The sequence below is a fragment of the Rana temporaria genome, chromosome 1 (genome assembly GCF_905171775.1).
Source record: "Rana temporaria chromosome 1, aRanTem1.1, whole genome shotgun sequence".
Classification (NCBI taxonomy): domain Eukaryota; kingdom Metazoa; phylum Chordata; class Amphibia; order Anura; family Ranidae; genus Rana; species Rana temporaria.
The window spans coordinates 77,171,160-77,315,338 of NC_053489.1; the positions used below are offsets into that span (position 1 = coordinate 77,171,160).

General features: G+C 45.1%; 2 protein-coding genes and 4 non-coding genes across 6 annotated transcripts; 5 read left to right on the forward strand and 1 right to left on the reverse strand.

Moving 5' to 3' along the window:
• Positions 1–5,482: 5,482 nt before the first annotated feature.
• On the reverse strand, positions 5,483–90,095 carry CDC20B (cell division cycle 20B). The gene is made up of 12 exons (XM_040339430.1): positions 89,908–90,095; positions 89,755–89,826; positions 44,791–45,010; positions 41,299–41,429; positions 37,349–37,445; positions 26,148–26,243; positions 19,397–19,593; positions 19,223–19,317; positions 16,508–16,733; positions 13,950–14,075; positions 9,080–9,197; positions 5,483–5,945 (listed from the first exon to the last, which is right to left on the reverse strand). The coding sequence occupies exons 1-12, from the start codon at positions 89,968–89,970 to the stop codon at positions 5,842–5,844; spliced, it is 1,545 nt and encodes a 514-aa protein (XP_040195364.1). The 5' UTR covers positions 89,971–90,095; the 3' UTR covers positions 5,483–5,841.
• On the forward strand, positions 59,699–79,888 carry GPX8 (glutathione peroxidase 8 (putative)). Its single transcript, XM_040339437.1, has 3 exons — positions 59,699–59,968; positions 65,284–65,545; positions 78,988–79,888. The coding sequence occupies exons 1-3, from the start codon at positions 59,762–59,764 to the stop codon at positions 79,149–79,151; spliced, it is 633 nt and encodes a 210-aa protein (XP_040195371.1). The 5' UTR covers positions 59,699–59,761; the 3' UTR covers positions 79,152–79,888.
• Positions 90,096–134,029: 43,934 nt separating the features above from the next.
• Positions 134,030–134,188, forward strand: LOC120925671. The gene has a single exon (XR_005746887.1). It is a non-coding gene; the product is annotated as a U1 spliceosomal RNA (small nuclear RNA).
• A 1,221-nt stretch (positions 134,189–135,409) lies between these two features.
• Positions 135,410–135,568, forward strand: LOC120925672. Its single transcript, XR_005746888.1, has one exon. It is a non-coding gene; the product is annotated as a U1 spliceosomal RNA (small nuclear RNA).
• Positions 135,569–136,789: 1,221 nt separating this feature from the next.
• On the forward strand, positions 136,790–136,948 carry LOC120925673. Its single transcript, XR_005746889.1, has one exon. It is a non-coding gene; the product is annotated as a U1 spliceosomal RNA (small nuclear RNA).
• Positions 136,949–141,627: 4,679 nt separating this feature from the next.
• Positions 141,628–141,786, forward strand: LOC120925731. Its single transcript, XR_005746927.1, has one exon. It is a non-coding gene; the product is annotated as a U1 spliceosomal RNA (small nuclear RNA).
• Positions 141,787–144,179: the final 2,393 nt, after the last annotated feature.

Genomic DNA, 144,179 nt, shown 5'->3' on the forward strand with positions numbered 1-144,179 from the left:
CACGGATGGGCACAGATAGGCGACACGGATAGGTGACACGGATGGGCACAGATAGGCGGCATGGATGGACACGGATAGGCGCTGATAGGTGGCACAGATGGGCACTGATAGGCAGCACGGATGGGCACAGATAGGAGGCACGCATGGGCACGGATAGGCGACATGGATGGGCACAGATAGGCAGCATGGATGGGCACTGATAGGTGGCACGGATAGGCACTGATAGGTGGCACGGATGGGCACTGATAGGTGGCACGGGTGGGCATGGATGGGCACTGATAGGTGGCACGAATGGGCATGGATGTTTTGTATTATATTTTACTTATGGATGCCAATCAGTGCTAAACAACAATGCCTGCCAATCAGTGATGCCCATTGTGGGCACTGATGGGCACTAATATGCAGCACTGATGGGGCACTGATAGTCGGCACGGATGGGCACTGATAGGCGGCACGGATGGGCACTGATAGGCGGCACGGATGGGCACAGATAGGCAGCACGGATGGGCGCAGATAGGCGACACGGATGGGCACAGATAGGCGGCATGGATGGGCACTGATAGGTGGCACAGATGGGCACTGATAGGTGGCAGTGATGGGCATGGATGTACTGTATTATATTGTACTTATGGATGCCAAACAATAATGCCTGCCAATCAGTGATGCCCATTGTGGGCACTGATTGGCATCCATTGTGGGCACTGATTGGCATCCATTGTGGGCACTGATTGGCATCCCTGGTGGTCTAGGGTGGCATACCTGGTGGAGTGCATCCCTGGTGGTCTGGTGGCATCCCTGGTGGTCTGGTGGCATCCCTGGTGGTCTAGTGGCATCCCTGGTGGTCTAGTGTGGGCATCCTCGGGGGGGCTGTGCTTATAATCGATCAGCACAAACCCCCCCTGTCAGAGGAGCAGTCTGACAGACGTGAGTGAGGAAAAGCTGATAACCGGCTCCTCTTGTTTACATCGTGATCAGCCGTGATTGGACACGGCTGATCACGTGGTAAAGAGACTCTGTCAGAGATTCTTTACCTAGATCGGTGCTGCGGGGTGTCAGACTGATACCCTGCAACAACGATCGGGGGCGCGCAGCGGCTCAATATCTTGAGGACGTCATATGACGTCCAGTCAGGATATTGAAACCACTTTGCAGACGTCTTTTTGTTATAGGGCGGGCAGCAAGTGGTTAAAATACTTTATAAAGCTCCCTTAGCGCAGGTTAAATTTGGAGGTGAGTTATCTGAGTCGTTTTCCATTGGCAGTGGGACCAGGCAAAGTTGCCCGCTGTCCTGTTCCACAGCTCTGGTCTGATGCCCTATGTACATTACATACTCCTGACTCCTACACTATGTACATTACACACACCTAACTCCTGCACTCTGTGTATTACACACACCTGATCCTGCACCCTGTACATTACATACTCCTGACCTCTGCACTCTGTATGTTTTTTGCGCCTCTCACTGTTAGCGCAGTCTTGCCACACTAACAATTCATTGCTGTGCGCTCAGTGCACATTTTTCTCCGTCTTTGGATACCAAGGGTATCTCCAAACTTTTACACGCCTGTGGGTGATGAGGGAGGAGGTAGGCTGTATGGGGGGGGGGGCATCATTTCTAATGGCAGTTTCTCTTGTTTGGCCCCTCTTACAGTGTATAGTCAGCTTTAGATTCAACGGAATATGAGACAAAATAAGAGCCAGGAAAAAAAATAGCATACTTTTATAGTATGCTTTTCTTTATAAAGCAAATCTTAAAGTACTATGACACCATAAACTTTCCAGTGCAGCCATACATAAATGTTCTGAGAAGGTCTGATTGCAGTGTTCATTTTGACGTCAAATTTTTATTTAGTCTTCGTTATAGTCTTTTGACTAAAATGCCATTTTAGTTTTAGTTGTGTTTTAGTCATCTGAACTGTTTTAGATTTAGTCGTATTTTAGTTAACTAAAATCTCCAGTACATTTCAGTAGACTAAAATCAAATGGGTTTAGTTACATTTTAATGCATTATTTATTTTGGCTCATTTATTGGTTGATTGATAGCAGCGCATCCATTGGCTCCCGCTGCTGTCAATCAAATCAATGATGCGGTGCTCCGGGGGGCGTGGCCGAGTGATACTATAGCCGCCGGTTGTATCACAGGAGCGTGCCCGCAAGCTAACCCCCTTGGGAGAGCGCTTCCCATGAAGGGGGTTAGCTGATGCGGGGGAGGAGTCGAGACAGCAGCTGAGGGACCCCAGAAGACCAGGATCGGGGCCACTCTGTGCAAAACGAGCTGCACAGTGGAGGTAAGTATGACATGTTTCTTTTTTTTGTTTTTTTTCAAACACAAAGCTTTAGTGTCCCTTTAAGGTTTGAACATAGTTACATAGTTAGTCAGGTTGAAAAAAGACACAAGTCTATCCAGTTCAACCACAAAAAACAAAATAAAAAAACACAGTAAAATCCTATACACCCAACTCCATACCCACAGTTGATCCAGAGGAAGGCAAAAAACCCCAGCGGAGCATGATCCAATTTGCTACAGCAGGGGAAAAAATTCCTTCCTGATCCCCCGAGAGGCAATCGGATTTACCCTGGATCAACTATACCTACAAATCTTAGTACTCAGTTATATTCTGTACATTTAGGAAAGAATCCAGACCTTTCTTAAAGCAATCTACTGAGCTGGCCAGAACCACCTCTGGAGGGAGTCTGTTCCACATTTTCACAGCTCTTACTGTGAAGAAACCTTTCCGTATTTGGAGGTGAAATCTCTTTTCCTCTAGACGTAGAGAGTGCCCCCTTGTCCTCAGTGATGACCGTAAAGTGAATAACTCAACACCAAGTTCACTGTATGGACCTCTTATATATTTGTACATGTTGATCATATCCCCCCTTATTCTCCTCTTCTCAAGAGTGAATAAATGGCATGCACTACAAACACAGATTCAGCCATTGTGATATATTACATCTTTATAAATAAAAGCACGTTTCATAAACAAACGAAGATATTGCCTTTTGACAAGCAGAAGTACAACTTGAAAAAATATATTAAAAAAAACTGTAAATTCTATTGGCTGGAAGGCCATTGCACATATTATTTGAATATAATTTGTTTTCTTTCAGCAGCTTAGTGGATGCTCCTTACATATTCTTATGTAATTTCCTGTGCATATATACTGCCAGTATTGTTATATTATACATTGATAAAGATAAACTACGAACAGAGACAAAACTTGCACTAGCACACGAATAAATACATTAGAATACATTATAAATTAGTAAGCTTACAGTAACAACAAAATATGTCGACTTGACACAACATTTAGTTTTCAGAACAATAAATATCTAAAGATTCTTCTTCAGAGGAGTAGAAAGAGTTTGATGTGTTCTCTACAATATAAATATATAAATAAATAAATAAATAAAAGATCTGGTGTCACCAGTGACACACCTCCTTCCCTAATAGTACAATAAAAACAAAGGTATCGTCTTTTGGGACTTTATATGAGGTTATATACATAATTATAATTATATAATTTTATCACTTCAGCCCTGGAGGATTTGGCTGCCAAATGACCGTGCGTTTTTTTGCGATTCGCTTTAAGGCTTCATTCACACTTGGCGGACTCCGTCGCTACGGAGTCCGCCTGCTCCCGTCGGCTCAGCGGGAGATCAGTCCGCAGATCTCCGCTGAGCCGACGATGACAAGCTCCTCTCTGCTCACTGAGCGGGGAGGGGCTTGTCGGGCACCGCTGTGTCCCTATGGAGCGATCTGATGAAAACGGACAGCATGTCCGTTTTCATCAGATCTTCCCCGATCTGATCCGCATGGACGGATGGGGACGTGGCCCCCATACGTCTGTTTTTAGCGGGTCGGATCGGGTCGGATGTCAGCGGACATGTCTCCGCTGACATCCGACGCTCCATAGCGATGCATGGAACGGCCGTTCAGGTCCGCCGACAGACGGACCCGAACGGCCAAGTGTGAATGAGGCCTAACTGACAATTGTGCGGTCGTGCGACAAAACAAATTAAAAAGTCCTTACCGCCCCCTTGCTTCGAGTGACAGGTTATTTACATATCTCTCCTGGATGTTATCATAATATGAGGTGATCCACAGTTCATAGACAAGTGACCTGGATGTGTTATGTGGGGGGAAGGGTGGATTTCTCTCTTTCTCTCTTTCTCACTCTCCCCACATAACACATCCTGGTCACTTGTCTATGAACTGTGGATCACCTCATATTATGATAACATCCAGGAGAGATATGTAAATAACCTGTCACTCGAAGCAAGGGGGCGGTAAGGACGTTTTAATTAGACAGGTTTTTATCTGGAAGTCTGTTTTATTTCACTGAACAATAATAGAGGATTGCTCAGAGCTGGAGTAACTCTGCGTGGCAAGACTGGGCACAGATGATAGGAAATCTTATACTCTACATTGTGACAGCAAAACATTTTTTTTTTTTTGGGGTTTACATCCACTTTAAGATGGGCATGGGCTCATAGGGAAGAGCAAAGTATGATTTAGAATGGGGGAGTTCCTGCATCTATTCTCTGGGAAAAAAAGCCCTGCCTCAGACTAATGACCAGTGGTGGCCGCTCCATAAGGGGCGCAGGGGCCCTACCCCCCATTCGTGTGTCCAGCTCTCTAATCTACATGCAGGGCACCAGATGCATGGATTTCAATGGGGTCTTTGTTTTTTTAAGCACGTGATTAGAGCCTGAGGTTCTAATAGGCTTTAAAAAAGTGTGGGCTTGAGACGCAGATGCATGAATATTAGCACTTGTCTTCCTCATTCTCCTCCCGGCCAATCAGGAAGCCCCTATTGGCCAGGGAGTCTTAGGACTCCCTGGTCAATCGTGTCTCAGGACACACTTCCTGTTCCTGTGCGGCTGGGAGAAGAATGTCTCTCTGTGTGCTCGCTGGAGAATCGGTCAGAGCGGCCCTGGCTCTTCCTTCCTCCATAAGGCGGCACAAACTAACATCACCCCCCCACCCCCTGTGGGAGACAGATACCAGCGAGTGAACAACCTCCCCCTCACACGCGCATGATCACCCAACAAGCCCCCCCCCCCCGCGCGAGAGACGGATGGTGGCGATTCACTGTGAATGGGTCATTAGAATGATGCCTTACCTCAGTGTTTCTCAACTCCAGTCCTCAAGGTGCTCCAACAGGTCATGTTTTCAGGATTTCCCTTAGATGAAATGGCTGTAGTAATTACTAAGGCAGTGAAACGAATTAAATCACCTGTGCAAAATAATGGAAAACCTGAAAACATGACCTGTTGGGGCGCCTTGAGCACTGGAGTTGAGAAACATTAAGGTAAGGCATCATTCTAATGGCACATTCACAGTGAATCGCCGCCATCCGTCTCTCGCGGGGGGGGGGGGCTTGTTGGGTGATCATGCGCGTGCGCGCGAGGGAGAGGTTGTTCACTCGCCGGCATCTGTCTCACACAGGGGGTGGGGGGTGATGTTATTTTGTGCCGCCTCCCCCCTTCCCCCCAAAAAAATGTCAGCACCAGCCTCTACTGTGGATGACAGTTGGAGATAAAAGAAAATATGTCCCAGAACTGTGAAAATACAAAAGGATACTCAATCCAGACAGGTTTATACCCCTTTTGGGGTAGACAGTTGGGCAGACCATAATAGCACTGGCAATCTTGCCAGTTAGAAGTACAGCACTGTTACTAGCAGGAACTATCATAAAATAATATCTGTTACACCCAAATGTATCATTATCACCAAACAAACTGCTTCTTCAGTCAGCATGAAAGGCATGGATGAGTCAATACTATTTCATCATACTGTAATCTTTTTTGTTACAGGAATTCTGATTTTATGATTATTTTTTATTCTTGGTATTTCCATATAGCTGCTGTTTCATTTGCAGCTGCAGAAAAGATCCGGTTCTGATCTGGACTCAATTCGAGGTATAAAACTCTTCCTTTGTGATCTGTAGGGGTAAAATAAAAATAGAAGATCCAGATCAAATCTATGATGAAGAAATATAAAATAACAGAACACATCTACACATGCTGAGCCTTGTGTTTTTCTAATTCTTCAAAACTGCAGCAAACAAAATACCGGCACCTAGCAGACAGCCATGAGTGCAAAGCAGGGGTGTTCCTATCATGACATAACGTCAGCCTTATTTAAAGTGGTTGTATAGTCAATTTTTGGACTTCTCGGCTTAAAGCCCGGCAGACGCCGAACCTTGCCGGAAAGAAGTCTCCCACGCGCATGCGCGGGAGTGACGACATCGCGGCTCCAGCCACTCACAGCGCTGGAGCCACGATACCCAGAAGACACACGAGGAAACATGTCAGCTACCTCGACGTGGACCAGGTAAGTTACCGACGCCTCGTTCTAAGGTAAGTATTTCATAATGAGCTAGTATGCGGTGCATACTAGCTCATTATGCCTTACAGCCGCTGTTCTCCTCTGGCTAAGCCCAGTGTTTCCCCATTTATACATTGTTGCTGTTTTTTAAATGTAATTATTGATTTATTGTTTAATCATTTTTAGATTTGCTCCTGATGAAGCGGTACACACTGCGAAACTAGTTGAGACTGTCATAACCTTCAACCCATCGTGCTTTTTTCCTCTCCTGGGGACTTCTATTTTGGTGTTGTAGATGGTTATCACCATTTTAATTTTGTATTCTCTTTTGTCTGTGTTTGAATAAAATGTATTTCTTGTTTTAAATATTTATTTTCATTTTTTACCTTTGTATCAGTACCGTAATAGTCCTATTTGGCCCCCTCCTCTTCTTGGTTCTGTGGTTCGGGGACCTTAGATCCAATTATTCTATATTCTAATCTCAAGGATAATGGTACCTTTCACTATAGTATTTACATATCCTACTCCAGAGGCTCTCATTCATATGTTTTAGGAGTGTGTCTATGGGAATTTTTGACCATCCAGTTTGTGCACTGGCCCAAATCATTTAGTGGAGGGGGAATTATGGTGTGGGGTTGTTTTTCAGGGGTTGGGCTTGGCCCCCTAGTTGCAGTGAATAAAACCCTTAGGCCTCGTACACACGGCCGAGGAACTCGACGTGCCAAACACATCGAGTTCCTCGGCCAGTTCAGCACTGAAGCCGCCGAGGAGCTCGGCGGGGCGAGAGCTCCCATAGAACAACGAGGAAATAGAGAACATGTTCTCTATTTCCTCGCCGAGCTCCTCGTCGGCTTCCTCGGCCGAAAGTGTACACACGGCCGGGTTTCTCGGCAGAATTCAGCCAGAAACTCGGTCGGAAGCTGAATTCTGCCGAGGAAACTGGTCGTGTGTACGGGGCCTTAAGGTGTCAGCATACCAAGACATTTTGGACAATTTCATGCTCCCAACTTTGTGTGAACAGTTTGGGGATGGCCCCTTCCTGTTCCGACATGACGCCAGTGCACAAAGCAAGGTCCATAAAGACATGGATGAGCGAGTTTGGGGTGGAGGAACTTGACTGGCCTGCAAAGAGTTCCGACCTACGGACTAAAGCCTCGTACACACAATCCGATTGTTGGCAGGGGATTGTCTGTTGACAGACTGTTGTCCTAAAATCTGACCGTTAGTACGCTCCTTCTGACAACTGTTGTCCAACTATCTGCCAACAAATGTTGGATGGCAGACTAGTACATTTTCGGCGGACAACGGTCTGTTGTCTGATTTTTGTATTGTCAGTACACAAGTGCGTCACACAAAAGTCAAAAGTACAAACGTATGATCGGAATTAATGCTCACCAAACATGAAATTAGCAGAAGGGACCCAAAGGGTTGTACTCAATGATTGAAATTTCTCGTAGTACGTCACTACGTTTGTGTTTGTCGGCTGGCAATTGTGTACCGTTAGGCTCCATGCACACTGAAGCTGATAAAAGCTATAAAAAAAACGCCAGTAGCTTTGCAGGGAGCCTTTCAACGTTTTTTTTTGCATTTTTGCAATAGCTTTAATCAGCGTTTTTCAGTGTAGCTTTTTTCTTTTTTTTTTTTTTCAATGGATAAAAAAACCGCTGGCGCCAGCGTTTTTGAGCGTTTTTGGGCGTTTTTAAGCGTTTTGCGGTTTTTCCCGAAAAACGGCACTTTGAACGCAAATTTTGGGCGTTCAGAAAAAAGCCAATAAACTCCATAGCTCATTTACACTAAAAAACGCCCGGGTGTGCATGGGCACATAGGCTAACATAGAGTTCAGTTTATGGGCTTTAAAAAAAAAAGCCAAAACGCCAATAAACTGCAGTTTATCAGCTTCAGTGTGCATGGAGCCTAAGTATGCAAGACAAGATCCAGGCACACGCCCTTTGGACAAAAACCAGAGGCTCGGTTGGCCAACAATTGGATCGTGTGCATGAGGCTTAAGACTGGGATGCCATTAAAGTTCATGTGTGTGTAAAGGCAGGCGCCCCAATACTTTTGACAACATAGTGTATGTTATAACAATATTACTCATTCTAAAATTAATTAAAGTTATGGAATGGAGTTGCCCTTAGTGATACTAACCCCAGGAGACTGCATTCACTATATCTGGTCTCCCACAGTACACAGAACATGGAAATGCAATTATTTTAGTAAATATAAACTGCTAAATGCCTTTTCTCAACAGAAGTATATAGCAGTCTTGTGACTTCGTTCAGTGTCTGGTTAAAGCTTGTAGGAGGAGTTTTTATTCACTTCTGACTGTTTTATGACGTGGTGATTGACCCTGTGCCGATCACATGCACCCTCCCAAGATGAGAAAAAACTCTCTAGCAATACACACCAAACTGAGCATGTGCAGAGTACCTCCAAAGGCTCTGTAATTTCAGGAGATGGATTGGGGACAATAGAAGAAGGGGAGCATCCCAATTGAATAAACCCCTTAGGTTCCACATTAAGAACAACAAGCATACTTTACTGCATATACAGACTGATTTTACTGTTGTGGGTTTAGTAACACTTTAAAGGCCTTATCCTAACATTAGTGCCAGGAAAAAATATATACAGTATACATTTAAAACATTTACAAAACTGTAATGTGTAATAAAATATCAATAAAGACATGTTAAATTAAAAAACGACTTTCCTTACATTCATGCAATTTACTAACGAATAAAGACTCACCATATTTATCTGTCCTTTTTAGTAAAGTTGGATACTTCCAGACAGTCACCTGGTTTCTCGGTGTCCCATGACTTGTGGCCAACTCTCTTGTTTTAGGCAGCCAAAGAATGGAACAGATCTTGTGAAAGAAAAGTCAAAAAGTTTTGAAAATATGAATGTAATGATATTTTCATATGTTAATACTAACTCTACAACTGACCTACACAAAGAAGCACTAGGTAAAATGTATGGCTCATGTACATTGGCATTTGATACCCTTTTTTTCAACAGTGAAGTACAGGCAAATTTATTTGACTTGCCTGACTCATGGTTTGTGTGAGTGTGGAGTCGGGGTCAAGGTTTATTGCAGGTCAGGTTGGATGACTCATACAGGCAGGTCTCTGGTGCCTCCCCCTGATTCTAGAAGTTTGGGGAAACTTCTAGAAGCTAGTGGGCGGAGGCCAGGAGGGATGATCTGCATACTTAGAGGAATCTAGCCAATCCCCAGGTGTACTGTCCTGGCAGGGTGGCTAGGTAATCCATTAAATATGGATAAGGTTAGCAGGGGAGTCTGTAATGGACTTTTGCTATTAATCTACTAAGGACTGTGTGAGGAAGGGAAGAAAGTTGTTCAGCATCTTTGTGTACAGAAGAGGAAAATTGTCCTCTTTTTGTTGTTTTTTGCTTCAAAGTTGGGCATTTAATAAATCCTGTTACCCCATATAGTTGTTACCCCTAATAAAACATCAAAACTAAAGCCAAGGGACTGAATCCTTATGTCTGGATGGAAGCAGAGACTGCAAGTTGCCTGGCTGTGCAGGAGTAGGGGAACCAGATACCAGCAGACCCTGCGGGGGTAGTGCTACATATGAATTTGCAATCAATTTGTGGCAATTTGAAATAAACCAGAAGCAGCCACTAAAAACTCAAAACAGCTCCTAATACTTCAGAAACAACTCCCAACAAGTGCCGGAGCAATTAAAGGGAAAATTAAGCAACTCAGAAGTGATTAAAAGAAATGTAGAGTCACTTGAAAGCATACTGCACTGGATTTGCTTCTGAGACCAAGCTTAAAGCTGAAATTGAATCTGCTTATACAGTGTATTTTTAAAAATAAAGGGAGGAACAACTGAGAGAGACAATAGCTCTTTCCAAAGTGAGGGATTTAAAAGTGAGAGACGTCAATGCTGTTCAAAAGGGCACCTACCATTAGGGATAAGATTGTCAAAAATGTGCCTGATCCGCCCAAAAATAAAAATAACTTCCTCTCCTTTTTCACTGGTAAAGGTTTTTTTCCATGCAAGAGATGCTACGCATGTTTGAGAACACATAAACCGAACCAGAAGAAGAAAGACTTTACTGCAACAAGTACAGGAGATGTATATGAAATAAAAGAATTTATTTGCTGTAACACAGAGGGAGTTGTATACGCACTTGAATGTAGTTGCGGATTACAATATATAGGTCGGACCAAAAGAGCACTACGAGTGCGCATAAAAGAACATGTTCAAAACATCCTTAAAGGTTTTGATAAACATAGTGTATCAAGACATTTTCTCATTTTGGGGCATAGAGCCCTATGTGAAACATTGGCGAGGTGGCCATAAAGTTAGAACATTGAGCCAGTTAGAATCTCGCTGGATATTCACTTTGGATACTTTTGCCCCTCGAGGTCTTAACATAGATTTTGATCTTAATTGTTTTTTAAGTGACCGTTAGGATTACATTTTTTAATTTATTTTAATATCTCGCTTCATTTATCTCCTCTGTTCCACTCCCTTGCTATTCAATATTGATGACGCAGTTTGTTTTAATATTTACATGTGGATCTTTTTGCACACGTCATCTACGATTTTTAACCTTATGTGGCATACCTATTCAATGAAAAAATTAATATATTTATATGTTGCCATAAATTTTTCTAAAAACTTTTATATTTTTTAACAAATAATTTTATTCGGGCTCCTAATACCTCTTATATGTGGTATTATCTGAGTTTTAACCCCTCTAGGTGGATCACGAGCTATTAAATACTTTCCCCCTCGTTCTAAATGTTTTTAATGTTCCCTTTTAGGATGCTGTTTACTATCATTACAATTGTAGCTCCGGAAAGATGGCCGCAGCTCCACTTCCGGTGGCTGCAAAACAGCCGCGACTCCACTTCCGGCGGCGCTCGTTTTCGACGGACGCCGCCACTGCATGTTGTTTGCTTGGCCCGTGTTGCTGGCCGAGGTCGGGGGGTCACGTGTTGGCTCCCAACCAGATGCCAGACAAGATGGCCCAATGGAAGAAACGGACGCCAAGCGCCCTGTGAGACGCTGGGGGCGTCTCCTGAGCTCCAACAAAATGGCGGCTGCCGGACTTCCGGTGGAACGTCTTGGAGTGTCAACACACAATGTTATGGAGACATAATGGGATATCTCTGGTTATCTATTTTTCACATTTTCTCGCCGTTTTCGTTCCCTGCCCTAAGTTTTTTATATAAATGAGATGGCATGCTTGTCACCCATCTTTTTTAATGCCATTAAACTAAATATTTGCTGGGTGGTGTATTAGTATCTCTACTCCTAATAAACACCAGCAGGCCACGGGAAAATGGCTGCAGCTGCACTTCCTGTATGACAAACAGCTGAGTTAATTGACAGTCTACCAAACAAGTCACCCTATATAAGACATCTCCCCTATGCCTCTCACTACTCCTGAGGAAGTCACATGATAGTGACGAATGCGCATGAGACCACTGAGAGGTATCGGAGGTGACGTTGGCGACAGACTGCGCCCCCCCCCCCCCCTTCTTTTTTACATGCCTAACTGTATTTTTAACAATGTGAGTACCCTTGTTTATTAAGTTACGAGAATTAAAATTTTAAAACGATATCACACTATCGATGCTTTATTTCTTTGGGGCGGGATACTGATTAATCTGGGACGAGACTTCCAAGGAGGACCTGTCGTTTCTGGATCAGAGCCCATCTGGTTAACCATCTAATGTGGTTGGATCTATATGCTGTTACCTTACAGCAGTAAGGTAAGGGGACATCCTCATTCATTTTAAAAGGATCACTGGATATCTACCCACTTTTAACCTCACACTGCGGACCTACACCAGCACCTTTTTTCTCATTTTTTGGACTTTTAAATGATTATTTATATATATGTATATATTTATATATATATATATATATATATATATATTTTTGTTGACACAGCTTAAGCCTTGTTCATGGACTGTTCATCACCTGTTTAATATTGTTACCCACCACAGTTATTTGGGTGTTGTGTTATATATAATTTTTTGCACTATCCATTACCTCATTTTTTAGTGTATTTATCACACTAAGAGAAATGTGTGGAGCTATATGATTTGCACCAGTATTGTTCACTGATTATTCTTTGTTTATGCTACTTTTGGTGATACTGCTCTCATTTTCAGTTATACCAATCTTATTCCCTTCCCCCACCTGTCCATACACTTACCCATCCACCACCCATTAGCGCAGCACTACCTTCCCTATTAATAAGCACACTAGACACAAATTATTAAAAAAATGTATCAACATTTAATAATACTCATTTAAAAGCAAATCTACAAATATTAGCATGGACCACAATAGTTACAAAAGCGAGATAAATAGCAGTATGCAGCTGGCCAACAAGTTTCGCGCAATGGTGCTTCGTCAGGGCCTTGCAACCCTTCTTTTGAATTGTGTGGTCTACTCTGCTAAAAACTGAATTAAATGAACCAAAACGCGGCCCATAAGTCCCAAAGGCTGAGAGGAGCAACCAACTCCAGCAGTGACCAGTGGTAGTCAGATCCACTAGGTCAAGATGTGCGAATATTAGAACGTTAGAAGCCACCATCAACAGATCAGAAATCTGTGAACTAGCATGGTAATGCTCTTGTGTCCGCAAGTTGGGGGATCATCCAATACAGTGTACGGTGGTCAATGATGGGCGGCTTGGCCGGAGCTGGTGCTTACTACTCCACAGCCCCTTCTTTAGTTCTCCTCTTAAGATCCCTAAAAGGAGTTTTAAAGGCAGAAGTTTTTTTTATCTTAATGCATTCTATGCATTAAGATAAAAAAAATTCTGTGTGTAGCAGCCCCCCTCAGCCCCTTTAATACTTATCTGAGCCCCATCTTTATCCAGCAATGTTGCAGGAGCTGCCCGGGACTCCCCTCCTCATTGGCTAAGACAGCAGCGGGGCGCAATTGGCTCCCGCTGCTGTCAATGAAATTCAGTCAGCCAATCAGAAGAGAGAGGGGACGGGGGCCGGGTCGCGGTTCTGTGTCTGATTGGACACACAGAGCTGTGGCTCGACTTGGGTGCCCCCATAGAAAGCTGCTTGCTGTAGGGGCACTCAACAGGAGGGAGGGGCCAGGAGCATCGAAGAGGGACCCGAGAAGAGGAGGATCTGAGCTGCTCTGTGCAAAACCAACTGCACAGGTAAGTATGACATGTTTGTTACTTAAACAAAACAAAAAAAGAGACTTTACCATCACTTTAAAGTGGTAGTAAACTCTGTACTACCACTTTAACCTACAGGTAAGCCTATAATAAGGAGATCCTTGGCTAAAGGCCCAGCAGCCGCCGGACCTTGCCGGAAAGAAGTCTCCCGTGCGCATGCGCGGGAGTGACGACATCGCCGCTCCAGCCAATCACAACGCTGGAGCGGCGATATCCGGAAGACACGCCGAGGCAAGATGACATATTTTTTCTTGTCCTCATCTATTTATTTTTTTAATAGATAATTGTTTTGCTTCTTCTTTTTTATCTCAGCAAATATACAATGGTAGTGCTCTTTTTGGGGGGATTCAGGTTTTTATGTGAGGCCCTGACAGGGTGCAATATTTCCATTGATTTATACAATCTGAAACATTTTGTGGCTTACCTGTGAAGTTGTATTTATTGAATTGGTGTTTTTCCCACTACTTGTGTCCCAGATGCGTATCTGTCCATCCCGCATTCCACCTCCAACAGCAAGAGTGTCCGAGAGCCAAGGACACCAATTCATTGCCTGACGAAGATAATACTGATCTCAATATTGAGAAGTTCATTATTATGGAGACTGGAGCCTCATTTAATGTTAATATTTGACTTTGATGTAAGTTCCTTCAATTGACTGATCCCCCCCACCCCCCTCTTTAAAGAAACCCTCTTGCTGTCGTCAACTTTCCTAGTGCTTTTCCCTCCCATGCAATCTGGCCTGCCTACAGAAATGCCTACAGAAATGCCCATGGGCTTACACTCCAGGCTCCTTCCTTCTTCCCTCCTTTCCTCCCTCACTCTATTCCACTCTGCCCTTTCTGCTCTTTCTATCTGCCCTACTGCTATCATGGATAGGTTGTTAAGAGACATACAACTACTGGGTGTAGACTCGTCTACTCTACTTCTAAGAGGTACCTCTGTATATTTTGCTGCTCAGCAGAGGCGGCTCTTTAATTAGGCAAATTAGGCGGTCGCCTAAGGCCTCGCACTCACAGGGGCCTCACAGCCCCCTAATTTGCCTCTGCTCAATCACTATGTGCTAGATCCGTGCAAATGTCTGCAGCCATTTTTATTTGCTTGATTTTTTTTACCCATTATGGGCATGAGTGGGGCCCCTGTGTCTAAGTTTTGCTTAAGGCCTCAGAAAGCCTAGAGCTGCCTCTGCAGCTCAGTCTCTCTGAACCCTGAAAATCTAATAACTTAGTGATCTTTGGACCCCCGGTCGCATATTTAGGGGCTTTAGCAACAGTTTCCCTAGGCTGCAACACATTTCCGGGATTGTGTGTTGCAGTCGGTCCTTGCTTGTCTTCCGATAAGGATCAACAACTACAGCGGATCGAACGATCCTTGTTTACCATCGGAGCTCCCATTAGGCCAGTGTTGGGGGTCACCTGCTTCCACATCTCTGATCTTGGACCTGTTTATCTATGAGCAAGTGATCTTACCATTAGATATCTGCCCATTTTAATCCCTGTTAATCCGGTGTCTCAGTCCGTATATGGAGTTTTCACTTATATGCTTATGAATCTGGTTGTTGCGGTAAGCGGCTTTCCATAAGGTCGTGGTTTCCTCACAGAAGTCATATTCACGGTGGTGCTGTTTTATCCTGTCTGTGAGTTCTGATGTGATCCATTTTAAATAAATCCTGTGTCCATTTATCGCAACATTTCAGTGCCAGCCACCTGTCAGTGCCACAAGTGCCACTTATCAGTGCCCACAAGTGCCATCTATCAGTGCCCACAAGTACCACCTATCAGTGCAATCAGTGCCATCTATCAGTGCCAACAAGTGCCACCTATCAGTGCCTACAAGTGCCACCTATCAGTGCAATCAGTGCCCACAAGTGCCACCTATCAGTGCCATCTATCAGAGCCCATAAGTGCCACCTGTCAGTGCCAGCTACCTGTCAGTGCCACCTATTGGTGCCCATCAGCGCCAGTCACCAGTCAGTGCGCATAAGTGCCGCCCATCAGTGCCAGCCACCTGTCAGTGCCACCTATTAGTCCCCATATGTCAAACTATCACATGACATTGAAAAAAAGTATTGGTAATCGGTATCTGCGAGTACTTGGAAAAAAGTATCGGTACTTGTACTCGGTCTTAAAAAAGTGGTATTGGGACAACCCTAATTAAAATGCTTTGAGAGGGGGTCCTGAAAAAATTAGTACAGTGGAACCTTAGTTTACGAGCATAATCCGTTCCAGGAGAATTCTCATAATCCAAAGCACTCGCATAACAAAGCAAGTTTCCCAATAGAAGTCAATGGAAACGAAAATAATTAGTTCGGCATCGACTTCAATGGCATGCAATACCGCATGTGGCCAGAGGTGGGGGGGGGGGCGGAGAGCTGGCCTCTGAAAGCCTCGGAAACACCCGGGAACTTAGTATTTCCGAGTATTTCCGAATGGCTCCAATTGGCTCTGCTTGGCTCCGGCACCCCCCCACCTCAGGCCAAATGCGGTACTGCACACCCCATTAGCTTGAATTCTGCTCGTTTTGTGAGACAACACTCTGAGTCAGATTTTTTTTTTTAAAGTTGCTTGTCTTTCAAAATGCTCATTAACCGCGTTACTCATAAATCAAGGTTCCACTGTACTGAAAAAGAGCAATCACCATGTGGCACGAAGCATATCTGTTGTGTTTTAAAGATGAGAGGGACTACCTGTTTACACATTTACAGACAGTCCAAAAAAAATGTTTTTAATTATAGGTCTCCCAATGTTTTTATTGTTAAGCATTATACCACCTAGATAGTTATGGAACACGTCATAGCTACTCCAGGAACTACTCCATCCTCCCACTGTGGGCAGTTTAGTATTGTTACAGGAATGGATGTGTTCATAAAACATATTTCACTGTCTAGGATTTTTTTTACTCCCAGGTCTTAATCCAGTCCTAGATCATAGTCCTTTATTATGGCCTACTTGGCAAACTGATAACACAAATGTATTTCAATCTCACCTTTACAGCAGTGGGGTGCAGGATGTTCTGTAAAGGAGTGTTTAGCTTGATTGATCCTGGATCATATGGCCAGATATTTAGGTGACCATCGCTTGATCCACTGGCCAGGTACTTCTCTGATGGTGACCACTTTAAACTGCAAATGCCTTGCTGGTGACGCAGTGTTCCCATTTTATGTTGTGCCACACGAACATCATGGTGGTGTATATGGCCAAGCCTGGAGCCACTGGATTAGAATTAACAATAAAGCACAAATATCATGTTTTCAACTGATGACAGCTTTATAATTCTCCTTTTATTTGCCTGGCAATAATGACATATTAGCAGGAAATCTATCATAAAGGAACTACTATAGAGGCTGGATTTGATTGCCTCCTTCTCAAAATGCTAGTTTCCTGGCAGTAATGCCGCATACACACCATCACTTTATGTGATGAAAAAAAATGACATTTTCTGTGAAGTAAAAAACAACGTTTTTGAAAAACGACACATAAAATTGAAGCATGCTTCAATTTTTTTTTTGTTGTTTTTCAGAAGACATAAAACAACGTTTTCCCCCACACACGGTCATTTAAAGTGACGTTTTTAAAAACGTCGGTTTTTTTCATCACATAAAGTGATGGTGTGTACGGGGCATAATGCCCCGTACACACCATCACTTTATGTGATGAAAAAAAACGACACTTTCTGTGAAGTAAAAAATGACGTTTTTGAAACTTCAATTTTCAAAGACGAAGTTGCATACACACCATCGTTTTCTCACAATGATCTTGCAAAGTCAGGTTACGTTCCACCACGTTTTACCATTGAAGCTAGCTTCTGGGCATGCGTAGATGAAAAAACGTCTTAGAAAACGACGTTTTTTGCTACACACGGTCAATTTCTGTGAGGTAAAAAGTGCACTTTTGAAAAACGACACATAAAATTGAAGCATGCTTCAATTTTTTTCTGTCGTTTTTTAGAAGACATAAAACGACGTTTTTGCCCACACACGGTCAATTAAATTGACGTTTTTGAAAATGACGTTTTTTTCCATCGCAGAAAGTGATGGTGTGTACGCGGCATAAGAGTTTCTGATAATAAGTGCTACATCAAAGAAGGACAAGACACTCCAAGTCTTGGCAGCCTTAGGGCTCCACAGTGCAATTCAAAAACCGATTACAGTAAAACCTTGGTTTGAGAGTAACTTGGTTTGAGAGCGTTTTGCAAGACAAGCAAAAGGTTTTAATAAATTTTGACTTGATATACAAGCGATGTCTTGATATAAGAGTAGCGTCATGTCACAACTGAGTATAAAAGAGAAGAGAGGAGCCTCTAAGTGTAACAATATGGTTACATTTAATGAAGGTACAACATTTAGCAACATCTTGCTACACTAAGGCCCCGTACACACGGTCGGACAAAACCGATGAGAATGGTCCGACGGACCGTTTTCATTGGTTCACCTCTGAAGTGGCCATACGGCCTGATATGTGTACACACCGTCAGTTCAAAATCCGATCAGGTCAGAACGCAGTGATGTAAAACACGACGTGCTGAATAAAACGAAGTTCAATGCTTCCAAGCATGCGTCGACTTGATTCTGAGCATGCGCGGGTTTTGAACCGATGCTTTTCTGTACTAACCATCAGTTTGGTCCGATGGGGCAGCGGTCCATCGGCTCGGTTTTGAAGCATGTTTTAAAATTTTGGACCGAAGGAAAACAGACCGATAGCCTATACACACGGTCGGTTTGGTCCGATGAAAATGAACTTCGGTCCATTCTCATCGGACCAAACCGACCGTGTGTACGGGGCCTTAGAGGCGCCTCTCTTCTCTTTTATACTCTGTAGCTCCTGCTGGAATTTTCTTCTAATCCCTAGTGGAGGCTTCCATTTGTGGATGGACATTTTATGGTTACACAACCTGTCACATTGCTATAATCTTTTTATATGGACTATAAACTGAAGGACCTATGAATAATTGACTGTGGAACGAATCATTTGAGCTTCCATTATTTATTATGGGGAAATTTGCTTTAATATACAAGTGCTTTGCATTACAAGCATGTTTCTGGAACGAATTATGCTCGCAATCCAAAGTTTTACTGTACATGGATATTGGGCAAAGAGGCCCTGCTGATCACCAGCATGAGATATATGGAAAGGTTTCCTATTTTCTCTCTAAGACTGGAAAACCCCTTTACATACATACATACATAAAACAGAGTGAAAATTTATAATGAAGGTACCTTTTTTTTGTTTTTCTTTTAAATAATACAGATGGAAAGGTATGAACCGTACTCTAATTTCATAGTAAATCTCCAGTATGCTAACTCTGTTCTGTGCTTGCAATGTACTTCAAGACTAATGCCCTATACACACGATCAGGTTTTTCAGACAGAATTCTGCTCAAGCTGTCTTGCATACACACGGACACACCAAATTCCGACCGCCAAAAACGTGATGACAAGCATTCGTCAAATTGTTTCCGAGCATTTTCTCTGTCGGAATTCCATACAGACAAACATGTTCTCTTTCTAAGTCCGTCGGAAAAAGTCAGATGGGGCATACACATGGTCGGAATATCCGATGAAAATGTTCCGTCTGACTTTTTCCATCGGGAATTCCGACCGTGTGTACGCGGCATAATAGGTTCCAACACTGATCATTATCTGAGGCAGATGTGTAAAAACAGAAAATATTTTCTAGTATGCTATTTTCTTTTATTTCTCACCTGCTGAGGATATGCTGATTCCAGCTCAGAGCTCCAACTACAGACATATGTCCCAGCATGTTTCTGAGTCTTTTCTGGGTCTCTATATCCCACAACTATAAAAGAATATCATATTCATTGATTTACTAGGCAACTATGAATTCTTATGAATAAGGCCAATGTACAAAACTGTACCTGAACTTCCCCATCGCTGGTCCCAATGGCCAGACATGTCCCACCACTCATCCATGATACTGAAGAAACATATGTGGACGGTGAATCTAAATGTAATGATTGTGTCACAATATTGCTTTCTCCATTCCAGATATATGTCACTGATTTTAATCCTATGGCAACAAGATTTTCTGAACTCCAATCCAGCAGATTCAGATCTGTAGAGAAAAGCATGTATGTATCATATTTAAACTGTATTAAAGGCACAGTTATTTACAATATTAATTTAAAAAGTAATCAAATGTATTTAAAAGCAGATATCCTCCTAGATAAAATCCAGTGGCATAGGTGCTGAATCTACTCATGTATGTGGCCATCACGCAAATCTGTTTCCCTGTACAATGTGGAAATTAATCCTGATCCTGCCTGGTTCTTCCCTCCCCCCTGTAAACTGACCATAGTATATCATGCTGAGCCCTGACACCGTGGTCAGTTTATGTGCCTCCGTCATCCTCAGCTCTCCTCTGTTCTCTCCCCCGTCCTCCCCCTCCCCCTCCCTCCCTGCCTGTCAGCTCTTACCAGTGCCCGCCTCCTCCCCTCCTGCTGCTGAAACTACTTTTTATTCTAAATATAATCCTCTTTGTTTCCTAATGCTATGTGTCACAGTGTCTGTGTATTATAAAAAAAAAAGTACCTGATTTTAGAGCGCCGCTCTGCATTCATGTGACCGGCCAGCTCCCTCCTCCCCTAGTCCCAACTGACGTCAGTGGAGGATCCTCGTCCCTGCCCATTGCAGCTGTCAGATCGAAAGAAGAGAGAGCCAGCCAGTCACATGAGCGCTGAGGGGGGCTCTGAAATCAGGTATAGCTGGCTTTTTTTTTATATAAATCACAGACACTATGACACGTAGCATTAGGAAAAGAGGATTCTACTGTATGTAGATGTGACAGCAACCACTTTAAAGTCGTAGAGGCAGAAGGTTTTTTATCTTAATACATTCTATGCATTAAAATAAAAAACTTTCTGTGTGCAGCAGCCGCCTCAGCCCCCCCTAATACTTACCTGAGCCCATCTCTATCCGGCGATGTGCACAGGTGCCTCAGCCATCTGGGACTTTCCCTCCTGATTGGCTGAGACACAGTAGCAATGCCATTGACTCCCACTGCTGTCAATTAAAGTCAGTCAGCCAATCAGGAGAGAGAGGGGGGTGGGGCCGAACCGCAGCTCTGTGTCTTAATGGATACACAGAGCTGTGGCGCGGCTTGTGTGCTCCCATAGCAAGCTGCTTGCTGTGGGGGCACTCGACAGGAGGGAGGGGCCAGGAGCACCAGCGAGGGACCCGAGAACTGGAGGATCCAGGCTGCTCCGTGCAAAACCACTACACAGAGCAGGTGAGTATAACATGTTTGTTATTTTTAAGGGGAAAAAAAACAAGACTTAACTTTCACTTTAAGATTTTGTGGAGCGGTCTGGTTAGTTCATTTTTAGTAATATGTAATTATATGTAATTATTAGTATGTATTTATACATCCAAACATCACTATTAGAGTGCAAAATACTATGTCTGCTAATTGTATTTCCCAAACTCAAAAATCACAGCTGTAAATGGGTGGAAAACAGTGGCGGTGCGTCCATAGAGGGCACAGGAGCACCGCCCCCTCTCGCTCCTGCACCAACACTGAAATACAATACATAGATTCACGCATTGCATGAATCTATGTATTGTCGCTGCTGCCCACTATTCAGATGGTCGGCCCCCTGGTGAGCGCTGGGCATCTGAATAACAGCAGCTGGTTGGCTTTGGAAGTGTCTATCAGAGCCAGTGGCTCTGATAAGCTTTCCGATTACAGTCTGAGGGCTGTAATCGGCTTCCAAATAGTTAACCAGGGGACGCACAGGGTGTGCGTTCCCTGGTTAACACTGACAGGTGTCTCAGCCAATCAGGTTCACCGGTTCTGGTTACCGGTAACCTGATTGGCTTAAGTGACATCGAGGGTGGGACTACTTCGAGGATGGCTGACCAAGAAAGGTAAGTGCCAGGCGGGGGGGGGGCAATCTGGTGGCATTTTAGGGGCAAACTAGCGGCAATTGATGGGCACAGTGGCGACAATGGCATGGCACAGTGACGACAATTGATAGGCACAGTGGCAACAATGGTATGGCACAGTGTCTGCGTTTGGCATGGCACAGTGGTGACAATTGATGGCACAGTGGCTGCGATTGGCATGGCACAGTGGCGACAACTGATGGGCACAGTGGCAACAATGGCATGGCTCAGTGGCAACAATTAATGGCATGGCACAGTGGCGACAATTGATGGGCAAAGTGGCAACAATTGATGGCACAGTGGCTGCGTTTGATGGCATGGCACAGTGGCGACAATTGATGGGCACAGTGGCTGCGTTTGATGGCATGGCACAGTGGCCTGCATTTGATGGCATGGCACAGTGGCGACAATTTTATGGCACAGTGGCAACAATTTTATGACACAGTGGCTGCATTTGATGGGCACAGTGGCGGCAACTGATGGGCACAGTGGCGGCAATTGATGGGCACAGTGAGGCTGCAATTGATGTTTTTTTTTTCTTTTGTTTGTGCCCCCTCAAAAATTTTGAGCACCAGCCGCCACTGGTGGCAAATGTCAGTATTTGGGCGGAGCTGGAACCCTGTGGCATCTTTATGCATGTGAGGCTTTATGGTACAAGAAAGTAGTGTGGTTCACTTACATAAACCTGGGCAATTTCTCCTTCGTGCTGGTAAAAGCACAGCAGGATGTAGGCACGTTTTATTTGCATTTGGTTTCATTTTTAATAAAAAGTTTTGCACAATGAGCCTTTATTTTCAAGATCCGTTAAATGGTTTCATATTTTATAGTATGATATATGTCTAGGATGTATATCTGTAATGTCTTTTTTTTTTCTTTTTTTTTTAACTGGTCAAATAAAAAATTCAATTATAAAATAATGCCACAAAATGTTTCCACTTTTAGCACACACTGTGATATATTACAGCTCGATGAATCAGACCCTACAAGAGATGAATTGATCAAAAATTCTTTACAACTGCCCAGAACCTACAGCAATATGAACTTTGGAAAGTTTAGAGGAAGTTGTGGAAACATGATTAAAAGATATGCACTGAGAACCTAAGGCCGCGTACACACGATCAGTCAAAACCGATGAAAACGGACTGAAGTTCAGTTTCATCGGTCCAAACCGACCGTGTGTACGCCCCATCGGTCTGTAGTCCTTCAGTCCAGAAACAGAGAACTTGCTTTAAAATTGGACCGATGGACGCCTGGCCGATAGGTCAAAACCGATGGTTAGTACGCAAAAGCATCGGTTCCTAACCCGGGCATGCTCAGAATCAAGTCGACACATGCTTGGAAGCATTGAACTTCATTTTTTCAGCACGTCGTTGTGTTTTACGTGACCGCGTTGGACTCGATCGGTTTCGTCTAGGGGTGATTTCTGTGAGTGTGAATAAAGAGCAAGTGTCCAGACATCAATTCAGTTTTCAATGCTTTATTCCAAGGCCCAACACGGCCAACATCAACATGGCACACGACATAAAAAGGTTGATGAGCGTAGGGAAACTTTAGTATCAGGCCTTGGATATGAAGAGAGAGCAAGCCTGCTCTCAGCAATGATATAGCTCAATTCGTCGCCACATCAATCAGGGTGGGTAAAGTGCCCCCGGACAGGTTGTTATCTCAGGCCTGGCAGCCGGAGCGTCACTTGCGGATCACTGGGAGGAAACAGACCTCTGCCACAGGCCTGACTCAGGGCCTCTGCCACAAGCCGGACAACTTGGGATTTGTGAGATCAATTTGAGCAAATCCTCCCAGTTAGTTCAATCAGTGTCACCCACTGACAGCTTGAGCATACCTGTCATATGGTGTGGTGACCGGATCCCCGATGGTTCGTCTAGGCCTTATGGACAACCTCTAGTTCTAGGTTCCCCCGAGCCGATCCCCCATCGCACAGCCTCCAGCTTAGGATCCTCTCAACAGAAGGTTGGGACCCAGCAAGTCGCTGGGGCCCCTCTCAATGTCAGGATGAGGCTCTGCATGGTGCACAACCTCAGCGAAGCAGGCCACGGTGGCGGGGCCCATGGATGCGCGTACCCTGAAGGTGGGTACCGCACCTGGAACTCGGGCCCCGCATAGAACAACCCACCAAAAACGGCTGCCCCAGATATACCCCCCTCCCAGCATGCCCAACGAGGGAAGAACTCCTCTGATTGGCTGCTGGGAGAAGGTGGGTCTGTCAGAACTCCTCCAGCGTCAACTGCCGCCCAGGGGTGATAACATACCCCTGGAGCGCAGACTGACCTACAGGACCGATTCTGAAGTGGGCAGCAGCCTGAGTTTCCATAAATCACGAATGGGAGTAAACTAACCCTTCCATTTCCCACTAACTTTAGTGTAGCGCTCATACTGAAAGTGAGGGGGGGGGGGGCGCTACACACCTTTTTTTATATATATATATTAAGAGTAGACGCAGTGGTGTATATGGGGAAGGCAGACCCTTTCTGGGAGTGGAAAGTCAGTACAAAATGCCTGAATATAACATGTAGCTTCATCATTACATCAAGCAATTTGAGAAAGTTAACAACTCTAACAACTCTCTTTATTCCCTGCCATTTTCTAACCTGGGACATTAGATGGAATTAATCACTGTGGTTATACGTCTACAGTGCACTTATTGTATCACAGTATTGTAACACGTACATGAGCTTGGTAGGATCTCTGGGCCAGATTCACGGACATTTGCGGCGGCGTAACGTATCGCATTTACGTTACACCGCCGCAAGTTTTTCGGGCAAGTGCTTGATTCACAAAGCACTTGCCTGTAAAGTTGCGGTGGCGTAGTGTAAATCCCTCCAGCGCAAGCCCGCCTAATTCAAATGGGGCGTGGATCATTTAAATTAGGTGCGTTCCCGCGCCAAACGTACTGCGCATGCTCCGTTTTGAAATTTCCCGACGTGCTTTGCGCGAAATGACGTTGCACCGACGTAATTTTTTGAACGTCGACGTGAGTTACGTCCTTTCCTATTCACGGACGACTTACGCAAAAAAAATTAAAAATTGTAATTCGCTGCGGGAACGACGACCATACTTTAATATGGCAAGTCTAAATATAGGCCAAGAAATAGCAGCTTTAACTATGCGCCGGGAAAAGCCGACTAGCGACGACGTAAGAGAATGCGACGGCCACGCGTACCTTCGTGGATCGCTGGAAAAAGCTCATTAGCATACCCGAGTTAGACTTGCCATGTTAAAGTATGTCCATCGTTCCCGCGTCAAATTTAAAAAAATTTTTTGTTTTGCGTAAGTCGTCCGTGAATAGGAAAGGACGTAACTCACGTCGACGTTCAAAAAATTACGTCGGTGCGACGTCATTTCGCGCAAAGCACGGCGGTAAATTTCAGAGTCCATGCGCAGTACGTTCGGCGTGGGAACGCGCCTAATTTAAATGATCCACGCCCCATTTGAATTAGGCAGGCTTGCGCCGGAGGGATTTACGCTACGCCGCCGCAACTTTACAGGCAAGTGCTTTGTGAATCAAGCACTTGCCCGTAAAACTTGCGGCGGTGTAATGTAAATGCTATACGTTACGCCGCCGCAAATGTACATGAATCTGGCCCTCTGTGTTTATTTTAAGCACTCTTCAATTGGTGTAGATAATTGTTTGTATTTGTTATTTATCTCATGAAAAAAAAAAAATTCAAATAGAAAATCAAATAATAAACAATTGACTAATTTTCTAAAGTGGGAATCGTAAAGTAAACTAATATGAGCCTGTGCTTACTTTCAGTCACATCTATTCGCACATAGCGGAATTTGATAAAAAAAAAAACAAAACTTCTCCTTCTCATTACTGGACATAGAGGGGCAGATCCACATACATTTAGATAGGCGCAGTGTATGTGAGATACGCTACGCCGCTGTAACTTACTTTTGAATTCCTCGAATCCACAAAGAATTTGCGCCGTAAGTTACGGCAGCAAAGTGTATCTCTCGGCACGTAATTCAAATCGGCGAGTAGGGGGCGTGTTTCATTTAAATGAAACGCGTCCCCGCGCCGAATGAACTGCGCATGCGCCGTCCCTAAATTTCCCGCCGTGCATTGCGCGAAATGACATCGCAACTACGTCATTTTTTTAACTTAGACGTGACTTACGTCCATCCCTATTCACGGACGACTTGCTCAAAAAAAAAAAGATTTCAAATTTCGACGCGGGAAAGACGCCCATACTTAACATGGCAAATCTAACTATACACTGCAAAATACCAGCTTTAACTATACGCCGGAAAAACCTGACTAGAGACGACAAAAGAGAATGCGACGGCCACGTGTACGTTCGTGGATCGTCGGAAAAAGCTAATTTGCATACCCAACGCGGAAAACGTCGCAAACTCCACCCAGCGGACGCCGAAGTATTGCATCTACGATCCGAAGGCGTACGAAGCCGTACGCCTGTCTGATCGAACACAGATGCCGTTGTATCTTGGTTTGAGGATTCAAACTAAAGATACGACGTGGGAAATTTGAAAGTACGCCGGCGTATCAGTAGATACGCCGGCATACTCTCTCTCTGGATCTGCCCCAGAATGTGCACCCAAGGTCCCTTTAGTTCACTGCTTCTGACACTTCGATAAAATATAGCCAATGTGATTTTATACTGATTTAACTAATGGAATAATTATAATAACACAAATAAAAACATTAAATAAAACAATGATGAAATTCAACTTACGGGGACTTACAATAATCGTTTCGTAGCCCTGTGACATGCAGTTTTATCTCTGGCTGGATATTTGTGTCAGAAGAATGGTCACATATTTTCGTCTTGTTTTGACAGCCTAAAGAGAGACAGAATATTAAATTGCAATGGATTTATTATTATTATTTTTACAAAAATGACAATATGAGTACCAGTCCTAGGTGTTTTGCAGGGCTTTATATACTAAAATTGCTAGTATATGCCAGTGCCTAAGGCAGTAGGGTAAAGGGGCCAATTTACAACTTGCAATTACTTTTTCTTATTTTGTTACCCACCTCTGATCGCCTCTGTGTTAAAATTTGGCAAAAGAACTATAGGAGGGAGTATCTGCAAGATATGTTGACAGCAGAGCTAATTAAACATGAAACCATCCTCCCTCTTTCTTTTTTGTTGGCCTGTACATTTAAAGGCATGTTCAATCATATTGCAAAACAAATAGTAAATAAATGCACCCATATTGATTTAAAAAAAAAAATGCATTATTAATTTGCAATAAAGCCTGCACATGCAAATAGTCTATGCAATGCATAGGCTCCAGTGGATTATACTTTTACCCACAGGTCTGTACAGAGGTATGGAAGTATAAATGGACTACAAGTGTGGTGATGTCACTCCATTGAAATCTACAGGTCCCACTGCCACGGATGCAGATGGGATTTGAAGTCTCTCTATTTATGGAACTCTGCCAATGGATAATGCAACTGCATGACTGGAACTATACAAAGCGGCATTCAGAAAATGACAGGAGCCTGCAAAGAGAACAACCCCAGATTCTGTAGATGGAGAGGGTGGTAAGAGGGCTGCATACTGTGAACATGTTGCATGCTATGGCATGGGTGTAATGTAAAACATGGTCAAAAAGGTGGAACCCCAGAGGTAATTATTAATTGGGTTTAAATAGTCTCATGTCCACCCATAGTTCATAATTCAGATTTTTGTAAGCCTTAAAGAAGGAAAACACATGAAGTATATTATGCATTCCACAGTCCAAACGATTGCATAAAGGAAAAAATATATATGATTATCTTTGTAAATGTTGAAGAAAGGCTGTTCAACGAATAATTTAATCATTATGGAAATTTGTCAAGAGCTGATATAAAAGCTGCAAGTGTAACTTTCCTATCACAGCAAGCCACAATCTGATGTGTGTATACACTGATAATGAGAATAGAAATAGTTTATCGTAAATTAGTATAATCACTGAAATGGGCTGAAACCGTCTATGTTTTTTGTGAGTATATATGCTATGGGATTATACTTCCCTTCCTAGGTATTGGCTCCCCATATCCACATACACACATCTCCAAATACACTTTTTATTATTTTTTGGAGGGCACTCCACACACAAACCGATAAGGTGGTTGGAGTTTCATAGCCAGTATTTTTTATAAAGTGAATCGTTTAATTTCTGATATACGTGTATATCTGGGTGTTCTGGCTAGCCAGCTTGGTTATGGCATATCTCCTTGATGAAGGGATTGATCTAGAGATAGAATCAGCTTTCTCTGGTGACCCACCAGTACATGATGAGGGTGATGAATCTTTAAAGATATTATTTAAGAATCATAAAAAATTAACCATTACATTTTTGAATCGAAAATTTGATATTTCTTCCCTCAAATCGCATATTGAACATAAGATCATCCCGAGGGGTCTTAGAGAAAGGGTGATCCCAGCTGGCCACATACACACCCCATGATTTTTGGAACTTTGGAAGAAAATTTGCCTGGCACGGGGACTTGATACTTTAAAGATGATTGTGAATGAGAAACAAATACAATTGGATGAGATTAAGATTGAGATTTACAACAGTGTTAAACTCTTGGAACCATTTAAACTAGACCCAAATTTTGATAAAAGTAATGAACTATTAAAGGAAGAAGTCGAAAGAACTCAAAAACATTTAACAGTAAATAAACAAGAGAAATTTAAACAAAATCTACTTGACTGGAAAAGAGAAGACATATTTGACCCGACCATCACCAGAGGCAGAAGTAGATCCCGTAAAGGGCACGGCTCTAGACCCAAAACCCCCCAAGCTGCTGTCCCCTCTTCAGACAGTGAGTCAGAATAACAGGAAAAATCTGTGATTTTTTTAGAGAAAGGTGGGGACAGAGGAGACAATCTAGGTCCCAAAAAAGGAACAAACAAATCAGCACTGAGAGGGAGACAAAACACACAGACCCACAACCCAGAATACGTAAACGGACGAGACAGCAACAAAACGCAAAGAGAGCTCAGGCCCAGACACCGTTGAACATAGACCCCCGCAACTGCCGAATAGAGTAAGTAAGTAAGACTGACCTTGACATGAAAGTGGTCAATTTGACTGATTTTCCACTTAACCAACATCACATATCGCTACTTCAGAAAGGACTTTCCTTTTTACCTAAATCAGTGATGAATTTGAGGTATATAAGGATGTCAGTTTATTCCTGAGAAAGGTCATCTTCAGATATTGGCATAATGAACGCCATCAAAAAACTGAGATAACTGAATGTAATCAGGAGGAGCGTGAAGCTCTTAATGCATTGGTTTCCCTTCTGCAGGAAAATACAGACTATGATCCTGACCCCGAACCATGTACTCTCCAATATGAATGTCCACATCCTTTCAATTTACAAATTCAATCTTTGAAGATGCCCTCACATTCTAAACATAGGTGGATCCAGCTGTTCTTGGAGCAGGTACAAAATTACCTGTCCAAGGTCAACTGGACATGGAAAGGAATAGATAACATCACGAAGGAGGAAAGGAAAGCATGTAGACAGCTAGAAATGGCCACAGATATTGTGATTAAAAGAAGTGACAAAGGTGGAAACACGGTATTGTTACCTCAAGAGATGTATGAGAGTGAGATTATGCGCCTTTTACAAGATAAAAATACCTACTTAAAACGTACTTCCCTTCCCTGATATTATTAGGGCCACTAATTTTAAAACTCTGCTTTGCATTGGAGGAACATTTGATAGTTAAAAAAAGAGTATGAATATCTCAGGGTTACCGAGTTCAATACACCCACATTTTATGTGATCCCAAAGCTCCATAAATCCACTACCAACACCCCAGGGAGACCTATTGTATCGGCCATAAAGGGCCCCCTGGAGAGAGTGGGAAAATATGTGGATGCACTTATAAAGGAGCTGGTAATTGAGCTCCCCTCCTTTATTCAGGACACACGCAATGTCCTTAGTCATCTGGACAGGGCCGTGCTCCCCCTGGGTGCCCTGTTGGTGGGGATAGACGTGGAGTCCCTCTATACGTCGATTCCCCACGAATGGGGGCTCAAGGCAGTGCAGCATTTCCTTTTCCAGAAATTTCCAAGATTAGTTTCCCAAAATGAATTTATTGTTGATACCCTGGAATTTATGCTGGAACACAGCTGTTTCCATTTCCTGGGTGTCAACTACCGACAAGTTAGGGGAACCTCGATGGGTGCACCATGGGACCCCTCATACGCATGCCTGCATCTCGGCCTGTGGGAACAGGAAGTCGTGTACGCCTCGTCCCTGTACCTCAGTCAGTCTTTTGTGGCTGAGGTACATAGACGATGTGATCATGATCTGGGGGGGGGGTCACCCCAAAAATTACTGGGGTTCATGGAGGAACTTAATTGCAACAGTAGGAACATAAAACGTACTTACTGGCATACTGATACCCTTCCCTTCCTTGATTTAACAATATATGTGGAAAACAATAAAATACTGAAAAAACGTTTAGGAAGGAGACTGCCGCAAATACTCTGTTATTTGCCACCAGTCACCCATCCTGGGAGGTATCCTCGGTGACCGCCCACTTCTAACAGCCAGAAGATCTTCCAATCTCAAAGATTGCCTTATGCATTCTGAATATCAGAGAACACCCAAACCAACTTGGCTCCTGGATCTAACACCCCTAAAAGGCATGTATCCCTGTGGTAGATGCACTATATGTAAATTTATTGATAGAACTAATATGTTTGCATGATCTAATTGTTTGTTCTTTTTCCCAACAATATATTGTTAATATGAGGAAATATAACCCTCAGAAACCTGTATTGTAACAGCTCTGTGCACCTGTGACAAGGTGTATCTAAATATACTAGACTATTGTCGTCGGGTGACGGCATGAGAATGCTCGGTCTGAGTACTGATAGGATTCCCTGCCAACAATCTGGCGAGAGGAACCCACTGTATATCCTGATGTCATACTGTGGTAATAATGGTTTACTTTACCAGGTATATGACGATACTGGCGATGATATCCAATCCCCATTTTAATAAATTTCCTTTTAAATTATCAATCCTTTTTCCTAGTGGATACCCTGGCGTTGAATTGGCCTAAGAAAGCCTTTTAGAAATATATCCGCAGGGTACTAACATATGGAAAGACTTGAATTTGATATGGCACTATTTTGTGTTGTGGAGGCTCCCTCATGTCTAGTCTGTCTGCATTATATGTTGAATGTTTGTGTGTTTGATGTCTTTGTCTCTATGGCACCCCAGGTGGTGGTAATTATTGTGAAACACTTGGAGGTATTTAAGGAGAGACATGAAGTATCTGCGCATGCTCATGGACAGATATATGGAAGGAAGATGATTAGACAAGACTACCTATGGTAGTGGTTCTCAACCTTTTTAGTGCCGTGACCCCCTGATAAAATTTCCCAAGCCGTGGGGACCCTAACAGTAAAATTATTTTCATAGAGTGGGTTGTCAGCACCCAAGGCAAGACAAGTAATTTGCACCCCTAACCCACGGACATTTAGCGATCCCTGAGTCCCTTTCACTCGTACAGTATTAAAACCCCTTATGGTACATTTTAGGATGTACAACTCTTTCTCTTTGTTCTCCTTTCTTTCCCTTTTATCTCTTTCTATGCTAATTTCTTGTTTTATTTCCCCATTCCTCTCTCTAGCTGTCTTGTTCTTTCTCTTATTCTTTCTCTCCCTTTTTCTTTGTTCCTCCCCCTCTTTTCATCTCCCTTCCTTCTCTTACTCCTTGGTGGGGGGAATGGGATCAATGGCAGTACTGGCGGGGAGTTGGGATGAGTGGCATTGCTGGGGGGCGGGGGTTCTGATCAGTCAACTTAGGTGCTTGTGATCAAGGTCATCTGCTGATCTGAGAACTGTAGTGGGGACTTTTAATGGCAACTATAATCACAGGTAGTGTTACTCCCTGTGTCTCCAGCTTTTGTGGTGTCTAGCAGCAGTGACACCTATGAGGAAATCGGGAGATAGGGTCTCCTCTAGCCCCTCCCACTTCACATTCCTCATCAGTTAGCTGACCTCTAGACTCTGTCCCCCAGCCATGCCGTGAACTGAATGGGCGGCTCCAGGAACAGCCCTGCTGGGCAACTGCAAAAAGGCTGGGAGAGCAGTGCGGGCTTCAGGAACAGCCTAGGATTAGGTGACCCCCTGGCAAATCCTAATTTTAACCCCTAAGGGGGTCCCGACCCCCAGGTTGAGAACCACTGACCTATGGTGAGCTGTATTTACCCTGATTTATATTGTTGGGATGTATACAAGTGTGACGCAGTCCAAGTCTTTAAATTGTCAAAAAAAAACCTTCCTTAGTGGGTCCCATCCGTTTAAGTTGCTATATACCCTATGTGGTTAATCTAATATAACAGTGTATTTTGTGGTCTTTTTCTCCCCTTTATTCCATCTCTTTGACTGATTCAGACTTATGAACATACGTTAGTACTTGAACTGCACTATACCGGACTGCCAGCAACAACACCCAATTTAGTCTCTGAGTCCTAACTTATGTACATTGTGTTTTTTTCTCAAGAAAACTTTTCTTCAAATTAAACCTGTGGGCCTGATATCTGGATGAGTGTGCTGCTCCTGCAGGAGGGTGTTGTAAGCTGTTTGGCTGTTGTGGTGGCCACCTGTGTCCTCATTTAGACTAGAGTCTAATTTTTATTAGTGTGGTGGAGATGTGTATATCTACCTAAATTATTAAAGTGATATTGTATATGTGGATAACTAATAAATATTTGTAGTATTATCCGGCTGTTCCTCCGTGAAGAATTTCTTTTTGAATTTTTTTTTTTTTTTTCACTTTTTGTAACTGAAACCGTCTATGAGCCCCAATACTATACCTTGTACCCATACTGAACAACATCGTTAAGTCAAGGCCAAAGGATGGCTGTTTTATGTAAAAATGTATACAGCAGCTAGTACAGCTGCATGTTAAAGATTGGGCACCCCTACCCAAATTACATATTTTACAATTTTGTTAGAAGTAATAAACAACAGCTGCAAGAAACAGCAGGAAATAGTCATTTTGGCTCAGCAAAAATCTGGACACCTTTCTACATGCCAAATTTCATGAAATAAATTGTAACTTTGCATTAACGTTTGCAAATATCTTGTTCTTAATATATTGTTTCCTGCAGTAGTTGCTTACCACGTTTCCGATTTAATGAAGTATGTAATTTGGTCATGGGTGAGTAAGTCCTGAGATTTACACAACCCTATATTTTGTAGGCTGACTATGCTGCTGGTACTGTTCACACTCTCATAAATGTGCCAAGTATATTTCAAACTTAAAGCGGGAGTTCACCCATAAAACAATTTTTCCCCTTAGATGGATGCTAGATGGATGCTCGTTTTGTCTAGGGGAATCGGCTAGTTGTTTTAAAATATGAGCCGTACTTACCGTTTTCGAGATGCATCTTCTTCCGTGGCTTCCGGGTATGGGTCTTCGGGAGCTGGCGTTCCTTCTTGATTGGCAGTCTTCCGAGAGGCTTCCGACGGTCGCATCCATCGCGTCACTAGTAGCCGAAAGAAGCCGAACGTCGGTGCGGCTCTATACTGCGCCTGCGCACCGACGTTCGGCTTCTTTCGGAAAATCGTGACGCGATGGATGCGACCGTCGGAAGCCTCTCGGAAGACTGTCGATCAAAATAGGAACGCCCAGTCCCGCAGCCCATACCCGGAAGCGGCGGAGAAGATGCATCTCGTAAACGGTAAGTACTGCTCATATTTTAAAACAACTAGCCGATTCCCCTAGACAAAACGAGCATCCATCTAAGGGGAAAAAGTGGTATGTACGGGTGAACCCCCACTTTAAATAGTACTGTGGAGCGGTACTATTTAAATGTACACAGCTTTGCCAGACTTTACAGCCTGCTTGGTATCCTGCCTTTTTTTTTCTTCATTGCACATAATAGTCACTATCCTGCCCCAGCTTGTGATTGGACCGTGAAGGAGCAGCAGCATTCCTCTACTCACTCTGCTCTCTCTTGTTGTCAGCGTGTTCCCTGTCAGTACATGTTCATGCGGCACATCAGTCTGAATGCTGCAGAACAATGGAAAACCAGGCTGTAGTCAAACCCAGGTACTTGCACTAACTACATTTAAATTTTTTTCTTGTCTGGAGTTTGTCTTGAAGCAATTTGAATCTGAGATAATCATAAAAGACTCATGGGTGAAAGACTGGTTACCCAGGCAGTTACACAAACAGAGCAGACCGCAGTGCAGAAGGCGTATGTTCGTTTACTGTTATATCTTCCTGTAAAACACCAAGTTTTACCAACTGATAACCGTAGATAAGAATGATCGTGTAACTGTAAATATCTATGAATGAGCTGTCAAGATTAAAGAGGAGATCTGCTCACCACTGCAAAAATTAAAAGCCAGCAGTTACAAATACTGCAGCTGCTGACTTTTAATAAATGGACACCTACCTGTAATGGAGTCCAGCGATGTTGGCACACCAGCTAATGTTTCCATCTGCTGTTGGGTGCTGCTGCTGCTGCCATTGCGGTAAAGGGAACCCGCAATGTAGCATTACAGCTTCACGCCGGGTCCCTACAGCACATGCGCGAGGGACCGCTCCAGTGGCGGCTGGTGCTCAAAAATTTTGGGGGGGCGCAAACTAAATAAAAAATTGCAGCCTCACTGTGCCCATCAAATGCAGCCACTGTGCCATCAATTGTCACCACTGTGCCATGCCATAAAAGGCCGTCACTGTGCCATGCCATCAAACGCAGCCACTGTGCCATCAATTTGCACCACTATGCCATGCCATCAAACGCAGCCACTGTGCCATCAATTGTCACCACTGTTCCATGCCATCAAATGCAGTCACTATGCCATGCCATCAAATGCAGCCACTGTGCCATCAATTCGCACCACTGTGCCATGCCATCAAACGCAGCCACTGTGCCATCAATTCGCACCACTGTGCCATGCCATCAAACGCAGCCACTGTGCCATCAATTGTCACCACTGTGCCATGCCATCAAACGCAGCCACTGTGCCATCAATTGTCACCACTGTGCCATGCCATAAAACGCAGCCACTGTGCCCATCAATTGTCGCCACTGTGCCAATTGTCACCACTGTGCCCTTTAATTGTCGACACTGTGCCTATTGTCGCCACTGTGCCTATTGTCGCCACTGTTCCCATTGATGTCACTGTGCCCTTTAATTGTTGCCACTGTGCCCATTCTCCCCACTGTGCTAATTGTCCCCACTGTGCCAATTGTCACCACTGTGCCCATTGTCACCACTGTGCCCATTGTCGCCGCTGTGCCCATTGTCACCGCTGTGCCCTGAAAAATGCCCCCTATGTTATTGTAATCAGTGGCGTGTGCGGGAGCCAGAGGGGGCGGCGCTCCAGCGCCCTCTATAGACGCACCACCGCTGGACCGCTCCATTCTTCTACAGGCCCAGCGGTGGGGGAGGGAGGAGGAGGGAGCCGAGCTGCTGAAGTCATTTGTCATGGCCCAGACTCTTGGAAGTGGGGACAGGATACCTGTCAAATTATACAAATGAGAAGAAGTTCCACTTTTGGGTGGAACTCCGCTTTAAAGTGGAACTTTAGTCAAAAAATGAACCTGCTAGATCACTTCAGGCTGGCCCCTTTTGCAGGTATAGCTATGTAGAACATTACAAATAAGTGTCTATACTGTTTAACCACTTGCTTACTGTGCACATATACCCTCTTCCTGCCCAGGCGAAATTTCAGCTTCCGGCACTGCGTCGCTTTAACTGACAATTGCGCGGTTGTGCGACGTCGCTCCCAAACAAAATTTACATCCTTTTTTTCCCACAAATAGAGCTTCCTTTTGGTGGTATTTGATCGCCTGTGCGGTTTTTATTTTTTGCGCTATAAACAAAAAAAGAGCATCAATTTTGAAAAAAAAAACACAATATTTTTAACTTTTTGCTATAATAAATATCCCATTTAAAAAAAAAATGTTCTCAGTTTAGGCCGATACGTATTCTTCTACATATTTTTGGTAAAAAAAAAAAAAAAATCGCAATAACCGTATAGTGACTGGTTTGCGCAAAAGTTATAGCGCCTACAAAATAGGGGACATAATTATGATTTTTTTTTTTTTTACTAGGAATGGCGGCGATCTGTGACATTAAAGCAGACACATCGGACACTTTTGATACATTTTTGGGACCATTCACATTTATACAGTGAACAGTGCTATAAACATGCACTGATAACTGTATAAATGTCACTGTCAGGGAAGGGGTTAACACTAGGGGGCGAGGAAGGGGTTAAATGTGTAGCCTAGTGAGTGATTCTAACTGTAGGGGGAGGGGACTGACTGGAGAGGTGACCGATCTGTGTCCCTATGTACAAAGGACACTGCCATGGTCTCCTCTCCCTTACAGGACGTGGATCTCTTTGTTTACACACAGAGATCCACGGTCCTGCTTAGTTACTGGGCAATAGCGGGTGCCCCGCAGCCATTGCGGCCGCCGGGCACGCGCAACGAATTGCACTCCTGTGACCCAGAGGAGAAGCCTAGCCTAAAAAGCTCAGACTGGACTTCTCCTTTAATAATACTCAGACATGTTATGTGGCCAATAAAACTGCTGTGGTAATTGATTTAATTAATATTTTTTTTAATTAAATCAATCGCAAGGATAATTAAGGTGTAACTTTCTTTATCAGTTTTGGAATGAGTGGGCATTGAGTGGGCAAAGAACCTGTGTTACCGGTCATATGTATCTCCCCAAAAACTGTGGGTAAAATTAGGCATCAAACTGCCTGTGTGACAGAGGCCATTGGAAATAAGAAAACTTTTCTGAAGGCTTTTATCCGAGCTTGGTTGAATGACGGTCATCGGTAAAATAAGCAATTAGGATTATATTAAACCCAGTTTTCTTACGTAGAATCAGCAGATGGTTTAATCACTTACTAAGTATGCAGCTTCTTTACCTTTTAAACTGTGTCTGCGTTCCAGTTTAAGGTCGCTGCCATGACTGCTGCCCCAGGTTTCCTGTTTCAGGGTGGCGTTTTTCTATTGCAGCAGAGTTGTGTCTGCCTACACTGCGTGCATCAAAAGAAGCACGCACCCCCATAGCCTAGGATGGCAAGGCACTCCACTGCTCCTCCCTGCTCTTTTCTTCAAATTAACAGACTGGCTGGAGACTGAACTGTACACTGTTAACTCTTTCTTGTGAACTGCAATTTATATGTTGTGCACTCCTGAACCCTGCACTTTGTACACAGCACACACTACTGAAACCTGCACTCTATACATAACACACTATTGATTACTGCACTCTGTATGTAGTGCACTCCGGAACCCTGCAGTCTGTAATTAGTTTACTTAGTGCACGCCTGAACCTTGCACTCTGTACATAGCTCACTCTTGATCCATGCACTCTGTATGCAGTGCACTCCAGAACCCTGTACTCTGTACATAGTATACTCCAGATTACACCACTCTGTGCGTAGTGCATTCCTGAACCCTGCACTTTTTTACGTAGTGCACTCCTGAACCCTGCAGTCTGTACATAGCACACTCCTGAACCCTGCACTCTTTATGTAGTGCACTCCTGAACCCTGCACTCTGTACGTAATGAACTCCTGAACCCTACACTCTGTACGTAATGAACTCCTGAACTCTGCACTCTGTACGTAATGAACTCCTGAACTCTGCACTCTGTACGTAGTGCACTGCAGAGCCCTGTACTCTGTACATAGCGCACTCCAGATCCCTGCATTGTGTACATAGTGCACTCCAGAACCCTGTACTGTGTACGTAGTACACTTCTGAACCCTGCACTCTATAGATTACTCTTTATTTATTTTAAAAATAATCAATGAATTGTTGAGGGAGCACTGACCAGTCTTAGCAGCTAAATAAGCCTTTATTGTTAACCACAAATAGCCATAGTACTTGACCCAGGCAATACCCCCAATGAACAAGGATTGAAAGATATACCTCTGATTGTACACGTGTGTCCATCACATATTTGAATATTGGGGTCTTGTTGTTTTGGTAATCCACGCTTATGTTCTTCAATAGATCCAAGCAATGCCTGAAATAGGAATAGTTACAGTATGGAGACTTATATTTAACATAACTTACATTGTTAAAATTGAAATCATTTGCAAGAACTTACACTAAACTTACACTAAAAAATGTTAAAATTGTCTGTGCTGCCCTTGGTAACCATTGAGTTTTAGTTTTGTTTTGTTTCTTCATTTCAAAACACTATACCGTTTGTTGTGGCTTTTTTGCAACTACTGTGGGGATGTCTGTCTGGGTTTTCATGAGATAAAAAAACAGTAAAAAGGCTTAAAGTGTATTTCCACTTTTGCAGCCAAATTGGCGTAACATCTAGTTTATATTTGTTACATGCTCACCAGTAACATAGCATACCTTAACAAAATGCTGGTTACCTTTTTATGTGCTTTTTATTGCTTAAATATCCTTACATGCTCTCCCGGCTTTGTGTTGTTTAGGAGGGGGCTGTGGAATAATGTTTAATATAAATAACCCTGTCTTTACTGTGTTCGCAATTCTTCATTATCAGCTTTGAACACTGTCTGTCCTAAAGAGTTATGCCGGGTACACACAGGGTTAAAGTGGAGGTTCACCCAAAAAATAAATTTTTAACATTACATTCAACCGAGTTGTCCTAATGACAATCGGCTGTTTTTTTTTTCGTACATACCGACTTTCACCGCCGCTTCCGGGTATGTCTTCTGTGGGACTGGGCGTTCCTATCTGATTGACAGGCTTCCGACCGTCGCATACTGCGCGTTACGAGTTGCCGAAAGAAGCCGAACGTCAGTGCGCAGGCGCCATATAGAGCCACACCGACGTTCGGCTTCTTTCGGCAACTTGTGACATGCTAGGTGGCGTGTCACGAGTTACGCAAACAACGTAACTTTTTAAAATTTCGACGCGGGAACGACGGCCATACTTAACATTGTTGCGCCGCACTTATGCCACCATATAGCAGGGGCAACATTACGCCGGGAAAAGCCTAACGTAAACGTTGTAACTTTACTGCGTCGGCCGCGTGTACGTTCGGGAATTCGCGTATCTAGCTAAATTGCATACTCGACGCGGAATTCGATGGAAGCGCCACCTAGCGGGCAAAAAAAATTGCAGCTTAGATCCGACGGCGTAAGAGACTTACGCCTGTCGGATCTAATGGATATCTATGCGTAACTGATTCTAAGGATCGCATAGATACGACGGGTCAGATTAGGACTTACGACGGCGTGCGCCGTCGTAAGTCCTTTGAGAATCTGGCCCATAGTGTCTACAAGCTATGGGATATTTTTATTTATCTTTTTTTTTTTTACTAGTAATGGCAATGATCAGCGACTTATAGCAGGACTGCGATATTGCGGTGGACAGTTGGGACACTAACTGACATCCTTTTTTGGGACCAGCAGGGCTTTTTTGCTCAATCAACAGGTGCTGGAACTCAACCACGACCCCCCAAAACCCCTCCACCCACACACACGCTCCAAATCACATCAAATAGTGGGTGTGGTCATTCAAATTTCACGAACAGTAGGAGGGTCTTAAAGGGGCATTAAATACCAGGATTGCATTACATACAGAGTGCAGACTTTCTGGGGGTTACACACAGAGTGCAGAGCTGTCACAGAGCAGCCCCCCCCCCCAAGGGTCTGAGCCAGAGGTGGTGGAAAGAAAAGCACTGTCACAGTACTAATGACACTGGCAGGGAAGGGGTTAACATTGGGGCAATGAAAGGGTTAAATGTGTGCCTGACCAGTGCTTTACTACTGTGGGGGAGGTGCTTGTACTAGAAGAAGGCATGGATCGGTGCCCTTGCTTAGCAGAGACACGGGATCCATGCCGTCTGTAGTAACACAATGGTAATCTGCCTTGTGTACATAAGCATACCAGCCTTCTGCCTGTGTACCGAAGCATTGGCAGGTGCCGGTGGACATTAAGTCTGCAGTATCCGCCATTCAGCTCCCGATGTGTCTAATCACAGTGGGGCACTGGCGGCGTGCATGACCCGGACGTGCAAGTACATGATCTGCACAGCAAAGTCACCTTGCCACTGTATATATACAGTATACGGTCGGCAAACAGTTAAAGTAAGCCACATTTTTTGCTTTTCATCTTGGATAGCGTAAGGCAGTGTTTCTCAACCTATTTTTAGTCAAGGCACCCTTGGCAATTTTGAACAGTCCTAAGACACCCTTTAAAAATAATGCAAAATGAAAACCTGTGGCTTTGTGTAACCAAAAAGGAAGCGTAATCCACACGCCAGCTTGTATACAATTTATGATAAATTTTTAGTTATTTTGCCAAGGCACCCCTGAAGAAATCTCAAGGCACCCCTGAAGAAATCTCAAGGCACCCCTGAAGAAATCTCAAGGCACCCCAGAGTTTCTTGGCACCCTGGTTGAAAAAGGCTGGCGTAAGGAACAGTAAAACCTCTGTTTGTTTTAACTGTGTTTCAATAGGGAGATTTCCACTCACTTCCTGTCCTATAGTCGTAACAGGAAGTGAGTTGTCACCAAAGACACCAGAACTAGTGATGGAATTCTTGTTAATTTTCACTCTCAGTGACAACTGTCACCAGGACAAAAAAAGAAGGCGAATCTCCCTAACAGGACACAGACAGCAATAAAAACCAGAAAGTTGTTTTAATTCCTATCCACTCTATCCAAAATAAAAAAGTTTTCTTTAGTTATGCGTTCATTTTTACTTTGGGTAGAAACTGCTTTTATATTTGTCAGAAGTTTATTGTTGGCATCCTTTAACCATTTGATTCATTAGGCAGCCCTCAAAATTTCCACTCGCCTACTAGCATTTGGCGAGTGGATTTAAGCTGGGGGCGAGTGATGACAGGGCTGCATGACCAATCTCCCTCCAATCTGTGCCTACACTTAGAGTCCCGATGAGATTGGCGGCCGAAGAGGAAAGGTGCATGCTCGGGAAAAATAGTCTGGTGAGCCGCGCACAGGCAGAGCAGTACACAGGTGCTCTCCTTACAATTCTCATTAAGCCATGGGACCCAACAGTATGACCTCTCTGAGCCTGCCCCCCGCCCCCCAGGCCCCGACCAATGTAGCTGGAGAGCAGAAAGTAATGAGTGAGGTGGAGGATTGCAAGAATTACCACTCCGGTGCAGCGCTCACTGAAAGTTGCCCTGACATGAGAGCGGCAGCCTTCTAGTTTGTGCAGTTTTCTTCTCCTTGTGCTCTATGTAAGTTTAGCCTGAGCACTGTGAACAGACTGGTCTCAATGTGTGCTGTGCGCTGTCAGTGTGCGCTGTGCTATAGTGTCAATGGCTGTGCAGTTGTGTGGATCTCAGTGCTGGATTGTACTCCTCTCCTCTCTGCCAGCCTGAATAAAAGGGGGAAGGGGGAAGTGGGGACATAGCGTGGGCAAGCGTGGAGCCGCACACACAGGCTCCTGATGATGAGATGAATGGGAGAGAGAGAGGATGGATGGGAGTTGCAGAGGAGACAGCAAGAGAATGGGGAAGAGACCCAGTTCTAGTGCCCTGTCCCTCTGGTCTGACCCCAGTGCCCTGTCCCTCTGGTCTGCCCCCAGTGCCCTGTCCCTCTGATCTGCCCCCAGTGCCCTGTCTCTCTGATCTGCCCCCAGTGCCCTGTCCCTCTGGTCTGCCCCCAGTGCCCAGTCCCATTTTGTTAAAGTTGTTGTTGGTAATATTTAATTTTGTAACTTGATTCTGCATAAAACATTGTCATTCCATGAGATAATCTACGAGGGCGTGTTTACGGGTGCAATTAGGCGCAAGGCAGTGTATGAATTAGGTGGGGCAACTGGTGGCGAGTAACTCTTGAGGCCTGGCTAGTAGCTCAGGACTTGAAATTTTGAGCCCTGCATTAGCTATGTTGTTAATTTATATTAGAATATTTTCATACCTGGGGATGGACAATTGTCAGTTTGCTTTGATGCAGACACTTTCTTATGGATTTTTTGGTGAGGGACTGAGGAGGAGCGTCGTCTGATGTAGATGGTTTGGAGTCACTAGTGCTGGACACATCTGTCAGATCTGAAACACGTTCAGAGATTATAACAGAAAGTAACATTTCACAAATAGAACAAATACCAAGTATTACTAAAGCCAAATGTCAGATATAAAAGACATAAATTACCTGACTTTGACTTAAAGTGGTTACAAAGGCATAAGTTTTTTATATGCATATTTTCCTCAAATTATATAGACAGTCAGTGGTGTAGCAGAGGTGTAGCGTGGGTTGTCAGCGTCCGGGACAAGGCAAGAAATTTGCACCCCCGCCAGACTTTTAGCACTCCCTGAGTCCCTTCTACTAGTACAGTAGTACTAACCTTCCTGATTCCTACACTGACCACTACACTGACTGACCTGATTCCTACACTGATCTACCGGATTCCTACACTGACCACTACACTGACCTACCTGATTCCTACACTGGTCTGCCGGATTCCTACACTGACCACTACACTGACCTACCTGATTCCTACACTGATCTGCCGGATTCCTACACTGACCACTACACTGACCTACCTGATTCCTACAATGACCTATCTGATTCCTACACTGACCACTACGCTGACCTACCTGATTTCTACACTGACCACTACACTGACCTACATGACCACTACACTAACCTTCCTGATTCCTACACTGACCACTACACTGACCTACCTGATTCCTACACTGATCTGCCTGATTCCTACACTGACCACTACACTGACCTACCTGATTCCTACACTGACCTATCTGATTTCTACACTGACCACTACGCTGACCTACCTGATTTCTACACTGACCACTACACTGACCTACCTAACCACTACACTGACCTACCTGATTCCTACACTGACCACTACACTAACATTATTCCTATACTATCCACTACACTGATCTACCTGATCTCTACACTGACCTACCTGATTCCTACACTGACCACCACACTAACATGATTCCTATACTATCCACTACACTGTCTACCTGATCCCTACACTGACCTACCTGATTCCTATACTGGCCATTACACTGACCACTACACTAAACTACCTGATTTCTATACTGACCACTACACTGACCTACCTGATTCCTATACTGACCACTACACTGACCTACCTGATTCTTATACTGACCACTACACTGACTACCTGAGTTCTATACTGACCACTACACTGACCTACCTGATTCCTGCACTACTCCCCCCACCACCATATGAACAGTGTAGATCGGTTGATTTTGCTCACCTCTCCATTATAATCCCTTTACCAGGTACTGTTCCTGACTAGGGATGAGCTTCGAGTTTGAGTCGACTCCAACATTGGCTGTTCGCCAGTTCAAAGAACAGCGAACAATTTGGGGTGTTCACAGCAAATTCGAAAACCCCGCAAAATTTTTCCCCTGAAGGGCCTGATATGGAATTTGGGGGGACCCCTACACATTTTTTTTTATTATTATTTTGGTTCCCTGCACAAAATGTCATGTTTGAAGGGAAAAAAAAGTAATTTAAAACTACTCCCGCTATTATTGAATTGTCGGTCCCGGCAATACAGATAAAAGTAATTGAAAAAAAATGGCAGGGGTTCCCCTTAATATTCATACCAGACCCAAGGACTGTCATTTTTTTCAATTACTTTTCTCTGCATTGCCAAGACAGACAATTTGTGAATAGCTGCTAGTAGTTTTAAATGACTTGTTTTCCTTCAGAAATGACACTTTGTGCAGGGACAATTCTAAGCACGGGAAACATGTGCTACTTTACATACATACTTTAGACATCCCCCAGGTACGAAATTTAAAGGAATATTTAACTTTTATTGTTTCACTTTTAGCATTATTAAAATCACTGATCCTGAAAAAACTGCAGCTTTTACAACTTTTTTTGCATTGATATATGTTCCCTGGGGCAGGACCCAGGTCCCCAAACACTTTTTAGGACAATAACTTGAAAATTAATCTTTAAAATTTGCACTTTTGATTTTTCACGTTCGAGTCCCATAGACTTTAACAGTGTTCGAATGTTCGCGTGAACTTTCGGTCCGTTTGCATGTTCTGGATGAGAACCGAACCGGGGGGTGTTTGGCTCATCCCTATTCCTGACATCCAGCTGCTCTTCAGTATACCCTGCCAAGAGCTTCTCCAATAGCCGCCATACGCTCTGCACCACCCCTCCCCTCCGCTGTTCTCACACTGACACGGGCCGCCCATGCGAGGGATCATGGAGGACTATTTAGGTCAACTACTAGAATGTTTTTATTTATATGTACATGCTGTTTTAACAATGTTTAAATACAAGATATTGTATTTTAAATAATCTGCATGTGTGTGCCTATAAAGTAAATTTTTAATTTCCAACAATTGTCCATGATCCTGGTATAACTACTTTCCAAGGCGTGCACTAGACGGCAAGCAATTAAGAATAGTTATAGGGCCAGATCCACAGATAATTAGATTAGAGATACGCTACGCCGCCGTACCTTACCTGGCGAATCTTTGAATCCTCAAAGAATTTGCGCCTTAAGTTATGGCGGCGTAGTGTACTTCTGGCGGCGGAATTCAAATCGGCGGGTAGGGGGCGTGATTCATTCAAATGAAGCGCGTCCCAGCGCCGAATGAACTGCGCATGCGTCGTTCCGAAATTTTACGCCGTGCATTGCGCTAAATGACGTCGCTAGGACGTAATTTTTTTAACTTAGACGTGAGTTACGTCCATCCCTATTCACAGACGACTTACGCAAAAAAAAAATTCAAATTTCGACGCGGGAATGACGGCCATACTTTAACATGGCAAGTCTATCTATACGCCGGATAATACCAGCTTTAACTATACGCCGGAAAAAGTCGACTACAGACGACGTTAGAAAATGCGACGGCCGCGCGTTCGTTCGTGGATCGTCGTAAATCTCTAATTTGCATACCCGACGCGGAAAACGACGCGAACTTCACCCAGCGGGCGCTGAAGTATTGCACCTACGATCCGAAGGCGTACGAAGCCGTACGCCTGTCGGATCGAACCCAGATGCCGTCGTATCTTGGTTAGAGGATTCAAAGTAAAGCTACGACGCGGGAAATTTGAAAGTACGCCGGCGTATCAGTAGATATGCCGGCGTAATCGCTATGTGGATCTGGCCCATAGTCTTTTCTCCCATTTTAGCATTATAAAAGAAGAGGAAATAAAATGCACAAAATTGTTTTCTTATTGCTGCAGATGAATAAATAAACATGGATTTTCTTCCCACATGATTAGGTAATGTTTTGTTTTTTGTAAAATTTTGGAATCAAATGAAATTAGTAAATCAGCCTCAGTGACTCAACAACAGTTTCTTGGAAATTGATTATGAATAGTTACATAAGCATTACGCTTCTAAAACAGTTATTTCATGTTGTGGTTTCTAAAGACACTCACATGGTAATAAAGCCAACTGCTCTGGTGTCACACAATGGTCCTCGGAGGAACTGAAAGACAATTCAGTAGAGCCATGGCAAAATGTGTTGTCTAGGTTTTGCGTTTGATGGCTGTGCCATCTAGTGGTAACTGGGCTACTTGCAACTGGAACTTTACATGTACGTCGCCTTAGGATGCTCCTTTTGAATTTGGAGTATGACGTTTTTCCAAAGTCTGGTGTCTGAAAGTAAGAAAAAAAAAGCCAATTAAGAAAACATTCAAAAACAAGCTAGCAAACACACATTTTAAGTAGATATGCATTCTATGACCGTTTCCTCACACCATGGGGTTATTTACAAAAACTGAAGTGCAAAATCTGTTGCAACTCTGCATAGAAACCAATTAGCTTTCAGGTTTTATTGCCAAAGCTAAGTAACAAGCTGAAGTTAGAAGCTGATTGGCTACCATACACAGCTGCACCAGATTCTGAGTGCACTCGTTTTAGTAAACCTGCCTCCATGTGTTACATGTGCACCACAGGCTAAGGGCCCTTTCACATGTACGGACAAACGGTCCGTTTATAATGGTTACAATAACTTTTAATGGTTCCCTATGGGATTGCAGACGTTAGCAGATGATGCATCCGATAACGCCCGCAACCATCCGCGTCCGCAAATATCCGCTTTTGCGGACGGAAGAAAACGCTATTTTTCTTCCGTCCAGTGGAACGGATCGGATGAATACGGACACACGGTCCGTATTCATCCGATTCCCTATAGGGGAGAGCGGAGGAGAGACAGGGCGGTCTCTGCACAGTGTGCGGGGACCGCCCTGTCCGCCGACAGCTCAGCGGGGATTAACGGAGGAATCCCCGCTGAGCCAAACGGGCTAACGGAGCGGATCAATACGGATCCGCTCCGTGTGAAAGAGCCCTTAAGTCTCATACACACAATCGGATTTTCCGATGGGAATTGTGTGATGGCAGGCTGTTGTCGAAAAATCTGACCGTTTGTATGCTCCATCGAACAATTATTGTCGGATTTTCCGCCAACAAATCGTGTGCCGTTTGTATGCTAATTCCTGGCCAGCGCCCTTCGGACAAAAGTCCTACGATTTGTCCGCAGAAAATCCGATTGTGTGTACCAGGCTTTAGAAACGGCAGGAAAAAGCACATACATATCATATTTTATGTAGCTGCCATGGAAGGGGTGAAGACTAAGGCCACGTACACACGATCGGTCCATCCGATGAAAACGGTCCGAAGGACCGTTCTCATCGGTTAATCGATGACGCTGACTGATGGTCTTATGTGCCTACACACCATAGGTTAAAAAACTGATCGTTTCAGAACGCGGTGACGTAAAACACAACGACGTGCTGAAAAAACGAAGTTCAATGCTTCCAAGCATGCGTCTTTTTAACCGATGCTTTTGCATACTAACGATCGGTTTTGACCTATTGGTTATCAGTCCATCGGTTAAATTTTAAAGCAAGTTCTCATTTTTTTGACCGAAGGTTAACTGACTGATGGGGCCCACACGCGATCGGTTTGGACCGATGAAAAGGTCCTTCAGTCCGATGTGAGCTTTTTGTCAGGAATTCCGACCGTGTGTATGCTCCGTCACACTTTTCCTGTGAGAATTCCGGCCAAGAAAAGATTGAGAGCAGGATCTCAATTTTCGTGACAGGAAAAATTCCTATCGGGAATGGTGGTCTTCTGTATGCAATTACGACGCAAAAAAAAAAACATGCATGCTCAGAATCAAGCAGAAGAGCCGAACTGCCTATTGAACTTCATTGATCTCGGCTCGTCATATGCGTTCTTGACGCTCGGAATTTCAGATAAGGTTTGTGTGACCGTGTGTATGCAAGACAAGTTTCAGACGTTTTCCTGCTGAAAAATGAACACAGTTTTCCTGTTGGAAAAACTGATCGTGTGTACAGGGCATAATACTATGGAGTGTTACTTTACAGAATTAAAAATGTTTTTTGTATTAATGCTTGCAAATTATGTAACTAAAGTAGAGTTAATACATTTCGAGTGATCTTTGTGGTCCAACACAATGCAATTTCCTGTGTTCCCTACTTGCCTGTGGCAAAGCTTATTTTGACCTTTGACCAGAAAGGGAACATTTTATAGCCTTTAAACCAGTGGTACCCAACCTTTTGAAGCGCGAGAGCCACTTAAGCAACTTGGTAACTGGTTGTGGGCCACAATCAGCGGAACGGGCGAATGGCAGGTCCAGGTCCGCTCTGCATAATTCTTAAATACTTGTTTCCTAATAAAACAAGTATAATTGTTTTATATTGTATCTACATGAATAGTTGTGGTTTTGCTATTGTATTATGCTTGTCTGTCATTCTAGCAGATACTAGTGTCAAGCCCTTTGTGGTGGACTGGTGACATTGCTTGTGGCGCTTGTAAAACTAGGTGCACCGGAGTTGACAGTTGTCTACTAAAACTGTTGAGGGTAGGCTGCATGCATTCATTTGGTCATTCTATGATCAAATGATGGTTAAAATTGCATGAAATTGCCCAAAAAATTTAATTTGTATAAAAGCCAGACAATCAATTCTTCGACATTTGCAAATGTACACAGTCAGTGACAGAAGATGAATAGTACTAGGCAAAAGGAAGCTGTAGTTGGGGAATAGTGGTCTCATAGATCACAAAGTAAATCTATGTTAGAATACAAAGAAAGGATTCCAACTGAAAATGAGGGTTGTTTTTACATGGAAGAGAGAACAAGTTAGTAACTCTACTAAAGTAGCTCTAAAGCCAAAACATTGTCTTCCTTATTATGGATAGAATAAAGCTGTCTATACATTAGTAGAGTTCCGAGTAAACATTTGTATGAATTTTCGTACGAAAATTCTTTGTATGTTTGATGAATTGATGAATTTCATTCGAAAGTACTGGTACTTCAAAATTGAATTTGCTTCAGGCAAAGTTCGGCCCTGATTAGTCCCTGAAACAGAGAACCGAACAGACTCACCGGACCCCCCGCCATGAGCCGCATGGGAAGATAGTGTGAACCCAGCCTTAAAGCAGTTGTAAACCCGTTTAAAAAAAAAAATGTTCTCCTGCAAGGCAAAAGTCATAATGAGCTAATATGCACCGCATATTAGCTCATTATGAAATACTTACCTCGGAACGAGGTGTGTAAAACTTACCTGGTTCACGCCGAGCGAGAAATCATCTTTCTCCGCGTGTCTTCCGGGTATCGCTGCTCCAGCGCTGTGATTGGCTGGAGCGGCGATGACGTCACTCCCGCGCGTGCGCGCGGGAGATTTAAATTCGGCAAGGTCCAGCGGCTGCCGGTCCTTTAGCCGAGGATCCCCCCTGCGCATGCGCCGCTGACGTCAGCGGCGCATTGCGAGGGGAATATCTCCTAAACCGTGCAAAATTCCATCTTGCTCCTTGAATTTTCTCATCATTACAGTGGAAAACAAATGCTGATTTAAGCCCGCTAACGATTAGGAAATAGAACAAACATTCCTAAAAAAACATTTTCATACGGAACTCAACTAGTGTATCGCCAGCTGGGTGGGTTATATCTCCTCCCTGGATTTTTTTTAACTACTTAAGACCCGGACCATTATGCAGGTTAAGGACCTTGCCCCTTTTTGCGATTCGGCACTGCGTTGCTTTAACTGACAATTGTGCGGTCGAGCGACGTGGTTCCCAAACAAAATTTGCGTCCTTTTTTTCCCACAAATAGAGCTTTCTTTTAGTGGTATTTGATCACCTCTGCGGTTTTAATTTTTTGTGCTATAAACAAAAATAGAGCGACAATTTTGAAAAAAAAATGTTTTACTTTTTGCTATAATAAATATCCCCAAAAAATATATAAAAAAGCTATTTTTTCCCTCAGTTTAGGTCGATACATATTCTTCTACATATTTTTGGTAAAAAAAAATGCAATAAGCGTATATTGATTGGTTTGCGCAAAAGTTATAGCGTTTACAAAATAGGGGATAGTTTTATGGCATTTTTATTAATATTTTTTTTTTACTAGTAATGGCGGCGATCAGCGATTTTTTCATGACTGCAACATTATGGCGGACACATCGGACACTTTTGGCACATTTTTGGGACCACTGTCATTTTCACAGCGAAACATGCTATAAAAATGCACTGATTACTGTGAAAATGACAATGGCAGTGAAGGAGTTAACCACTAGGGGGCGCTAAGGGGTTAAGTGTGCCCTAAGGGAGTGATTCTTTCTGTAGAGGGGCGTGGCTGGACGTGTGATGTCACTGATCGTCGTTCCCTATAACAGGGAACAGATGATCAGTGACAAGCCACAGAGAAGAACCACTCAGCCACTCACCTCTCCCTGTTCTTCAGCTCCTGTGACCCGATTGCGGGACACCGGCGGCGATCGGGTCCGCGGGTCCCGCGGGCGCGGTCACGGAGCTTTGGACTGGGTCGGAGCGTGCCACAGGCGGTGCGTGCGCGACCCACGGCTGGGCACTCAAAGGGCAACGTACCTGTACATGCCTGTGCCCAGCCGTGCCATTCTGCCGACGTATATCGGCGTTAGGCGGTCCACAAGTGGTTATACTGTTCCAAGGGTAGCCCTGAGGGGTTATGTCCCATTAGGAAGATTTTCCTTCACTTCCTGTCTCATCACTAAAACAGAAAGTCAGTGGAAATCCTTCCAAAATGAGGCAATCCCTGGTTGTCAGGAGGGTCAACAGAGCTAATGATCATATTGGAAGATTTCCCCTCTATTCTCATTCTGGTGACAACACAGGACAATTAGAGAGGATGAATCTCCCTAATGAGGGCAGAGACAGCAAAAAAAAAAAAAAACGGACATTCTTATCCCTCTTGTCTCTAAAAAAGTTGTATCCTTAGTTATGCTTTAGGAATAGAAGATACTGTACATGTGTAGCACCCTCCTAGGCAGGGATGAACTTTCCATTGGGCTTTACTGGGCTCAAGTCCATGGGCCCCGCCCAATAGGGAGCCCCTTACGTTTATTTTTTTGCAATAATATGCCAGTCATTAAAAGTGGTTGTAATGTAAATCCTCAGACACAACATTGTCTTAAAAAAAAGCCCATAACACAGGCAGCTGATCATTTGCATGACGTCACCGCGCTTGCGCACATTAGCCCCTCTAAACCGGCATTTAAAGCTTGCCGGAATGCAGTCTGTGAGAACTTCCCCTCTGTCCGGCAGAGAGGAAAAGTCTTGCGATGTTTAGCTCCTTCCACTCTTCCTGATACTCCCCCGTGTGACTAAAGACGAGGTCACAAAAGGGGAGTAAAGAAAACAGCAGCCGCAGACACAGCGATGAATGGTTACGGCGCAACGGCGCATGCGCAAGATTAACGACAGGGACACAGTAAGGGCGGAAGCACGTCATAATTTGAATCACATAACAGCAGTACGAATGGCACTTGAGATACCCGGAAATACAGAGAACAAAACCATCCTAAAAAAGGTATTTGCAGGCCTCATTTTTGGGGGATATATATATGTATGTATTACATTGCGATGAGCTGTTATAACTTAATAATTGAAAAACTGCAAAAATCGGCCGGGGTTTACTTCAGAATCGTGATCTCTATTTTTATTCTCAGTTTATCCAGAATTGTGTAGCTCTAATACATAGCTTGTGTATGTATCATTTTGTTCTATTTAAAGTAATGTTTAGAAGGTTGGGCCCGAAAGTAACTCAATCCCAGGGGCCCCCACCACCCTAAGTCCTGCCCTGCTCCTAGGTACAGTAGGTACTGGGATTTAGGTACATTTAGTTTCGGCTCACTGTAATCAGCGTGGCTGTGTTGCTTTTTCTGACCTGTTATGTGTTTCAGTGGCTGCAGAATTGACTGCTTCCCCCTGGTTGGTTTGGTTGGTGAGAGAGATCCAAAAGACTGTGTCCTGAAGAGCTCAGTCTATCTAATTCTTAGTGAAAGGACTTTTCTCAGACTGTCCAGAGAGGAAAATGAATCTCCTCACGTTGCAGCTCCATCCATTATTTACTTGTACAAGGACCTGGCTCACAGTTCTGCCAGAGAAAGTTCAGTGTCCTCAAATCGTTATTAAGGGTTACTGGCAGTGGCGGCTGGTGCTCAAAATTTGGGGGGGGGGGGGCGCAAACAAACTGAAAAAAAAAACATCAATTGCAGCCACTGTGCCCATCAAACACAGCTACTGTGCCCATCAATTGCCACCACTGTGCCCATCAAACGCAGCCACTGTGCCCATCAAACGCAGCCACTGTGCCCATCAAATGCAACCATTGTGCCCATCAAATGCAGTCACTGTGCCCGTCAAATGCAACCATTGTGCCCATCAAATGCAGTCACTGTGCCCATCAAACGCAGCTACTGTGCCATCAATTGCCGCCACTGTGCCATGAAAAGATTACGCAGTCACTGTGCCATGAAACGCAGCTTCTGTGCCCGCCAAATGCAGCCACTGTGCCCATCAAACGCAGCCATTGTGCCCATCAAACGCAGCCACTGTGCACATCAAATGCAACTACTGTCCAATCAATTGCCGCCACTGTGCCATCAACCGCAGCCAGTGTGCCCACCAATTGCTGCCAGTTTGCCCATCAATTGCTGCCAGTGTGCCCATCAATTGCTGCCACTGTGCCCCAATATTCATTTGCTTTCCTAACACAAAGCAGAGTGAACTGCAAGCGCCCAGCATGGTGCCCACTGTTCACCTTTTTGGATGTCTATTAGAGCAATTAGATGCTCCCAAAAAATATCCCACCACTGTAATTCAGGCTCCCATAGGCGACCATAGATAGATTCATGCAATGCATGAATCTTTCTATGGTTATAGACAAGAGGCAGGAGAGAGGGGGCAGCGCCCTTGTGCCCCTTATGCACGCACCGCCACTGGTTACTGGGGTATCCTATCATTACCCACTACCTACCCAAGTCAGGGCCATCTTTAGGGCAGGGCAAAAGGGTCAGCTGCCCTGGGCCCTGTCATTGTTGTGGGGCCCAAAGCAGCTACCTCATACTTGCCAACTATCCCAGTTTAAATTTCCTTGTCCCTTATGTCCTGATATCTCAGTGTGAAGTGCTGCTACTAATGCTGCCCAGCTCTGCCCTATTGTTGTGTACAGATGACTAACCTGCAGACCCTGTGTGTACATGTAAATAACCAACATTCATATGTAAATAGCTGAGGCATTCATATGTATATCATGCCTCTCTGCAGTGAAGAGGTGATGTGCTGTAACCTCTAGCAACCAATCAGTGAGCAGTAATGTGTGCTGTAACCTCTAGCAACCAGTCAGTAATTGGTAATGTTATGCTGTAACCTCTGGCAACCAATCGCAATCACTGCCTGATCTGATACAGTAAATTGATTTTAAGTCTAGCTGATATTTATTGTATGTCTCAGAGCAGATGGAGAGCAAAATTGCATTGGGAGGGGCCCCAAGAATTTTTCTTACCCAGGGTCCAATCAATATTAAAGACGGACCTGATCCAAGTTCTCATTAAAGCGTCAGAAAAAGCATATCCTAGACTGGCTAATGAGCCTGAAGAGTGTGTGTTATCTGCAAGGAAACTACTTGGAAAAGGATCTAGGTGCTACACATGATTAACAAATAAAAAATATTACACTGGTAAAGAATTGCATCATTTATCTATTACTGAAACCTTTCTTTTTTAACTCTTTTTATTGAATTTTCAATTTTGGTACAACATTCATACACCACTGTCTTCCAGTCACAGGGACTTAGCCCATGCAGGGACGCAAAAGGTAACAATGCAACTTATGTAATACAAGGAAGGTAGCCTTAACCACTTCAACCCTGGAAGGATTTACCCCTTAATGACCTGGCCATTTTTTGCAATACGGCACTGCGTCGCTTTAACTGACAGTTGCTCAGTCGTGCGATGCTGTACCCAAACAAAATTGACATCCTTATTTCCCACAAATAGTTTTCTTTTGGTGGTATTTGATCACCTCTGCGGTTTTTATAAAACAAATGTATTCATCCGTTTAGGCCAATATGTATTCTTCTACATATTTTTGGTAAAAAAAATCGCAATAAGTGTAAATTGATTGGTTTGCGCAAAATGTATAGCGACTACAAACTACGGGATAGATTTATGGACTTTTATTTTTTTATATCGTTTTTTCTGGTAATGGCGGCGATCGGCGACAAATCTGACGATCGCAGGTGGCCGTTGGGCATTAAGTCCGCCAAACCCAAGAACGAGCTCCCGCGGAATCCGGCGCGCGCGTGCCCACAGTAACACATGTACAGACTGGCGTACAGGTACGTCGGTTTGCACAGCTGAGCCACCTTGCCGCAGTATATATGTGGAAGGCGGTCGGAAAGTGGTTAAGGACTGAAATATCTTGTAAAATAAACTAGAAAGACCTGTGTATATTGGCCCAAACTCTATCATACTTTGTGTGGCAACCCCTGTGGATATACGTGTCTTTATAATAGGGGAGTGCATTATTCACCAGCTGCTTCCAAAAGGATAAATGAGGAGGGGTCCTAATTTTTCCAGCATAACATAATTGCTTTCCTGGCATAAAACAATAGGAGACCAATCAGGGTTCTCTCTGCCACTCTAGGAGCACTAAGTACTTTCTTAAAAGTGTATTTATTTATTTATTTTTGGTTTTGTTATGCTATGAATATGTATGAGTTGATTTCAATGTTTTCATTTAATTGAATTTATTTTATTTATAGTTGTATTAAATATTTTTTTTCTGTTTTTGTTTTTGTGTATATGTTGTTGTGATATAAAAAAAATGTAAAATAAAATCTGATATAACTTGATCTAAAAAAAAAGTAAGGTGGATTTAAACTACTAAATGTTATTATAGTCAAAAGATCAAGGGGGAGCAGTTAAAATGCTACATGTAATAATGTGTAATATATTAAATAAAAATAAGGAAATCTAAGTATAATAAAGCACTTAAAATTCAGGAAGTAGGTAGGTGGAATGAGGTAACAGGATGCAAACACCCTTTGTAATGCCTCGTACACACGATCCCTCTCTTCTCTAAAAAAGTTGTATCCTTAATTATGCTTTAGGATTAGAAGATACTGTACATGTGTAGCACCCTGTACGTGTGTATACCCCATCGTAGAAATTCCATCGGAAGAAATTCCATCACAGAAATTCCATCAGAGAAATTCCATCACAGAAATTCCATCACAGAAATTCCATCGGAAGAAATTCCATCACAGAAATTCCATCAGAGAAATTCCATCGGAAGAAATTCCATCACAGAAATTCCATCGGAAGAAATTCCATCACAGAAATTCCATCGGAGAAATTCCATCGGAAGAAATTCCATCAGAGAAATTCCATCAGAGATTATATAGAGAACATGTTCTCTTTTCCTCCAATGAAATTCCGTCGGAATTCCAATGTGAATTTGGTCGGACAAAGGTCCGATCGTGTGTATAGGGCATTAGGCTCCATTCACACTAATGCTTTTTTTGATGCATTTTGCAGAAATGCAGGGAAATTTTTTAACATGGTTTCCTATGGAACATGTTCACATCAATGCTTTTTTTGTGCCTCTGCGTTTTTGGAAAGGGTCAGGGTCTTTTTTTCCTGCAAAAAGCAGTGTTTTGCATGTAATAGAATTCAATGGACCCACATCCAAAACGCAAGTACTGCGTTTTTACCACGTTTTTACCGCGATTTTGCCGCGATTTGCGTTTTTTTTAAACTGTTTATAGCTGGTTGTAAAATGAAATGTAAAAAAATTAAAATTGATGTAAAAAAAATTTAAAACGAAAATCGCGGTAAAATCGCGGTAAAAACGCATGTCAAAAAACGCAGCAAGCACCGCAAAAAGCACTGCAAAAACGCTAAAAAGCAACATGCATAGGTGTGAATCGAGCCTTAGGCTTGATTCACACTTATGCATTTTTAGTGCTTTTTGCATTTTGAAGATTTGCACTAGAGCCCATTTAACATGATTTCCTATGGACCATGTTCTGTAGAGCAGATGTAAAAATTGCAAAAAGCACAAAAAATGCATAGGTGTGAATCAAGCCTCATGCCGCGTACAGACGGTCGTTTTTTGTGATGAAAAAAAACAACGTTTTAAATCATAAAATAAAACAACGTTTTTGAAACTTCATTTTCAAAAACGAAGTTGCCTACACACCATCGTTTTTTCACAATGCTCTAGCAAAGCGAGGTTACGTTCACCACTTTTTTCCATTGAAGCTCGCTTCATAACTAGCTTCTGGGCATGCGCGGGTTTAAAAACGTCGTTTTAAACGTCGTTTTTTGCTACACACGGTCAATTTCTGTGAAACAAAAAACGACGTTTTGAAAAACAACACAAAAAATTCAAGCATGTTCGAATTTTTTTTGGCGTTTTTTTAAGACATAAAACAACGTTTTGCCCACACGCGATCATTTTAAATGACGTTTTTTAAAAAGTCGTTTTTTTTTTCATCACAAAAAACGACCGTCTGTACGCGGCATTAGGCCTGGTTCACACCTATGCAGGTTGCAGTTTGCAAATTCCAGGTGCATTTTGCGTTTTTCAATACATGGTTTTGATCCATTGAAATCTATAGAACCAAAAACCAGAAAAAAGTCCCTGGCCCTTTCCATAAAATGCATAGATGTGAACGTGACCCATAAGAAACCACGTTAGAAAAAGTCCTGCAAGCAGCATCTTTGGGGCGGTGGAGGAGCGGTGTATACACCAAACCCTCCACCGCCTCTGCCCTAGAAATAAATGGCCACTGCTGCCGACACGCCTGCAAAGCGATTCGGCAGCGGCGCTTCTCGGGTGCTATTAACGCTTTCTTCGGCTGCTAGCGGGGGTTAAAAGCGCCCCGCTAGTGGCCGAAAAGAGCGCTGCTAAAACGACAGTAAAGGGCCGCTAAAACTAGCAGCACTTCGCCGCGGCCCATTGTCAGTGTGAAAGGGGGTTTCATTGTTTAGGATTCCTTCAGACCTTTGCTGCGCCACGATTTGTTACTATATTGATACACTGGACATTTTCCTGCTAAATTGTAGAAAATGTATTAACATAATAACAAAACATAAAAAAGCAAAACATAAATAATGTTGATACGTTTTATGCTTTATTTATACTTATCTTTTACTTTGTATCTATGCTGTCTTTGGTCTGGAATTCTATACTGCACACTTAGGGCCAGATTCACATACCCGCGGCGCAGCGTAACGTAAACCGTTTACGTTACACCGCCGCAAGTTTTCAGTCTAAGTGCCCGATCCACAAAGCACTTACCTGGAAATTTGCGGCGGTGTATCGTAAACACGTCCGGCGCAAGGCGGTCCAATTCAAATGGGGCGGGTACCATTTAAATTAGGCGCGCTCCCGCGCCGGACGTACTGCGCATGCTCCCGTCGCAAATTTCCCAACGTGCTTTGCGCGAAATTACGACGCGCCGACATTTTGAGAATCGCGACGTCAACAAAGCACTTACGCTGGGGGAAAAAAAAAATTCAAAAGCGACGCGGGAAAGACGGGCATACTTTAACATGGTGGAGTAATTTTCCACCATGTTAAAGGTGCACTATCTTTGCGACGGAAATCTAACACTTGCGATGACGTAACGACGGGAAAAATCTTTGTGGATCACCGTAACTCCTAATTTGCATACCCAACGCTGGTTTACGACGCAAACTCCCCCCAGCGGCGGCCGCGGTATTGCATCCTAAGATCCGACAGTGTAAGTCCATTACACCTGTCGGATCTTCTGGCTATCTATGCGTAACTGATTCTATGAATCAGTCGCATAGATACTCTGAGGCCCCGTACACACGACCGAGTTTCTCGGCAGAATTCAGTCAGAAACTCGATCGGAGCTGAATTCTGCCGAGAAACCCGGCCGTGTGTACACTTTTGGCCGAGGAATCCGACGAGGATCTCGGCGAGGAAATAGAGAACATGTTCTCTATTTCCTCGTTGTTCAATGGGAAATTTCAGCTCGCCGAGATCCTCGGCGGTTTCACAAGGAACTCGACGAGCAAAACGATGTGTTTTGCCCGTCGAGTTCCTCGGACGTGTGTACGGGGCCTCAGAGATACGACGGAGTATCTGAGATACTCCGTCGTATCTCCTTTGTGAATCTGGCCCTTAGCTCTTTCAGCCCTGGTTCACACTTGTGAGGCTTTGAAATCATGCAACTTGATCGCGATTTCAAAGCCGCAGATAAGTGCACCACCGATTTCATTGTGGCTTACGACCTAAGTCTATGCAAGTCTCAATGAAATCGGAAAAAAAGTAGTGCAGAAATCTTTCGCATAATCACTGCGACATGAGTCGTGGAAATCTGAACAGTTCCTGTGCCAGCAATGGGGTGCGACTTGGAACTGTAAAATCACATAAAAAATAGCACCTGGAAATTATTCTTTTTTTCTATCCTCTTCTCCTGTCACCCAAGTGCCACTCATCATTATCTACCATAAGAATTCTGGGCCAGATTCACGTAGACTAGTGCCTGATTCACAAAGCACTTGCAATGAAAACCTACGCTGGCGGCCTCCGGCGTAAGCCTGCGTAATTTAAATGGGCGTGTGCCATTTAAATTCGGCGCGCTCCCGCGCCGGACCTACTGCGCATGCTCCGTTTCGAAATTCCCGCCGTGCTTTGCGCGAAGTGACGTCATTTTTTCGAACGGCGACGTGCGTAGCGTACTTCCGTATTCCCGGACGTCTTACGCAAACGACGTGAATTTTTTAATTTCGACGCGGGAACGACGGCCATACTTTATACAGCACATACGTGTGCTGTGTAAAGTTAGGGCACCCAAAACGACGACTAAATTTGCGACGGGAAACTAGACTAGCAGCGACGTAGCGAACGCGAAAAATCGTAGTGGATCGCCGTAACTCCTAATTTGCATACCCGACGCTGGTTAACGACGCAAACTCCCCCCAGCGGCGGCCGCGGTACTGCATCCTAAGATCCGACAGTGTAAAACAATTACACCTGTCGGATCTTAGGGCTTTCTATGCGTAACTGATTCTATGAATCAGCCGCATAGATACTCTGAGAGATACGACAGAGTATCTGAGATACTCCGTCGTATCTCCGCTGTGAATCTGGCCCTCTGAGTATAGGCTTTCAACCAATGAATAAAACATTAATGGGGTTAAAAGAATCTTGCACATTGTGTCTTAGAAATAATCCCTTCAGCAAGCAAGATGGTTGTTTATACATTGGACAAAAAGGGACAACTGAGAAGGAAAAAATACCTGGTACACACTACAACTCGCATGGTTGAACATAAAAAACCTGACAGTTATGTTAAAGTGAAAGTCCACACAAAAAGAGAACCTCCGTTTTTCGGAACGCTCCTCCCCCCTCCGGTGTCACATTTGGCACCTTTCAGGGGGAAGGGGGGTGCAGTTGCCTGTATAATACAGGTATTTAAACCCACTTCCGGGCATAGACTGGGAGTCGACGGATTGATGTTAACCCCTCCTCATCTGAATTCAGCAGTGGTATCGTTGTACACATTTTTATACCAGTGTCATACTTAGCTACATGTTTTTATGACTGCTTTTGCTACTGTTTGGTATTACTCGCACCATTTTTACAGTTTATGTAGCTACATCGATTTTATCTCCAGTGCAATATTTATATTGTTACCTACTTGAAGACTATAAAAGTTTTAATGCTATTCCCATTGAGCGCTGCTGTTTTTTGTATCCTGCTATCCATTTTTCCAGTGGTTGGAAGCTGCACTGGGAATCAGCCTGCAAGGAGATCAGCTAAAAGTAGTTGGATCTGTATGTGCGTTATAATTAATCGAAATTAGTCAAATAATCGATTTAAAAAAAAAAAAACGATTAATCGAACACCGAAATTTTAATCAGTAACAGCCCTAGAAATTTACAAATGCCGCAATTTAGAAATTGGATGAAAGGTTTAGCACTGGGAAACACTTTTTGAAAGGTAAAAAGTGCATTTTATTTATATCTATATAGATCAGACCAAAATGAGGGGCAAATGAGGGGGAAAGAGGGACAGAGGGATGTTGTTCCAAATCAGGGACAGTCCCACAACATCAGGGACAGTTGGGAGCTATGACCTTTGGGCCTGATCCACAAAAGGGATACGCCGGCGTATCCCTGTTTCTATCTATGGAACTGATCCACAGAATCAGTTTCCAATAGATAGGCAGAAGATCCGACATGTGTAAGGGACTTACACTGCCGGATCTTAGGATGCAGTACCGCGGCCGCCGCTGGGGGCATTTCTCGTCGAAATCCAGCATCGGGTATGCAAATTAGCACTTACGGAGATCCACAAAGCTTTTACGCTTCGTTTTTTCTCCGTAAGTATTAGTTTGTCGTCGCAAAATTAGGGCTGCTTTTACAAGGTCTAAACTGTTTACACCTTGTAAAAGTATACCCTTCTATCCCGCGTCGCTGTAATTTTTTTTTATTATTTTTTTTTTTTCCGCCGCAACTCTTTTTTTTTTTTTACGCGAATCGTGATTCTCAAAACCCGGCGCAACGTAAAACCGCGCAAAGCACGTCGGGAAAATAACGTCGGGAGCATGCATAGTACGTCCGGCGCGGGAGCGCGCCTAATTTAAATGGGACTCGCCCCATTAGATTAGGAACGCCTTGCGCCGGACGGATTTAAGTTACACCGCTGAAAATTTCTAGGTAAGTGCTTTGTGGATCGGGCACTTAGGTAGAGATTTTGCGGCGGTGTAACTTAAACGGGAAAAATTAAGTTACTCCGGGTTTTTGTGGATCAGGCCCTATGTAACTATGTAGCTTGTGTAATAATTCAGTTGTGTACAGTTCTCATGTTGTCTTCAATGTGTAGGGTGAATGGACACATGCAATGGCCCACATTCCTCTTTATCTCCCATAATACAATGAAGCTCCAGCTGACTGGTGACGAATCCTCAGATCTATCCCTGTGTCTTGCTGTGAAAGCATCTGGCTTCCAGCTACGTCCTCTGCTCCTCCCCTGTTACATTCCACTGACTTGCTCAAACTTCCCTGCAAAATCTCCAAGATGGAGACTCTGCCTTCTCCTTTCCCCTTGAAGCCCTCCTCACCAAAAACGAAAGTCTTCCTCGTGTTCTTTTCTATGGTGCTATGTACAGTGGCCTTATTTATTCTGCAGTTAAAGTTTTTTAAACCCAGGCTAAAAGACTTCTATTCTTTTGAAGTGAAGGATTCCAAGGGAAGACCGGTTGCTCTGAGCAAGTACAGAGGGAAAGTAAGTACAATACAAGAGCCTGCATGTTTTTACTGAAGAGCTGAACAAACTGAAAGAAGAAGCTGCTCAGCAGACGGTTGTAGATTGCAAGCTCTTTGGGACAGATATATTTTTCTAGATAATGTGCTATCAATGTTACTGAGGCTGTAGTTTGCTGTTTTATGTGATCTTGCTTGTTTGTATGGTAAATCTTCCCCTGTATGATGTAATATTTTCTATGTGTACTATTTTCTGATAAGGAAGATGTGATGAATGTGGATCACTGGCACAGAACAAGAAGTGGATGACTATTTGCCAGCAGAGCAGGAGGAAAGATGGGCCCAATGACCTTCTTGTGTTGATGTCTTTATAGATTTTGTCTTCTGGTCAGAGACATTGTCATTGCATATTTTATACAAGTGACAAGCAATAATTGTGCAGGCTTGTCAGCTCCTTACAACATGGGCCTGCATGGGAATTTGACAAGAGATTATATTTTTATATATGACACGTTGGGAAGATTTACTAAAGCTGGTGCACTCAGAATCTGATGCAGTTGCTCATAGTAGCCAATCAGCTTCTAACTTAAAGCGGTAGTTCCCCCTCAAAAAAAAAATTAAGATTAGATTCATGCTCATTTTGTCTAGGCGAAGCAGTACTTACCGTTTTAGAGATACATCTTCTCCTCCGCTTCCGGGTATGGTCTTCGGCACTGGGCATTCCTTCTTGATTGACAGGCTTCTGACGGTCGCATCTATCGCATCACGATTTTCCGAAAGTAGCCGAACGTCGGTGCGCAGGCGCCGTATAGAACCGCGCCGACGTTCGGCTTCTTTCGGCATCTCGTGACGCGCTGTATGCGTCGGTCGGATGCCTGTCAATCAAGTAGGAATGCCCAGTCCCGACCATCATACCCGGAAGCGGCAGTGAGAACACATATAGGAAACGGTATGTACGGACGTATTTTTTTATAAAAACCAGCCGATTCTAATATCATTAATCTCATAAATGCAATGTTAAAAGTTTATTTTTAGGGGAACCTCAACTTTAAGCTTGTTCAATTAAGCTTTGTCAATAAGCCTAGGTTCACATTGGAGCGATTTGTCATGACAAGTCGCAGCCTATTGAAGGCAATTGTTCTAATCGGTGCGACACCAATTTTGCAGCACCGCACCGATTTGGAAAAGTAGTTCCTGCACTACTTTTGCCGATTTCAGGTGCGACTTCAATAGACATCTGTGCATGAAGCAACACAGATGTCTGTCAAGTAGCCCCTGAAATCGCGCTGACTTTGCTACTTTGAAATCGCGCTACTTCAAGTGAAATAGCGCAATTTGAAAGTAGCATCAATGTGAACCAGGGCTAAAACCTGGAAACTGATTGGTTTCTATGTAGAGTTGTACCAGATTTTGTTGGATTTAGTAAATAACACAATTTTCATACACAGCCATGTTCCTGTGTGTGTGTGACGTGTATTTTTTTTTTAGTGTTTTTTTAGTGTTGAAGCAGATAAATCAGATGTTGATGAACTACAACTAACATCCAGACCAGCCACTGACCACCTAGTGCCAGGGATGGACTGGCCATTGGGACTACAGGGAGTTTCCCGGTGGGCCGATGGCTCAGTGGGCCGGCTTCAGTGACAGCGGACCGCCGCCCCCTTTCGCTCCTCTGTCTCTCCCTTCCTGTAGCGCTCACCTCCTGTCCCTCCCCGCAGTGCTCACCTGGGGGGAACAAAGAAGCAGGGGGAGGACCAGAGGAGCAGGGGGGGGACAGACAGCTGACTTAACAGCTATGGCCTGGGAGTTTCTCACTTCTGCCTAATCTTGTCCCATAAGGGGGGGCACCGAACTGATTCTTTGCCCCGGGTGAAATAATGTCTAGCTTCCCCACTGGTAATGCCTATAAGAGTACCAGTACCAGCCGTTCTACTCTAATGAAGTAGAACGGCTAGTGGCTAGTGAAGGGGGAGAGGGGGCTTTGGTGGCCAGGGGGGATGGGTGCGGGAGTTGTCTGGCCGCCATGGGAGAGACCTGTCAAAGTGGGCCAGTCTTGATGAAGTCCAGGGCCAAATTTCTGTCCCAGTCCAGCCCTGCCTAGTGCTAGTTATATGCGGGCTGAGATTGTCCCATAGCACCAATGTTTAAGGCGCAGTTGTGTGATTATGGAAGAATGCATGGAGTGTGAAGGATCATATTTATAGATTGGAAATCAGCACAATGGCTTAGTGGTTAGTCTCTTGCAGCACTGGGGTTCCCGGTTTGAGCCCTGGTCAAGGTACTATCTGCATGGATTTTCATGCATAGGTTTTCCCTGGGTATCTCCAGTTCCCTCCTACACTTAAAAAACATAATGGTAGGTTCATTAGTTCCTGTTTAAATCAGCCCTTGTATGTGTGCATGTAATATATTTTAATCTCTTGAGGTCAGTAACTGATATGGGGTACAGTATGTAAATTGTTGGCACTAAATAATAAATAAAATTGGGAGACCAATGTGAGCATTGCAAGGGATCCAACAGGTGGGAGGTTGCACCTCACATCCGTCTGTGCTGATAATCCATAATAAATAGAAATATCCCCACAGCGAATAATGGTTGGTAAGTAAATCATATAACATATATGTAAAAAAATGTATATAAATATATCACTAAACAATACTTAAAAATAACTTCAGCTTGTTCAATAAAGGTTTGACGATAACGCCTGGAGCCTAGGTTCACACTGCTGCGAATTCAAAATCGCAGTAAAATGCGCGATTTTACCGCGATTTTGCGGCTGCGATTTTGCCGCGATTTCGGCCGCAATTTAATGTAAATCGCGGCCCGAAATCGCAAAAACTAGTACAGGAACTACTTTTTAAAATCGCAGATGCGGCGTCGCACTGATTAGGACAGTGCCATTGCCGACAATTGCCGCCGATTTGAGATGCGATTTGACATGTCAAATCGCATCTCAAATCGTTCCAAATCGTACCCAGTGTGAACCAGGGCGGAAGCTGATTGGTTTCTATGTAGAGCTGCACCAGGTTTTTCACTCTATAGTTTTAGTAAATTAACCCCATTGTGTCTTTGTTTCATATCTACCCTTTTAGATTGTAAGCTTTCATGAGTAGGGCCCTCTAATCCTCCTATGCATAACTGCACCAGATTTTTTCTAGCTCTGCTTTTAGTAAATCAACACTATAGTGCTGTTTATACATTCATTGCGGTTGATTTACTAAAACTGGAGAGTGCAAAATCTAGTGCAGCTCTGTATGAGAGCCAATCAGCTTGTTCAATTAAGCTTTGACAAAAGCAGAGCAGAGCTGCACCAGATTTTGCACTCTCCGAGTTTAGTAAATCAACCCCTATGTGCCTTCTTCATCATCATTATATCCACACTTTAATTCCATATACTGTATAATTGACTTTTCATCCAGTGTGTAAAAGTACAGTGTTCTAAAATTAACACATTTCTCAACACATAAATCGGTTGTATACCCGCAGGAAAAATAAATAAATCTGTAAGGCAAAAGCATAATAAGCTAGTATGCAGCGCATACTAGTCCATTATGAAATACTTACCTTAGAATAAGGCGTCGGTATCTATTTCCGTTCCACACCGAGGGAGCTGACATTTCGCCCTCAGCGTGTCTTCCGGGTTTGCGGCTCCAGCGCTGTGAGTGGCCGGTGCCGCGATGATGCCACTCCCGTGGGCAGGAGTCTTCTTCCCAACAAAGTCCGGCAGCGTATGCTGGACCTTCAGCTGGGCATTCACAGGGCATGGGCCTCTGACGTCAGCGGCTGCATGCAAAGTGAATATCTCCCAGACCGTACAGGTTTACCTATTAATTTTACCTATAGGTAAGCCTTATTATAGGCTTACCTGCAGGTAAAAAATAATAATTAGGGTATACAACCACTTTAACCCCCCTGGCGGAATTCCCGAGTCTGACTCGGGGTGAGATTTTTGGGCTACGATCGTAAACCCCGAGTCAGACTCGGGCTCGCCTCGCTGAATCCACAGGCAGGGTTTACTTACCTTGTCCCTGGATCCAGCGATGCCACCGCGCTGTGTGAGCGAGCGGGACCTCGCACGATTCACACAGTGCCTCTGTGTGCCGCCGATCTCCGTTCCCTGCGACGTTACGACGCACGGGAGCGGGGAACGGCGCCAAATTCAAAAAGGTAAACAAACACCTTACATACAGTATACTGTAATTTTATAGATTACAGTACTGTATGTAAAAAATACACACCCCCCTTGTCCCTAGTGGTCTGTCCTGTGTCATACATGTACTTTTATATAATAAAAACTGTTCTTTCTGCCTGAAAAACTGTAGGTTGTCCATAGCAACCAAAAGTGTCCCTTTAAGTCAAAAATGGTTTTAGAGCAGCTAGAAAACAGCGATAATAAATTATAATCACTTGCAGAATTGTGCGATAGCGATTTGTGGGGAAATTTGTCATAAAAAAATAAAAGTAATGACAGCGACAATTCTGCAACTGAGCAAATTTCAGTGATTTTGAGTTGATTACATTATTGAATAATTTTTATTATAATTATATTATTAATTGTAATAATTATTTATAATTATTTATTATATTATCATTTATAATTTTGTTTTTAAAAAAAATTCATACCCGGGATGCCTACTAGACTCTTGTTTGGTCAGATTTAAGTGAGTTATTCCTAAGAATTACAGGCCTACAGTATAAAACGCCAAATTTCCTTGCAAATAATGGTACCGCTTTCAGCACCTTTTTTCTGAAATAATCATACCGCCAGGGAGGTTAACGTGTCCTTTCTGAATTTATGGATTAGTAATTTTTGGTGGGTGCACCTACCATGTAAAGGAGGGATATGATCACATTCACACCCACCATGTATTGCCTGCTAGGACTTGTAATTCATTAGAATAGAGAGCGACATAAAGCGTATAACTACACTGACGTAGAGGTTGACACCAAGCATATACAGTAATTGCACTCTGGTATAGTAAAATATTTTTATAAAGAATTTTAATAATGATGCATTACAAAGTAGATCCTATAAGAAATGGTTGACCCTTCTTATCATACTGACTGATCTCAGGTTTTTCAAAGTTGCAGTGAGTACTAAGAATTTGTGAGTTCATAGCTAGGTGCCCTGGGGCATTTACAAGTGACAATTCCAGGCCATGCACAGACATGTGAACACTAAAATGCAATCCATCCTGTTGTCAAAAATTCTGTAACAACCAAACATCTGTAGAAATCACCTAAACTGAGAAGTTTACAGTCACTGCACTGTAGCATCACCATCAATATGTCGCAGAGGGTTAAACACACGACTTTTGCTTGTCTTTGCTCTGCAGGCGTCTCTTGTTGTAAACGTGGCGAGCGGCTGCCAGCACACAGATGAAAATTACAGAGCTCTGCAGGATCTGTACAGAGAGTTTGGGCCTTCCCACTTCACTGTCCTGGCTTTCCCCTGCAACCAATTTGGAGAATCTGAGCCCAACTCAAACCGGGAAATAGAAGCCTTCGCCAAAGGGAACTATGCAGTGTCATTCCCAATATTCAGCAAAATCAAGATTCTAGGGAGTGAAGCTGAACCTGCCTTCCGCTTCCTTGTCGGTAAGTGAATGAGCCTCTTACTCCTCGTTGTAATTTAGAGGGCTTTTATAATGAGAAATTCGTTTAGGAAAGAAGTTTCAATAACAGTCATGAGTACATAAAAGTTTCAGATTATTAGAACACTCAATTTGTTTGTTAGTAAAATATTTTTTTTATAGTAATATTTTAATTTAAAGTACCGTATACTCGAGTATCCACTTAAGGACCGGACCAATATGCAGCTAAATGACCCAAGGGGTTTTTACAACGTCGCTTTAACAGATAATTGCGCGGTCGTGCGACGTGGCTCCCAAACAAAATTGGCGTCCTTTTTTCCCCACAAATAGAGCTTTCTTTTGGCGGTATTTGATCACCTCTGCGGTTTTTATTTTTTGCGCTATAAACAAAAATAGAGCGACAATTTTGAAAAAAATGCAATATTTTTTACTTTTTGCTATAATAAATATCCCCCAAAAACATATCTAAAAAAAAAAATTTTTGCCTCAGTTTAGGCCGATACGTATTCGTTTACCTATTTTTGGTAAAAAAATCGCAATAAGCTTTTATCGATTGGTTTGCGCAAAATTTATAGAGTTTACAAAATAGGGGATAGTTTTATTGCATTTTTATTAATTATTTATTTTTTTACTACTAATGGCGGACACTTCGGACAATTTTGACACATTTTTGGGACCACTGTCATTTTCACAGCAAAAAATGCATTTAAATTGCATTGTTTATTGTGAAAATGACAGTTGCAGTTTGGGAGTTAACCACAGGGGGCGCTGTAGGAGTTAGTGTTCACTTTGTGTGTGTTTACAACTGTAGGGGGGTGTGGCTGTAGGACTGACGTCATCGATCGAGTCTCCCTTATATAAGGGATCACTCGATCGATACGCCGCCACAGTGAAGCACGGGGAAGCCGTGTTTACATACGGCTCTCCCCGTTCTTCAGCTCCGGGGAGCGATCGCGACGGAGCGGCTATAAACGAATAGCCGCGCCGTCGTCCCAGATCGCTCCCCGAGGGGATCCGACCGCCGCATGTAGCGGGGGGATCCCGATCGGACCCCCGACCCACGTCTAGGCAGGCACGTACAGGTACGTTGATGTGCCTGTCCGTGCCATTCTGCCGACGTATATCTACATGAGGCGGTCGGGAAGTGGGTATAAGCCAACCTGAATATAAGCCGAGGCACCTAATTTTACCACAAAAAACTGGGAAAACTTATTGACTTGAATATAAGCCTAGGGTGTCCATCTGCATGCCTCACTGTGCCCCACTTTGCCTCACTGTGTCCATGTGCATGCCTCACTGTGTCCATGCCTCACTGTGTCCATGCCTCTCTGTACCAATGCCTCACTGTGCCCATGCCTCACTGTGCCCATGCCTCACTGTGTCCATGACTAGACTAACGTTTAACATGGGAGTCTATGGAAGGGGTGCCCGGGTTTGAAAAATTGGTGCTCCCCAGCCGTAGGTCCCCCTTACAACAAACTCTGCACACTTGTAGAGGAGAAATGGGCAGGGCCGGACTTACTATTGGCCTTGACTGGGCTCAAGCCCAGGGGCCCCACCCAATAGGGGGCCCCCTTTAAAAAAAAAAAAAAAAAAAAAAATTTTTTTTTTTTTTTTTTTTTTTTTTTTTAGGGGTCCGGAGGTCCCCAGGGCCCCGGACGGCAACCCCCCTTTTTTTTATTTATTTTTTGTAAAAAAATGTTTTTTTTTATATATTTTTTATTTATATAATATATATATATATATATATATATATATATATATATATATATATATATATATATATATATATATATATATATATATTTTTTTTTTATTATTATTAAAGGGCCCAGGGGTCTCCAGGGCCCCGGATGGCAACCCCCCTTTTTTTTATTTATTTTTTGTAAAAAAAAAAATTTTTATATATTTTTTATTTTTATATATATATAATATATATATATGTATATATATATATATATTTTATTATTATTATTATTATTAAAGGGCCCAGGGGTCTCCAGGGCCCCCGGATGGCAACCCACCTTTTTTATTTTTTTATAAAAAAAATTACATTTTTTTTTATATATATATATTTTTTTTTTTATTAAAGGGCTCAGAGGTCCCCAGGGCCCCATGTGGCAACCCCCCCTTTTTTATTTTTTTTATAAATGTTTATTTTTTTATTTTTGTTTATTTTTTTATTTTTTATTAAAAGGCCCAGAGGTCCCCAGGGCCCCCGGGTTTGGCAACCTCCCTTTTTTTATGTATTTTTTATAAATGTATTTTTTTTTTATTATTAAAGGGCCCAGAGGTTTATTTTTTCTTTTTATTAAAAGGCCCAGAGGTCCCCAGGGCCCCGGATGGCTACATATATTTATATATATTTGTTTTCTTCTTTATTTCTTCTTTTTTTTGTAAAGGCCCCCCCGCTTCTCAATTTGCGGCAGCCCCCACGTTTCTCAATTTCAGGCGGCAGCACCCCCACCCCCCCTAGGTTCTCTGCTTCAGGGGGCCCATGCCTTAAGCTGTGCAAGGGGCCCCAAAATTCCTGATGGCGGCCCTGCGCATACCTCCCAACACGCACGGATTCTGTGGGACTTTCCCGCACAGACAGCTTCTTCCCGCAGTCCCGCAAAAGGGTTAATTTTCCCGCACTGCAAGAGGAGGCAGCACGGAAGCAGGAGGAACCGGAGTGGTGTGTGGAGGACTGTGGCTGCTGAAGGGAAGAAAGCCGAGAGCCGGGCTAATGACAGTCTGTGGCCCCGGCTGTTGGCACAGGTGAGAGGCACTCCCCCCCTCAACAACTGCAAAATCCCCCCCCGCTCAACAACTTTAATGCGCTCCCCCCCGCTCAACAACTTCAATTCGCCCCCCCCCCGCTCAACAACTTCGATCCCCCCCAATTCTCGGCTCCAGGGGGCCCCTTCAACACTCAAGCCCAGGGGCCCCCACCACCCTAAGTCCTGCCCTGGAAATGGGGCTATATGTGTGTCAAGTTCCGGGTCCAGGGGACTGATGACTGGCCAGTACTGGGTCCCCAAAGTCACTGGAGAAATTACCATTTAACATGGGAGTCTATAGAAGGGGTGCCAGGCTTTGAAAAATCGGTGCTCCCCGGCCGTAGGTTTTCTGGACAACAAACTTTGCACACTTGTAGAAGAAGAGTGGGGCTACATGTGTACCAATTACTGGGTCCCCAATGTCCGGGAGATCAGGCGCAAAAAGGTGACTCGAGTATAAGCCGAGGGGGGCATTTTCTGCACAAATAAATGTGCTGAAAAACTCGACTTATACTCGAGTATATACGGTATATTTTATTCTTATTTTTATTTTGCACACAAATTGGGATAACACCCGCTTTATATTTGTTTAATGTTCCCATTCAGCATAAAATATTAAAAATGTTTTGTATGTATGTGTGTGTATATATATATATAAATAGTTGAAGCCCTATGGCCGATATGGATATGAACAACATAGACTTACCATATGACTTACAACATGAAATGGACCTAAAGTGTGCCCTGGTCTGATGGACGGTATACCAAAATAAGGGGGCACACCCAAGATTAGAAATTAATATTTTGTGGAGAGAAAGGAATATGAGAAATGCCCTAAAAAGGGCATGGGAGGGTGGGTATCGTGCACAGGAAACCGACAAAGACCACAGGCCAGCGGGCTGGTTAAATACCCCCCCCGGGCTCCTCCCATTAATTCAGGCCACCAGGCCTTCTTACATATATATTGTATATATAAGGGAGCCGTGCCTTGGCCCCACCCCTCTCTCTTCTCATTTGCTCACTGACCAATGGCTCCCACTGCTGTCTCAGCCAATGAGGAGGGAGAGTCCCCAAAGAGCTGAGGCTCTCATGCACAGCGCTGGAGGAAGATCGGCTCAGATTTATATTAGGGGGGGGCTACTGCACAGAGAAGGTATTTTTGCCTTCATGCATACTATGCGTGCACACCCACTAGCCCGGAAATTAAATGGGATGTACAGGTACGCCCATTTTCCCACCGCTGCCATTCTGCTGATGTATATCAGCATGCGGAGGTCGGCAAGTGGTTAAAGCAAACCTGTCAGAGAAAAAGAAAAAAACCTTTGCGGTACACAGCACACTAGATTATGTGTACTCCAAAGATTGATTTCATTTAACACAAGCTTTTCAAAAAGAGGCCCTGTCACAAGCTGGTAATCGCAGGTAAAAGCACAGAAACACATGGTTTGGCATCCTTGTGGAGCTTTTCTATCCATGAATGTTTTTTTCACTTGCTCTGAACTCTCCTGGGACTGCTGATAACATCTCCTTCTGGTTTTCTTTTGTGCATTTATGGAAACCTTTGTAGTACATATCTTTTTTGCTTGAATAAAAAGACCATTTGCCTAAACAAAATATTCTTTTATTCAGCACTGAACAAAGCTGGTTTTGTCCCGGATGTTTTCTCTTTGTCTGAAATCGTGGTAATTAGTCTCAGTTTCCCCTTTGTTATAAATAAAAGACTTGGTATCATTAAGGTCTCATTTACACCATGTTGTGCTGATCTGCATGGATCAATGCAGGCTCAATGTAAGGCCGGGTTCACATATGTGCAGCCGCGGTTTCCAGCCTGGGGTCCAGTGCGTTCCTGTTCACTGGTTCAGGAGCCATTCAGATCCGAATTTTTGGCTGAATTCGCACCTGAATCTGACCCAAAAATGCACAGGATCCCTTTGGAATTCGCATTGTGGTCACCCCAGACATGTGTGACCGGCTCCATTGAGAACCGGTCACACTCGCATGTCATGCGAATTGGATGACGTGAAAACCACACATATGTGAACCCAGCCTTAAGGCGTAAATAAAACAATAGTTTTCTATGAGCCCTATTTCCACCATAATTCTGCATTTTACCAACATGCTGCATTTTTATGCAGATCCTGGCACAGCACCACAGAGCATCATAACATGCTGCAATTAGGGTGACCACATTTCCAAACTGCCATTCAGGGACACCACCCTCCTTCACAAAAAATTGCCAATTTTAAAAATTTTCAGGAGCAGTGATTCTAATTATGCTTAAAGTGCAACAATAAAAAGGAACAATTCCTCTAAATATAGTGCCTGGGGGGTCCCCTTAGTCTGCCTGTAAAGTGGGGCATGTGTACCATTTATTGAACATGCTGCAGCAAAAATGAAATTTCTAAAGAAAAAAGAGTCAAAGCACATTTAAATTGACTCACGGTTGCAATTGCTGGCCCCCGGCTATTGGAAAAAAAGGAAAAGCAAAAAAACTAGTGCCCCCCCCCCCCCCAGTCCATACCAGCACCCACAAGCTCTACCGCCCCCACCCCAAAGCATCACGTCCCCATCTTACCCTGGCTGGTGGTTGTGGTGGCATGCAGGCAGGGGGGTTTTAACAGAATCTGGAAGCCCCCAGGGTCTGAAATGGACTAGGGGTGGGGGACCCCACGCCGTGTTTTTTTTTTTTACTTTTTTTTTTCTGGCAGCTTTATTTTTTATTTAGCTGTCAGCGGAAAAGCCCATTGATAGCTGAAGACTCATCAGTTGTTAGGGATGTTGGCTTCCCAGCCCCACTCTCTCATAGGGTGGCTGTGTCAGTTTCATTCCGGGACACTGTATTGTCCTGGAATGAAGGTGCCTGGGACCCGGGACAGAACTGCAAAATGCGGGACTGTCCCGGGCAATCCGGGACACGTGGTCACCCTAGCTGCAATGCATAGACTTAAGGTGGTTGTAAAGCCAACCACACAACTTGCACTTACAGGCAAGCCTAGATTAAGGCTTACCTGTAGGTGCTAGAAATATCTCCTTAAAGCGGGAGTTCACCCATTTGTGTTTTTTTTCCTCTTTTCCCCATAGCTGGATGCTCGTTTTGTCTAGGGGAATCGGCTATTTGTATTAAAATATGAGCAGTACTTACCCGTTTTCGAGATGCATCCTCTCCGTCGGCTTCCGGGTATGGGTCTTCGGGAGCGGGCGTTCCTTCTTGATTGACAGTCTTCCGAGAGGCTTCCGACGGTCGCATCCATCGCGTCACTAGTAGCCGAAAGAAGCCGAACGTCGGTGCGGCTCTATACTGCGCCTGCACACCGACGTTCGGCTTCTTTCGGAAAATCGTGACGCGATGGATGCGACCGTCGGAAGCCTCTCGGAAGACTGTCAATCAAGAAGGAACGCCCGGTCCCGCAGCCCATACCTGGAAGCGACGGAGAAGATGCATCTCGTAAACGGTAAGTACGGATCATATTTTAAAACAACTAGCCGATTCCCCTAGACAAAACGAGCAGGAATCTAAGGGGAAAATGTGTTCTCCATGGGTGAACCTCTGCTTTAACCTACACGGTTAAGGAGATATTTTCACAAAAACGGGCACCGATGTCTATGGCGCATGCGCCACCGAAGACAACGGCGCAGGCGCACTGAGCGTGCCGTTTTTGTGAATGGTAAATTCTTAGGGGTACCCGTGCGGGCTCGCTCCCGAGTCCAGCTTTTGCATCCATAGACACAGAAAGCCGGACTCGGCCCCGCCTCCCGGCACCCTCATCATTGGATTTGATTGACAGCGACGGGAGCCAATGGCTGTGCTGCTATCAATCTATCCAATCAGGGCACGAGACACCAGCTAGAGCTGGTGTGCTCATTCCTGGCCAGAGAAAGACTGGGTTCAGGTAAGTATAAGGGGGGCACTGAAGGGCTGGTACAAGGGGCCTCATACTAACTCTGCTAACTTTGGTTTGAGCATCAAACCTCAATTCAAGGCTCTGTCGCTTTGCACAGTGCTGCCAATCTAATAATGTTAACCTGCTTCCAAGAGGCATAAGCAGAGGCTCATTGTTCACAGCAACAGCCAGAGGTGGGTCCCTGATAAAGTTGAAGTGTTTAAAGGCATAGTACGTTTTCCTAAAGGCAAGTCCACTGTGCAAGTGCACTTGGAAGTGCAGTCGCTGTAGATCTGAGGGAGACATGCAAGGAAAATAAAAAACAGAATTTTTGCTTGTACATGATTGGATGATAAAATCAGCAGAGCTTCCCCTCATTTCAGATCTTCCCCTCAGATCTGCAGCGACCAGGGGCGGGCTGACCATTGAGGCACTCGGGCACTGCCCGAGGGCCCCATGCCACTAGGGGGCCCCATCAGGGTTGCCAGGCTTGGTAAAACCAGGGACAGTATGTAAAAATCTGTGTTTTTTTTACATCTGTCCCTGATATGTACGAAACCAACATGCTTTTGATGTAAAAATCCCGAGATTTTAGCTGCCCCGCCTCTGCACTGCCTCCTGGCATGGTGGCCATCTGTAAGCCCCGGGGCCCTATAATCTTTTATTGCCCGGGGGCCCCATGAGTTGTCAGTCCGCCCCTGGCAGCGACTGCACTTTCAAGTGTACTTCCAAGTGCACTTGCAGTGCACTTGTAGTGCAGAGTGGATTTACCTTTAGTAAATCAGCCCCAATGTTTTTATTGCTTTATCTAGGTAATAGTGTAGTTATTTTCCCTGTGTTGTTTGTTTACCCTACCTTGTAATGATGGGCACACATGTCGTGGCTGTAAGCTCTCTGTTTCTATGAATGCCCTGCCTGCTTGTGTCTGTGCCATCCGTGTCCCATTGGGGAGATTTCCCTTCACTTCCTGTCCCTTAGCCAAAACAGGAAGTGAGAGGTAATTCCCTCTATTCCTGTTTCCAAAATTAGGGATTTTCTTTTACTTTCACATTTGGTAATAATGGTAAACAGGATAAATAGAGAGGTTAATGTCCCCACTGGGGGGGGGGGGGAGATTGCAATTCAAACCTGACAGTTCTAATCCCTCTCCACTGTATCTCCACTGTATACCAAACTAAAAGTTTTCGAATGTGAAGGTTTGCTCTACATGTTTAGGGCAACAAATGACATCATGATACTACATGATCAATACACATTGTATGCAGGTGATGAACACAAGTTGCAGGTAGAAAGGTTTATAGAAAATATTGTATTTGGCTCCCTTCAGTGTCTGTCCAAGCCTACACAGGGTGCAGTGTGTATAACCTACAGTGCCTTGACATTTTCCACATTTTCATGTTACAACCAAAAAAGTAAATGTATTTTATTGGGATTTTACATGATAGACCAACACCTAACCCTGCTTTAAACTTCTCCACAACTTTTTCCCTGGCCTGTCTGGTGTGTTCCTTGGCCTTCATGATGCTGTTTCTTCACTAAGGTTCTCTAACACACCTCTGAGGGCTTCACAGAACAGCAGTATTTATACTGCGATTGAATTACACACAGGTGGACTCTATTTACTAATTAGGTGACTTCTGAAGGCAATTGGTTTCACTAGATGTTAGTTAGGGGTATCAGAGTATAGGGGGCTGAATACAAATGCATGCACCACTTTTCACATATTTATTTGTAAAACATTTTGAAAACCATTTATCATTTTCCTTCAACTTACCCAATTATGTGCCACTTTGTGTTGTTGGTCTATCATATAAAATCCCAATAAAAGACATTTACGTTTTTGGTTGTAACATGACAAAATGTGGAACTTTTCAAGGGGTATGAATACTTTTTTAGGGCACTGTATACATAATTCAGTCCTATAGGAAGCTATTAGACAGCAGTGTAAAAATTTGACCATAATGAGCCCTTAAATCACTGGTGTAATCACAGCTAGAGGTCGACCGATATGGGTTTTTCTCTGGCTGATGCCGATATTTAGAAATCGGGGCGGCCAAAAGGCCGATTTCTGATGCCGATTTATGCGGCCGATATTTTAGGCCGATTTTATTTTTTTTGGTGGCACTGGCTCGTGGCACTGGATGCCACTAATTGGCACTGGAAGATGGCACCAGCAGAAGGCACTGATTGACAGGTGGCACTTATTGGCACTGGCAGGTTGCACTGGATGGCACTGAAAGATGGTACTAGCAGATGGCACTGATTGGCAGGTGGCACTAATTGACACTGGCAGGTGGCACTGATTGGCAGATGGCACTGGTTGGCACTGGCAGATGGCACTGACACTAACAGGTGACACTGGCAAGTGGCACTGGTTGGCACTGACTGGTAGGTGGCACTAATTGGCACTGGATGGCAATAGTTAGCACTGGCAGATGGCACTGGTTGGCATTGGCAGGTGGCACGTGGCACTGACACTAACAGGTGACACTGGCAAGTGGCACTGGTTGGCACTGACTGGCAGGTGGCACTAATTGGCACTGGATGGCAATAGTTAGCACTGGCAGATGGCACTGGTTGGCAGATGGCACTGGTTGGCACTGGCAGATGGCACTGACACTAACAGGTGACACTGGCAAGTGGCACTGGTTGGCACTGACTGGCAGGTGGCACTAATTGGCACTGGATGGCAATAGTTAGCACTGGCAGATGGCACTGGTTGGCATTGGCAGGTGGCACTGATGGCTTTAGTTGGCACTGGCAGGTGGCACTGGATGGAAGGTGGCACTGGTATTGGCACTGGATGGTGGCACTGGTATTGGCACTGGATAGAAGTTGGCACTGGATAGAAGGTGGCACTGGTATTAGCACTGGATGGTGGAACTGGTATTGGCACTGGATGGTGACACTGGTATTGGCACTGGATAGAAGGTGGCACTGGTATTGGCACTGGATGGTGGCACTGGATAGAAGGTGGCACTGGTATTGGCACTGGATGGTGGCACTGGTATTGGCACTGGATGGTGGCACTGGTATTGGCACCAGATAGAAGGTGGCACTGGTATTGGCACTGGATGGTGGCACTGGATAGAAGGTGGCACTGGTATTGGCACTGGATGGTGGCACTGGATAGAAGGTGGCACTGGTATTGGCACTGGATGTTGGCACTGGATAGGTGGCACTGGTATTGGCACTGGATGTTGGCACTGGATAGGTGGCACTGGTATTGGCATTGGCAGATGGTACTGGACGGCAAGTGGCACTTATTGGCACTGTCAGGGGGCACTGGTGCAAAAAAATATATAGTGTCACCACCCTCAGTACAACAGACCCCCTCCCTTCAGGATAGACACCCACCCCCCTCCTCAGTACAGACCCCCCCCCCCCACCGTAGTACAGACACCAGAGAGCGGTGTCTGTCCCACGAGCGCGGGGCCCTCCTCCTCTGTGGGTGTACCAAGATGGAGCTAGGCCGAAGCTGCGGCCTTTCCTGATGCTGTGACCGCGCTGGCAATCCGCAGATTGCCGCCGCGGTCACAGCATCAGGAAAGGCTTCGGCCTAGCTCCGGAGCCGCGGCCACCGCTAGTGGCCATGTGAAATATCGGCCAAATTTTTAGGAAAATCGGCCGATGCCGATTTCTCCAAAACGACCAAATATCGGCTGATATATCGGCCGACCTCTAATCACAGCCATAGCCAAGCATGTGGGTTCAGAAGGAGAATGCCTTTGACTTTCAGACCACATCAATATTGGTAAAGGCTCCCGTTGCATTAGGGAAACAATTATGAATAAAACATATTATTACAAACTTTATTTGTGTCCCTTGTAATTATTGTATATTAAAGTTTCACATGTAAATGCCCTATCTAACGTAGGATACTAGAAGATGTCTGCTATTACTTTTATTAGCTTTGCGCTGATTTAGTTTCACTTTATTATAAGGGGCTTGATTTTCTCTGACTACATGGCTAATCATTGCCAAATGCCATCCTCCTTTTCCAGTGAAGCTGACTCAGTGGTTGGTGGGGGCGCTGTCGGTGAACAGGAGAATGGTGGTTGGTGGAACCTTAGCCTTAAACTTAGACAAAGTAATAACAGCCATCAAATAGAATATGCTTGTAGGCAAAATCACCATGTTCACTTTAACATGGAGGTTGGAGAGTTAAATCCTAGCAATGAATTTTCTATGGGACTGCATGGCATGTTCTGATGCTCTACGTTGTTTAACATACTTCTGCTTACCCTTGTATTTATATGTAAAATTTAGACTGTTTACAGGCTCCTGTAACAAAGAAAGGTTCATCCTTCAGGCGTGAGACCAATAATATCCTTATGTAGGCGAGCACAATAGCCTCCAACTTCTAGGCTAAAGGACAGGTTTACTTTTGACAAATGGATGGCTTTAGACCGGCCGTCATCAACCCGTAGATTGTGATCTACCAGTAGATTGCGACCAGTTGACTGGTAGATCGCCGTCTTGGATAGCTGATCCACCAACTCAGATCATAAAAAAAGAGTGCAATGCACTATACTAGGAAAGTCGGAGCTGTAGTAGGGAGCAAGAGCCACATAAGCCGATGCCTTCTCTGTAGTGCTGGCTCCTGTCCCATGCAGAGTGATACCAACTGCACTCCACTTCTTATCTCAACGATATGTTGCCTCCATCCTCACCACCTGATATAAACCCATGATTGCTGTGCAATGCACGCGACTGCAACATGGCAGTGCAGCAATTAGAGGTTTTAGGTCTGGTTCACACTGGTACGATTTGAGATGCGATTTGAGATGTCAAATCGCATCTCAAATCGGCGACATTTGCCGGCAATTGTCGGCAATGGCACCGTCCTAATCGGTGCAACTCCGCATCTGCGGCGCTGCACTGATTTCAAAAAGTAGTTCCTGTACTTTTTGTGATTTCGAGCCGCGATTTACATTGACATCTGTGCAGAAACCTGCACAGATGTCTCTGAAATCGCGGCCGAAATCCGGACTGCCAGCGGGAGTGAAATCGTGCGAGTTCAGCTGAACTTGCGTGGCTTCACTCCCGCAGCCCAGTGTGAACCTGGGCTAAATCAAGTGTGAGTAGGCGACACTGTGCCCGGTGATCTTTGACTTCTCCCACGTTGTTCAGGTAGATCTCCACATCTTTAAGGTTGCCCACCCCTGCTTTAGACCATAGATGACTTAAATTTCAGCCAATTTAGCAGGAATCGGATTAAACTGGAGCTATCAATGTTCTAAGTTAAGAAATCTGAGCCACAGATGGCTCTTTAAGTACTACCCAGCTTAACAAGAGTCAATTTAAAAATTCACTAAGCCAGGTGAAGAATTATTGGAAGAACAGGGACTGTTCTATCAGATGAAGTCCTGCATTCTATCAGATTAACTGCTTGCCGACCAGCCGCCACAGTTATACGGCGGCAGGTCGGCTCGCCTGCGCGAGAGCCCGTAGCTATACGTCGGCTCTCGCGCAGGCCACTAGGGGCGCGTGCGCGCAGCCAGAGGCGCGCCCCCCGCTCGCCCCCGACTACCGTGCACGACGGGCTCGATCGCCGCCGGGCACACGCGATCGCTCGTTACAGAGCGAGGACCGGGAGCTATGTGTAAACACACAGCTCCCGGACCTGTCAGGGAGAGAAATGCTGATCTTCTGTTCATACAATGTATGAACAGAAGATCAGTTATTTCCCCATGTCAGTCCACCCCCCCCTACAGTTATAACACAACCAGGGAACATACTTAACCCCTTCCCCGCCCCCTAGTGTTAACCCCTTCACTGCCAGTGGCATTTTTATAGTAATCCAATGCATTTTTATAGCACTGATCGCTATAAAAATGCCAATGGTCCCAAAAATGTGTCAAAAGTATCCGAAGTGCCCGCCATAATGTCGCAGTACCGGAAAAAAATCGCTGATTGCCGCCATTACTAGTAAAAAATAAATATTAATAAAAATGCCATAAAAATACCCCCTATTTTGTAAAGCTATAACTTTTGCGCAAACCAATCAATAAACGCTTATAGCGATTTTTTTTTTACAAAAAATATTTAGACGAAAATGTATTGGCCTAAACTGAGGAAAAAAATGTTTTTTATATCTTTTTGGGGGATATTTATTATAGCAAAAAGTAAAAAATATTATTTTTTTTCAAAATTGTCGCTCTATTTTTGTTTTTAGCGCAAAAACTAAAAACCACAGAGGTGATCAAAAACCACCAAAAGAAAGCTCTATTTGTGGGGAAAAAAGGACGCTAATTTTGTTTGGGAGCCACGTCGCACGACCACGCAATTGTCAGTTAAAGCGACACAGTGCCGAATCGCAAAAAGTGCTCTGGTCTTTGACCAGCAATATGGTCCGGGGGTTAAGTGGTTAAGTCCTGCATGCTATCAGATGAAGTCCTGCATTCTATCAGATGAAGTCCTGCATGCTATTAGATGAAGTCCTGCATTCTATCAGATGAAGTCTCTGTTCCTGTGTCCTGGCAGCCACGGGTGCTGCAACTTCCCAAACACAAAAGCTGGCCGTGTAGATTTCTCCATCCACTCTGTTTAGTATGGATGGGGAAATCAAGTGATATTCTTTCAATCAGCCTGCTGAATGAGAGAATTCTAGCTGTGTATAGACAGATTTACTTATTTTATATTCTTCCAATATAGGTCTGGGTAAGGGTTAGAAGAAAGCGCACTAGACCAGAGCAAATGAGTTGCATGGCTCATAATATCGGTTCATTTTCACTGATTATATTCCTGACTCAATTGTAGCTGATAAATGTATAACCCACTATTATTACTTTTCTATTTAGATTCCACAAAGAAAGAGCCACGATGGAATTTTTGGAAGTACCTGGTTAATCCTCAGGGTGAAGTAGTGAAAATCTGGAGACCGGAGGAGAGTTTTGACAATATAAAGGGCGATGTGGTCGCAATGGTCAGAGAAATTATCAAGAAGAGAAGGGAGGACCTTTGAATTTTTGAGCAGTGTGGACTGTGAAGGGGGAATCTGTGATGTTTTATACAGGAGAACTCTAGCCACTTACAAAAACTCAGTTTGTGATGACGATCTGCAAGAAGAGGATGGATTCCAAAAGCCACCCACCACTTACTGCCCTATAGGGCACAATTACTGGAGAGGTCAAGCCAGGAACTGTAAAGCATTGCCATCATTACTGTTGTCTGTCAAACTGATGATTCTTTATTAAAAACATTAAAATGTAAGTTCACCGTTTTACAATTTTTTTTTTTAAAGATGAACTAACGGCCCACAGACCCCCCATCCCGTCTCTGTTGTACTTACCTACATGGGTGATGAGCTGTCAGTGCCTACACAGTCAGTGCAGCAGTCCAGAGATTTGAAATCTCTGTTCTTCTCCCCATTTCATTCTGCAGAGCTTCCAGGACAGATCAGAGTGATTCTGATTGGTCAGTGGCGGCACAAAACATCGCTCTGATCCATCCCAGAAGCCCCACAGAAAGAAAAGAGAGAATAACGAGGACTCTAATCTCTGGACTGCTGCATAGGCTGTGTGGGAACTGACAACTGATTATTCACAGAGGTAAGTACTGTGGGGAACAGGGGGGTGGGGAGGGTGTAGGGCGTTAGTTCACCTTTTTATTTTTTCTGAAAAGGTGAACTATCTTTTTAACTCCTTTTTTCTGACAAATTTCACAATAAAAGCAATAAAATCATAAAATAGTTAAATGAAAAGTACAGAATATTGCATTTTCATTGCGTACAGATATGGCGTTTATATGGTGGTGCGTGTTCTACAATACCTTGGGCATTGAATTAAATATAAGGATTTGTAGATTGGCCATTGGGTGAGGCACTCATTGACTTAAAGGGGTTGTAAAGGTTTGTTTTTTATTTTCTAAATAGGTTCCTTTAAGCTAGTGCATTGTTGGTTCACTTACCTTTTCCTTCGATTTCCCTTCTAAATGTTTTTTTTCTTTGTTTGAATTTCTCACTTCCTGTACCTGCTCTGCAGACGGAGGAAAATCCTATTTTTCCATCCGTCTGCAGATGGGATGGGCTGAACACGGACATGTGGTCCCTGTTCATCCAATCCCCCGATAGAAAAGAGCAGAGATCTGACAGAGCAGTCCCTACACCGCCCTGTCATCTGCCGGCTCGGCAGGGATCAACGTAGCGATCCCCGCTGAGCAAGCGGATGAGAAAGGTACGGATCCTCACGGGATCCGTATGTGTGAAAGGGGCCTAACAAGTGCAGAGAGTTCTCACAGCTGGAAAAACAAAATCCAGGCAGCCTGACAAGTTTTAATACAAAACTCAAAGTGGAAACAAAGTATCTTTTCATTCTTTTATCAAAGGAAAGAACTCTAGCGTGTAGATGAAGGAAGTTTAACCATTTAAAGACCAAACCTTTTCTGATATTTGTTGCTTACAAGTAAAAAATCATTATTTGCTGCTAGAAAATTACGTGGAACACCCAAACATGATACAGTTGAACCTCGGATTACCAGCATAATCCGTTCCAGGAGACGGCTCGTAATCCAAAGTACTCGCATATCAAAGCGAGTTTTCCCATTGAAGTCAATGGAAACGAAAATAATTTGTTCCGCATTGACTTCAATGGGATGCAATACCAAATGCGGCCAGAGGTGAGGGGGTGCCACAGAGTGCCGAAAACGTCCGATAAGGCTCAAGGACACTTCGGCTCGTTTCCGGCGCCCCCGTACCTCAGGCCAAATGAGATACTGCAGGCCAATGTTCGGCTTTTCTCAGCTCCTGCGCCCCCGTACCTCAGGCCAAATGAGGTACTGCAGGCCTTTTTTCCGGCTCTGCTCGGCTTCCGCGCCCCCATACCTCAGGCCAAATGAGGTACTGCAGGCCTTTTTTTCGACTCTGCTCAGCTTATGCGCCCCCGTACTTCAGGCCAAATGAGGTACTGCAGGCCTATTTAGCTTGAATTCTGATCGTCTTGCGAGTCAACACTCGCAAACCCAGTCAGAATTAAAAAAAAAAAAATTGCTTGCGAATCAAAATGCTCTCAAACCAAGTTACTCTTAAACTGAGGCTCCATTGTATATATTTTTTAGCAGAGACCCTAGAGAATAAAATAGTGGTTGTTGCAATATTTTATGTCACACCATATTTGCGCAGTGATTTTTCAAACGCATTTTAATGAATTAAAAAAACAGCAAAGTTAGCCCAATTTTTTTGTATAATGTGAAAGAAGATGTTACACCGTGAGAATCGTGATCTTTATTCTAAGAAAAAAAATCGTGATTCTCATTTTAGCCAAAATCGCGCAGCTCTACTTTGCATTATCTCAGAGCGCAGTTTTCCATTTTCGATTTTCATAAACAAATTACAAATGTGAATATCCTTGCATTCTTGTTATTTGGTGAAGAAACAAATGCTGGTTTATGTAAAAATGAACAAACATAATTTTGCATAAATCAGCTTATCTATTGTACTTCTTTAAAACTCTTCTGTAATAGTTATGACAGTTTTTAAAAATAACCAGTCAATGACACAATCACAATTCTTTCTAATCGTTCCTATTACCTACGCCCCTATCTCCAGAAGACATAACGTGTGCTGATGTGGTAGTGCATGTAGTAGCTGATCTTTATAACACAGCTAACTAACGATACACTGCCTAATCACCACACATGGGAAACTATACAGTGTTTCCTTGGCTGTGTGTGAAGTTAGAAGACTTGATCCAATGGGGGCGATTTACTAAAGGCAAACAGCTCATTTTGCAAAGGATTTTCCCCCGGAGCTTAGTAAATGAAGTGACTTCCATCATCCAATCATGTGCAAGCCAAATGCAGTTTTTTTTTTTTTTGTCCTTGCATGCGATTGGGTTTTCTTTGCAAAGTGAAATTTCATCACATTTATTAAGCTCTGGGGAAAATGCCCTTGCAAAGTGCAACTTCCCTTACACAATGAACGCCCTATTTGCCTTTAGCGAATCACCCCCAATAATGCAGTGCTGATGTGCAGAATGCAATAACCGACAGCAATGAATCAGAAATCAATGCTTAGCAGGTATTACTATAGAACATGAAATGAAAAATAAACGACCCGTTGTCACCACACTCTGCGCAGCACTATCATTATTTTTTCCGCTGATTTCTGATCAAGTCCCAAAGAATTAACAATCACAGTGACAGCACACGGAAAGCACTGACTTCAGAAATAACATAATATACTGTAAACAGTCTGTACTAATATTATAAGTAAAGAGGTAAAACAAATAAAAATAAACACTTTTGATATTTTCATGCAATAGAAGACCACACAACTGTAAGTGTCTGGCAAAAACAAACACTTGTGCTGCCCCTAGCAACCAACCACATTTTATTTAATAATATACTCTAGAGCAGGGGTCTCCAAACTTTCTAAACAAAGGGCCGGATTACTGTCCTCCAGACTTTAAGGGGGCCGGACTGTGACCATCAGGAGTACAAAATCCCCCATCATTGGTGTCATTGGGAGGAATTCTGCCCCATCACTGGGAGGAATTCTGCACTATCACTGGGAGGAATTCTGCCCCATCATTGGTGTCATTGGGAGGAATTCTGCCCCATCACTGGGAGGAATTCTGCCCCATCACTGGGAGGAATTCTGCCCCATCATTGGTGTCATTGGGAGGAATTCTGCCCCATCATTGGTGTCATTGGGAGGAATTCTGCCCTATCATTGGGATGAATTCTGCCCCATCATTGGGAGAAATTCTGCCCCATGATTGGTATCATTGGGATGAATTCTACCCCATCATTGGTGTCATTGGGAGGAATTCTGCCCCATCATTGGTGTCATTGGGAGGAAATCTGCCCTATCATTGGGAGGAATTCTGCCCCATCATTGGGAGGAATTCTGCCCCATCATTGGGAGGAATTCTGCCCCATCATTGGGAGAAATTCCGCCCCATGATTGGTATCATTGGGAGGAATTCTACCCCATCATTGGTGTCATTGGGAGGAATTCTGCCCCATCATTGGTGTCATTGGGAGGAAATCTGCCCCATCATTGGTGTCATTGGGAGGAATTCTGCCCCATCATTGGTGTAATTGGGAGGAATTCTGCCCCATCATTGGTGTCATTGGGAGGAATTCTGCCCCATCACTGGGAGAAATTCTGCCCTATCATTGGGAGGAATTCTGCCCCATCATTGGGAGGAATTCTGCCCCATCACTGGGAGGAATTCTGCCCTATCATTGGTGTCATTGGGAGAAATTCTGCCCCATCATTGGTGTCATTGGGAGGAATTCTGCCCCATCACTGGGAGAAATTCTGCCCCATCACTGGAAGGAATTCTGCCCCATCACTGGGAGGAATTCTGCCCCATCATTGGTGCCAATGAATAAAAAAGCACCCCAAGGGCCGGATAAAATCAAGCAAAGGGCCACATCTGGCCCCTGGGCCGCAGTTTGGAGACCACTGCTCTAGAGCTAAAGGAGGAAGACGTGTAATAATTGCTCTAGAGCTAAGGGAGGAAGACGTGTAATAATTGCTCTAGAGCTAAGGGAGGAAGACGTGTAATAATTGCTCTAGAGCTAAGGGAGGAAGACGTGTAATAATTGCTCTAGAGCTAAGGGAGGAAGACGTGTAATAATTGCTCTAGAGCTAAGGGAGGAAGACGTGTAATAATTGCTCTAGAGCTAAGGGAGGAAGACGTGTAATAATTGCTCTAGAGCTAAGGGAGGAAGACGTGTAATAATTGCTCTAGAGCTAAAGGAGGAAGACGTGTAATAATTGCTCTAGAGCTAAAGGAGGAAGACGTGTAATAATTGCTCTAGAGCTAAGGGAGGAAGACGTGTAATAATTGTTCTAGGAGCCTCTTTGGGGTTGCAGTGCTAAGAGTCTAAATTTGCTTACAAATGCTGGATTAGGCAAAAGTAGTCTCAGCAGTGGCCCCAATGAATAAAGCTGGCCATATACAATACAATCTGATTGTATTATTATATAGAGTATATTACCAAAAGTATTGGGACACCTGCCTTTACATGCACATGAATTTTAATGGCATTACAGTCTTAGTCCATAGGGTTCAATATTGTGCACTGGTCCAAATCATTTGGTATCGGGGGGATTATAGTGTGAGGTTGTTTTTTCAGGGGTTGGGGTTGGCCCCTTAGTTCCAGTGAAGGGAACTCTTAAAGTGGAGGTTCACCCAAAAAATAAATTTTTAACATTACATTCAGCCGAGTTGTCATAATGACAATCGGCTGTTTTTTTTTATTTTATCCCCCGTACATACCGTATTTTCACCGCCGCTTCCGGGTATGCCTTCTGCGGGACTGGGCGTTCCTAATTGACTGACAGGCTTCCGACCGTCGCATACTGCGTCACGAGTTACTGAAAGAAGCCAAACGTTGGTGCGCAGGCGCCGTATAGAGCCGCACCGACGTTTGGCTTCTTTCGGCAACTCGTGACGCGCTGTATGTGATGGTGAGAAGCCTGTCAATCAATTAGGAACGCCCAGTCCCGCAGAAGACATACCCGGAAGCGGCGGTGAAAATACGGTATGTACGGGGATGAAATTTAAAAAAACAGCCGATTGTCATTATGACAACTCGGCTAAATGTAATGTTAAAAAAAAAAATTGGGGTGAACCCCCGCTTTAAAGTGTCAGCATACCAAGAAATTTTGCACCATTTCATGCTCCCAACTTTGTGGAAACAGTTTGGGGACGGCCCCTTCCTGTTCCAACATGACTGTGCACCAGTGCACAAAGCAAGGTCTATAAAGACATGAATGAGCATGTTTCAGGTGAAGAGACTTGACTGGCATGCACAGAGTCCTGACCTCAACCCAATAGAACACCTTTGGATGAATTAGAGTGGAGGCTGTGAGTCTGGCATTCTCGTCCACATCAGTGCCTGACCTCACAAATGCGCTTCTGGAAGAATGGTCAAACATTCCCATAGACACACTCCTAAACCTTGTGGACAGCCTTCACCGAAGAGTTGAAGCTGTCATAGATGCAAAGGGTGGGCAACTCAATATTGAACTCTATGGACTAAGACTGGGATGCCATTACAGTTCATGTGCATATACAGACAGGCATCCCAATACTTTTAGTAATATATATATATATATTGGCACATGTGTGATGAGATAGACTATGTGATTGGATATGTAAATTTAATGGAACACTAAGGTAGGCACCACATAGCTGTTGGTAAAATAAAATGAGATAGCATGACCTGTAGTAATATGTACAAGGTCAAATTTAAAGAGTTCTAGCCAGAAAACCTCCTTCAGTGTGGAGCTGCCCACCATATGGGCATATGAATGTATATGGAGTATGTATGCACAAATGTGTATATGTAACATTTAGGGCTTGTGCACACAAGTGTACAAGGTGTTCTGTCAATGGATGAGGTGTGATGAGCATCACAATCTCCCCTTGTCCAATCACAGAACACATTGTATTATGTGAAAAGAATACAAGATATTTCATGAATGGAGGAGGTGGAGTGCAAGCGACCCACATGGTCTTCAGTGTGTGTCGTGTACTAGAGCTAGGAGTCTAATTCTCAGAGCTGGAAGGTTGGCACTTACAGCGGAGTCAGAATGAATGAGAGATACAAGGAATACATTTTTACATAAGAAATGTTCAATAATTGGTATTTTCCAAGATTTGGCTTTACATTTATGACTGTTGATTAAAAGACAACATCTGAGTATTTTTAGGTCTGTCAAATCTACCAAATACTGTATATAGGAAAACTGATACATTCTAAACAATATTTAGGAGAATCAGACGACTTTGGTGAAAGTGCATGCAGAAAGATGGCAAATGCGAGTTAACTGGTGCATTTTCTACCGACCAGCTAACATTACACTGCCTTCTTCTCACATACTGTACTCCGGGGTTCTGTAGCCGTTCAGCGACGTCACTTCTCAAATGCAGGTGGCAAGGTATTAGCGACTGCTGAACTGGATAACAAGCAGCCAGCTAAAATACACTGCCTACCTGAAAATGGATCTCGGTGGGCACATATTTCTTCATGACAGTATATGTAACAGTAGTTTATGTAGTTACAATGTGAGCACTACTTTTGCATTTGTTGCAGATATAACACCTTCCACAAGATGGCGCAAGAGCTCCTTGAATTGCAGCTTGGGAGTAGAACAGTGGGGAGTGCATCTAGCAACTGTCAGTCCTAAGCTTACAACAGCCAGCTAGCAATGCACTGCCTCACTGGTCCATCGTGCAGCATCCCAACTCACGAGTATACAGTACTAAAGACTTTGCTTGGGTACAGAATCAGGCTTTAGCTGGAGTTCAGCTTTAATTTGTCAAATCCATCTAAGCCCCCGTTCACATGGGAGCAACTTCTCAAGTCGCATCCTATTGCCGGGAATGCCACTGTTCAAATTGGCGAAATGCCGGCTTTGTGGTGCCGCACTGATTTAAAAAAGTAGTACATGCAATACTTTCGCCGATTTTGAGTGCGACTGAGATGAAGCCGCACGATTTTAAATCCCATACGTTGGACATTCGAAGGCTGGGTGAATGTTGTTGGAAAGTACTTAAAGCGGGAGTTCACCCGAAAAAAAATTTATAACAGAAAAGGGCCTGGGCATGAAAGGGTTAAAAGCAAAAAAAAAAATGTTTTAAAGTGGAGGTTCACCCGAAAAGTTAATTTTTAACATTAGATTGAAGCTCATTTTGTCTAGGGGAATCAGGTAGTTTTTTTTAAATTGAAGCCGTACTTACCGTTCTAGAGAGCGATCTTCTCCGCCGCTTCCGGGTATGGGCTGCGGGACTGGGCATTCCTATTTTGATTGACAGTCTTCCGACGGTCGCATACATCGCGTCACGAGTAGCCGAAAGAAGCCGAACGTCGGTGCGGCTCTATACGGCGCCTGCGCACCGACGTTCGGCTACTTTCGGAAAATCGTGACGCGATGTATGCGACCGTCGGAAGCCTGTCAATCAAATAGGAACGCCCACTCCCGAAGACCCATACCCGGAAGCAGCGGAGAAGATCGCTCTCTAAAACGGTAAGTACTGCTTCGATTTTAAAAAAAACTACCCGATTCCCCTAGACAAAATGAGCATCAATCTAATGTTAAAAATGAACTTTTCGGGTGAATCTCCACTTTAAAACATTTTTTTTTGCTTTTAACCCTTTCATGCCCAAGCCCTTTTCTGACATTTGTTGCTTACAAGTTAAAATCCGTATTTTTTCGCTAGAAAATTACTTAGAACTCCAAACATTATACAGGCGCTATTTCTACCACTAATACGCCTGAAAACTGCCTCAGTGTGAAAGGGGTCTTAGAAATTGAATTATTCGAGAAAAAGTTTGCATCATGATGCAAATGAACATCGATTTGACCCACTAAGGCCCCTTTCACATTGGGGCGGGGGAGGCGTCGGCGGTAAAGCGCCCCTAAAAAAACGGCGCTTTACCGCCAATTTCGCATCGCTTTTCGACTGCTAGCGGGACGCTTTTACCCCTGCTAGCGGCCAAGAAAGGGTTAAAACCACCGCAAAATGCCTCTGCAGAGGCGCTTTGCCGCTGGTATAGTCGCAGTGTCCCATTGATTTCAATGGGCAAGAGCGATGGAGGAGCGGTATACACACCGCTCCAAAGATGCGGCTAGCAGGACTTTTTTTTACCTTCCTGCTAGCGCACCGCTCCAGTGTGAAAGCCCTCGGGGCTTTCACACTGGAGAGACAGCAGCGGCTTTTTCAGGATGCTTTGCAGGCACTATTTTTAGCGTTATAGCGCATGCAAAGCGACCCAGTGTGAAAGGGGTCTTAGATCTAACACTTCCCTCTCTCTAGACTTATATTTCTGCTGTCCAAGGGTATCTCCATTGCTCCTCCATCGAGAGTGGAGCCACCCTAATGCAGGAAATGTGTTACTGCCTGGATCACCAAGAGAAAAAAAAGGTGAAAAAAGGGCTAAAAAAAGAAAACGAATGCAGTCATTACATTTAGGGAGTGGTGAGCTGCATTATATTACATTTTTGATTTCATAAAATGCGGCCAGCAGCGGGATTGCTAAAGTGGCTATCTGTGGGTCGCTATGGAATCGCTCCGTCTGTATCCCCTCGCAGAAAGATGATGCTCCGGTTTTTGGCCCGAATGTCGCTAAATTCAATACATAGAGACACAGGCCGCCCCTTAGCGATCCTGAAGCTGGTGATTGCGACAAATTGTCAGCGCTGGGATTGCTAACAGCCGAGTATATCATCAGCCTCAGTGGTGGGACAAGGTCATCCAGCGCCCAGGACAAAGATACCAAACTGCCCTTCCCCCTCCCTTCCCTTACTTCTGTTACAAGACTGACAGGAGTAGTGACAGTGACATCACTGCTTACTCTAAGGCCATACATACAATTCTCTTTTAGATTTACCAAAAAAACATATAATATGAGGTCAAAACTAAACAACACCTTCAATTGTATCCAATTAGGCAGGCCTGTGCACTATGTAGTCAAAGGTAAATCTAAAGAAAATTGTATGAAAATTGTATAATGTATGTATGGCCTTACAGTAAGCAGTGATGTCACTGTCACTACTCCTGTCAGCCTTGTAACAGAAGTAGGAGGCACAGGGAGCCGCCATTCCTGCAATAAACCTATAACAACCAATAAACTTGCTATGGTAAGTAATCACTAAATACTACGGGGTAGATTCACGTAGAATGGTGTTTCTTTGTGCGGACGTAACGTATCCTATTTACGTTACGCCTCCGCAACTTTTACAGGCAAGTGCCGTATTCTTAAAAGAAAGTTGCGGCGGCGTAGCGTAAATAGGCCGGCGTAAGCCCGCCTAATTCAAATTGTGAAGAGGTGGGCGTGTGTTATGTAAATTAACCCTGACCCGACTTGATTGACGTTTTACACGAAAGGCGCATGCGCCGTCCGTGGAATTTCCCAGTGTGCATTGCTCCAAAGTACGCCGCAAGGACGTCATTGGTTTTGACGTGAACGTAAATGACGTCCAGCCCCATTCACGGACGACTTACGCAAACGACATACATTTTTCAAATTTCGTTGCGGGAACGACGGCCATACTTAACATTGGTGCGCCGCATATACGCCTCATATAGCAGGGGTAACTTAACGCCGGGAAAAGCCTAACGTAAATGGCGTAAATGTACTGCGTCGGACGGGCGTACGTTCGTGAATTCGCATATCTAGCTGATTTACATATTCTAGGCGTAAATCAGCGTACACGCCCCTAGCGGCCAGCGTAAATATGCAGTTAAGATCCGATGGCGTAAGAGACTTACGCCGGTCGGATCTAATAGAAATCTATGCGTAACTGATTCTATGAATCAGGCGCATAGATACGACGGCGCAACTCAGAGATACGCCGTCGTATCTCCTCTGTGAATCTACCCCAATATGTTGTAAAATTAGGAACCAGAAGAACACATATGACAGATCTGACGTATTTTTGATCCCCCTGTTAATACTAAAGTAGAAAAGTTGATCTATAAATATAAACATCCATTTCACCAATCAATCCAAGTGATCACTTCAATAAACTCCCAAATTATTATTATTATTATTATTATTATTATTATTATACAGGAATAATATAATAAATAAATAGAATCACTGACCTTACTTATCCTCTGTAAATCCGATTTCCTGCTCCTCCTATAATCTCTTCCAAAACTTTTCATAATACTTTCCTATAGGAGAGATGACGTCATAGTATTGATTATTGATCAGAAGAATGAGGACCACCCCCGGTACATAGATCACACACTTACCCACATCACCTGCTCCTCTCTCCTGACTTTAGGGACAGACAACCTCTCCAGCTTCCACTCCATCCTTCTCCTCTTCCTATGCTGGCTCCAGCTTTGTCGGATCCCTGTGATGCTCCCTTGGGTCCCATTCTTCTATATAAAGGTGGAGAACAAGCGGCCGCAGCAGCGGGAATCACCTGTGCTGCGCCCTGATTGGCGGCTGGGGAGGAAAGGTTGGATCGGTGACGTCACGAGAGGGAATCCCTCGCATCAGGCTGCGCTGTTCTGCACATGGAAAGGGGCGCCTTGTGCGGCGGGAAGACCCCGCCCTCCTGCTTGTGATTGGCTGCCCGGGATGAGGATTCCCCCTGTGTCCTTCTGTGGATACGGTGACGTCACGCGATCGTTGATCTTGTGACAGGTAACGGGAAGACGCTGCGGTTGTCCGAGGCGCTTCCATTGCCGCCACCTGTGATGGTGGGAGAAAGGAGCGGGTCCCCGATCCCATGGTTACCCAAACACAGCAAAATCGACACCAGCCGGCGGGAACCGGGAGAGGCGCCCACTGCGCTCTCATTTCACATTACATACCGGGCAATGGTTTTATTATTTTTTTTTGCACAGGTGCTTTTTTTTTGTTTGTTTTTTTTTTGCTGCAAATTACTGTAAACTTGCAGTATACATTGTCTGAAAGCAGGGACCCCGGAGAATAAAACAGCGGTAGTTGCAGTTTTAAAATTTGCACAATTATTTATCAAAATGGACTTTAGTGCAATCAAACACAATAATATACCCAATCGTATGGTAAAGTATACCATATTTTCCGGCGTATAAGACGACCCCCTAATTTTCCAGAAAAAAATTTGGTTTTGGGATATACTCACTGTATAAGACTACCCCCTTTTTTTCCAAGCTCCACTGTGCCATTACATGCCCACTGTGCCATTACATGCGCCCACTGTGCCATTACTTGCCATCACATTACATGCCCCCACAGTGCCATCACATTACATGCCCCCACAGTGCCATCACATTAAATGCCACCACAGTGCCATCACATTAAATTCCCCCATAGTGCCATCACATTACTGTCCCCCACAGTGCCATCACATTACTTTCCCCCACAGTGCCATCACATTGCATGCCCCCACAGTGCCATCACAGTGCATGCCCCCACAGTGCCATCACATTACATGTCCCCACTTTCCCCCCCACTGTGCCATCACTCACGTTTTGCAGGCCGGTGACAGTCTCCGTCTGCTGCGAGCGTCCATGATTTCAAAGCCGCGCGCCGTCTTCTCAGCGTGTCCTGTGATTGGCAGAACACAAATTTTCCCAGTAGCGCCTCTGTTCTATGTTCCGCCAATCACGGATGCCTTCTCATCTCCTCCGAGGATGAGAAGGCATCCGTGATAGGCGGAAAACAGAACAGAGGCGCTGCTGGGAAGATTTCTGTTCCGCCTATCACAGGACAGCGAGGACGCGCTGAGAAGACGGCGCGCAGCTTTGAAATTATGACGATCGCAGCTGCACGGAGACCGTACCCGGCGTATAAGATGACCCCCGACTTTGGATGCATTTTTTTGCATCCAAAAAATCGTCTTATACGCCGGAAAATACGGTAAGTATTGGTTGCGTAAGTAGATACCAAACACGTCAAGCCTTCAAATTCTGCACAAAAAACGATGGTAAAAATCCTCCATAGGCCTTTACACGTCATCAGTTTACGCCCGGTACACACGATCGGAAAATCATCCGAAAAATACAGATTTCCGTGTGATCGTAGGATAATCTGATCGTTAGTACAGAGCTTTCTAGAGCCGAAGGACAGTTCATCCCATATTATTTGATCGGACAAGCACAAATTTTTTTTTGTATGATGCCAGATCGTACGATTTTCGTTTAACCACTTCAATACCAGGCACTTACACCCCCTTCCTGCCCAGGCCAGCTTTCCGCGCTGTCGCACTTTGATTGACAATTGCGCAGTCATGCTACACTGTACCCAAACAATTTTTTTATCATTTTGTTCCCACAAATAGAGTTCTTTTGGTGGTATTTGATCATTTCTGGAGTTTTTATTTTTTGCGCAACAAATAAAAAAAAGACCAAACATTTTTTTTCTTTGTTTCTGTTATACAATTTTGTAAATAAGCACGTTTTCTCCTTAAATGATGGGCACTGATATGGCTGCACTGATGGGCACTGATAAGGCGGCACTGATGAGGTGACACCAATGAGGTGGCACTGATGAAGTGGCACTGATGAGGTGGCTCTGATGGGCACTCATAGGCCGCACTGATGGGCACTCATAGGCGGCACTGATGGGTACTTATGGGAGGCACTGATAGGTGGCACTGATGCACACTGATAGGTGTCACTGGTATGCGGCACTGATGGACACTCATAGGCGGCACTGATGGGCAATCATAGGCGGCACTGATGGGTACTTATGGGTGGCACTGATAAGTGGCACTGATGCACACTGATAGGTGGCACTGATGGACACTGATGGGTGGCATTGCTGGTCATCACTGATCTGGCATTATGTATGAATAGTGCCAGTCAGGGCCCACTTGTGGGCACTGATTGGCATATATTGGGCACGTTTATGGCATCCCTGGTGGCCATGGGGGACGTACCTGGCCATCCACATGTTGGGGGGTTTCCCTGGTGGTCCTGATAGCATCCCTGGTGGTCCAGTGTGGGCATCCGCGGGGGGGCTGCGCTGATAAACAATCAGCGCAGACCCCCCTGTCAGGAGAGCCACCGAACGGCTCTCCTCTACTCGCGTCTGTCAGACGCGAGTGAGGAAAAGCGGATCAACGGCTCTTCCTGTTTACATCGTGAACTCATTTAACACAATGGGAAACCGCAGTAATACCGCCCTCAATGCGCCTCTGCAGAGGCGCATTGCGGGCGGTATTAACCCTTTATGGGCCCCTAGCGGGGGTTAATACCACACCGCTAGCGGCCGAATCCCGCGGCTATTCTGACGGTATAGAGCCGCTATTTTTAGCGGCACTCTACCGCCACCGCACCTCCCGCCCCAGTGTGAAAGGGGCCTAAGATCCCTTTCACACTGAAGCGTTTTTACACCGTTTTAGCATTAAAAATATCGCTATTAAAACGCTCATAAAACGCTCTCCATGCATCTCAATGGGCCCTTTCACACTGAGTCCTGCAAGCAGCATCTTTGGAGCAGCTTTTGGGCGCTGAAAAAAACGCTCCAAAAACGCCCCTCTCCATTGAAATGAATAGAAAGCACTGTGAAAACGCCTTACCCTTTCACACTAAGGCACTGCAAAAACGCCCTAAAACTTTAGGGTCTTAGCGGTGCTTTACCAGCACAGATGAGGCTTTGCTCGAATAACGCTCGAAAAACGCCCCAGTGTGAAAGGGGCCATACTGTGCTTTTAATATGAGGGGGTGACATGGGTGCTTTAACATTTTTCTATTATTTTTATTTCTTTTATACACTTTAATCTTTTTTTTTTTTCAGTAGAACAAGATCTCCCCAAATGTAGCAGTTAGAGGGTTACTGCTGACAGGGGTGTTTACAACGACCAGCTTTTATTTATGTAAAACCTTTATCCCCAAAAAATATGTTTGCTATAGCAGAGTGTGAACTGGAGTTTGGCCAGTGGCGCCCCCCTTATCCATGAGTCCGGCCCCCTGATCTGCATGCAGGATGCCGGACCATGGATTCCATTGGTGGGGGGTGTTTTTTTTAAGCACATAATTAGATCCAGAGTCTCTAATAGGCTTCAAAAAAGGGTGGGCTCTGGGCGCAAAAGCCCACGCAGTTGTGTGACCATAACAAATGAAGATTTATTATCGCCACACTAATCCTCCTCCCGGCCAATCAGGAAGTGGGTCTGAAACCCGTCACCTGATTGGATGAAAGGACAGGCAATTGAAATGCATAGCAGGAGGAAAGAAGAGACGCACGGCGGAAGCATGGAGGACAAAGGAGATGCCGCCTGACCCACAGCTCACCGCTGCCTGACCCGCCACCAAAATGGGGTAAGTGCTGTGCAGACAACAAGCGAGCGGGCAGGGGGGTGCTGGTTAAATGCCACTGGGGGGGTTTAGGGTTGTGATGGTTAAGTGCCGCAGTGGGGGAGAGGTTCTACTGGTTAAGTGCCACGGTGAGGGGGGTTTGTGCTTGTTAAGTGCCGCCGGGGGGTCAGTGGTGGTTGTTTGCTGACCCCCCCAAAAATAAGCCCACCAGCCGCCACAGAGTTTGCCTTCAACTTGTTCATGTATTTGGATCTGCTAGTACATCTAACATTCCCCCTCCAGACTGACAATGCTGCTGTCCACGGTGCCCCCTGTGCTCCTTCTTCCAGAGTGGAGGCTCTCTAGTACAGGAGGTGTGTTACTGGGCAGATCACCAGGTGAAAACAGAGGATAAAAGCCTAAGGCTCGGTACACATCTGTGTGGGTGGTTTCCGCTGCGAGTCCACACCTGTTCCTGCTGCCGCAACCACCCGCACAAAGAAAAACACGCCGGATTCATGCAGGTGCCAATAATCCTACTCCTAATGGCACGCCGCACACACTGGAAATCGCTACCTGCACTGGGAACTCACAGTTTCCATGCAGGCTGCAATCAGTGTGAACCTAGTCTACAAAAAGAAAACCAATGCAGTCACCACTTTTGAAAAAAATTATATAAATCTGATTTTTACACAGCGTTACATGCACTGCAAAATTACCAGTTAAAGTGGCACAGTGCTGAATAGAAAAAAATGGCTGACAGAGCTCAGGAGGATGGAGGACAGAGAGAGAGGACCGGGGTCAGCATGGTGGCTGACAGAGCTCAGGAGGATGGAGGACTGTGGTCATCAGGATGGAGGACAGGGAGAGAGGACTGGGGTCAGCATGGTGGATGACAGAGCTCAGGAGGATGGAGGACAGTGGTCATCAGGATGGAGGACAGGGAGAGAGGACCGGGGTCAGCATGGTGGATTACAGAGCTCAGGAGGATGGAGGACAGTGGTCATCAGGATGGAGGACAGGGAGAGAGGACCGGGGTCAGCATGGTGGATTACAGAGCTCAGGAGGATGGAGGACAGTGGTCATCAGGATGGAGGACAGGGAGAGAGGACCGGGGTCAGCATGGTGGATTACAGTGCTAAGGAGGATGGAGGACAGTGGTCATCAGGATGGAGGACAGAGAGAGAGGACCGGGGTCAGCATGGTGGATGACAGAGCTCAGGAGGATGGAGGACAGTGGTCATCAGGATGGAGGACAGGGAGAGAGGACCGGGGTCAGCATGGTGGATTACAGAGCTCAGGAGGATGGAGGACAGTGGTCATCAGGATGGAGGACAGGGAGAGAGGACCGGGGTCAGCATGGTGGATTACAGAGCTCAGGAGGATGGAGGACAGTGGTCATCAGGATGGAGGACAGGGAGAGAGGACCGGGGTCAGCATGGTGGATTACAGAGCTCAGGAGGATGGAGGACAGTGGTCATCAGGATGGAGGACAGGGAGAGAGGACCGGGGTCAGCATGGTGGATGACAGAGCTCAGGAGGATGGAGGAGAATGGAGGACAGTGGTCATCAGGATGGAGGACAGAGAGAGAGGACCGGGGTCAGCATGGTGGATGACAGAGCTCAGGAGGATGGAGGACAGTGGTCATCACATCAGGATGGAAAACAGGGGTAAATAGGACAGAGGACATGGGGTCAGCAGGGCAGGGTACAGGAAGTCACCCCCCCCCCCCCCATTCTTCCACCTAGCCAAAATATCTCCACCCCCTTCCCAGGGGCGGATCCAGAGTCTAGTCTCGGGAGGGGCACTGCCAGAAAATATATTTTTTTTGGCAGGCAATTTATAAGGGAAATGACTGGTGTTAGCGCTACAATCATGACGGCACCAAGGTTGTTATGGTGTCAGGATGATTGAAGCGCATTATTTATATTATTACATTGTAATATATAATGAAATGGTTCAACTCACAATAATGCAGAATCAGTGGATGCCCCGAGTGTGTCACTTGCCATGTCACCTGCCACCAGATGCAGCTTGTCACTTGCCACGTCACCTGCCACACGTTGCAGCTTGTCACTTGCTATGTTGCCTGCCACATGTTGCGGATTGTCACTTGCCACACGTTGCCGATTGTCACTTGCCACGTCACTTGCCACACGTTGCGGATTGTCACTTGCCACACATTGCGGATTGTCACTTGCCACGTCACTTGCCACACGCTGCAGATTGTCACTTGCCATGTCACCTGCCACATGTTGCAGATTGTCACCTGTCACACGTTGAAGATTGTCACTTGCCACGTCACCTGCCACATGTTGCAGATTGTCACCTGTCACACGTTGAAGATTGTCACTTGCCACGTCACCTGCCACATGTTGCAGATTGTCACCTGTCACACGTTGAAGATTGTCACTTGCCACGTCACCTGCCACATGTTGCAGATTGTCACCTGTCACACGTTGAAGATTGTCACTTGCCACATCACCTGCCACACGTTGCGGATTGTCACCTGCCACACGTTGAAGATTGTCACTTGCCACATCACCTGCCACACGTTGCGGATTGTCACCTGCCACACGTTGAAGATTGTCACTTACCACATCACCTGCCACACGTTGCGGATTGTCACCTGCCACACGTTGAAGATTGTCACTTGCCATATCACCTGCCACATGTTGCGAAATGTCACCTGCCTGCCACCAGATGCAGATTGTCACTTGCCACGTTACCTGCTACAAGTTGCGGATTGTCACTTGCCACATGTTGAGGAATGTCACTTGCCTGCCACCAGATGCAGATTGTCACTTGCCAACTCACCTGCCACACCTTGCGGATTGTCACTTGCTAAGGTGGTGTTTTGCTTGTCAGGCAGCAGAGAGATGATGTAATCTCTCTGCTGCCTGCACAGTGAGGGCGGAAGTTACTGCAGGGATGCAGGGCAGGCGCGGGGCAGTGAGAGATGATGTAATCTCTCTGCTCCCCCGGCCGCCGGCTTGTTGATTGGCCACCCGCCTGCTCACCCACAGAGCCGACCAGCTGACCGCCCACTCTCTGACTCTCACTCGCCGCAGAGCCACCCGCTCAGACTCTCAGGCACCGCAAGTTCTGCAACTACCGCCCGCTCAGACACTCAGGCGCACCAAGTTCCGCAACTAACGCCCGCTCAGACTCTCGGGCGCCGCTAGTTCCGCAACTACCGCCCGCTCAGACTCTTAGGTGTCGCAGGTTCTGCAACTACCGCCCGCTCAGACTCTTAGGCCTCGTTCACACGACCGTTTTCCTCGACAGAATCAATCAAGAAACTTGGTGGCAGAGCTTTTTTGCAGAGGAAAACAAGTTCTCTTTTTCCTCAACGGGAGTCTCAATTTTCTCGTTGTGTTCCTCGTCAGGCTGGTTTTCGACGAGAAACATGATCGTGTGTATGCTTAGAAACCCGCGCATGCTCAGAATAAAGTATGAGACAGGAGCGCACCTTCGGTAAAAGTAGCGTTTGTAATGGAGATAGCACATTCGTCACCCTGTAACAGACTGAAAAGTGCAAATTGTCTCTTACCAAACTTTTACTTAAAGCGGTTGTAAACTTGCGATTATTTTTTATTTATTTTTTTTCACCTGAAAGGCAAAAGCCATAATGAGCTAGTATGCACCGCAATAATGCTTACCTGTAGGTAAAAGTCATAAAGTGGGGTTTACAACCACTTTTACACGCAGTAACATGAGATTAGCAAAAGCAGCCCCAAGGGTTGTGCCAGTGGAATCGAACTTCCCCTGCCGTTGTATGTGTTGTACGTCACCGCGTTTGAGAACGAGGAGATTTGGTCTTGGCAGTGTGTACGCAAAGAAAGCTTGTCAAGTTTGACAAGGAACTCGTCAAGGAAAACGATGTTTCATTTACGACGAGTTCGTCGGTCGTGTGTACGAGGCCTCAGGCGCTGCAAGTTCTGCAGTTACAACTAATTTCTTGGAGGTGGCAATTGCCCCTGCCCCTTCTAGCACACATATACCTTCCATTTCCCCTCCTAGCACAACCCCCCCCCCCAACTTACTCTTCCCAGCACAAATAACCCCCCACAAATCTCTCATCCCAAGCATGAATGATTCTTACCCCCTCCCTCTTCCCTTTGTGTTACCAGTACAATTCCCCCACCTGTTAGTTATTTTTCACCCCCCCCCCCAAATGTTGCACCCAGGGCAAAAGTACCAGATGCTCCCCGATGCCACTGCAATCTGGGGACAAATCTGGGGACAGACTGGCTCCAGGGACAGTGTCCTCAATCCGGGGACTGTCCCCGGAAACCGGGGATGTCTGGTCACCCTAACCTACCATAAGGTGACCAGATTTTTTAAATGAAATCCGGGGACATATTTTTTCTTTACTAGTAATGGCAACAATCAGCGACTCTCTGCCCGTCGCCGCCCGCCTCACAGCCTCTCAAGTTTTACTCTTCAGGCCCCGGCTACTACTGGATGGGGAGTGGAGGAAGATCACTCCGCGAGGGAAGGCAAGGAGATAGGCAGGTGGCTGGCCAGGATTTGAGCCAAGGCAGAAGAACATGCAAGCGAAGCTGAATGGGCATGCGCCCGAAAACTGAAGAAATATGCCCTCCACTTCAACCAGCACATGATCATCAGAAAGGGGCACAGATAATGGGAAAAATACAACACCCCTAAGCTAGTAGGCACGGCGGACCAGGGGTGTTTAATTCTCATTTTCTTTTTTTAATTCTGCACTGACTGTCTTTGAAATTGCCCTTGCCCCCTATTAAATCCAATCTGAGGACAAAACCAGGGACAGACTTGGTCCGGGGACAGTGTCCTCAATCAGGGGACTGTCCCCTGAAACTGGGGATGTCTGGTCACCCTAAACCATACCTCCCAACTGTCCCTGATTTCGAGGGACTGTCCCTGATTTGGAGCAATGTCCCTCTGTCCCTCATTCTCCTCATGTGTCCCTCATTTTGGTCTGATCTATTAAGATGTATATAAAATGCACTTTTTATCTATCAAAAGGTGTTTCCCAGTGCTAAACCTTCATCTGATTTCTAAATTGCTGCATTTGTAAATTCCAAAAGCCAATATAAAGAAATAGTAGTGGTAAAAAAAGCACTTGTGGGTTTAACCAATCTAATTTTTTTTGTACAATTCTCCTTTAAGGGGGCGTGACAAGGGGTGTGTCCTATGCCTACTTACTTTTGCCGATAGGTGTCCCTCATTCCCATCTCAGAAAGTTGGGAGGTATGCTAACCTACCAGCGGACTTTTTCACTTTAGTTCCCTGCAGCAGGCTCCCCAGAATGTCCATTTGGGGGGCCGGCCTGGGGGGCACCCCATCACCCCCCTAGATCCAGCCATGGTGTGAACTTGAATTTAGGCCAAAGGCTGGGGTCAAATGGGTAATTTATTTATAGTGTTCCATACCTTCCAACTTTTTGAGATTGGAATGAGGGACACCTATCAGCAAAAGTATGCAGGCATAGGACACGCCCCTTGCTCTGCCCCTTAAAGGGGAATTGCACACAAAAAACAAGATTGGTTAAACCCTCAAGTGCTTTTTTTACCACTACTATTCCTTTATATTGCCTCTTGGAATTTACAGACGCAGCAATTTAGAAATCAGGTGAAAGGTTTAGCACTGGAAATGCCTTTTTGATAGATGAAAGGTGCATTTTATATACATCTATATAGATCAGACCAAAATGAGGGACAAATGAGGAGAATGAGGGACAGAGGGACATTGCTCCAAATCAGGGACAGTTGGGAGCTGTGGTGTTCTATTGCTAAGAAATTCATTGTTATTTGATTTGGAATTGCAAACTGGCTACATTTTCAGTGATTTCTAGCTCAGCTCTATCAGCATTTCATGTCGTAACAAGATCCCCCGGGACAATCGCTCTTCGCGCATTTCTGAAGGAGAGCAATTTGTAGCAGAGCACACCAAGCCAATGCTGTAGCACTAGTTTAGATCTTATCTGCAACAAATTTCTTCTTAGGCCCCGTACACACGGGTGGCCAGGGGTCGCTAAACACAGCCAGTTGAGCTGCATTTTTCATTTCTATTTTCCTTAGATTTTATTGTGCACATTTTTTGACATTTTTATATATTTTTTTTACACAAATAGAGCTTTCTTTTGGTGATATTTAGGCACTTCCCATAGTCATATGACGTCCGCAGATGGGATGTCCCATCCTAGGCGGGCGTCATGTGCAGGGCTGTCTTAATGAGAGGGCACACCTGGGCACTGCCCAGGGGCCCCAGCTACATGGGGGGCCCCTGCACTTTCCCCAAAGCAGCCGGTCCTTGAGCCCACGCTGCCCTGAAATTGGGGGCCCCATGATGGCACTGAGAGTGATGGATACACAGGGGAGGCAGTCTACCTCCTACCTACTTAATGTCTGTTTACCTGCACTGTCATCATTGTAGGGGCCCCAGAGCGTTACTTTACCCAGGGGCCCATGATGCTGTTAAGACAGCCCTGGTCATATGACGTCCTCGGCTTCCTGCCGTTATAGGGGGCGTGCACGCCATGTCACCGATGCGCGTGCCCGGCGCAATCGCTCGTGACAGAGCAGGAACGTGGATCTGTGTGTGTAAACATACAGATCCACTTCCTGTCAGGGGGGAGGAGACAGATCATGTGTTCCTAGTATATAGGAACACCAATCGGTCTCCTCCCTCAGTCAGTCCCATCCCCCACAGTTAGAATCACTCCCTAGGTAACACATGTAACCCCTTGATCGCTCCCTAGTGTTAACAGTGACATTTATACAGTATTCAGTGTATATTTATAGCACTGATCGCTGTATAAATGTAAATGGTCCCAAAATATTGTCAAAAGTGTCCGAACTGTCCGCCGCAATGTCACAGTCACGATAAAAATTGCAGATCACTGCCATTACTAGTAAAAATAATAACAATAATAAAAATGCCATAAATCAATAACCTATTTTGTAGGCGGTATAACTTTTGCGCAAACCAATCAATATACGCTTATTGCGATTAATTTTTTTGACCAAAAATTTGTAGAAGAATACATATCGGCCTAAACTGAGGAAATATATATATTTTTTTTTATTGGGATATTTATTATAGCAAAAAGTAAAAAATATCGCTCTTTTTTTGTTTATAACGCAAAAAATAAAAACGGCAGATGTGATCAAATACCACCAAAAGAAAGCTCTTTTTGTGGAGAAAAATTATAAAAAAATTATTTGGGTACAGTATTTCATGACCGCGCAATTGTCATTCAAAATGTTACAGCGCTGAAAGCTGAAAATTGACCTGGACAGGAAGGGGGGTGAAAATGCCCTGTATTGAAGGGGTTAATTACTACTGGGGGTTTTTTTTTTTGCTAAGCAAACAAAAAAAATGACAGAAAATTTTGAAAAGAAAATAACAGTTTTCATAGTTTGTAAATTTTTTAAGCAAACAGGTCATTTCTCTCTTTCATTGATGTGCACTGATGAGGCTGCACTAATGGGCACTATAGGCACTGATGAGCTGGCACTGGTGGGCACTGATAGGTGGCATTGATAGTTGGCACTGATGGGCTGCACTGAAGGGCACTAATAGTTGGCACTGAAAGGTAGCACTGATAGGTTGCACTGATGGGCACTGATGGGCACTGGTAGGTAACACTGATAGGCAGCACTGATGATGAGGCACTGATTGGCAGCACTGATTGACATTGATAGGTGGCACTGGTGGACATTGATAGGTGGCACTGGTGGGCAGCACTGTTATGCACTTGTAGGTGTCACTGATGGGCACAAATGAGGCAGCGGTGGCTCTCTGTGAGGTGCCGATGTCCCTCTGACAGTAACCAGTGATCGCTATTAGCGTGAGGAGAAAAAATAACCAATTACCGGCTCTGGTTACATCACTGTCATTGGCTGAGAGCTGGTCACGTGGTAAGGGGTCAGGATCAGCCCCCTACTCCATTCTATGATCAGCCAAGTCTCGTTGACTCGCTGATCACAGAGCGTGCCGCGGGCGCCCCACAGGGGGGTGCGCAGGCCGGTTGAGCACTGGAGGGCTTACATGGACGTCCTCCCAGAAATTTAGGTCCACGCTGTTGCCGTCTTTCGGCTATAGCACGGGTGGGTAAGGGTTAATCACGCCCCACATGTGAGGTATTGTCTCAAATGTCAGAGTTTAAGTAATCATTTTTACGATTCTGATGCCCTATAAAGGCATTTAGAGTGTGACCTGTGGAGGTTTTTCTGTACCTTTGTTTTGTGCGATTCTACGGGCACGTGCAGTTTTAGTACTTGACATGTTTGGTATCTATTTACGCGATGCAGCCCAATCTTTTATTCCCCCAAAAAAATGGATTAAATTCTGTCTTTGATTGCACTATGATTAAATTTAGCGTATTTTATCTGGAAATATGCGTTTATAAATAACTACACAAATCTCATGCAACATTAAAAAAATGCAACTACCACCATTTTATTTTCCAGGGCCTCTGCGTTCAGAAAATATTTCAAGTTTGGGGAATCTGCTAATTCATTTTCTACTCTACCAAAAAACGATTTTATCAGGTGTTGTGGGAAATGTCAGAAAGCAGGTCTTGCAATGGATGACAAAGATGGCGATATATTTATATATTTTTATTTTATTTATTTTTTTTGTTTCCTTGCACAGCCTGTCCCCTTTTTGTTCTCAAATTCAACATTGTTTTTTCTATTGTACAATTAAATGTAATTTAATAAACATTATTTATTTGTGTGAGTAAAGAATGCGGGCACATGGCAGGCTCCCGGGCCTCCACACTGGTCCACCCTGCTCTGCATCCAGCCGGCCTGGTTGCCATGGACACAGACACGGCGTCTGCAATCCATTCGCCTTGGGAGAGTTATCTCTATGGCGACAGAGAAGTCACATGACCCGCGCGCACTGAAAAACTGTTCAACTGTCAGCGCGAAGTGCCGGGGAGATCTGGCGGGTGGCGGCAAAGAAGGGCGCGCGCTGCACGTGTCTTGCCTGAGGAGAGGCGCGAGCCAGAATGCCTCACCTGAGACTGGGCGACAGACGGCCCCGGGGGGTGCGGGCTCTGTGAATAGAGACCTGGCTAGAATATTTTACAGCCGGGAGATAATGAGTGTCATTCAGTCACCACACTACAGGGCGTGAGGAGAAAGGACAGTGCTATCCCATAATTACACCTCACAATAAACTGACTTTAACGTTCTACAATACAGATAACAGGGAGCAAACCTGACACATTAACCACTTCTGCTCTGGAGACATTTTGTGTACACATGAAATAATCTGCATCTTTTGCGTCTAAAATTATTTAAAGCCCCCAGAACAAGATATATTCTGAAAGCTGAGACCCTGTAGAATAAAAAGTTGCTGCAATTTTTTTTATGTCACACAATATTTAAATGACTTTAATAAATGCACATTTATTAATAATAAAATGAATTTCGGTGCACAATTTTAAAGGTAAAATATAAAAGATGGGGTTGTGTTGGGTAAGTAGATATCAAACATCTAAAAATTGTGCGTGCGTGTGATATCACCTGAAAAATTGTACAAATAAAAAAAAGTATCACGGACAGTAAGTACCCAATTGTTTCTGTCGCACGTGCACTGATTTTAACATCACAATCACAAAATGAAGGTACCTACAATCACCTCATGAAAAAATTATGGTACCCAAAAATCTCTATAGGAAAAGCTTTTTCTCGGTTCATTTACAGTATCTCACAAAAGTGAGTACACCCCTCAAATCTTTGTAAATATTTTATAATATCTTTTCATGTGACAAGCTGTCTCCTCAAAATAACTCAACACACAGCCATTAATGTCTAAACTGCTGGCAACAAAAGTGAGTACACCCCTAAGTAAAAATGTCCAAATTGGGCCCATTTTTCCTCCCCGGTGTCCAGGGCCGCCATCAGGGGGGTACAGGCATTACACCTGTAAGGGGCCCGATGGTCCCCAGGGGCCAGGTCGCCCCCCGTTTTGTTTTTGTCTGACTCCCCCCTTTAGCAACTCGCGGCCCCCTGTTTTTTTTTTTGTCTGATTTTAGCAACTCGCAGCAGGAGAGAGAAGAGAAGACATGACTTCACTTTGTTTTGTTCGTCAGCACCAACCCCCCCCCCACACTTATCACCTCGCAGCATAAGAGAGAGGAGGCCCCCCCCCCCCCCGTTCTCTGCTCCGAGGGGCCCTGCCTAAAGCTGTGCAAGGGGCCCCAAAATTTGTAATGGCTGCCTTGCCGGTGTCATGTGACTCGTTAGCGTTACAAGGTCTCAGGTGTGAATGGGGAGCAAGTGTGTTAAATTTGGTGTTATCGCTCTCACTCTCTCATACTGGTTACTGGAAGTTCAACATGGCACCTCATGGCAAAGAGCTCTCTGAGGGTCTGAAAAAAAGAGTTGTTGCTCTACATAAAGATGGCCAAGGCTATAAGAAGATTGCCAAGAACCTGAAACTGAGCTGCAGCACGGTGGCCAAGACCATACAGGACAGGTTCCACTCAGAACAGGCTTCGCCATGGTCGACCAAAAAAGTTGAGTGCACATGCTCAGCATCATATCCAGAGGTTGTCTTTGAGAAATAAACATATGAGTGCTGCCAGCATTGCTGCAGAGGTTGAAGGGGTGGGGGATCAGCCTGTCAGTGCTCAGACCATACGTCACACACTGCATCAAATTGGTCTGCATGGCTGTCGTCCCAGAAGGAAGCCTCTTCTAAAGATGATGCACAAGAAAGCTCTGCAAACAGTTTGCTGAAGACAAGCAGACTAAGGTCATCGATTACCAGAACCATGTCCTGTGGTCTGATGAAAACAAGATAAACGTATTTGGTTCAGATGGTGTGAAGCTTGTGTCGTGGCAACCAGATGAGGAGTACAAAGACAAGTGTGTCTTGCCTACAGTCAAGCATGGTGGTGGGAGTGTCATGGTCTGGGGCTATATGATGCATTTTTTGGTGACAGGTTCTCTTTAATGTGACATCAAGGGTCTAAAAGACCCCTGATGCCTCATCTGTCCTCCAATGAATCTAGTGGAGCGCACATTGTACTTTCTTTCCCCAGCCATAATGACCACCAAGGACAGTAAAAACAGGACCAGTGACATTTTACACTTCCCTTCTGGGTCATTAACAGGAAGGGGGAGATCAGTGAACGGATGTTTGCTGATCTCCCTCCGCTCTACCGTGCCGCACCCACCACGCTGGTCCTAGGTCCGCCGTTGGGTGCGCAAAGCCTGGGAAAAGCCACCACTGTAGGATCTATTGCAGTGGCAATAAAAGTAAAAGGCCCGGATTCACAAAGCACTTACGCCGATCTCGATATACGCCGCGTAAGTCTATCTATGCGCCGTCGTATCTGTGCGCCGTGCCCACAATCTGAGATACGCATGAAAATAGGCTGCATACGACCAACGTAACTTTCCTACGCCTTTCCCATCTTTTCAGCAATGCGGGCCGTGATTCTCTCATTGCCCGCACTGCTGTTACAACTTCCGCCCTTACATACAGGCTGCGTGATACAGAAGAGAGAGAATGACGTCATCTCTCACCACCCGCCCTCACTCTCCTCTCTTAGGCCCCGTACACACGTCCGAGGAGCTCGACGTGCCAAACACATCGAGTTCCTCGTCGAGTTCAGTGTTGAAGCCGCCGAGGATCTCGGCGGGCCGACTTTCCTCATTGAACAACGAGGAAATAGAGAACATGTTCTCTATTTGGCCCGACGAGTTCCTCGTCGGCTTCCTCGCTGAAAAGTGTACACACGGCCGAGTTTCTCGGCAGAATCCAGCTCCGATCGAGTTTCTGGCTGAATTCTGCCGAGAAACTCTGTCGTGTGTACGGGGCCTGACTCTCATCTCATGTGCCTCTGTTTTACAATTACATGCAATTGGTGACAAACTGTTTTTTTTTTTGGGGTGGCAGCCAGGTAACTATGGCAATCCCCAGCTGGTGGCAGGCAGTGTGGCAAGTGACATTCCCATCAGGTGGCAGGCAGCATGGCAAGTGACATCCCCATCTGGTGGCAGGCAGCATGGCAAGTGACATCCCTATCTGGTGGCAGGCAGCATGGCAAGTGACATCCCCATCTGGTGGCAGGCAGTGTGGCAAGTGACATCCCCATCTGGTGGCAGGCAGTATGGCAAGTGACATCCCCATCTGGTGGCAGGTAGCATGGCAAGTGACATCCCCATCTGGTGGCAGGCAGCGTGGCAAGTGACATTCCCATCTGGTGGCAGGCAGCGTGGCAAGTGACATTCCCATCTGGTGGCAGGCAGCGTGGCAAGTAACATCCCCATCTGGTGGCAGGCAGCATGGCAAGTGACATCCCCATCTGGTGGCAGGCAGTATGGCAAGTGACATCCCCATCTGGTGGCAGGTAGCATGGCAAGTGACATCCCCATCTGGTGGCAGGCAGCGTGGCAAGTGACATTCCCATCTGGTGGCAGGCAGCGTGGCAAGTGACATTCCCATCTGGTGGCAGGCAGCATGGCAAGTGACATCCCCATCTGGTGGCAGGCAGCATGGCAAGTGACATTCCCATCTGGTGACAAGCGACGGTGGCAAGTGACACGCTCAGGGCTCCCACTCATTCTGCTTTATGGTGAGTTTAAAGGGTCACTAAAGGAATTTTTTTTTTTAGCTGAAATGATTGTTTACAGGGCATAGAGACATAATAGTTAACTGATTCCTTTTAAAAATGATTAAAAAATAGATAAAAAACAGTCATATAATGTGCCTGCAGTGTAGTTTCGTTTTTGTTGTTGTTTCCTGGTTCTCTGATGTACAGAGAGCCACTAGAGGGCAGTCAGCCAATAGAGAGCAGTGATACTTTGTCTAAAACTCCTCAGCACCAATCCAGTTTCGTTTTACACACAATAATCACATTAGTGACCACCGTGAGAAATCTCCCAGCACTGTGGTTATCAGGAAACAGGCAACCAGGAAGTGTCCAGAACAGAGAGGATTTACAGCAACATGAAAGCAAAAACGAACAATGAGGACATGAAACCAGGACTGCAGTAAGGTAAAGGAAGCTATTTAGCTAAAAAAAAAAATTCCTTTAGTGACCCTTTAACTATTTCATTTTATATTACAATGTAATAATGGAAATAATGCATTTCAATCATCCTGACACCATAACAACCATGGTGCCGGAATGATTGAAGCACTAACACCAGTCATTGTCTGCAAAAAATCGCTTACCCACCTTGCGTCGCTCCCAGCCCCCCTATGTATTTGAAGGACCCAGCCTTGGGGCGGCAAAGGGAGTAAATCCGGGCCTGACTGCACTAAGGTAAAGGAAGCCATTTAGGGAAAAAAATTGTACCTTTACAACCCCTTTAAAAAGAAATCGTTCTATGAATCACATTCCCATTGGTCAAAACATTTGGGGGCGGCGCCCCTGTGCCTTGTATGGACCAGCCGCCACTGAGCCTGCCCATACATGAATCAGAATTCGGCCAGTCCCTGCTGAACCATCTGAATTTCTATCTATGTATGGCTGGCCTAACATGCAGGGCCCTCTCATTACTCTTGTATTGAATTGTATTGTAACTGTACTATCTGCCTCCATTTTGTAAAGTGCTGCACACACTGCTGGCACTATATAAATCTTGTATACTAATAATACTAAAACAGGGCTTTTTTTGGGGGGCCAGGTTGTGTGAATGCCCTAAATCCAATTTTCAACCTGTAACATTTCAATAAAGTTGAAAAGCAAATCCAATACAATGTGTTATAACAACGGATCACCCCGCATTTCACAACGCACACTGGCATGATATGTAATACAATACAAAATGCGTGGGTTGAGGAAAACAAGTCCTTATGTGTCCTTAGAATAAAATGAACATAAATTGATTTCTTCCACATAATTTTTTATAACTTGTGAATAAACTTGCATTAGTGACCACAGTATGTACTAAATGCATCAAGGTTACTAAACGACCGACTGTGTGTAGGAGTCCAAAATAGTTGTATTATTCCATCATTTTCTACATTCTGAACATTTTTTACTTATTTTTCACAAATTACAACAGATCTTCAAAGTTGAAGCCTAGGTATAGCAATTAGCTCCAGCTTGGACCAATGTAACTATACTTATGCCATAGCTGTGGGACCCCCATGGAAGATGGAAATCACTGTAATAGGCAACACTATTCCAGTGATCTCCACTACCTTCTAGGTGCCAAGCGGCTGCCTGGCTGCAATCACTGTGAACACAGAAGGTCGCTCGCTCAACATGGGCACCACTCAAAGAACATTGCAATTTCGTAATGAGTGCAAAGTGTTCTCTGATTGGCCAAGGTGGGGGTCATGACATCATCACCCTGCCATCTCATTCGATCAGGGAATGTTTGCATTCATTGAGAAAATTGTGATATGATGGGATCAGTGGCAAGGATGGTTGTTTCGGGGGGATTGGATGGGATGAGTGGCAGTGGTGGGGGGAATGGGATCAGTGACAAGGATGGTGGTTGCAGGATGGGATCAGTGGCAGCAGTGGTCGTGGTGGTGTGGGGGGGGGGGTGGATCAATTGCAGCAGTGGTGGTGTGGGGGGTATCAGTGGTGGTGGTGTGGGGGGGGGTATTAGTGGCAGTAGTGGTGGTGTGGGGGGTATCAGTGGTGGTGGTGTGGGGGGGTATCAGTGGCAGTAGTGGTGGTGTGGGGGGTATCAGTGGTGGTGGTGTGGGGGGGTATCAGTGGCAGTAGTGGTGGTGTGGGTAGTAGTGGTGGGAGTGTAATCAGTGGTAGTAGTAGTGGTGGAGGGTATCAGTGGCAGCAGTGGGAGTCGTGTGCTGGGAATCAGAGGCAGTAGTGGTGGTGTGGGGGGGGGTAATCAGTAGCAGTGTTAATATTGAGGTGGGGGTTCAGTGCCACTCACTTGCAGATCCCCCTCCTCGCTAGGTCTTGCTTGGGCAGGCAAGGAGGATGGGCGGGGCCTGTGAGTACCTGTGAGTGCGAGCGGAGAGGGCGGAGAGGATGGGCAGAGCAGACGGGGCCTTTACCCATGTGTGTGGGTAAAGAGGATGGGAGGAGCGGGCGGGGACTGTGCCTGTAAGTGCGGGCGGAGAGGATGGGCAGAGCGGGTGGAGACTGTGCCCATGTGTGCGAACGGAGTGGTTGAGTGGAGAGGATGGGCGGTGCGGGGTGGGAACTGTGTGCCCGTGAATGACCAGTGTACTATCTCCTGGGTGGCGGTGGGCCCCGCTACAGTGGCGGAACTCAAGGGCCCGGTCGCAAGTGCGACCACTGAGACTCTGGCAATTCCACCACTGGCTAGTATGCATCTCATACCAGCACATTTTGTGAAACTTACCCTAAAACAAAGCCCTCCAGCAGCATGCTGTCACCTTTCATAGGGCTTCCATCCGGACCTTCTTCCAAGTTCGAGGGCTCCGTCACACCCATGCATGCGCGCGGGAGCCACTGTTTACAGCACAGAGCTCTGAAGGAATGGGATAGATATGCCGTTCCTTTAGAGCTTGTTTTGCCGTTGATGTCACCGGCTGCTACACAAGTAAATATCTCCTAACACGATGTTTAGGAGATATTTACAATACCTACAGGTAAGCCTTATTATTCACTTCCCAACTGCCTCATAGCAGATTTACTGCTACTGCGCCGCCACGTATATATACGTGATTCTGCAGTTCCGGGTTGGGGGAGAGCTTTGCCAGTGCGCTACTTCTACTGTGTTTTACCGATCAGCGGGGGCCGGCCAATGGATGGCCGGCGGGAACCCGCTGATCGCCAGAAAGACGCACAGGATGGAACTCTGCCTATGCTAACAAGGCAGAGCTCCGTTGTGACAGGGGGAAGTGCAAAGTAGGGAAAGCAAGTCAATCACTTCCATAAAAGCAGCACATACAGTACACTAAAACACTGGCTAGGTACACATTTAACCCTTTGATCACCCTAGATGTTTAACCCCATGCCAACCAGTGTCATTAGTACAGTAACAATGCATATTTTTAGCACTGATCACTGTTTTAGTGTCACTGGTTCCCTCAAATTGTCAGTTGGTGTCTGATTGTCTGCCGCAATATCGCAGTCCCAATATAAGTTGCTGCTCGCCACCATTACTAGTATAAAAAAATAAAAATAAATAGAAATTCCAGCATATATCCCATAGTTTGTAGACGCTATAATTACTGTGCAAACCAATTAATATCTACTTATCTGAATTTTTTTACGGCGCCTACTTTGTCCCCCCTGCTGTCTTCTGAGAGACACACAGGTCCCAGAAGACAGCAGGGACCAGTGGGATTGTGCAGCGCGACTCGCGCATGCGCAGTAGGGAGACAGGAAGTGAAGCTGCAAGACTTCACTTCCTGATTCCCTTACCGAAGATGACCTATACAAGTCATATTTAACCACTTCAGCCCCGGAAAGATTTAGTTGCCCAATGACCGGGCCATTATTTGCGATTCGGCACTGCGTTGCTTTAACTGACAATTGCACGTTGTGTGACGTTGTACCCAAACAAAATTGATGTCCTTTTTTTCCCACAAATAGAGTTTTCTTTTGGTGGTATTTGATCACCTCTGCGGTTTTTATTTTTTGCGCTATAAACAAAAAAAGAGCAACAATTTTGAAAAAAAAGCAATATTTTTTACATTTTGCTATAATAAATATCCCCAATAAGCATATATTGATTGGTTTGCGCAAATGTTATAGCGTCTACAAAAAAGGGTATAGATTTATGGCATTTTTTTTATTAATTTTTTTTAATTAGTAATGGCGGCGATCAGCAATTTTTATCGTGACTGCGACATAATGGCGGACACATTGGACACTTTTGATGCTATTTTGGGACCATTGTCATTTATACAGCGATCAGTGCTATAAAAATGCACTGATTAATGTGTAAATGACACTGGCAGGGAAGGGGTTAACCACTAGGGGGGGCGATGAAGGGGTTTAGTGTGTCCTAGGGAGTGATTCTAACTGTGGGGGGGATGGGCTACAAGTTACACGACACTGATCACTGCTCCCGATGACAGGGAGCAGATCACTGTCCTGTCATTAGGCAGAACAGGGAGATGCCTTGTTTACATAGGCATCTCCCCGTTCTGCCTATTCGTAACACGATCGCGGGCACCCGGCGGACATCGAATCCGTGGGACCCGTGGTCACACCTTTGGAGCATGCGGCTGGCGCGTACACGCGGCCACGATGCCGCGATTTAAAGGGGATGTACAGGTACGTCCCTTTGCACAGCCGTGCCAATCTGCCAACGTATATATATATATATAGTGGTCGCCAAGTCTTTCTTACTGTTAGAATTAAACAGCACAATTTGAACAGTCCTTTACTGGCCTCAGGCCACCAGTTACCTGTGACTATTATCTGATTAAATAGTTAGTTGCCCAAGGCTAATCAGTGTAGACAAACTAATAATCATTCAGATGAGAGCCGCTTTACTGTCTTTCCTTGTAATATGCAATCATTGCTTCCTATCTTCCATTGCTCTGGGAAAAGCCCTCCAGAAGATTTACCCCCTCCTTCAGGACCAGGCCACTTTTTGCGATACGGTACTTTAACTGATAATTGCATGATCATGCAACGCTGCACCCAAATAAAATTGATGAAATATTTTTTCCCACCAATAGAGCTTTATTTTGGTGCAACTTGATCACCGCTGCATTTTTTTATTTTTTGTGCTATAAACAAAAAAAAGACCAACAATTTTTGTAATAATAAACAATGGCCTGGATTCAGTAACAATTGCGCTTTTTTTACGGAGGCGCAGGGAAACGTTTTTGCCCTGCGCCCCCGCAATTTTTTTGCGCTGCCCTCGATTCACGGAGCAGAAGCTCCGTAAATTGCGCGGGCGCGCCGGCAAAATGCCCGGCGTAAGCGCGCGCAATTTAAATGATCCCGTAGGGGGCGGGAATCATTTAAATTAGGCGCGTTCCCGCGCCGATCGTAGGCTGCAGTCGGCGTAATGAGGTTCCTGAATCAGGAGCATTCGTTACGCCGGGGCAAGTAAGCAATTGCGCTGTGTAACTTATGGTTACACAGGCGCAATTTCTTCTTGAATCCAGGCCATTATTTCTTGCTTTTTGCTATAAAACACATCCAATTAAAAAAAAAAAATGTCTTCATAAATTTGGCCCAATATGTATTCTTCTACATATTTTTGGTAAAAAAAAATCCTGCAAACGTTATAGCGTCTATAAACTATGGGAAATATGCTGTACATTTTATTTATTTTTATACTAATAATGGTGGCGATCAGCGACTTATAGCGGGACTGCAATATCCAGTTCCCGACCCGCTCATGTACATATACGTCAGCAGAATGGCACGGACAGGCACATCAACGTACCTGTACGTGCCCTGCTTGACGGGGGTCGGGGGTCCGATCGGGACCCCCCCCCGGTACATGGCGCGGGTCGGTAATCTTCAGGAGCGATCCGGGATGCGGGGGCGGCGGTTCGTTTTTGTCCGCCCCCTCTGGATCGCTCCCCAGCCAATCAGCTTCCTCCCCCGCCCTCCTCTGCCTGCATTGTAAACACAGGCAGAGGAGGAAGTGATGTCACCGCTCCTCCCGCCGGTATATTCGTCCGGCGGAGGAGCGGAGACATCACACAGTGAGTACACAAGCACTACACTGACACACAGACACATAGGCTTACGACCCCCCCCCCCCCCCGGTCACCCCCGATCACCCCCACCAGCCCCCCCCTGTCACACTGTCACTAAATTGCAGTGATCATTTACTGATCACTGCATTTAGTTTCAGTGTAACAGGCAGTTAGTGACAGGCAGTTAGTGTTAGGTCCAGGATAGCCCCCCCCCCAATAAAGGTTTTAACCCCTTGATCACCCCCTAGTTAACCCTTTCACCCCCCTTTTGCCAGCGTCACTAAGCGATCGTTTTTCTGATCGCTGTACTAGTGTCGCTCGTGCCACTAGGTAGCTAGTTTTTTTTTAGGTTCGCCGCCATGTTTTTATAGCGTTAGAAAATTTATGGGGGTACCTAACGCTATAAAAACATGGCAGCGAACCTCAAAAAAAACTAGCTACCTAGCGGCACGAGCGACACTAATACAGCGATCAGAAAAACGATCGCTTAGTGACGCTGGCAAAAGGGGGGTGAAAGGGTTAACTAGGGGGTGATCAAGGGGTTAAAACCTTTATTGGGGGGGGGGTAGGGGGCTACCCTGGACCTAACACTTTTAACCCCTTGATCACCCCCTAGTTAACCCTTTCACCCCCCTTTTGCCAGCGTCACTAAGCGATCGTTTTTCTGATCGCTGTATTAGTGTCGCTCGTGCCACTAGGTAGCTAGTTTTTTTTTGAGGTTCGCCGCCATGTTTTTATAGCGTTAGAAAATGTATGGGGGTACCTAACGCTATAAAAACATGGCGGCGAACCTAAAAAAAATAACTAGCTACCTAGTGGCACGAGCGACACTAATACAGCGATCAGAAAAACGATCGCTTAGTGACGCTGGCAAAAGGGGGGTGAAAGGGTTAACTAGGGGGTGATCAAGGGGTTAAAACCTTTATTGGGGGGGGGGGGGGGTAGGGGGCTACACTGGACCTAACACTTTTAACCCCTTGATCACCCCCTAGTTAACCCTTTCACCCCCCTTTTGCCAGCGTCACTAAGCGATCGTTTTTCTGATCGCTGTATTAGTGCCGCTGGTGCCGCTAGGTAGCTAGTTATTTTTTGAGGTTCGCCCGCCAGGTTTTTATAGCGTTAGGTACCCCCATACATTTTCTAATAAAGGTTTTAACCCCTGATTGCCCCTAGAGTTAACCCTTTCACCCCCTATTGCCAGCGTCACTAAGCAATCGTTTTTCTGATCGCTGTATTAGTGTCGCTGGTGCCGCTAGGTAGCTAGTTATTTTTTGAGGTTCGCCCGCCAGGTTTTTATAGCGTTAGGTACCCCCATACATTTTCTAATAAAGGTTTTAACCCCTGATTGCCCCTAGAGTTAACCCTTTCACCCCCCTATTGCCAGCGTCACTAAGCGATCGTTTTTCTGATTGCTGTATTAGTGCCGCTGGTGCCGCTAGGTAGCTAGTTATTTTTTGAGGTTCGCCCGCCAGGTTTTTATAGCGTTAGGTACCCCCATACATTTTCTAATAAAGGTTTTAACCCCTGATTGCCCCTAGAGTTAACCCTTTCACCCCCTATTGCCAGCGTCACTAAGCGATCGTTTTTCTGATCGCTGTATTAGTGTCGCTGGTGCCGCTAGGTAGCTAGTTATTTTTTGAGGTTCGCCCGCCAGGTTTTTATAGCGTTAGGTACCCCCATACATTTTCTAATAAAGGTTTTAACCCCTGATTGCCCCTAGAGTTAACCCTTTTACCCCCTATTACCAGCGTCACTAAGCAATCATTTTTCTGATCGCTGTATTAGTGCCGCTAGGTAGCTAGTAATTTTTTGAGGTTCGCCCGCTAGGTTTTTATAGCGTTAGGTACCCCCATACATTTTCTAATAAAGGTTTTAACCCCTGATTGCCCCTAGAGTTAACCCTTTCACCCCCCTATTGCCAGCATCACTAAGCGATCATTTTTCTGATCGCTGTATTAGTGTTGCTGGTGCCGCTAGGTAGCTAGTTAGTGCCAGTAACGCTTACACCCACGCGCAAAGCATACTCCCCCCATATGTGGAATTACACCCCAAAATACATTCTGCTGCTTCTCCTGAGTACGGGGCTACCACATGTGTGAGACTTTTTGGGAGCCTAGCCGCGTACGGGACCCCAAAAACCAATCACCGCCTTCAGGCTTTCTAAGGGTGTACATTTTTGATTTCACTCCTCACTACCTATCACAGTTTCGAAGGCCATAAAATGCCAAAATAGCACAAAAACCCCCCAAATGACCCCATTTTGGAAAGTAGACACCCCAAGCTATTTTCTGAGAGGGATGTCGAGTCCATGGAATATTTTATATTTTGACACAAGTTGCGGGAATATGATAAACTGATTTTTTTTTGCACAAAGTTGTCACTAAATGGTATATTGCTCACACATGCCATGGTTATATGTGGAATTGCACCCCAAAATACATTCTGCTGCTTCTCCTGAGTACGGGGATACCACATGTGTGGGACTTTTTGGGAGCCTAGCCGCGTACGAAAACGAATCACCACCTTCAAGATTTCTAAGGGCATACATTTTTGATTTCACTCCTCACTACCTATCATAGTTTTGAAGGCCATAAAATGCCAAGATGGCACACAACCCCCCCAAATGACCCCATTTTGGAAAGAAGACACCCCATGCTATTTGCTGAGAGGCATGTTAAGTCCATGGAATATTTAATTTTTTTGCCCCAAGTGATTGAATATTGACCAAAAAAAAAAAAATAATAAATTACAAAACGTTGTCACTAAATTATATATTTCTCACACATGCCATGGTTATATGTGGAATTGCACCCCAAAATACATTTTGCTGCTTCTCCTGAGTACGGAGATACCACATGTGTGGGACTTTTTGGGAGCCTAGCCAAGTACGGGACCCCAAAAACCAAGCGCCGCCTTCAGGATTTGTGTGAGTGAAATCAAACATTTATGTCCTTAGAAATCTTGAAGGTGGTGATTGGTTTTCGGGGTCCCGTACGCGGCTAAGCTCCCAAAAAGTCCCACACATGTGGTATCCCCGTACTCAGGAGAAGCAGCAGAAGGTATTTTGGGGTGCAATACCACATATAACCATGGCATGTGTGAGAAATATATCATTTAGTGACAACGTTTTGTAATTTATTTTTTATTTATTTTTTTGGTCAATATTCAATCACTTGGGGCAAAAAAAATTAAATATTCCATGGACTCAACATGCCTCTCAGCAAATAGCTTGGGGTGTCTTCTTTCCAAAATGGGGTCATTTGGGGGGGTTGTGTGCCATCTTGGCATTGTATGGCCTTCAAAACTATGATAGGTAGTGAGGAGTGAAATCAAAAATGTATGCCCTTAGAAATCTAGAAGGCGGTGATTGGTTTTCGGGGTCCCGTACGTGGCTAGGCTCCCAAAAAGTCCCACACATGTGGTATCCCTGTACTCAGGAGAAGCAGCAGAATGTATTTTGGGGTGCAATTCCACATATAACCATGGCATGTGTGAGAAATATATCATTTAGTGACAACTTTGTGCAAAAAAAAATCAGTTTGTCATATTCCCGCAACTTGTGTCAAAATATAAAATATTCCATGGACTCGACATGCCTCTCAGCAAATAGCTTGGGGTGTCTACTTTCCAAAATTGGGTCATTTGGGGGGGTTTTGTGCTATTTTGGCATTTTATGGCCTTCGAAACTATGATAGGTAGTGAGGAGTGAAATCAAAAATGTATGCCCTTAGAAATCTTGAAGGCGGTGATTGGTTTTCGGGGTCCCGTACGTGGCTAGGCTCCCAAAAAGTCCCAAACATGTGGTATCCCCGTACTCAGAAGAAGCAGCAGAATGTATTTTGGGGTGCAATTCCACATATAACTATGGCATGTGTGAGCAATATATCATTTAGTGACAACTTTTTGTAATTTTTTTTTATTTTTATTTTTTTGTCATTATTCAATCACTTGGGACAAAACAAAAAATATTCAATGGACTCAACATGCCTCTCAGCAGTTTCCTTGGGGTGTCTACTTTCCAAAATGGGGTCATTTGGGGGGGTTTTGTACTGCCTTGCCATTTTAGCACCTCAAGAAATGAGATAGGCAGTCATAAAATAAAAGTTGTGTAAATTCCAGAAAATGTACCCTAGTTTGTAGACGCTATAATTTTTGCGAAAACCAATAAATATACGCTTATTGCGATTTTTTTTACAAAAGACATGTGGTTGAATACATTTTGGCCTAAATGTTTGACTAAAATTTAGTTTATTCGATATTTTTTACTTTTTGTTATAAGAAAAATCATTTTTTTTTTACATTTTCGGTCTTTTTCCATTTATATCGCAAAAAATAAAAATCGCAGAGGCAATCAAATACCATCAAAAGAAAGCTCTATTTGTGGGAAGAAAAGGACGCAAATTTCGTTTCGGTACAACATTGCATGACCGCGCAATTACCAGTTAAAGCAGCGCAGTGACAAATTGTAAAAACACCTTGGGTCTTTAGACAGCGTATTGGTCCGGGGCTTAAGTGGATATTGTGCCAGACAATCGGACACCTAACTGACACTTTTGATACTTTGTGGGAACCATTGACTAAAAATAAATATGCACTGTCACTGTACTAATGACACTGGCTGGGAAGGGGTTAACATCAGAGGCGATCATAGGGTTAAATGTGTGCCTAACCAGTGTTTTTATGTACACTCTGTGAGGTGTTCTTACTTAGGGAAGTGATGGATGCATTGCAGGGAAAGAAAATCCATCTCTTCCGCCCTTTCAGAACCACAATCTGCCTTGTTTACAAAGGCAGACACCATTTCTGTGTTGTTTACTAATTATCAACAGGTGTCAGTACCCGCAGATCAGCTACTGCTGCGTATATACACGTCAGAAGTGTCACGCCGGCAGTGCGTGCGCCCACTGCAGGTGGAAGTGCGGGATCCCATATATATATATATATATATACGTGATCCAGTGTACAGCTGCCACCTTGTAGCACTAAAACTGCTATAGGGCAGTCAGCAAGTGGTTAAATTAAACTGCTGCGTTATTAAAATTCTTCAAGAAAAAGAGAAAAGGAAGGAGCGCAAACCTAGTGCATTACCAGAGATAATTTAATAATAAGAGGCCCAGATTCTCGTATCTGAGCGTAAAACTGCGGCGGCGTAACGTATGTCATTTACGTTACGCCGCCGCAAGTTTTACAGGCAAGTGCTTTCTTCACAAAGAACTTGCCTGCAAAGTTGCGGCGGCGTAGCGTAAATCCCCCGGCGCAAGCCCGCCTAATTCAAATGAGCCGGGTAGGGGGCGTGGAGCATTTAAATTAGGCGCGTTCCCGCGCCGAACGTAATGCGCATGCCCTGTCCCTAAAATTTCCCGACGTGCATTGCGCTAAATGACGTCGCAAGGACGTCATTGGTTTCGACGTAAATGGCGTCCAGCCCCATTCACGGACAACTTACGCAAACAACGTAATTTTTTTAATTTCGACGCGGGAACAGCCATACTTAACATTGGTTGCCCCTTATATAGCAGGGGCAACTTTACGTGTCGCAAATCTAACGTAAACGTCGTAACTTCACTGCGTCGACCGCGCGTACGTTCGGGAATTCGCGTATTTTGCTAATTTGCATACACGACGGGGAAGACGACGGAGGCGACACCTAGCGGCGAAAAAAAAATTGCATTTAAGATCCGACAGCGTAAGAGATTTACGCCTGTCGGATCTAATGGATATCTATGCGTAACTGATTCTAAGAATCAGTCGCATAGATACAACGGCCCAGATTAGGATTTACGACGGCGTACATTGCGTTGCGCCATCGTAAGCCCTTTCAGAATCTGGGCCAGACATTTTTGTGACGAAGGGGGTGCGCCCCCCGAAACGCGTTAATGTACCCTGTGTTCTGTGTATGTCCATGCACTGTGTTTATGGCCTTTTGTGAGTACTCACTTTTATACAAAAATGTCTTATTATGAAATTATCTCTGGTAATGCACTAGGTGTCCGCGCCTTCTATTTCTGTTTTTCTTGTAGTTCCCTTCGGATTACCCCATCTGAGGAAAGCAGCATCCACCTAGTTTTGGGATACCATATATACCTTTTACACCACCATTTTATCTGATATCTGTTACGTCACACCTTGGAAGACCTATTGGCGCTGGAAGAGACTGCGTTTTTAGTAAAATTCTTATTTACATTCAACTTGTACACTACTATATGCTCCAGACTTCTTGCACTGAAACCCACAGATCTGACTCTAGCACAATGATGATGTGGGTTATTCGCTCTCCCAGCAACAGCAATTATAAGTCTTACCACAGATTCTCAATCGGATTTAGGTCTGGACTTTGACTGGGTCATTCTAACGCATGAATATGCTTTGATCTAAACAATTCCATTGTAGCTCTGGCTCCCACCCTTGACTCCACCCCATTTGCCCTGCCCATGTATACCCCAAACTTTTTAATAAAGCGCCCATGAAATGCAGCCTCACCAGCGCCCATCAAAGGCAGCCTCACCAGCGCCCATCAATGCAGCCTCACCAGCGCCCATCAAATGCAGCCTCACCAGCGCCCATCAAATACAGCCTCACCAGCGCCCATCAAATGCAGCCTCACCAGCGTTTGCCCTGCCCATGTATACCCCAACCTTTTTAATGAAGCACCCATCAAATGCAGTCTCACCAGCGCCCATCAATACAGCCTAACGAGCACCCATCAAATGCAGCCTTACCAGCGCCCATTAATGCAGCCTCACCAGCGACCATCAAATGCTGCCTCACCAGCACCCATTAATACAGCCTCACGAGCGCCCATCAAATGCAGCCTTACCGGCGCCCATTAATGCAGCCTCACCAGCGACCATCAAATGCTGCCTCACCAGCACCTATCAAATGCAGGCTCACCAGCGCCCATCAAATGCAGCTTTACCAGCGCCCATCAAATGCAGGCTCACCAGCGCCCATCAAATGCAGCTTTACCAGCGCCCATCAAATGCAGGCTCACCAGCGCCCATCAAATGCAGCTTTACCAGCGCCCATCAAATGCAGCTTTACCAGCGCCCATCAAATGCAGCCTCAGCAGCGCCCATCAAATGCAGCCTCACCAGCGCCCATGAAATTTAGCCTCAGCAGCGCCCATCAAATGCAGCCTCACCAGCGCCCATGAAATTTAGCCTCACCAGCGACCATCAAATGCAGCTTCACCAGCGTCCATCAAATGCAGCTTTACCAGCGTCCATCAAATGCAGCCTCACCAGCGCCCATGAAATACAGCTTTACCAGCGCCCATCAAATGCAACTTCACCAGCATCCATCAAATGCGATTTACCAGCGCCCATCAAATGCAGCCTCACCAGCGCCCATCAAATGCAGCCTCACCAGCACCCATCAATGCAGCTTTACCAGCGCCCATCAAATGCAGCCTCACCAGCGCCCATCAAATGCAGCCTCACCAGCGCCCATCAAATGCAGCTTTACCAGTGCCCATCAAATGCAGCTTTACCAGCGCCCATCAAATGCAGCCTCACCAGTGCCCATCAAATGCAGGCTCACCAGCGCCTATCAAATGCAGCTTCACCAGCGCCCATGAAATGCAGCTTTACCAGCGCCCATGAAATGCAGCTTCACCAGCATCCATCAAATGCAGCTTTACCAGCGCCCATCAAATGCAGCTTTACCAGCGCCCATCAAATGCAGCCTCACCAGCACCCATCAATGCAGCCTCACCAGCACCCATCAATGCAGCCTCACAACCAGCGCCCATCAAATGCAGCCTCACAGGCACCCATTAATGTAGCCTACCAGTGCCCATCAATGCAGCCTACCAGGGGGAGGGGGGACCCAACCGTGGCCGGACGCCATAGGCAGCAGTGCAGCAGTTTTCTTAGTGGTAGCACCGGCCCTGCCCCCCACAAGCTAAGACATGTTGCTTGCACCTCTGTATATACAGTGGCCAGCCAGGGAATAGAAATCGCAGCCATTGTCCACTAGTCCTAGGAATTAAACCTTTCGGTCCCAAGATAACTGAACAGGATTGGTAAGGGTTGTCATGTGATTGATTTAGTCAGAAGGAACCTGGTCAAATTATTATAATTCAATCGCAGCCAATATTTATTCTTTCATCTGGGAACTGAAATCATTTATAACTCATAATTTTATTCAGAGATTTTCTCCATCTTTTATAAAGCAGCTAGAATTGTATTTCTGTGCAATTTTTAGAATAAGTTTATATCTGAACATTAAAAAAAATCTGCCTAAAAATAAATAAAGGAAGAACAGGAAGTAGGAAGGAGTTAAAGAGTAGTAAACTTCCTCTGCAGACATTTACCAATAGGAAAATCTAGAATAAGGCCCCTTTCACATTGAGGCGTTTTTCATGCGGTACAGCGCTAAAAATAGCGCTGCTATACCGCATGAAAAATCATGCCCTGTAGTGTTCAATGTGAAAGCCCGAAGGCTTTCACACTGAAGTGGCGCGCTAGCAGGAGCGCACCAAAAGTCCTGCTAGCCGCATCTTTACCGCGGTATAGGAGCGGTGTGTTCACCGCTCCTATACCGCACCTTCCCATTGAAATCAATGGGAAAGCGCGGTAATACCGCGGTATTAACCCTTTATCGGCCGCTAGCGGGGGTTAAAACCTCACTATACGACGGTATAGCCGCGCTACAAATAGCGCAGCTATACCGTCACCGCGGCTCCACGCCTCAATGTGAAAGAGGTCTTAGGCTTCCCTATAGGTAGTGTAATGATCTCCTATGTGCACCATTTAAGAGATATTTACATTACATGTAGCCAGTGACAACACTGGCGCATGGGCTCTGAAGGAACGGCCACGGGTGCTGTTCCTTCCGAGCCCTGTTCCGTGAATGGCAGCTCCTGTGCGCATGCGCGGGAGTGACGTCATCGCGGCTCCAGCCACTCACAGCGCAGGAGCCCGCGAACCTAGAAGAAACTCTGGGGAAGATGTCAGCCGTCTCAGCAGTGTGCGGACACCGCTGCGGGGGCTTCATTCTAAGGTAAGTATTTCATAATGAGCTAGTATGCGATGCATACTAGCACATTATGCCTTTGTCTTGCAATTTTTTTTTTGTTACTGCTTACGAACCAGCCGCGGCAGTTATACTGCGGCAGGCTGGCTCCGCTGCGCGTACCATCGAAGCTGTACACCGGTCGCTTTAAGCGGGCTAGCATGTGCGCACGCTCTCTGAATTGCAGGGGTGCCGATGCTTGTGACCGGCGATCTTTAGCCGCGAGCGATCTCCGGGTACGAGAGGCAGAACAGGGACGTGTGTGTAAACACACACGTCCCTGTTCTGTGAGCTGAGGAAATGCAGATCGTGAGTTCCTAATAGCTAGGAACAGGTCATTCTCATCCCCTTCAGTTAGAACACACACTAGGGAACACAATTAACCCCTTGATCGCTCCCTAGTGTTAACCCCTTTCCTGCCAGTGACATTTTTACAGTAATCAGTGCATTTTTATAGCACTGATCACTTTATAAATGACAATGGTCCTAAAAATGTGTCAAAAGTGTCCGATGTGTCCGCCATAATGTCGCAGTCATGATAAAAATTAAAGATCACCTCCGTTACTAGTAAATAAATAATAATAATAAAAATGCTATAAATCTATCCCCTACTTTGTAGACGCTATGTGCCAGATCCACGTACAGCGGGCGCAACTTAATTTTTGGGATTTAAGTTACACCGCCGCAAAATTTCTACCTAAGTGCCCGATCCACAAATCACCTACCTAGAAATTTTCGGCTGTGTAACTTAAATGTGTCCGGCGCAAGGCGTGCCCAATCTAATGGGGCAAGTCCCATTTAAATTAGGCGCGCTCCCGCGCCGGACTTACTGCGCATGCTCCCGACGCGATTTTCCCAACGTGCTTTGTGCGAAGTTACGTTGTGCCGAGTTTTGTGAATCGCGCCGGGTAAAAAAAGTTGCGTCGGGAAAAAAAGAGATGCGGCGGGAAAAAAAAATGTAAAAAAAATTTGACAGCGTCGCGGAAAAGAAGGGTCTACTTTTACATGGTGTACTAACTTTACACTTTGTACTGCGCATGCTCCCGACGCGATTTTCCCAACGTGCTTTGTGCGAAGTTACGTTGCGCCGAGTTTTGTGAATCGCGCCGGGTAAAAAAAGTTGCGTCGGTAAAAAAAAGAGATGCGGTGGGAAAAAAAAAATGTAAAAAAAAATTTGACAGCGTCGCGGAAAAGAAGGGTCTACTTTTACATGGTGTACTAACTTTACACTTTGTAAAAGCAGCCCTAATTTTGCATTTGCAAACTAACAACTTACGGAGACTTCACGAAGGGAAACCGCTTTGTGGATCTCCGTAAGTGCTAATTTGCATACCCGATGCGGAATTTCGACGAGAAATGCCCCCAGCGGCGGCCGAGGTACTGCATCCTAAGATCCGACAGTGTAAAACTATTACACCTGCCGGATCTTAGGAATATCTATGCGTAACTGATTCTATGAATCAGTCACATAGATAGAAACAGGGATACGATGGCGTATCAGTAGATACGCCGGCGTATCCCTTTTGTGGATCTGGCCCTATAACTTTTGCGCAAACCAATCAATATATGCTTATTGCAATTTTTATTACCAAAAATATGTAGAAGAATATATCGGCCTAAACTGAGAAAAAATGGGGATGTTTATTAGAGCAAAAAGTACAAAATATTGTGTGTTTTTCAAAATTGTCGCACATAGATGATCAATTACCACCAAAAGAAAGCTCTATTTGTGGGGAAAATTGGCCTTGTCTTTGGGCAGCCAATTCTTCCAGGGCTGAAGTGGTTAAAGCGTTTACAACCTCTTTAAGACAGATTAGAGTTGACTAAGAGGTTTAAAGGGACTACATTTTTGTTTGCATTTTTTATGCTTTACAAATAACAGGAATTTATAAATGAATTCAGCAACAGTATACTTGACAATTTACAAATGCAAATAAAAACCTTAAAATCAGTCTAGTTTTTCCCCTCATTTAAGGGCTACTCCACATTGCTGCACTGCTGATTGGCCACAGCGTGGGTGTACCCACGGTTTCCTATAGACTTTCTATCATGTCCCACAATTTTGGCGTGTTTTCTGAAATCGCACCAAAAGTCCTGCACGCTGCATCTTTGGTGTGCTTTCAGATATTACACCAAACAATGTGAGAGATAATAGAAAGTCTATGGGAAACCACAAGTTAACTACACTAAACCCGGGGGGCACACGTGCATGGCGGCCAAACCGCAGCGCAGCAATGTGAAGCAACTCTAAACCTGCAATTATAAAATCATCAGATTGTTATTCCCTTCGCAAATTGACAATTCCTTATACAGAATTGTAGGTAATATAAGTTTATGTATTTTCCTTAAAGTAAATATGTTCAATTTTAAGATGTAAAATGTATGCCCCTTGTCTGAGGCCTCGTACACACGACCACGTTTCTCGGCAAAAACCAGCAAGAAACTTGCTGGGAGATATTTTTTTGTACATTTTCGTCGAGGAAACTGTCGAGAAACTCGACGAGCCAAAAAGAGAGCAAGTTCTCTATTTCCTCGACGGGAATGGAGAAAATTGGCTTGTCGAGTTCCTCAACAGCCTAACAAGGAACTCGACGAGGAAAACGATGTGTTTCGCCCGTCGAGTTCCTCGGTCGTGTGTACGAGGCTTAAAGTGGAGTTCCACCCAAAAGTGGAACTTCCGCTTAAACCATTCCTCACCCCCTTACATACCATTGGCATGTAATTTTTTTGGGGGGGGGGGGGGGGTAGTGGGGACTTCCTGTCCCACTTCCTCCACCCAGCCCAGGGACCGCTAAAGGCGATAGGTCATATGGCCTACGACGGCCCCTCCCTGTAGGCCATCGCCGGGGAAACGTGACAGGTCCCAGGCGATCGCCTGTCCAATCAGGTAGTGCAGCGCCGCTCGCGTATGCGCAGTGAGTGCCCGGCCGTGAGGCCGAAAGCTGTCACGGCCGGGTGCCCACAGTTAGGATGGAGGCCCTGGAGGAGAGGGGGGGGGGGGAGAGGAGTGAAGCTCCGGGCGACGTGTCGCTGGACAGTGAAACAGGTAAGTTTCTTTTTATTCAAAGCCAGCAGCTATGCTTTTTGTAGCTGCTGACTTTTAATAAACATAAAAAAAGGCTGGAACCCTTTAAGAGCAAACATTGCCAGATACCTGCTGTTAATGTAAAGTTTTAATCTATCTATCTATCTATCTATCTATCTATCTATCTATCTATCTATCTATCTATCTATCTATCTATCTATCTATCTACCTACCTACCTACCTACCTATCTATCTATCTATCTATCTATCTATCTATCTATCTATCTATCTACCTACCTACCTACCTTCCTATCTATCTATCTACCTACCTACCTATCTATCTATCTACCTACCTACCTACCAATCTACCTACCTATCTATCTATCTATCTATCTATCTACTGGTGATAGTCTGAATCAGGCCTCGTACACACGACCGAGGAACTCGTCGGGCGAAACACATCGTTTTCCCCGATGAGTTCCTTGTTAGGCTTGTGAAGGAACTCGACAAGCTTGCTTTGCATACACACAGTCAAGCCAAAATCTCCTCGTTCTCAAACGCGGTGACATACAACACATACAACGGCAGGGGAAGTTCGATTCCACTGGCACAACTTTTGGGGCTGCTTTTGCTAATTTCATGTGTTTGCGTGTTACAGTAAATAAAAGTTTGGTAAGAGACGATTTGCACTTTACAGTCTGTTACAGCTTGAAAAATGTGTTATCTCCATTACAAACGCAACTTTTACTCCCGTCTAATACTTTATTCTGAGCAAGCGCGGGTTTCTTAGCATACAGACGTTCGAGTTTCTCGTCAAAAATCAGCCCAACCAGAAACTCGATGAGCCAAATCAGACTCCCGTCGAGGAAATAGAGAACTTGCTCTCTTTTTGGCTCGTCGAGGTTCTCGACAGTTTCCTCGACCAAAATGTACACACAACCAGTTTCCTCGGCAAAAAAATATCACACTGCACTTAAACAATTTACTTCCACAAGAGGGCGGCAACTCATTTAGTTGATCTAATAGCTGTCTTGAACCAAGGCTCAAAATCTCACACATAGAAAAGGCTCGACTGACTACAGATCTGTAAACTACGTTTTTTTTCCACTTTTAATTTAGTGCTGTAAAATACATAAAAAATATACTAATTCAATAAATACAATAAGTTTGCAATTCATTTACAGTAAAGCGAATGTTGTGTAAAAACGCAAGGTTCACTTATTTGTTATTCCCCTACCTGTCAGTAAATAAAGAAATATAGGGCCAGATCCTCAAAAGGGATACGCCGGCGTAACTGCTGATACGCCGTCGTATCCCTGTTTCTATCTATGGAACTGATCCACAGAATCAGTTTTCCATAGTTAGGCAGAAGATCCGGCATGTGTAAGGGACTTACACTGCCGGATCTTAGGATGCAGTACCGCATCCGCCGCTGGGGGCATTTCGTGTCGAAATGCCGCCTCGGGTATGCAAATTAGCACTTACGGAGATCCACGAAGCTTTTCAGCTTCGTTTTTTCTCCGTAAACTTTAGTTTGCAAACGCAAAATTAGGGCTGCTTTTACAAAGTGTAAACTGTTTACACCATGTAAAAGCAGACCCTTCTGTCCAGCGACGCGATTTTTTTTTTGTTTTGAATTTTTTTTTTTTCGACGCAACTTTATTGACCCGTCGCGATCCACAAAGCATGCGCAGTACGGCCGGCGCGGGAGCGCGCCTAATTTAAATGGGAATCGCCCCCATGAAAAGAGGAACGCCTTGCGCCGGCGGAATTTAAGTTACACAGCCAAAAATTTCTAGGTAAGTGCTTTGTGGATCGGGCACTTACTTAGAAATTTTAAGGCAGTGTAACTTAAATGGGAAAAATTAAGTTACGCCGGATCTTTGTGGATTACCCCCATAATATTTATGATTATTATTATTATTATTATTATTATTATTATTATTATTATTATTATTACAGTAGTAGCTGTCTGGAAGCCAGGCTCAAAATCTGACAAATAGAAAAGTCTACTACAGATTTGAAAACAAAGATTATTTTTTACTTTCAATTTACAGTAATGCTGAGAAAAATGTAGAAATTGGACTAATTATTTTTCCCACTTTGCCATTTACTTACTGTGAAGTATTACTAAACCCAGCACCCTGTGTTCCCTATATCTGGTCTCCCAAAGTACACAAAACATGGAAATGCAATTATTTTAGTAAATATAAATTGCTAAATACCTTTTCTCATCAGCAGTTAGAGCAGTCTTGACAGTGTCTGGTTAACGCTTGTAGGAGGAGTTATCATTCTATTCTGACTGTCCAATGAGGCTGCAGGACCCCTGACACTCTGTCTGGACAGTGTGGATTGGCTCTGTGCCGATCACATACACCCTCCTAAGAAAAATCTCTCTAGCAATACACACCAAACTGAGCATGTGCAGAGTGACTCCAAAGGCTCTGTCTTATCAGGAGATGGATTGGGGACAGTGGAAGAAGGGGAGGATCAGAGAAGACAGGATCAAACAGCCTTTTTACACAATGCAGGGGATTAACCCCTTAGGTTCCACAGTGAGTATATTAAGCATGCTTTACTGCATATACAGACTGGGTTTACTGTTGTGGGTTTAGTAACACTTTAAAGTGAATCTTGTAAAAAAATGCAAGGTTCACTTATTTGCGGAAAAATGCCACTATGTTCAAGCAAATAAATAAATAAATAAATACATTTTTATTATTATTATTGGTAGTAGTATGAGTAGTAGCAATAATAATGATGATAATAATAATAATAATAATAATAATAATAATAATAATAATAAAAAAATAATAATAATAATAATAATAATAATAATGATAATATAACATTTAAAAAAAAAATGCTAGTGATGTCACTGAGCCTCATCAAAGGATCCTGGTAATAGCGGGGGATGCCAAATCTTCCAGGAGCCCATTCTCATGAATATGAAATCCTCAGCTTACCCAGGATCCTGCAAGAAAGCCCAGTGATATCACATTGGCAAAGGAAGCCAGGGTGTAGGTATTTATTACTTCTTTCTTTTTTTGTGTGGGCTTCCACCTGGCAAGTAAGTGGACCTTGCATTAAAACTTATTATATTCATAGCCTTTTTATATTAGAGGGTCAGTTTTTGTTATAACCTCCTGAGCACATCTCAGTGTTCTAATGTAAAAACTGTAGAGTCTGCACCCCTTTAGAAGAAGACAGGCCTAAGGGAATATCTCATCACATCTCACCTTAAATTTGACTTGTATTCAAGAGTAGATTCCTAATAAAAACAGTGAGCCAATCACACAGGCATGAAATGAGATTCATGGCAAGCATAGACACTTACCAATGGTGTAGAGCAGGAGTCTTCAAACTTTTCAAACAAAGGGCCACTTTTATTGTCCTTCAGACTTTAGAAGGGCCGGATTGTGGCCAGTGGGGGCAGAAAATGTCACGGGCCCGGCGTCAGTGAGAATAAATATGGCCTCAGGGTTGGTGGTCAATAGGAGGAGGAGTATTCCCCCTATTAGTAGGAGGAATAGTATCCCATCATTGGTATCCCTGGAAGATATAGTGTCCCATTGTTGGTGTCGGTGGGAGGAATAGTGCCTCATATCAGTGGAAGGAATTGTGTCCCAAGGGCCGGATTAAGGCTAGCAAAGGGCCACATCGGGCCCTCGGGGCCGCAGTTTGGAGCCCCTTGTGTAGAGAATGCCTCTATTTCAACAAAGGAGAATATTTTTTTGGCGAAAAAAAGAACAAAAAATAACTGCACATTGAAAGCAAAGACAAGTTTACAAACATCAAAGTGTATTTAAAGGAAGAGTTTAGGGAAGAAAAATAAAAATTAGGGAGGGATTAGTAGGGAGATCCACCCTGTCTATTTGTCCTGGTGACCGTTGTCAGTTGGACTGAAATTTTGAGCTGTCATTTTGTATTATTTAAAGCGGACTTTCAGTAATATTTTTATCTTTCCATCTATTAAATCTTCTGCCCTTGTTGTTTTATCTTTGGATAGTAAAACATTTTTTTCTGCCAGTAAACACCTTATACAGCCCACTTCCTGTTTCTTGTTTGGTCATTACCCTAGGCTTATGACATCATGCACAGCTCTCTCTCTCTCACTCTTGTGCGAGTTTGCCAGGAAGGGAGGGGCAATGAGTCATAAGAGGGCCAATGAAAGCTGTAGAGCTGGAGGTGTGCCTCTGTGTGTTTGTGTAAATCCAGGAAGTGAACAGGCAGCAGCTTCAGCTGCCCACAGTTAAAATGGATGCAGCCAGACTTAGTGGAGGAAGATTTCTGCAGCATATTTAACTACTAGCCGACCAGCCACCGTCATTATACGGCGGCAGGTCGGCTCTCCTGGGCGAGAGCCCGTAGCTATACGTCCGCTTTTCGAGCGGCCACTAGGGGCGCATGCGCGCCGCTCGCCCCTGACTCCCGTGCGTGTGCCCGGCGGGCTCGATCGTTGCAGGGGACCCGCGATTGCTCGTTACAGAGTGGGGACCGGGAGCTGTGTGTGTAAACACACAGCTCTCGGTCCTGTCAGCGGGGGAAATGCTGATCTTCTGTTCATACAATGTATGAACAGAGGATCAGTGTTTCCCCTAGTGAGGCCACCCCCCCCCACAGTAAGAACACACCCAGGGACATACTTAACCCCTTCCCCGCCCCCTAGTGTTAACCCCTTCACTGCCAGTGGCATTTTTATAGTAATCCAATGCATTTTTATAGCACTGATTGCTATAAAAATGCCAATGGTCCCAAAAATGTGTCAAAAGTGTCCGAAGTGTCCGCCATAATGTCGCAGTACCAAAAAAAAATCGCTGATCGCCGCCATTACTAGTAAAAAAAATATATAAAAAAAATGCCATAAAAATACCCCCTATTTTGTAAATGCTATAACTTTTGCGCAAACCAATCAATAAACTCTTATTGCGATTTTTTTTACGAAAAATATGTAGAAGAATACGTATCGGCCGAAACTGAGGAAAAAAAAATATTTTTATATATTTTTGGGGGATATTTATTACAGCAAAAAGTAAAAAATATTCATTTTTTTCAAAATTGTCGCTCTATTTTTTTTTATAGCGCAAAAAAAAAAAACCGCAGAGGTGATCAAATACCACCAAAAGAAAGCTCTATTTGTGGGAAAAAAAGGACGCCAATTTTGTTTGGGAGCCACGTCGCACGACCGCGCAATTGTCAGTTAAAGCGGCGCAGTCCCGAATCGCAAAAAGTGCTCTGGTCTTTGGGCAGCAATATGGTCCGGGGGTTAAGTGGTTAACATGTACAGAATCACAGTATATATAAAAATAATATGCAAAATGGTTGGAGAGAAGCCATCTACTAATGACATGTTCTCTTTATTTTTGATACACTTTTAATATATTTTTTATTTTTTTTTATTTCATTGTTGCATGTCATTAGTGGGTTTAGATCTGTCACATGAGTACAGCTCACATCTTTATTATTCATAGGAGGTTCACAGTTAAGTCAGTTTGATAATACTATTTACATTTGTATATCCGATATTTTTAGTTGGGTAGGATACATTGTTGCAGGAGTACGATTATACATGTGGTATTGACAGATATTTATTTTTGAATAGAAACACACACTTGTTCACAGCTGTTTTTATTTAGATATATTTTTAGGCAGAGTATATCTCAGCAAATATAGCAGCAGTGCAACAAATTCACATTTGATTAGCTCTGGGCGCGGTTCCACCTCATTATGTTTAATACCGCCTTAGCCCCCGTTCACAGCAGGGTGATTTGGCATGCAGATCCCAGCCTATTGCTGGCAACGGCATCACTCTGAATCGGTGCAACGCCGACTTTGCGGCCCCGTAACGATTTCCAAAAGTAGTTCCTGCACTACTTTTTCCAGCTTTGAAGGCGATTTCAATAGACATCTGTGCATAAACCTGCACAGATGTCTTTCAAATCGCCCCCAACTGGCAATAAAATGCGGGTTTGAAATCATGCGAGTTTAGGTAAACTCACCCATTTTCAACCCGCCTCCAATGTGAACGTACCCTAAGGCTCCTTTCACATGGGTGCCTCCGCTAAGCAGAATCCGCTTGCTCAGCGGGGGATCTTTCCACTGATCCCTGGTCATCCCAGATGACAGGTCCTTGTCTGCTCAGCTATGCAGAGAGTGGACAGGGACAAAGTCCCGCTCTCCTCTATAAGGTAATTGGATGGAAACAGACCGACTGTCCATTTTCATCCAATACCATCTGATCTGCCAGATGGATGGGGAATAGGACCACCATTTGTCTGTTTTAGGCGGACAGGATTGGATCGGATGGCGGCGGGTGCCAGCGGAGATCCGCCACTCCTTAGAGGAGACAGGAGGATCCAATCAGGTCCACCTGAAAAACTGACAGGCAGACCTGATTGAACAGCCCGTGTGAAAGGAGTCTAAGCCCAGAATGAAGCTCTGTGAGTTTAGCTGAACTCGCACGATTTCACTCCCACTTGTCAGTCCTGAATTTGGCCGCGATTTCAGAGACATCTGTTCAGGTTTCTGCACAGTTGTCAATGTAAATCGCGGCCAGAAATTGCAAAGAGTAGTACAGAAACTACTTTTTGAAACCGATTAGGGACGGTGCCAGGGCCGATCCTAGGCAGGGTGCACGGGGTGCCTATGCACCCAGGCGCCGCAGAGGTGGGGGCGCCGAAGCTCCAAAGTGCTCCCCTCCCTCCTCCTTGTCTGTGTCCAATTGCAGAGCGCATGTAGCCGGTGCTGCGGTTCCCCATCCCGCTTGCTCTCTCCGCTGGCAACTGACAAGAGCACATACCTCCCGCTGTCCCCGTAACACGTTCCGGCACTAGCCTCCACTAATTAATTATGTCCGGTGTGCATGGAGCAGTTTTCTGTCTGCCCCGCCCCGTCTGCGTGTGTCGGCTCTTCTCTCATAAGCGGTGTGATGAGAGGCTTCTGAGTTGGCTGGAGCTGCTGCCAATCATCCCGTGCACACCCAAAACCAAAGATACCACGTATGCCCCACCCCTGCTCCCAGCACGCCCGAGCTACAGGGATCTATTGGACAAGTACTGATCTATGGGGACACCTGATGTGGGGGGCTCTGATGGGGACACCTGCTGTGGGGGCTCTGATGGGGGGCAACTGCTGTGGGGGGGGGTGCTCTGATGGGGGGCAACTGCTGGGGGGCTCTGATGGGGGACACCTGCTGGGGGGGACTCTGATGGGGGACACTAATGAAGACTTCTTAGGGGAGCATCTCTGTGTTTGAGTCATAGCCAAAGAAACATGTGTAAAGGGGAGGAGTTAGTAAGATGACCACGCCCATGTGGGGGTGCCAGAAATATTTCTGCACCCAGGCGTCTGTGACCCTAGGATCGGCCCTGGACGGTGCCATTGCCAGCAATTTCCGGCAAATGCCGCCGATTTGACATGCGATTTGACATGTCAGATCGCATTTCAAAACATACCAGTGTGAACCAGGGCTCAATGTGTAAAAATTTTACATTTTCAATTGAAATCAATAGCACACATTTCGGGGATAGTGGATGGGCACATTTGGGGAACAAAACATAACCTGTTAAAGGGGTTGTAAAGGAAAACATTTTTTTTCATAATAAGCATCCTTTACCTGCAGACATTCCTCTTTTCACTTCCTCATTGTTAATTTTATCCCAGAAGTTGCTCTATTTCTTCTCTGTTCTGTTCACTTCCTGCTTGTCTGATTGTTACTGACCACCGTGAAGGGAGGCTTTACTGCGGTGGTCAGTGACGTGCTCGTCCCTCCTGGGAACTACATCTGTGCGGCAGGATGCTCTCTACGTGTTAGAGACTTCAAGGAGGTGTGAATTACTGGGCGTGCTGCAATGCATACTGGGAAATGTAGTTCTTACATGAACGAGCGCCGCAAACCAGGAAGTGAATGAGAGAACAGAAACTAGAATGCCGGAGGTGATATAGATGAAGGAATTTAATAGGTATTTACTCGTTTTTTTTTAACAGAATCATTATACTATTCTGTCTGTCTACCTTGCAGACATTAATTTTAGGCAAAACATTTTTTTCCTTTACAACTCCTTTAATATGCTACAAATATGAAGCTAAAAATGCAGCGTAACAATTGAGCTGAAAAATTAGGATTGTATGTATCCTAAGTATCCTAAATTCCCGTCACTGGCAGAACCTTGTACATTGTAACAACCAAATGACAGGTTTGCTGTAATGTTACATGTGTTCTCACAGAAGAAAGACTCCTATATTTTGTTACTTATATGTAACATCTGATGCATCACTCTGCTTGTAGACAGAGCTTTATAATTCATCTTTGATTTATTCGAATTTTCATGAAAATGCTACTTCTACGTGAAAACTATTGAATTCAATGAAGCACATGTAATAGGATCTGATCTCACACTTGATTAAACACAGTGCTCTTGGGTGTTCTGACTACTTACAAAACACTTAGAGAGTGATTTACTAAAGGTTAACTAGGCCACCAAATTTGGGATTGCCTCAAATAGGCAGGTTGTTAAGTTATGGGAAATATAAAATAAACCTTTATCTACTAGCTGCTTGAAGTAAACAGAATGGGAAGATCTTCACTATTACTCCCTTGTTTAGCCTACACTACACAGGAGATGCTATTTGAGCACTATGGGCCAGATTCTCGTAGAACTGCGGCGGCGTAACGTATGCCGTTTACGTTACACCGCCGCAAGTTTTCAGCGTAAGTGCCTGATTCACAAAGCACTTACCTGTAAACTTGCAGCGGTGTATCGTAAAGACGTCCGGCGCAAGCCCGCCTAATTCAAATGGGGCGTGTACCATTTAAATTAGGCGCGCTCCCGTGCCGAACCTTCTGCGCATGCTCCGTTCGCAATTTTTCCAATGTGCTTTGCGCGAAATTACGGCGCCCGACGTTTTTGTGAATGGCGACGTGCGTAACGTACTTACGCCGTACTTACGCCGAAAAAAAAATTAAATAAAAAATTTAAAATTCGAAGCAGGAACGACGGCCATACTTTAACATGGCAGGTGTAAAGTTAAGCAATGAAAAAGATTGCTTAACTTTGCGATGGGAAAAAACGACGTTACGCACGCGAGTTGGTTCGTGGATCGCCGTAAATGCTAATTTGCATACCCGACGCTGGAAAACGACGCGGACTCCACCCAGCGACGGCCAAAGTATTGCAGCCTAAGATCCGAAGGCGTACGAAGCCGTAAGCCTGTCGGATCTTAGCCAAAAGCCATCGTATCTTGTTTGTGAATCACAAATTAAGATACGACGCGGCAAATTTGAAAATACGCCGGAGTATCAGTAGAAGACTGTCTGATAGCCCTGGCATCCTGAAGACATTTCAGAGGCCTCCTCCCCAGGTACAGACAGTTTCCTGTTCAAAAGTGGCGGCGGCGGCGACGAGCGTGGAATAGCTCTGATTGAGGCTAGTTGACCAGCCAGCAAGCACCCAGAAAGCCCCTCCATAACCAGGAAGAGATGTTCCCCTGACCGGGGGCTGCTAGAGTGACGATTCCAACTCATACTTACCTGGCAGGGGAGACACCATGATCATGAAGGTGGTTCTCCCAGGGCGAGGCACGGCTATTGCACACTCTAGGCCGTGCTGATCGTGGTTGTCTTCCCTGCCGCTTCTCGGCCTTTTGGCTGGGACTGGGTGTGGTATCTGTCCTTATCAGTTGTCAGCGGAGCGCTGAAGCACCTCCTACATGGGGAGGGTGGATGCAATCCAATGACGTCATTGCACCTGGAAGGATGGCTTCAGCAGGGACTACGCTGTGCTGCCCGACAGAATACTGGGGGCCGGCCCATGGTTGAGTCTGAGCCATCTGGAAGGGTGCTTCTGGTGAGGATGGGTGCTGCGCTTAGTCTTGGTCTTTTTGCCGAGTTCTAGTCTGGCCTTCTGGCTGGCTGGTGTAAGTGCTATCTCTGTCAGCGATCCGGTTGGAGGAGCTGGTAATGCCCTGTGGTAAGACGGGGTAGAGCCATGCAAATCTGCTGGGTTGACGGAGGGTCTGGAGGGGCTAGTATTGGTGGAGGCTGTTACCTGAGCGGCAGTTCTCCCCAAGAAAACCTTGAAGGGCTCTCTAGCTGGCAGAGGTGGAGGGCTGCACTGGCCGGTCGGGGTGTCGGATATGGAACGAAAAGCCTATGGTGCATGTGCCCCTGGAGTGGCAGTCCAGGGGTATCTGAAGATCACTGTGTGTGAGGGACACATTGATTTAAGATACCATGGTCACTGCACCAGATACACGCTTTTTTTAGCACCTGCCTCCTGGGCCGGGCCTTTTGGCTAGGACCGGAGGAATTTTTTATTCCTGGCCGGAGGGCCTGGTCATTGTTTCACCACAATGGCCACTTCTTTCACTCTCCTCTCCACTATCCCTTCCCCCACTTTATTTTATTTAAGCCTGTGTTTGTCACTTTTTTGTCTTTTTTTGTTGTGCACGTTTTGTCTCACTGTGTGATTAGTAGGGTGCGGGTCCTCGGGCCAGCCCTGAACGTCTTGGGAGTGGGTGGACATGGCCTTCTGGCTTAGTTCGCCTGCTCTCATGGGGTCTCCCTTCGGGGGAGCCCCACCTAGTACTGGGAGGGTTCTGTTTCGGCAGTCCCTCCGAGGAAGTTGGGTCCGTGTCGGCTTCGGTTGCTCGGACCACAGTACCTCAGTCCCCGTCTGGAGCCTAACGCCCCGGGGGATCAGGGTTTGGGTCCCTCTTCACAGGAGGACCACTTGACGTTGCACCCGTCTGCACGTTTTTGTGAACACTCTTTATGTGTGTGCACATTTTTTCTGCACCGGGTGGAGTTTTTTGGGTGTGTTCACACGCACCCAGAAAGCCCCTCCATAACCAGGAAGAGATGTTCCCCTGACCGGGGGCTGCTAGAGTGACGATTCCAACTCATACTTACCTGGCAGGGGAGACACCATGATCATGAAGGTGGTTCTCCCAGGGCGAGGCACGGCTATTGCACACTCTAGGCCGTGCTGATCGTGGTTGTCTTCCCTGCCGCTTCTCGGCCTTTTGGCTGGGACTGGGTGTGGTATCTGTCCTTATCAGTTGTCAGCGGAGCGCTGAAGCACCTCCTACATGGGGAGGGTGGATGCAATCCAATGACGTCATTGCACCTGGAAAGATGGCTTCAGCAGGGACTACGCTGTGCTGCCCGACAGAATACTGGGGGCCGGCCCATGGTTGAGTCTGAGCCATCTGGAAGGGTGCTTCTGGTGAGGATGGGTGCTGCGCTTAGTCTTGGTCTTTTTGCCGAGTTCTAGTCTGGCCTTCTGGCTGGCTGGTGTAAGTGCTATCTCTGTCAGCGATCCGGTTGGAGGAGCTGGTAATGCCCTGTGGTAAGACGGGGTAGAGCCATGCAAATCTGCTGGGTTGACGGAGGGTCTGGAGGGGCTAGTATTGGTGGAGGCTGTTACCTGAGCGGCAGTTCTCCCCAAGAAAACCTTGAAGGGCTCTCTAGCTGGCAGAGGTGGAGGGCTGCACTGGCCGGTCGGGGTGTCGGATATGGAACGAAAAGCCTATGGTGCATGTGCCCCTGGAGTGGCAGTCCAGGGGTATCTGAAGATCACTGTGTGTGAGGGACACATTGATTTAAGATACCATGGTCACTGCACCAGATACACGCTTTTTTTAGCACCTGCCTCCTGGGCCGGGCCTTTTGGCTAGGACCGGAGGAATTTTTTATTCCTGGCCGGAGGGCCTGGTCATTGTTTCACCACAATGGCCACTTCTTTCACTCTCCTCTCCACTATCCCTTCCCCCACTTTATTTTATTTAAGCCTGTGTTTGTCACTTTTTTGTCTTTTTTTGTTGTGCACGTTTTGTCTCACTGTGTGATTAGTAGGGTGCGGGTCCTCGGGCCAGCCCTGAACGTCTTGGGAGTGGGTGGACATGGCCTTCTGGCTTAGTTCGCCTGCTCTCATGGGGTCTCCCTTCGGGGGAGCCCCACCTAGTACTGGGAGGGTTCTGTTTCGGCAGTCCCTCCGAGGAAGTTGGGTCCGTGTCGGCTTCGGTTGCTCGGACCACAGTACCTCAGTCCCCGTCTGGAGCCTAACGCCCCGGGGGATCAGGGTTTGGGTCCCTCTTCACAGGAGGACCACTTGACGTTGCACCCGTCTGCACGTTTTTGTGAACACTCTTTATGTGTGTGCACATTTTTTCTGCACCGGGTGGAGTTTTTTGGGTGTGTTCACACGCACCCAGAAAGCCCCTCCATAACCAGGAAGAGATGTTCCCCTGACCGGGGGCTGCTAGAGTGACGATTCCAACTCATACTTACCTGGCAGGGGAGACACCATGATCATGAAGGTGGTTCTCCCAGGGCGAGGCACGGCTATTGCACACTCTAGGCCGTGCTGATCGTGGTTGTCTTCCCTGCCGCTTCTCGGCCTTTTGGCTGGGACTGGGTGTGGTATCTGTCCTTATCAGTTGTCAGCGGAGCGCTGAAGCACCTCCTACATGGGGAGGGTGGATGCAATCCAATGACGTCATTGCACCTGGAAAGATGGCTTCAGCAGGGACTACGCTGTGCTGCCCGACAGAATACTGGGGGCCGGCCCATGGTTGAGTCTGAGCCATCTGGAAGGGTGCTTCTGGTGAGGATGGGTGCTGCGCTTAGTCTTGGTCTTTTTGCCGAGTTCTAGTCTGGCCTTCTGGCTGGCTGGTGTAAGTGCTATCTCTGTCAGCGATCCGGTTGGAGGAGCTGGTAATGCCCTGTGGTAAGACGGGGTAGAGCCATGCAAATCTGCTGGGTTGACGGAGGGTCTGGAGGGGCTAGTATTGGTGGAGGCTGTTACCTGAGCGGCAGTTCTCCCCAAGAAAACCTTGAAGGGCTCTCTAGCTGGCAGAGGTGGAGGGCTGCACTGGCCGGTCGGGGTGTCGGATATGGAACGAAAAGCCTATGGTGCATGTGCCCCTGGAGTGGCAGTCCAGGGGTATCTGAAGATCACTGTGTGTGAGGGACACATTGATTTAAGATACCATGGTCACTGCACCAGATACACGCTTTTTTTAGCACCTGCCTCCTGGGCCGGGCCTTTTGGCTAGGACCGGAGGAATTTTTTATTCCTGGCCGGAGGGCCTGGTCATTGTTTCACCACAATGGCCACTTCTTTCACTCTCCTCTCCACTATCCCTTCCCCCACTTTATTTTATTTAAGCCTGTGTTTGTCACTTTTTTGTCTTTTTTTGTTGTGCACGTTTTGTCTCACTGTGTGATTAGTAGGGTGCGGGTCCTCGGGCCAGCCCTGAACGTCTTGGGAGTGGGTGGACATGGCCTTCTGGCTTAGTTCGCCTGCTCTCATGGGGTCTCCCTTCGGGGGAGCCCCACCTAGTACTGGGAGGGTTCTGTTTCGGCAGTCCCTCCGAGGAAGTTGGGTCCGTGTCGGCTTCGGTTGCTCGGACCACAGTACCTCAGTCCCCGTCTGGAGCCTAACGCCCCGGGGGATCAGGGTTTGGGTCCCTCTTCACAGGAGGACCACTTGACGTTGCACCCGTCTGCACGTTTTTGTGAACACTCTTTATGTGTGTGCACATTTTTTCTGCACCGGGTGGAGTTTTTTGGGTGTGTTCACACGCCATAGGCTTTTAAAAAAAAAAAAAAAAAAAATCAGTAGATACTCCGGCGTATTTGTTCTGTGAATCTGGCCCTATGAGTGCATTGTTTGCCTAAAAGTAATTTTAGGTCCCATTTACTCATAGATTCCTTCATCCACAGAATCAAGGTGGATAGAGGAGTCCTCTCCACTGTCAGAATACATGGATCAGCAGCTGCAACCCATTGATCGAGAACTATTTTCCGACAAGTTGATCCAACAACGATCAACTTCTGTCGAGCAAGAGTAACCACATATGGATAACCGCTTTAAGAATAACTCACCTAAATCTGTCCAAACCAGAGTCTAGTAGACATCTTGGGTACGATAAAGTTTGAAACACAAAATCATAAATTATAATACAGTAAAACCTTGGTTTGAGAGTAACTTGGTTTGAGAGCGTTTTGCAATTTAATCAAATTTGCCTTGATATACAAGCAATGTCTTGATATAAGAGTAGTGTCATGTCACAACTGAGTATAAAAAAGAAGAGAGGAGCCTCTAAGTGTAGCAATATGGTAACATTTAATGAAGGTACAACATTTAGCAACTTATTGCTACACTTAGAGGTGCCTCTCTTTTCTTTTTATCCTGTAAAAAAAAATGCTTTACATATACAAGTGCTTTGGATTACAAGCATGTTTCTGGAAAGAATTATGCTCGCAAACCAAGGTTTTACTGTATAATAAATAACTATAAAAAATTACAAATAATAATATAATAATAATAATTTTTATTCAATAAATTTTAGTAAATAATATAATCAAAAACACTGATTTTTTTTTGGCCAAACAAGGGTGCAATATTAGTAGACATGTGCACAACAAATAAATCGTATTTTTTTGTTCCATTTCGTCTGCACAACAACAATTTTCATATTCTTTTGTTCCGTTTCGTCTCGTTCCGTAGATTCGTAAAGATTCGTAATTTTGTAATTTTGTAAGACTCAAGTTTTCCTATTCGGACCCGTTTGTATTTTTGTAACAGTTTTATTTTCATTTATACTGAATGATTCGTAATTCTATCTAATTTATTTTCGTTGATTCGAAATTCGTAATTTTGTTAGATATTAATTTTCGTTTAATGGATTCGTAATTTTGTACTTTCGTAAATACATAGCAACATGCGGCTAATCCATATTGAGATATACTTTCTCTTAAGCCCCGTACACACAGTCGGACTTTTTGCCAACAAACGTCAAAATGAGCGTTTTCCAAAAAATCAGACCGTGTGTACTCTCTATCGGACAAACTTTTTCGGTTTCAAAAGTCCGGCCAACTCCCTTCAGACAAAAATCCACGGAAAAGTTTGTTTGAAGTCCGATCGTGTGTACGAGGCTTTAGGCCCCTTTCAGACGGAAGGATAGAATGGTGCTTTTAGCTGCGGATTTTACCGCAGCTAGAAGCACACAATGCTTTCCTATGACATCATTCACACACTACGGTTACCTGCAATGTTTTTCCCCGCGGTTTTGTGCGGATAGAAAAAATAGAACTGGATGCGTCCAGCTGCGAAATCCCTCAGCTATCAGCACATAACCGCAGGTAACCGCAGTGCACTGTGTCAGCTACGTTTGGTATGAATCTTGAGGAGGAACTCCACGCCAAATTTCAACTAAAAAACCGGCATGGGTCCCCCCTACAGGAGCATACCAGGCCCTTGGGTCTGCTATGGATTTTAAGGAGACACCCCCTGCGCCGAAAAACCGGCGTGGGGGGGTCCCCCCAAAATCCATACCAGACCCGTATCCGAGCAGCAGCCCGGCAGGAAAGGGGTGGGGACGAGCGAGCACCCCCCCTCCTTAACCGTGCCAGGCCGCATGCCCTCAACATGGGGGGGTAGGTGCTGTGGCCCCCCCCACCCCAAAGCACCCTGTCCCCATGTTGATGAGAACAGGGCCTCTTCCCGACAACCCTGGCCATTGGTTGTCGGGGTCTGCGGGAAGGGAGCTGCTCTGCCGGGGGGGGGGCGCTTTATTCTTTAGATCTTTTACAGCGGCCCCCCCTCCCGGGCTTTCTCCGATGTGTTCGGCGGGGGGGGGGATGTGCAGGTCTTCGCCGCCATCTGGTTCTGTTCCGCCGGGGGGGGCGCTTTTTTCTTTAGCTCTTTTACAGCGCCCCCCCTTCCGGGCTTCCTCCGACGTGTTTGGCAGGGGGGGGGGATGTGTAGGTCTTCGCCGCCGCCGTCTGGTTCTGTTCCGCCGGGGGGGGCGCTTTCTTCTTTAGCTCTTTTACAGCGGCCCCCCCATACCCCCCAGTACCCCATACTCATTCACCTAGGGTGGGGGGCCGGCATCTGGGGGCCCCCTTATTAAAGGGTGCTCCCAGATTCCGATAAGCTCCCTTCCCGCAGACCCCGACAACCAACGGCCAGGGTTGTCGGGAAGAGGCCCTGTCCTCATCAACATGGGGACAGGGTGCTTTGGGGTGGGGGGTCACAGGGCGCCCCCCTGCCCCAAAGCACCTACCCCCCCATGTTGAGGGCATGCGGCCTGGCACGGTTAAGGAGGGGGGCGCTCGCTCGTCCCCACCCCTTTCCTGACCGGCCGGGCTGCTGCTCGGATACGGGTCTGGTATGGATTTTGGGGGGACCCCCCACGCCGGTTTTTCGGCGCAGGGGGTGTCTCCTTAAAATCCATAGCAGACCCAAGGGCCTGGTATGCTCTTGGAGGGGGAATCCATGCCGGTTTTTAGTTGAAATTTGGCGTGGATTTCCCCCTCAAGATTCATACTAGACACAATGCTTGGTATTGGCAGGGATCCAAGTGAGATCCCCGTTCAATATCGTGGCGCGACTAAACGCAACCGCAGCTAAAAACACTGTACAAATGCAGCTGATCGCTGTGCCTGGAGTCTTGAATTCCAGCAAAACATAAACATGCTTTTAGCCGTTCGTCTGAAAGGGGCCTTACACTGTACAATGTGACTCAGCACAAAAGAGATAAGCTGATTGGCTAAGATATTAAGTAATCACTCACTAACTACACTGCCCAGTGCCCATTCGAAAGAACGATACAAGTACACAAATTTACGAACAGACAAAGAAACGGATTTACAAAACACACAAAAAATACGAACAGACAAAGGATTTAAAATACGGAATGCAAATCGTTCGTTATAGATGTCATTTTCTTTCTTTAGCTTTTTCGGTGTTTTGTATTTTAGTAAGATTGTCCAATCATACGTTCGTATTTTCGCTTGTTCGTTATTTTGCTTATTCGTAATTCTGTCATTTTCGTATTTTGGGTCTTTCAGCTTTTCGGATGTTCGAATTGATACGAATGTACGAAAACTAACAAATTTGTACGAAAATCCATTTGTTTACGAACGGGAACGCACATGTCTAAATATTAGTAGTCATATTGCTTCAGTAAACGTCTCGGGTATGGAAAATTGTAAAACAATGTACAGCACTAAGTCTGACGTCACAAGCAGAACAATAGAACCGGGTTTCTTTTCTTATTTTCCTTCCAGTGTCATCACGCTTAGAGCAGCAAACCACACACATCCTTGTGGGTGCTGACCTGGCAGGGGAGACACCATGATCATGAAGGCGGTTCTCCCAGGGCGAGGCACGGCTATTGCACACTCTAGGCCGTGCTGATCGTGGTTGTCTTCCCTGCTGCTTCTCGGCCTTTTGGCTGGGACTGGGTGTGGTATCTGTCCTTATCAGTTGTCAGCGGAGCGCTGAAGCACCTCCTACATGGGGAGGGTGGATGCAATCCAATGACGTCATTGCACCTGGAAGGATGGTTTCAGCAGGGACTACGCTGTGCTGGTTGAGTCTGAGCCATCTGGAAGGGTGCTCCTGGTGAGGATGGGTGCTGCACTTGGTCTTGGTCTTTTTGCCGAGTTCTAGTCTGGCCTTCTGGCTGGCTGGTGTAAGTGCTATCTCTGTCAGCGATCCGGTTGGAGGAGCTGGTAATGCCCTGTGGTAGGACGGGGCAGAGCCATGCAAATCCGCTGGGTTGACGGAGGGTCTGGAGGGGCTAGTATTGGTGGAGGCTGTTACCTGAGCGGCAGTTCTCCCCAAGAAAACCTTGAAGGGCTCTCTAGCTGGCAGGGGTGGAGGGCTGCACTGGCCGGTCGGGGGGTCGGATATGGAACGAAAAGCCTATGGTGCATGTGCCCCTGGAGTGGCAGTCCAGGGGTATCTGAAGATCACTGTGTGTGAGGGACACATTGATTTAAGATACCACGGTCACTGCACCAGATACACGCTTTTTTTAGCACCTGCCTCCTGGGCCGGGCCTTTTGGCTAGGACCAGAGGAATTTTTTATTCCTGGCCGGAGGGCCTGGTCATTGTTTCACCACAATGGCCACTTCTCTCACTCTCCTCTCCACTATCCCTTCCCCCACTTTATTTTATTTAAGCCTGTGTTTGTCACTTTTTTGTCTTTTTTTGTTGTGCACGTTTTGTCACTGTGTGATTAGTAGGGTGCGGGTCCTCGGGCCAGCCCTGAACGTCTTGGGAGTGGGTGGACATGGCCTTCTGGCTTAGTTCGCCTGCTCTCATGGGGTCTCCCTTCGGGGGAGCCCCACCTAGTACTGGGAGGGTTCTGTTTCGGCAGTCCCTCCGAGGAAGTTGGGTCCGTGTCGGCTTCGGTTGCTCGGACCACAGTACCTCAGTCCCCGTCTGGAGCCTAACGCCCCGGGGGATCAGGGTTTGGGTCCCTCTTCACAGGAGGACCACTTGACGTTGCACCCGTCTGCACGTTTTTGTGAACACTCTTTATGTGTGTGCACATTTTTTCTGCACCGGGTGGAGTTTTTTGGGTGTGTTCACACGCCATAGGCTTTTCAAAAAAAAATCCTTGTGGGTGCTGACTTCTTTTGCATTGGTGGAATGTGGTCCATAAAGTGAAGACCAGCCAGGCATTCCGGGTTCACAATGCCAGCAGCACGACATCCAGATCTATTTAGTCATTGGTGTTGGTGCTTCAGAAATATAAGTTCGGCAACCTTCAAAATAAAGTCTGCATGAACCATAGGCTTGTCACTCTTTTTTTTCAGCAGAATGAAGGCATTCCACAGGAACTGTTCAAGAAAATGCCTGAAGATTTTTTTGTAATTTGTTTTTGTTGTTTGCTCATCGCAGGATAAAATGTCATGGCCTGGTCAGCTCTGTCCACACCTCCCATGGTATTGTTATAATCCTTCACGACTTGTGGTTTCATTACGTCTTTTCCACCTTTTGTGCGTACCATTACAGTAGAGGTGTTGTGAATGGTACTCATTAGGCACACATCTTTTTTGACGCGCCATCTCAGTGCCAACATTTTTCTTTTCTGCCAAGCAACTATTTCTCCAAAGTTTGGCGGCATGTCATGCCGGTTAGCCCTAACGGTCCCATATGTATCCGTCTTGTTGTGTATAAGGAACTTATAGAGTTCTGGAGACGTGTAAAAAATGTCTGTGGTGACACAGTAGCCATGATTCAGCAATGGCTCAATCAAAGTAAGAACCGAAGCGGTTGACATTCCATAATTGTTGAATCGTTTGCTGAATTTGGTTCCTTTCCCGGTGTATAGGACCCAATTCCATATGTAACCAGTGCTGGATTCACACAGCATGAATGATTTTATGCCAAATCGTGCTCTCTTAGATGCGATATACTGTAGCCAGCTGAGCCTTCTTTCGTAGGCCATTAGACTTTCTTGGTAAATAGGTCTGCTGGAAATTTTTGAGAATAATTTGATAAACCTCCCAAATATATTTGAGTTTTGGAGCTGGATGAGAACTCTCATCAAATTCTTCATTATTTGCAAAGTGCAAATATTTCATTATGAGAGAGAATTTGTACTCCGACATGACTGTGCCAAAAAAAGGAGTGGCTAGTAACTTGTTGGTTGTCCGATACCACTTCTGAAGTATTATTCGGCCCAGAAACTTCCAGATGTCCTCTTTGGTCACTGGTTCACACTTTCTGCTCCTTGAAAACCTCTGATGGGTAGCAGCTTGTTGCCCCTGGTACCGATTTGTCTCCGTAACAATTTTTGCAATAACCTCATTGGTCAAAAAGAGTTGGAGGTATGTCATCCTCAACATCCACTTTGATACCAGGTGC

Bases quoted from the DNA above. Each gene is read 5' to 3' on its own strand.
- GPX8 (XM_040339437.1), top strand. From the start codon at position 59,762: ATGGAGACTCTGCCTTCTCCTTTCCCCTTGAAGCCCTCCTCACCAAAA. The intron at 59,969-65,283 runs GTAAGTACAATA...TTTGCTCTGCAG, and splicing joins TGAGCAAGTACAGAGGGAAA to GCGTCTCTTGTTGTAAACGT. The intron at 65,546-78,987 runs GTAAGTGAATGA...TTTTCTATTTAG, and splicing joins TGCCTTCCGCTTCCTTGTCG to ATTCCACAAAGAAAGAGCCA.
- CDC20B (XM_040339430.1), bottom strand. From the start codon at position 89,970: ATGGAGTGGAAGCTGGAGAGGTTGTCTGTCCCTAAAGTCAGGAGAGAG. The intron at 89,827-89,907 runs GTAAGTGTGTGA...TCTCTCCTATAG, and splicing joins GAGAGGAGCAGGTGATGTGG to GAAAGTATTATGAAAAGTTT. The intron at 45,011-89,754 runs GTCAGTGATTCT...TCTTACTTTCAG, and splicing joins ATTTACAGAGGATAAGTAAG to ACACCAGACTTTGGAAAAAC.